The 144,179-nt window shown below is 39.5% G+C and overlaps 4 protein-coding genes across 5 annotated transcripts; 2 read left to right on the forward strand and 2 right to left on the reverse strand.

Moving 5' to 3' along the window:
* Positions 1 to 7,955: 7,955 nt before the first annotated feature.
* Tex30 (testis expressed 30) lies at positions 7,956 to 16,491 on the reverse strand. 2 transcript variants are annotated; one of them, XM_051190108.1, is made up of 6 exons: positions 16,346 to 16,491; positions 13,509 to 13,582; positions 12,529 to 12,759; positions 10,014 to 10,065; positions 9,175 to 9,380; positions 7,956 to 8,407 (listed from the first exon to the last, which is right to left on the reverse strand). In XM_051190108.1, the coding sequence occupies exons 2-6, from the start codon at positions 13,521 to 13,523 to the stop codon at positions 8,234 to 8,236; spliced, it is 678 nt and encodes a 225-aa protein (XP_051046065.1). In that variant the 5' UTR covers positions 13,524 to 13,582; positions 16,346 to 16,491; the 3' UTR covers positions 7,956 to 8,233. The 2 variants fall into 2 exon arrangements, with proteins under 2 accessions (XP_051046065.1, XP_051046064.1); XM_051190107.1 differs by lacking the exon at positions 16,346 to 16,491 and adding an exon at positions 15,982 to 16,075.
* Positions 16,492 to 20,973: 4,482 nt separating this feature from the next.
* Positions 20,974 to 32,960, reverse strand: Poglut2 (protein O-glucosyltransferase 2). Its single transcript, XM_051190103.1, has 10 exons — positions 32,289 to 32,960; positions 30,990 to 31,195; positions 29,182 to 29,387; positions 28,932 to 29,009; positions 27,592 to 27,764; positions 27,233 to 27,470; positions 25,479 to 25,688; positions 24,362 to 24,451; positions 21,923 to 22,030; positions 20,974 to 21,201 (listed from the first exon to the last, which is right to left on the reverse strand). The coding sequence occupies exons 1-10, from the start codon at positions 32,468 to 32,470 to the stop codon at positions 21,184 to 21,186; spliced, it is 1,509 nt and encodes a 502-aa protein (XP_051046060.1). The 5' UTR covers positions 32,471 to 32,960; the 3' UTR covers positions 20,974 to 21,183.
* Positions 32,961 to 34,064: 1,104 nt separating this feature from the next.
* LOC127226187 (DNA excision repair protein ERCC-5) lies at positions 34,065 to 97,299 on the forward strand. Its single transcript, XM_051190110.1, has 24 exons — positions 34,065 to 34,208; positions 38,767 to 39,362; positions 44,118 to 44,244; positions 45,214 to 45,309; positions 45,815 to 45,919; positions 46,136 to 46,230; positions 49,955 to 50,087; positions 52,421 to 52,507; positions 54,068 to 54,164; positions 55,387 to 55,618; positions 65,660 to 65,835; positions 67,216 to 67,331; positions 67,845 to 67,931; positions 68,946 to 69,006; positions 71,020 to 71,163; positions 73,173 to 73,380; positions 75,968 to 77,095; positions 83,405 to 83,652; positions 84,015 to 84,134; positions 84,266 to 84,479; positions 85,583 to 85,727; positions 93,942 to 94,142; positions 94,906 to 94,990; positions 96,678 to 97,299. The coding sequence occupies exons 2-24, from the start codon at positions 38,888 to 38,890 to the stop codon at positions 97,257 to 97,259; spliced, it is 4,962 nt and encodes a 1,653-aa protein (XP_051046067.1). The 5' UTR covers positions 34,065 to 34,208; positions 38,767 to 38,887; the 3' UTR covers positions 97,260 to 97,299.
* Positions 97,300 to 108,016: 10,717 nt separating this feature from the next.
* On the forward strand, positions 108,017 to 111,884 carry LOC127226190 (protein-lysine methyltransferase METTL21E). Its single transcript, XM_051190112.1, has 3 exons — positions 108,017 to 108,172; positions 108,885 to 109,002; positions 110,857 to 111,884. The coding sequence occupies exons 1-3, from the start codon at positions 108,050 to 108,052 to the stop codon at positions 111,258 to 111,260; spliced, it is 645 nt and encodes a 214-aa protein (XP_051046069.1). The 5' UTR covers positions 108,017 to 108,049; the 3' UTR covers positions 111,261 to 111,884.
* Positions 111,885 to 144,179: the final 32,295 nt, after the last annotated feature.

The raw sequence follows: 144,179 nt of genomic DNA on the forward strand, positions 1-144,179 counted from the left end.
AATTCTCAATGGAGGAAATCAAAAAGGCTGAAAGACACTTAAGAAAATGCTCCACATCCTTAGCTATCAGGGAAATGCAAATCAAAACAACTTTGAGATACCATCTTACCCCTGCCAGAATGGCTAAAATTAGAAACACCAGTGATGACTTATGTTGGAGAGGATGTGGAGAAAGTGGAACACTCCTCCACTGCTGGTGGGAGTGCAAACTCATACAGCCACTTTGGAGATCAGTATGGCGGTTCCTCAGGAAAATGGGAATTAGTTTACCACAGGACCCGGCAATCCCCCTCTTAGGCATATACCCAAAGGATTCACATCAATGCAACAAAGACATCTGTTCAACTATGTTCATAGCAGCACTATTTGTAATAGCAAGAACCTGGAAGCAACCTAGATGCCCTTCAATTGAAGAATGGTTAATGAAGATGTGGCACATCTACACAATGGAATACTACTCTGCAGAAAAAAATAATGGTATCTTGAAATTCGCAGGCAAGTGGATGGCACTTGAAGAAACCATCCTGAATGAGGTAACCCAGTCACAAAAAGAGGAACACAGTATGTACTCACTCATATATGGATTTTAGACCTAGATCAAATGATCACCAGCCTATAATTCACATCACCAGAGGAACTAGGATACAAGTTGTATTCTAAGAGATTCATATAAAGTCTCTCACAGAACTGGGAAGGGAAAAGTCCCCCAGACCTCAGGTATAGTGGGGGAGGACAGCTAATGGAGAGAGAAGTAGGAGAAAATGAGAGGGAGGAGAGGAAGGCATGTGCGACCAGGAGGATTGAGCCTGGTTAGGAATGGAAAATAGGAAAGAGAGAGAGAGACAGAGACAGAGAGAGAGAACATAAAAGAGGGAGCCAATATTGGTTTGAAGATAAAGTTGAACACAAAGAAAGGTCGAGGGAACTACAAGACTGCTCCCAACTAACAATCTCAGCTTCCGTGGAAAGGCTATCATAAATGCCCTTCCCGGAGAGTGAGATCAACAACTAACTTCTCCATGGAGTCCTCAACTAATGCCTGTTGAAAACAGGAGCAAACACCCATACATAAACACTGAGTCAAACTAGAACCCAGAAGCAGATGGAGAGGACAAGACCATGCGGTAGAAGTACATAGAGACAGCTTACCTGAACAAGGAGGAGCTAAGGGCCACTAGACTGATAGCTGGGAAGCCAACAGGGGGTCTGACTCGGACCCCCCTGAATATGGGTCTCAGCCAGAAGGTCTGAGCAGCCTAAGAGACCTCAGACAGTGGAGCCAGGATGTATCCCTGGTGCACAAAAGGACTTTGCAAACATATCCCCCATGGAGGGATAACTGCCTTATTCTAGAGATAGGAGAGAAGCCCTAGTCCCTACTTCACAGGACCTGTCAGATCTACATGACCCCAACTGGATGGCATTCCCCTACATATTGTATTGTGGTGGGGGGTTGGGAGGGGAGGGTGTTTAGAGTGCATGGGAGAGGGTAGAGAGGGCAAAAGGGAGGGAAGGAGGGAGGGAGGGCTTGGGGGGAGGGAGGGAGGGAGGGAGAGGGATCTGGGATCGACATGTAAAATAATAATAATAATAAAAAAAAAAAAAAAAAACGCTTTGACTCCAAAATTTAAGTTGAAGAACAAGTTACTGGGGAAAAGTATTTCTATTTTTGTTTCCACAGAAAATGAAAAGATGTGGATTCCTTCCAGACTAATGTGGTTTGATCACACCAGACCGCCTGAAACAGAGTACAAGCTGATCCTATATTCCAAACAGCTGGACAAAACAGCCCTACAGACTACAGCTAGGATATCTGAATCTTCTTGAATCCCCCAAGACAGCGCCCCTTACCAGCAGGAAGTAGTTTGGAAAGAACGACGCCCAAATTCCCAAATATTGTGTATAAATGTTTGTTTTCATTTAATTGGACTTTGTTATATAAAATTAAATAAAAAATACTCTATATGCATAAAAAAAAAGAACGAACACACACACACACACATACACACACACACACGTGTGTGTAGCCAGTCTCCAAGTAAAACGTGGAACTAAAAAAAAAAAAAAAAGAAATAACCCAATAATCAAAGACACATTTTAAAATTATTCTTATGTGTGCTTTAGAAAAACAGAAGAGAGCAGGGCATCGGTGGCATACATCTTTAATCCCAGAACTTGTGAGGCAGAGGCAGGCGGATCTCTGTGAGTTCAAGGCCAGCCTGGTCTCCAAGCTAGTTCCAGGACAGAAGCCTATCTCAAAAAAAAAAAAAAAAAAAAAAAAAAAAACCAAAAAAACAAAAACAAACAAAAAAAACCCAAAAACAAAAAACAAAACAAAACAAAAAAAACCCCAACAAAACAGCAATAAAAAGAAAGAACAAGTTCTTATGTTCTTATGAGGATTATCTCAAAAGCAACTCCCAGGAAAATTAAAAACAGCTTGGTATCCAAGCATTGTTAAAAATCTAGTAATCTAGAAAGTCCCATATTCCATATTATGTAAAAACTATTTTCATCTAAGACAGACTTCAATCTGTTTTTAGAGAAATGGTATATTTTTGACATAATGACTTGGTATCTCATTCAGAAGTCATTGATTTCGAAGCACTTCACATAGGAAATGCTGCCTTGTCCATCTATTTCATAAATACAAGAAAAGTTATGCCAGAAAAGTAAAACACTTCTGCTATCATTCTGCGTCCAATGGTGCAGCTTGGTCTGGGACTGAGTGAAGTCAGGTACATGTCATAGTGTGTATTTAACTGAGCTCACAGCAACTCCTGCAGTGACAAAAGGTCACAGATGAAACATGTACAGTCCATGTATGGTACAAGTGTTTGACCTACATAAGCTAATTTGATTTTGTCAAGGCCTTGCACGACCTAGCCTATGCTGGCCTGGAACTCCAATGTAGTTGGGACTGGCTTTGAACTAGAGATTCTCTAGTTGCAGCACAGGTGTATATCACCTCTGTTGGCACCATTGTGTAGTTAGTCTTTTTGTTGTTGTTTTTGAGACATGGTCTTTTTCTATAATATAGCATAAACTTCCCTCCCAGGGACTCAAAAAATGCTTTTGCCTTGGCCTTTCAAATCCTGAGATTAAAGGCATGAGCCTCCACACTCAGTTTATATTTTTTAATTCAAGAAATAATTTTCTATTAATTTAAAAAAGCAGCATGATTCTATACACACTCTCAAAACAACATAACTGAATTGTTGCTCTAAAGAAAAAAATGTGTAGAGTTCAAGTCAGAAAGCCATTTAATCTAATAATTACTCTTCCTCAACAAAAGTGTATTGTGCTTTCTTGTAGTCAAGAAAATATAATCCTTTCTTAGAATAACTGTTAACTGGCAGGTGTAACAAATAAAAATACTGATTGCTGTAACTAGATATGGTAGCATATGCCTTTAATCCCAGTACTCAAGAGGCAGAGGCAGGCAGAGCTCCATTAGTACAAAGATGTCCTATATTACATAGTAAGTTCCAGGACACCAAGGGCTAATAGATCCTGTATCAAAAAAAAAAAAAAAAAAAAAAAAAAAAAAACCAAACAACAACAAAAAAGAAACATTAAAAATAAAAGTTATTTTCCTAGTTACCTTAAATCTTAAATTTGACATAGTTCACATAACTTTTTAGTTTATATATGAACTGTTGCCACTGTGGCAAGCATATGATAAACTGCCTCTTTTGATCCTGCATGGCTTCTTGAAACATTTTATATTTCTTTTCCCTACAGGGTTCTGTTTTCAAGTTCCCCATTAACAATCTATTCATATATTCAAAACTAAAGTCAGTCTTTTGAATGGCCTATTGGTGATTTCCTTTTGATGTCCTAAGATCAGAATTAAGGATGGGTCAGACGCAGATCTAGACTGATTAGTCCCTAATATAAGCAGGTAGGCCTGGAAGCTCACTAAGCAAATTTTAGTCACAGCATAGTGTGAACAACACCATATTTGGATGTATGGCCCTTGTCCTTTGATGATGTAATTAATAGTTCTTGGATTTCATTTATTCAGGATGAGTTGAGGAAAAAGGCATTTACTCTGCTGGGGCAAGCTCTTCAGGCCTCCTCTGAGTACATCAGAATTACTGAGCTCTTACTTTCCACATTCTAAACAGAGTTGATAGTCTTCTGTTCCCTGAGTAGACTAAAGATGTTGTTTACCTGGGGTTCATTATGATCTTGGGTTCTGACTTTGCAAAGATAATCCTCCAGAGTGCATGCAGGGATTCCACAGCTCTAAGAAACCTTTGTAACCACTGTTCCTTAAGTATGCCTTCACTTCTGTCCCTCTACACATGCACAATACAGTGATTCTGGGGGGGGGGGGGACTGGTGGATTTTCTGATAAAATTTAAAGCACCTGAATAGATAACTTGATTTCTTTTGATGGCAGATTTTTTTCCAATTCGCTTAATGTTAAGTAACTCAAAGGGGATTTATTTTAGTATTATCCTCTGTATGCCATAGCCCAAGTTTTATGACAATGAATCCCTAGCTAGTATTCCACTAACAAGCTCTTATATAAAAGAAACAGGCCTGGAACAGCCTCTAGGGTTTTGTGGTTCCCTTGTGACTGCCTACTGGGAAGAGACTGTTTAATCGAATAGATGTTTCCTTGCCCTGGAAATCTCTTCTTAAATAATATATAAGCAAGCAGCACAAAAACACATATTCTGAATAACCTGAATAATCAAGGATAAGTAAAAAACATGCCTTGACATGAGTTTGTAATGGATATGGAATGGTGTCAGAGTGTGACAAAGGAAGAACATGCCTGTCTTAGGGTTTCTATTGCTGTGAAGAAACACTATAACTGTGGCAACTCTCATAAAGGAAAACATTTGAGGTGGCAGCTTACACTTCAGAAGTTCAGTCCATTATCGCTGTAGGGAGCATAGTGTCCTGCAGGCAGACATGGTGCTGGCTACATCACAATCAGAAGACAATACAAAGTGGACTGTCTCAATGAAGTGGCTTGAGCATATATGAGACCTCAAATGTCACCTCTACCGTAACACACTTCCTCCAACCAAACCACACCTACTCCAACAAGGCCACACCTCCTAACCCCCTTTGGGAGCCATTTTCTTTCAAACCACCATAATGCCATTGGTCTTTGACAAAAGATACTCAAGGAAACCTGCAAAGGATCTGGAAAACTATTTTAAAGAATGAATAGAATTTTGGAAATTGATAAAGATCAACAAAGTAGAAATCACAGGATGAGACAGAAAGGTTTCCTTTTCACAAAACTGCTATTCAGGTTGGCTGGATTAGGGCTACAGTTTTAGAATATGAAGGCATTGCTATAATGAAACTCACTATCTTATACACTAAAACAATCATTACATAAGTGGGTAGGTGTTTAATTATTAGAGGCAGCAGGATGGCTCTTTTAACAACATTCAAACTAAAATGGACTGTGTACTTTCCCACTAAATGTGGCAACAGGGAAGCATACAGGGTCTTTCCTTCAATATTAATTTCAGCCTTAGACCTATGGTGCATTGCTAAGAGTTACAAATTTTTATCAACCATGATTAGGTACATGGTTTTCAAAAGGAAAGCTATTACATTAAACAGCATATAGTTTCTTATTCCCAATTCAGGGATATTAACTTTTGAATTTTTATTCCTGTTTAAAGTTGTATCTTTGGTTGCTATCTTTACTATTACTGTGATGAAACATTATAACCAAAAAAGGAAGTTGGGGAGGAAAGAGTTTATTTCAGTTACACTTCAGGTTAATAGTCCATCACTGAGAGAAGTCAGAGCAGGAACTGATACAGATGCCACGGAGGGGTCCTGCTTATTGGCTTGCTCAGCCTGCTTTCTTACAGAACCCAGGACCATCATCAGCCCAGAGATTGCAACACCCACTGTGTACTGGGCCCTCCTCCATCAATCACTAATTAAGAAAATGCCTTACTGCTAGATGTTATGGAGGCATTTTCTCAATTGAGTTTCCTTCCTTACAGATAACTCTAGATTGTGTCAAGGTGACATGAAACTATTCGGTGCAGTTGCCTATATTCTACGTATAGTTTAAATTTGAAGATTGATAGACTCACTACTAATCTTTTAAACCCACTTTATCGTATATTTGCATAGTTTGCAGAAGTTTCCTTTTTGTACTGTCCTTTCCCTATCATAATTTTTCTGTGGTACAGATTGAACCTAAGGCCTCATTCATGCTAGGCAAGAGCTCTACCATTCAGCTACATCATTAGCTCTTTCTAATTACTTTAAATTTTAGTTTGTACTATTGTCAGTGATCTTAGTTGTTAGTGGACCGATTGTTGTATTTCTGATAGCTTGGGGTATGTTTTTTGGCTTACAATGTTTTGAGACCTGTAGTATTTTAAAATTTTAAATATCCATTCCATTTACACATAAAAAGAAAAAACCTTAAGCTTTGCTAAGTTTAAATGGAGTTAGTAAAAAAGTATTATAAATTGTTACGAGTAGTTTTTCCCCCTGCAGCCAGTCCCACCGGGTACCAGCTCCAAATAACACACAGAGAACGCTGTAATAGATATAATTTTGTTGGCCAGTTACTTGTTTCTTATCGGCTAGCTCTGGCTTAAGTATTAACCCATTTCTATTAATCTAAGTATTTCCACGTGGTCTCTCATCTTACTGGAGAGGGGCTGGTGTTGTGCTCTCCCCGGTCTCCCCATGCTGACTCCTCCTTACAACTTCCTCGAATCCTCCTTGTCTCCTAGTCCCACCTATCTTGCTTTCCTATTGGCCTACAGTGTTTTATTTATTAACCAAGTATGAGAAACATTTACAGAATGACATCTCCCATCAATACATGATTTTCTACCATAATATGAACACCATGTACAGTTAACTAGGTTTTCATTTTTTGAGAGATCTAAGGTGGAAAAAAGTAATTAAAACTGATCTACTCTACCAGGGTAGGAGGAATGAGAGGCCCAGGAACTTGAGGGATAGTGCTACTGATAGAATTTAGCACAGAAGCATTATTTTTTAAATTCTTTAAAAAAATTAACTTTAGTCTAATTTTGTGTATCTTTTGTTTTGGTTTTGAGACAGGGTTTCTCTGTATTGTTTTGGAGTCTGTCCTGGAACTGGCTCTGTAGATCAGGCTGGCCTCAAACTTACAGAGATCCACCTGCCTCTGCCTCCTGAGTGCTGAGATTAAAGGCGTGTGCCACCAATGCCTGGCCTCATTTTGTGTACCTTCTAAAACCCCTAATTCTGCCTAGATATAGCATACATTAGTCCATTTAGCTATTTTTAACTTTCACTTTAATTAATCATCTATTGATATCATATACTAGTTGGTAACTCCCAAGTATTTACTGTTTTGCAAACTACACTTAGCATACATTTACCGAAGTTGCTACTTCACTCTGAAAACCAGCCAAGGTTGTTTGAAATACACCTCCATCTTTCCCTCTGCTTTTGACTGTTGAGCCCAGGGTTTCAAGCTGCAGTCCTCTGACCACTGGATATCACCTCTTCCACTGTTAGCTGTGCACATGTGGATGTGTTTGTGCTCCACCTTAAAGACACTCCCTCTGAACTTGGAGCACACTGGTTTGGTCAGACTGGCTGGCCAGCAAGTCCCAAGGCTAGGTACACAGGGGCATGGTCTTGTTGTGCTCACTTTACATTGGTACTAGGAATTGTATTCTGGAACTTCCAAGATGGCTAAGGGCAAGGGGCACAGGGAACCAAGCTTGGAATAAAAGAACTAACTACCAGAAGCTGTTCTTTGCCCTCTGCACAACCCCCACCCCCAAAGATAAATAAATGAAAACAAACTTTTAAAAACTTAAGTGTTGATACTTGTATAACAACTCCTTTATGACTGAGTCTTGCCAGCCCTTTTCTTTTTTGAAAAGGTGGTACTGATTCTCAAAAATAAGCATTTTCTTAGCTGCATTTTAGAGTAAGACAAGGCACCATTGTAACAAAATGCAAATGTTTAATTTTTCAAAACTTAACAATACTAATGAAAATAAATTATAGACAACCTTCAATATTTGTACATTATCTTCATATAACTATAACAGTGCTTTCAAAAGACATCTTGTAAAGGATATTTTCACAATACCATGTTTCAAAAATAGGGCAACATTAAAGAACATTAGTCTGAAATATATCTCACAATGCTGAGAGGTATATTCTTCTTTATCAAATTAACCGTACTTTTATTCAAAATAACATGGGCTTCTAATGACAATTATTTCTTGTCCATTTCAGTGATTTCTTGGATCCAAAACAAGATCTGTGTATTAATTTCTTTGAAAACATCATTTGTTGACCGTCCTTTCACTGCCATGGAATGATTTGCCTTGTCAATCCAATGGATTTTACTGGGAGCTTGCATTTTCTGTGCCACTTTCTCCAACAAATTCTAAAGAGAAGAGGATATGAGACTCTATTATACATATATATGTATAAATACATATTTAATGAAAGATTACCTTTCCCTTACCTATATTGGACTGGCATTCACTCAAGAGTATTAAATACCTGCCCCACATGCAACTTTATAGACAAGGGAGTATTTAGTGAAATATTTACAGCAGTCCATTTCTCTCAAACAATCACACAATAATACATCAAGCATTTGTTGACAAGAAAAACTTGAACAGATTAGAGTTATTTATCCAAAAAATCTTTTTCCTAAGGAAACTATGTGCTCTGGGAAACGGCAGTTTCATAATACTTAGCTAATATTCAGTAACATATGAATGCTGCCAACACTTACTTGGGAGTGATATTACATATCAATCCACCTCAAAGCTGAAATGATAAACCAAATGTATACCCTACTATCTCCCAAATAACAATCAGATATTATTAATTCCTTAAATAAGGATAAAATCTATTTACCAAATCCCTTTCTGGTTTTTATTAATTTTATGTACTACAAAGCTACAGGGTAACAAAGATACACAACAAGAGACATAAGCATTTTTTTTGTTTTATTTTTGACAGAGTAGATGTAACCCTGGATGACCTGGAACTCCCTACATATAAAACTAGGCTGGTCTGGAACAGAAATCCATCTGTCTCTGTTTCCTGAGTTTGGGATTAAAGGTGTTGGTCACCATGTCCAGAGGATGAATGTAATAGGAATTAATCTTGCCCCTAATATATTTCACTCATACAATTCACCTTTTCACACATTTCATCTGCTGAGCCTGACACAAATAGCACAGGATCCTTTATACGAAACAGATCTTCGTCTCTGAGTTTCTGCTGCTGCTTTGGATGGTGTAGTGGGTAAGAAATACAAATGAGACCTCGAACAAAATCATCAGTGTCATCTGGCTCAGTGTGACACATTACAGAAGCAGCTGCTCTTGAGCCCATCGAACGACCTAAAACCAATTAAGTGCAAATAGAAATATAAACATTTACATACAATAGTAGCAATGGTATGGTAAAATAGATTTGCTGTTCTTCATATTTATGGAAGAAAAAAAAATCATTTAACTCAAAAGAGTGACAACAAATTCCAACAGTCCTAATGGAAACCTACCCCTTTATGAAAAGCTAAAAACTGATCTAGCTTACCTCACATTTTAAAAAGAAGCAATTATTTTTCTCAATACTTAAAAGGGTGAAGAAATTCTTAGCTGGGTGGTGGTAGTGGACACTTTTAATCCCAGCACTCAGGAGGCAGAGGCAGGTGGATCTCTGTGAGTTCGAGGCCAGCCTGGTCTACAGAGAGTTCCAGAACAGCCAATGCTGTTAGGCAGAGCAACCCAGTCTCAAAAAACCAAAAAGAAGAAAAAGGGTGGTGGTGGTAAAGAAATTCTTAATGAATCATTTGCAAGAATAATAATAAAACACTATGAATAGAGGTAGAAGGTCTTATATTTTAACACATTTAATAAAAGCTTTAAACATACTTTATGATAAAGTATCAAGATCATGTTTCAAAACAAAGTTAATTCTTAACCTCCTGTTATCAATTTTAATATTATAATGCAGTTAACACTGAAGCTTACCTCCAAGAAAAACACCAGCAAGTTTGTATTCTCCTGAGGTCTTTAGGTAATTCTAGGTAAATCAACCAAAAAATTATCAGTTCCTCTCATGTTACATTCCACTGGTATTCTTACCATTTCTGATGTATACAAAAATTTATGCAAAGACAACCATACAGATTCTTAGAGGATATACTGTACTTTCCTCTTCTAGTCATGTGCTCACTATTAACCTTTATGTCAGGGAAAAATTAATTTGCCTTTCTAAAAATATTCAAGCAGTAAACTGTAGGGACAGAGTTGTATGAAAATTCTGAGTGCTTGTGAGTAAACTCCAAGAAAACAACACTGGAGTCCTGTGACCTGAGTCCTGTGTCTTCAAAATAAAGAATTGTTCTTGGAATGTGTTTTCATGGCCACCCATGTGTATCAGATAGGGATGAATTTACTTCAGCTGTTGTTATTCATGAACCTCTTCCGAAAAACATGTTTCTACAACATGTATCTTGTCCTTGTGATTGAACACCTTGCTCATATGATGTGATTTTTCTTAACCCACAGAATACAAATTGTCTGATGCTCTAAAATAAAGTTGTTTACTGCATGAGACTTTGGTCCGCCTACATTTACTGGCTCCTTTCCCCCAGGTCCCATGGCTTCTAGTATGGTGAACAAGTGGCACCTGAACAGGGACCTGAAGTCAGTTATGAGATAAGAGGGTGGAGGCCCTCACAGAAGGTGAGTGAGCACAATGGGACAGAAAACAGGGAAGACTCTGAGTTATGTTAAAGTATCACAAGTATCAAAATCACAACTAATAGATTGCTTATGACTATAATCCCTGGTTTTCAGAAGAAGGAAATTTAGATGAAGATGTAAGTATGAGACAGAGTGGGGCAAGGAATATGAATAATTGATCTAATACTGGATTATTTCCACTTTTTGATGAGTACTTGGGAGATTGTATGAAAAAGCTAACTTTACAACATAGGAAAGCTATGACAAGGCTGAAAAAAGTAATTCACCTACAGATCTCTCCCTGGTCTCATGAGCTATGCTCTATTTCCAATGTAATTTCAGCAAAATCAAAATGTTTACCTAATTATGCACTAACCAATCTATTTAAAATTCTAGAAGATGGCATTGGATAGTCCTCACACATAATTTCCAGAGGCAAAGGAAAAACTACAGACAGCTATTTGAATCCAGACTAAAAAAAGCATTTATCAAGTGGATTCTTTCACTGCCTTTTAAGTTTTCCCCACTAAATTGTCTCCTATAGATATTATAGCACAAGAGGATAATTCAAAAGATTTATTTTCACCATTAATAAAGGGAGGCCCCATGTGAAAAGTAATCATATGGGTCTCCTTTTAAGTTATTCTCTCGAATTTCCTGATCAATACAGCAATGTACTAATAGATAATACTGGACAGTTTGGATCTCTGTTGTTGGTGGCAGAATTCCACTATTCTAATGTTATAATTTGCCTGCTTACAGGATAGTTGTGAATCAAATGACAATTAGATTTACTTAAAATATCTCAAATCACCAGGTGGTGGTGATGGTGCACACCTTTAATCCCAGCAATCAGGAAGCAGAGGCACGCGGATGAGTTTGAGGCCATCCTGATCTACAAAGGGAGTTCCAGGACTGTAACACAGAGAAACCCTGTCTTGAAAAACAAAAAGAAAACAACAACTCCCCCCCAAACAACAACAAAACCCTCAAATCAAGACCACTTTGCATATCCTGCTATCAAAAAATAAAAAAAGAGGGAGATGTCTGAATATAGTTCAAGAATGGAGTCAAATGAGAATTCCAAGTGCTTGTGAGAAGACTCCAAGATAAAAAGACGAGAGTCTTGAGATCTCAGTTTCTTCAAAAGACAAAAATGTTCTTGGAATGGGTTTTTATGCTCCTCCCAGGTATATGGCTAAGAGGGAGTTTATTTCAGCTCTTATTTATATGCCTCTATGGAAAAACATATTTTTGCTACATGTGACTTGTTCTTGTAATTGAACATCTTATTCATGTGATTCTTAACTGTCAGAGTTTAAGTTGCCTGAAACTCTAAAGTTAGCTATTGCATGCTTTAGTCTACCTCACTTTTAGATCCCCCTCTCTCAGATTCATGTCTCCAACTACAGTAAACTTGATAAAGGACAAATTATTTTTTAAAAGCCAGCAGAAGTTTCAAATTTGATGAAAATGCTAGCATATAAAAGTGGTGTATAGTATAGTAGGTTTAATCCTCTAGATCAGCATAACCATATTCTAAAGTTACATTATCCCAGTGAAAAAATTCTCAGTAACTTCTTGGGCAGCAGCCTGCAAGAACACTTACAATGTGAACATTCATCTCCATGAAAACAAACTGATGACAAAAAAAGGGAAACACATACCCTATGTGTACTGCCAAGTTTCTAAGGATACTCATTAAAATATTTTTATCTAAAAATCAGACAATGAAATTGCTTAAATTTATAAAGAGTTTTAAGCAGAACCTTGTTATAAGTAAATATATTTTCCTTACCAAAACTGCTTTATATGCCTTAATTCTATGTACAATATTAAGGCCTTTGCAAGTAAATCTTAGGCAAAAAAACCCATGAGATGCAAGATGGGATGCCAGCGACATCAAATGAGGAAGATTCATATCTCCTGATGCTCCATGTGTAAGAATTATTCCATATGCTATGTTCTTGTTAGGCACCAAACAAACAGCATCCAGTAATTTATTTCCAAAGGGTATTTTTAATTTAACCTAAAATTCAAGAGAATAAAAGTGCCAAATTATTTCCTTGACTATTTAGACAACTGAATACATACATGTATTTGCTTTGTAAGACTCATGACTGAAGGGAGGACTTCTAAACAAGTGATGATATTTATAATATTTAAGAACTGTTTACTGTCAGGTACTACATAAGTGCTAATGTACTAACTCTTGTAACCATTCCTTATAATTCTATGAGGCAAGTACTATTATTCCTATTTACAGATACGGCAAAGCAGATTAAGTGACTTGCTCAAGGTTACATAGCTATTAGCTAAGAATCAAAATAAGGTAGTATGTAGTGAGATAGTCACTTTGCCCACATTTGTGGCACTGACCACGCCCATTGGGGGTGGGGACAGGGGCAGATGTGGGGCTTGGAGGAGACTATGTCTGGGGTCACCCCCCCCCCCACCCCCAGAGCTCTCCTGATGGCAGGACAGGGACAGAGAGCATCCGGAGGCATCCTTGGGACCAGGAACCTGCTGGTATTCATCTGTTTCTGTTGTAAGTTATTTCTCCCTGAATAAACATCTATTCAACCTATTTGTTTTTCCTGATTCTTATTAAACCATGATAGTAGTATTGTTCTGTATTTATCCTCCAATTCTAATTTTGTACTGCCTGTCACCATGCAAACTAAAAACAAGACTATTGCACAGAAGTGATGATTAACCCATTCTCCCATCTCCCCAAAAGGTTAATCTGAAGATACAGAATACATGACATTATCTTACCTCCGTATGACTCATTTTCACTGTTGAATAATAAACATAAAGTGCATTACATCCAAGAAGCAAAGGACATCTCCCTGAAAAGAAAATTCTGTTGTGAAAGATGAGTTGTGAGACATGGGTAAGACCCCAAATCTGCTAATGAACACATTCAAAAGTTGAAATAAACACAATCAGAAACTACTTCTCTACAAACTGGTATCTCTCTCTATATATTTACTAAATCTTGTATTACTTCGAAGATTTTTATGGGCGTTTAAAACTAATTACTGGAGCTGGGAGATATTATATAAGATAATGCAAATGGGATACTTTGATGCAGAGACCTTAAAATAGTTCATTTCAAATAGGATGCTGTACCTTTACAAAAACATTTCTGAAATATATTTTAGAGTCTTCATTCTTAACCACCCCAATTAAATTTTTATATATCTAAATAATTTTCTTCATCATTCCCTTTTCCACATAATCTTAGTCATTTTTAATTTCCCTAGTTATTAATTTTCATCATTTTATTTCCCCCTTTCCATGTAACAGAAGTATGTTACCAGTCCTTTTTTTTTTAAGTTTTAAATTCTTATTTTACCTAACAATGACAGTTCCCCCTCCCTTTCTTCCTTCTGTTCCTCTCTACCTCCTTCCAACCCTGACCCCCATCTACTCCCCCAGAAAGGGTGAGATCTCCCAAGGGGCATCAGCAAAGCCTGGAAGGAACACCAAATTGGGCAAGACCAAGCCCCTCCCATCTGGATTAAGGCTGAGCAAGGGATCCCACCGTAGGGAATGGGCTCCAAAAAGCTGGCTCATGCACCAGAGATCCTGGTCCCACTGCCAGGGACCCCACAATCAGACCAAGCCAACAAGCCACACAATTGTGACCCACATGCAGAACTCTCCAGCCGTCTGTCCAGACACCCCAAGGTCCCACCAGCTTTGTGGTTTTCCCAGTCATGATCTTGACACTCCCTTGTTCATGTAACCCTTCCTCCTTCTCTTTGACTAGACTTCCTGAGCTCAACCCAGTGCTTGGCTGTGGATCTCTGCAACTGCTTCCATCTGTTACTGGATGTAGCTTAACCCAGGAATATAATATTGTCTCATTCCACTTTTGTCTTGCACTCAGAATTCCTCTCAAGGAAACCAGTATTATTTGCTTCTGTAGGTGATATTATATTTACAGGTGTGTAGGTATAGTTGTATGAAAAAATGATGAGAGGAAATGCTATATCAAATAATGTTCAAAAATTTTAAAACTACTTTTCATTTAAATATAGGTAACACATACATTTATCATTTCTTTTGTGATGTATGTATATGTGTGTGCCTGCATGTGGTAACCAGAAGAAATTATGGTTTTGGGTCCTTACTTTCATAAGTGTACCCTTACAGTTAACTGCCTTGGGTCTTCCAGTTAACAAAATTATGTCAAAATAAGCCGCCTAGTTTTCTAATCAAGGGGAACAGAGTGTGAAGGGGAAAAAGGAATCTAAGTATCCTACTGCTCCTTAAAAAGATTTAACCTAACATTTTAAGTCTTCCACTTCTAGCCACATCGACACACTTCCAGAATCTATGTGCTCTGAAGCTATGATTTATTCAGGCTAGTTTTATTGTGTTTCTTCACTGCTGGTTTAGCCACTGCCTTTTGGAGTTCATTATTTAACTGTTATTATCTCCCAAGGTCTCTATCCCAGTGACTTTGTGTCCAAAAAAGGGGAGGGGAGGGAGGAGGCTAATCTCAGAACTTGAGAGACAGGAGAATCACTGCAAATTTGAAACCAGCCTGGGCAAGACCCTGTCTCAAACAAAACCCCAAATATCCTTCCCTGTAATTTTAATGAGATTTTAGAAGGTAGTAAAATTAGAAGCATGTTTTCAAACTACCATCAACCTAGAAGGCTCTACCAGGTTAACCTGGAGTTTTGTTTTTAAGGAAAACTTTGCTCTCTTCATGATGAACTTGTTCTTCGACTGTTGCACACACTTGTTCTAGACTGCTTCAGTAACTCTGAAAATGTCCCACAGGGTAAAAGCTCCAAGCAAGTGATAGTGTCGATTTTATCTCTAGTTTTTTTTTTTTTTTTAAGAAAGGGGAGGACTGAAGCCTGGCTCCGCCTCAATGCCTTCCACAGCAGATGGAGAAAACAGCACCAAGCCGGCAGAAACAAGGTGACAACTGAATGCTGACACACAAAACAAATGCAGTTGATTCGGTACCGGTTCCAAACGCTGTGGATAATAAGAGTTGAGTTTGGGGGAGGGGCCACTTACACTCCGAAGGTACTATTTTGTGGTCACACCTTCCACTAAGCCGTCAAAATGCCAAGGAGCCCACCCCCGCCTTCCAGCTTAAAAATAATAATGACAATGATAATAATAATGATAATAATAATAATAATTTACGCACTGCCTTGTTACGTCTGCAGCATTACGTTGGCTGTCACCGGGCGAACAAAACTGTGAGTTCTAGTCTTACCAAACGAGCAAAACATCCAAACCCGAGGTCAGGGGTCGACGGGAATCGTCGTTTATTCGCTCAACGAACGCGCGAGCCCCGGCCCGGGCAGCCGCCTTCCCGTGGGAGAATCTCACGTGTGGGGGGAGGCTTCGCTCCCGTCACCCGCGACAGCCCACGACCAGTCTCCTCGGCCCGGCCCGGCCCCGCCTGCCTGCCCGCCGTGCTAACCCCGTGTCCGCCCTCCGGGGCAAAACACAGCATCGGGGGCTGCCCGACGGCGGCAAGCTTCCTCGGCCGCCGCAGGCGGCGACCACCCGGCCGCCCGACAGCCTCCGAGCAGCGCCCCGCTGCCCGCGCTTCCCGCCGCCGCCGCCGCGCTTACCAGCGAACGCGCGAGAGACCGCCGGAGCCCAACCGCCCTCACTCTCTTCAGGGAGCGAACTAACACGCTCGAAGCGACCGCCTCGCCGCCCCCGTCAGCGCGGCCGCTACTGCGCGCGCGCGCGCAGGCCCCGCCCCCGGCTCGTGGGGCGCGCGGCGAGGCACGCCGGGAAGAAGAGTTTTCTGCTCGCCTGAGCTCGGCCCCGCCTCCCGAGGGCGGTGATCCTGAAGCGGGAGTCTGTCCGCGGGTGCAGCCGAGCGCGGGAAAGCCGCTCGGGTGGCCACCTCGGCCTCTTCCGGTCGGTTCATCCCTCCAGAAGACAAGGAGTCAACCCTCATTAGCCCTTTTCTTCTCACCCACCCCGCTGCCGCATGCGCACAGGACAGCTATGCATGCGACCCAACACAAAACCATGCACTTAAAACATATTTTCTAATTTATTGTTATTATTTATTTATCTTGGCACTTAATTCCCTTTTGGCAACTTTACTGCGTGGCTCGGTGTGAGCTTTGCATACTGCAAAATCAGAACATAGTGTCAAAAAGTTGGATGCTCCTCAAGTGTGCCAGACTAGGCTAAGTCTCCTCCATTAACATTGACTGACTTATCTACTGGTCACCTGAATGGTGTCTAGCTACCACCTTTGATCACAGCAGTTGTATGGCCCTGAGGGTAGAGGATCCAGCCATCCAGTCCCTCTGCACCTCCCTCTTCAGCACGGAATCAGAATTTCCTACTGTTCTTTCAAAGGATCAAAAGGCTCCAGGCATGGGGCTTTGACCCCTCACCCCAAACCTACCAAGCCAGCTCCACTGCAGAGCTTTTACTGTCCCAGATTGTACCTTTTACTTAAGACTCCACTCACAAGTCTTTTCCTGTTTTGTTTGTTTTTTGTTTAGTTTTCAGGGAGGCACTTTGAAGGTTAAACTTCCTTAATGAAGAAAAGTTGTGTGTGTGTGTGTGTGTGTGTGTGTGTGTGTGTGTGTGTGTGTGCGCGCATTTGACTGACTCTCCTGGTGAATAAAGAATAAAGCCTGGCAAATGATTTCTGAATGAATGAATCCCACTCCGGCACAGTGGACTTGGTACTCGTGTTAATCCCAATTTGGAGAGTAAGACCGCTACCACAATTCGATCTGAATTTGAAACAAGCTTGATTTTTATTGGGATGCACCCAAGGAAAAGTCCGGTTAAAGACAGCAGCACTGGATCCATCTCTTAGGCCCCTTTTAAGTAGTTTTACAGAAGGGAGACAATGGGTTAATGAGGAAGTACAAAAATACATTTTAAAAACATCATATGATCACCCACCATGTGATTAGGAGGGGTCAGGGAGAGTTAGGGAGAGTTGGGGTCAGGGTATTCTCAAAAACAAATCAAGGTCATGGGTTGGGGGAGGTCAGGCTCCAGGAACACAGAGCTGCTCAATTCTCACAGTAAATAGAAACATTTTTAAAAATATAGCATAATGATCCCTGTCTTTAAAATGGAATCAGGCAGGTTCTTCACTTACCCTCTTTTCTGGCACAGTACATACTAAGAAGCGATTAGCTGAAAGCCATTTATCACAAGTGCTTTCTCAAATTATAGCCTTAATACTTTTAATTAACACTTATTGTCTACTAATCTCTCTTCCTCCCTTCCCTCCACCCTCCCCTCTCCCTGCCCCAGCATCCCTCCTCACTTCTTTGGGTTGCTGGGAATGGAACCCCAGACTTTGTCCATGAGACTTTCTACCATTAAGCTATATTGCTGATTCATTTCTGCTATTCTAGCTATGCTTTATTTACTTTATTTGCATGTCCTAAATTTCAATTAAAGTATACAATTTGGCAAATTCCTGTTGAAAGACCCCCCCCATGCTTATTGCCTGTTTAAATTGCTCTTACTAATTTGCCAAGGTCAAGTTATGAGAAAAGTACAGGAGGGATGCTGAGAGAGTCATAACTGAATTCTTTGTATTCTTTGTGCCCAACCCGAATAACCAACTGTCCTTGGTTAACTACAACTGCTACATTTAGATGAAACAATGAAATCCCTGTAACCATGCTTCTGCTTCTGTAAGCCTGCTTCTTGCCACCCCAACCCTATATAAACTGCCTGAGTTTTAACCTCAGCACGCTCAGTCCCCCAAAGACTGAAGCGTCCACAGGTACCTGTGTAAACAATAAATAACCTCTTGCACTTGCATCCAGTGGTCTGGTCTCGTCTCTTGGGGGCAAGGGCCTTCCCCCCTGACAGGCTCCAAACTCTTGGGGTCTCATGGGGATCTTTCACAGTAACTATGCAATCATTTTGCAGCCATCAACAAATTCTAAGCACACACCTTTGGCCTGTCATATTGCACTCAGAATGTGCAAGCGTTCTCTGCTGCTTCTGACCAAATCATTTGTAAACACGAAACTTCTTTGGCTTTATGTGTCCCCTCACCAGTGGATGGACATCGGGCATGTTGTGAATCATGCTGCCACAGTGTTCAGAGACAGCAGTGCTGGGGTGGGAGAAGCACAGCAAGGCTTTGAGACATGGAGTGGGGAGGGGAAGGCTAGGGAGACGGACAGACAGCTCCCAAGGCAAGACATGCTAGGGACGCAGCATTAGAAGAAGAAAAGGCAAGTGCCCCACCCCATCAACATTAGCCCAGGAAACTCATCTCTGACTTGTGACTTCCAGAATTGTAACAACACATTTATGTTGTTTTAGGTGACTAAGTATGTTATAGTTAGCCCCCTCCAGAAGTAATAGGAAACTAATACTTATATGAATGAAAATTTGCTGCATGTACTGGAATATATATATATATATATATATATATATATATATATATAATTTTTTTTGATGATTTCAACCACTTAAGGTGTTAAAATTATTCTTAGCTTAGAAGCCACACAAACATGGGTGGTGGACCAGATTTGCTCTGTGGGTAGGCTAAAATGTACTAAATCAAGGCCAGGCCAAGGGGCCTGCTGACTCCTTTAATTCTAGCACTCAGGAGGCAGATAGAATGCTATGAATTTGAAGTCATTTTGTTATACATAATGAGTCCCAAGCCAACCATGATTACCTAGTAAGACCATGTTTAAAAAAAGAAAAAAAAAAAAAAACCATAAATAACCACATGGTATAAAAGTCTCAAAAAGTAAAAAAAAGAAGGAAAAAACAATGTCTAATTAATTATCATACTAATTAATTCAGCATGACCAAAATAAATAATATAATGAGCATGACTTTTGACACTGTTTTCAAATTAAAATGCTATTACTGTAATTCACTATACATGAATGCAACAAAACCAGAAAAGTAAAATACGAACAGTTCTAATAGATAGCTGAAAAAACAATTGTTATTTAAAGTTCTTCTGATTGATAAGCTTTAATAAGTCAGTAAGTTTTTAATATTTTAATAGTAGCTATCATAAGCTATAGCAACAGTCAATATCCAGTTGGCATATTTAGGTTAGTGTTAAGGAGGTACTACTACTCACCCCTGTGATGCCATTTTTAGACACAACCCATACTTGATTATTTTAATGATTGTTAAGTTTCCATTCTCCCATACTTGATTATTTTATTGATTGCTAAGTTTCCATTCTTTATCAAGAGGAGGCAATAACTATTCCCTGATCTATCTTTGGAAATTAATACAATATCTGAATGCATATTAGGTGCTCAATAAATATTCATTGTATGAATTCCCACTAGTGATGGTTAACTTGGTTGGGTCGTTCCCTAACATAAGGTCAAACATTCTGGATATTCTGCCAGGGCATTTTTCAATAAGATTAACATTTAAATTGGTGAACTTGGAGATTGACTGTTATAATTTGAGTGGGACTTGTCTGATTGGAAGAGAAACATGAGTGATAGAACTAAAAGCATGTGTACCAGTATGCCTGGCCCCCAGCTAGTACTTTAATTGCATTTTAAAATTAATTATTTATTTACCCATTTAAAATCTGTTGCCCCTTCCAGATTCAGGCAAGCCTGTTAGACCCTAAAAAGAATGGTCTCTGTACTCAAGATGCTTAAGATCTGGGGTGGGAGAGAGCATCTATAGGTAACTCCTGCAAAGTGTGGTGACTATATAACATAAAGGCTCAGAGGTGCTACATTCCTGAAACAAGGTGGACAAAGAAGAATGGATCTTGTCTTCTACACCAAGGGAAAAGCCAATACCAGGGCAGGAAGGAACAAGCATTGGGTGCACAGTGATAGGATTCATGTTAGGAAGTGGTAACAGATTTGACTACAATAGAGGCAGAGGGCAGATAAAAGCAGCTCTTGAAAGTTTTTTAGAGTGAGGTTTGGCTGCAACTGAATAGTCATTCCAAGATAAAAACAGCTTAAAAGAGACAGAGTTATTTGTATTTTAAGACAGAGTCTTACTGTCTTCCAAGTCAGCCTTATAGTCAGTCTGGCTTGAAACTCACTATATAATTCAGCTTGGCATTGAACTCATGGCAATGTCTCAGCCTCTGGAATTACAGGCATGAACCACCATAACTGGCTGGATTTTGTTTTGTTTTTGGAGGTCTGTTTGATTAAGAGCAAGTAGTAAGCAGGCCAGAATCAAGGACCCAGACTTTCCTTTCTCCACTTGTAGCCAATAATTGGTACAAAATAGGCCCTTGAAATAAAGGTGGTTTTATTACAAAAAATTTAAAATGTTCTGTAAAAGACAGTTATGGGAATAGTGCATAAGAAGAAACACTCTGAGAATGCAAATAGTCACCAATAGATTTTACATTGTTTTTGGAAGTAATACTTAAAAATCATCTTCTTTATAGTTAAGAAGTATCTTCAGAGCACCATCATTTGAATAGGAGATATTTTGCATATCAGAGTTCATCTTTGGTCTGTAATTAAGAAGAAGAATTTAAGAGCCACTAAGAAATCTTAGAAATGAAGAATACTCATACCAGACAATTATTTTCTCCTAAAGATGAGAGGAAGGAAAGAAAAAAAAAGTTTGTTTTAGGTGATTTAAGGGCTCAGGACTATTTCTGGAGGACCAGAATCACCAGGTGTAAAATCACAGTCAGCTTCATGGGAGAGAGTGATGGAGATCTTAAATATCCAGGGGTCTGTGGCACCATTAACACCCTGTGTTGTGATAGCATGTTTAAAGAAATGGCGTAAACAGAAAACAAGATAGGCCACTCTCATTCATACTTACACTAGTTGGTGGAGGATACCCATCTGGTATCCATACTATCTAAACCACATAAGAGATAAAAAGGAAATGAAATTCCCATCTCATGCCAAGCCAAAAGAAATTTTGTAATCAGTTTCATTATTGGCTCTAGACACAGCACAGAAAGGGATTAGCATAGGGAATCTACCACTGAGGGGTCAGTGACTTAGTGGCAAATCCTTTCTTGGGAAAAGACACACAAAACTGCAAAGAACCAAAATTCCTACTTACAAACTGTCATGGTGTACAGAGTCCCACCAGGCTGATAATAAGCTACCAAAAGTTTAACTAGCATTCAGAATTTCTGCATTTTTCACCAACAATCAGTAATCATGTGAATGGGTTCTTTTACACCACTGGGGCCAGAGGATTGGTCTTGTTACCTTTGTCCGGTGGCACGTGCAAGGAAAGAGGTCATCCTCAGAATGTGGCTCGACCCTCTTCATACCCTCCCGAATTTGTGGCTCGCTCACTTGTAAATTGGCATAGCCCTGTTAAACATCAACACAAAAGCATTCCTTGGTGTGCGATATTCTCTTGATGTTCTGACAAACAAAGCTTGCTTGGAGTCAGAGGGCAGAGCTAGTCACTAGTTAACCACAGAGGTCTGGAGGTCTATACAGAGAGGAGACGGGAAGTGATAAGGTGGAGTGGAGAGAGGATCTAGGCCTTTTTTTGGATGGAGGAATGGAAGAAGTAGGAAGTGACTGTGGTTGCTCCTGTGCTTCTCTGGTCTTTCAGGTTTTTACCTGGTATCTGACTCCTGATTTTTGTCAATAAGATGAATTAGATTGAATTCCTTAAGCAGCTCTTTAAGTATACCCACCAAATGAGACACACTGGAAGTTACAGTAAAGCACACTCCTTCAATGCATAGGTACTTAACTGGTACCTACAGTGTCTACTATATCCATCTTAAATAGAGTTCCTGATTGTGCTGTGAACACAGACTACCAATTCCTAATTAAACGCCTTATTAGACAACTCTCTCTCTCTCTCTCTGTGTGTGTGTGTGTGTGTGTGTATGAGTAATGTATACACAGATGTATGGAAGCCAAAGGAGGACATCAAATGTCTTTCTTAGTCTTTCTCCACATTAATTTAAGAGGCAGGGCCACGGAACCTGGAGCTTACTGATGTACTAGATTGGCCATGAGCCCTGGGGATCCTCTTGTCACTGCTTCTCAATGCTGGGATTAAAATAATTTCTGCCACAAATAGATGTTCGCAGAGGTGCTAGGGGTGTGCAGCAAGCACTTTACCAACTGAGCTACTGCTCAGCCCTAACTTGTTTAGTGTTTTTTTTTTTTGAGACAAATAATCACTACAGTTGGCCTACTGATATGTAGATCACACTGATGCCAACCTTGCAGCAATCCTCTGTCTTCATCGCCTGAGTACTAGGATTATAGGAGTGTGCCACTACATCTAGCATATCCACATTTTTAATTATGTATCTGAGTGTGAGTATGTACATGAATGTGGATGTCAACAGAGGCCAAGGGATCAGATGCCCTAAATGTCCTGAAGCTAGAGGTATAGGCAATTGTGAGTTGTCTCACATGGGTGATGAGAACTGAGCTCAGGATCTCTGAAAGAACAGTAACTGCTGAGCCATCTCTCCAGCTAGAAATCACAAATTTATATGACTAAATATTTCTTTGTAACTATCTTCTGCTTTAAGTGAAAATAATGTTGCACAAGATCCTCCCTAGAGGAACAGAGCCTACTTCTCCCCCGCTACAGCTGCAAGGTCTGTGTTATCGCCTTTCTTGATTATGTTCCTGCTCTGCAACGGGCACTGTGCTAGGCACGGATGCCACACAGTTGCTAAATAAATGACCCAACCCAGTGAATCTTTAGATGTTCGGACTATAGACTCCTAGCCTAGTTCATTTGTTTTACGTAGCTCACTCTCTGTATCCCTTCACCACCTTCTAGGGAAGGTTATAAAGTAGTCCAGTACAAACCAGAGACAGATCACCTTTGCTCTGTAGCAGAATGTAAGATATGGTGTTCCATGTTTGTAACTCTGAGACAAGAATCTTAATTTAGTTATACTATTATTACTAACAAATAACTTGTTTACTTCTGCATTCTTTTTTATGAGAAGCCTTTTAAATCATCAGATATGTTGGGATTACAATTTATAAATTCTTAGTTCATGAAAATAATTTTCAAGAAAAGGTATGAGTTATTTGGGGCCAATATGCTGATTATAGTTTATACTTTGTTTAAATAAGACTTTTTTTTCCCATAGTTTTACTAATAGATTGCCTCTAGTACCCAGTATTGCCAAGCAGTTCCCCATACAAGTACTGAACAGGTCCGACTCTGTTTTACTCTCAGATTAGATGAGTCTGGACTTGCTTGAGGGAGTACAATCATAGACTCCTTGAACTCACAACCTGTCAAGTCATGGGCCTTTTCCTACCCAAATTTGGACTTGCTTTCCATACATACAGTCCCACTTTCCAAGCCCAGGCCCTCAGGCCTACTGTCAAAGCTTTTCACTTGGTGATGTTACATTCTTGGTATTCAACATTTTTCTTTTCCTTATAGTGCCTGGAATTGAACCCAATGCCTCATGCATGATATGTGTTTTATCGTTTAAACTATACTCCAAGCCTCAAATACTTGTTACTTAGTATTTCTGTCTAATTGGTCTTAATACTAATATACTTTTAGATAATTCTACTTGAACTACTGTTTGACTAGACTATAACATGTCTAGTCACAAGCAATATGAGGTGTGTGTGTGTGTGTGTGTGTGTGTGTGTGTGTGTGAGAGAGAGAGAGAGAGAGAGAGAGAGAATACTAACCTGGAAAAGTTTGAAGTAATAACAGAATATGTCATCACCCATAAGATTATTTCTTGCAAATTCTTGTCCTGTTTTTGCTATCTTCTTTGCCTATAGGAATTAAAAAAACAAAACAAAACAAAACAAAAAAAACATCCTTTAATGGAATTTACTCTTTCTCTAGCAGACATATGCAAACAGACCTTCAGACTAGATGAGACAGAATCTTTGGGAATAGCCTTATGTAGCAAAAGCTGCATTTCACAGTGTATGTTTGTTCAGCCCAGAGAGGTTTGCAAGATTTAAAAGTCCAAGTATCCATGTGGGATGTCTTACAGATAAGCCTCCCTTGGAGAGAGGAGCCAGAACCAGAAAAAGTAACCACCACTTATCAAGAACTCAGATGATGAAACCTTGCATGCTCTCCCTTCAGTTTTCAGCAGGCATTTAGCCTTGATTACTAGTATTAATAATCCCTCATTTTATTCTACAGTAATTACTAACATCTACTGCCAGACAGGCACTGCTTATACCCCCAATCAATCTGAGAGAGAAAATACAACCAAGGCCAGAGTTTAGCAGAGTGGTCAGTTAATCTAAAGTGCGGTGATTATGTTCACATTGAGGGGAATTGCATGCCACCATTGGTCGGTCAGCATCCCATGTATAGGGAAAAGCAGTATCTGAACATCCCGGTGTCCAGGCATGTGATGGGAGATGTCATTCTGTAAATATGTTTCTCTTATTGGATAATGAATAAAGCACTGTTGGCCAATAGGAAAGCAAGATAGGTGGGAATAGGAAACGAGGAGGAGAGAGGAAGTAGTAGGGAGGAGAGTCAAGATGGAAGATGGAGAGCAGAACGCCAGCCCCTTTCTCCGGTAAGATAAGACCATGTGGAAGTACTTAGATTAATAGAAATGGGTTAATAATTAAGACAGAGCTAGCCGATAAGAAACTAGTAACTGGCCAACAGCATTATATCAAATACAGAGTCTCTGTGTGTTATTTGGGGCTGGCATGGAGGTGGGACCAGACTGGCTGGCAGGGAAAAACCTACTCATAATAGGCATGTCTCCAACATTCCTGTGATGCAGGGGTGCAAGTAGGAGTAACCCTTCCGGGAGAGTGACCTTACCTCTGCATCATGATCTTTTGCCCACTTAAGCTTTTCCAGCAGATCGCTCAGGTTGCTTTTGACTGGAATGTAGTGTTTCCAAGGCTGCAGCTCATTGTAAAAGTGTTCATAGTAGATGGAGTCCTGCTTTAGAACCACACTGTCGCCTACCAGTAGATAGGGCAAGCGGTATGCTGCCACAGTACCATCAACATTGATTTGATACTTGTGCTGCAAAGCAGGAGAAAATACGAGTCTTCAGTAAATCTCCATTTCTACTCTTTTTTTCTTCCCCCTTCTATGCACTATTTTTCCATCTTCAGACAGACTTTCCCTCTCCATTAACATTTACTAAGAGTTCTTATTGCATACTATGTTGACCTAGAGCTAAAGGTTCATTTGATATGGCCCCAAATTTCTCAAACACAGCTACACATCTAACACTGAAGCACCTAGCAAATTCATAATATGGATGTCCTACTGTCATACCATAAGGAAAGGTAGAGCTGTGGCTTTGTAAATACTATGCTTCTTTGTTGATTTACATGTGTATCTATGGCAGCATATTCTATGCTCTGCCAACAATATTTTTTAAAAAATGACACATATGTCTTAAGGGAATTAGTAAGTTCTGGGGTAAGAACATCCATGAATACACCATTCACAGAACTATGGAAATCAATAGCCTTAGATGTGGGAAATTCCACAGGCAAGAAGAAAACCAAGTGATGAAATGCTATCCTTGGGGCTGGAAGATGGCTCAGGCTGTAAAGTGCTTGTCTTGCAAGCATAAAGACCTTAAGAATGCCCAGAACCTTTGTATAAAAGCTGGGTATGGTGTCATGTGCTTATAATTCCAGTGCTAGGGAGGAGGAGACAGGTGGGTCCTGGAGTTTGCAGGCCAGTCAGTTTAGCTTACTTGAAATGCTCCAGACCAAGCAAGAAACCCTGTATCAAAAAATCAAGGTGTGTGGCTGCTGAGGAATGACACTCAAGGCTCTTTTGGCTTTTACACACACACACATACATGTACCTATGAACACAAGAACACACACACACTCCATGATTTCTGAGAAGGGATGGCTAATCATCTATCTTTTGTTATACTTAAAAAACTGTTTCAATGTACATATGTGAAAAATACCAATATATAAATTAATGGCACCCCTCAGGTCTATCTATTGCTATGGAACCCATCAAATGAATATTCAGCATCCACAGAGCAGAAGAGCTCTTGTTTACTCCCACTTTTTATTTTCTTTTTGATCCAAAGAACTTAAGAAACACATAGGGGGCCCAAGAGTAGGGCGGTACCACTGCTTGAAAAGGAATTGTCAGAAAGAGAATTACTCTCTGCAAACACAAGGTATCTACACCCAAGGTACAGAAAACAATCCCCCATCCCAGAAAGCATGGAACATCTGGATGGGTTTCACATTGTTATCTGTCGTATATCTTCTTGTAATTTGGGGAAGAAGTATTTCTAAGGTGACTTGCACACACTGATTAATAAAAAAAGGAGTTGACCAAACATGTATTTATCTGAAGGTTTAGCTGGGAGCTTTTTCTGGGCTCTAAATTCCATCAATGCTTATTCTGCATCAGTGCTGTGTGGTGAATCCAGAATTAGGTTGGATTTCCATGCCTCAATACTCAATTGTGTTTTGTGACACCTTCCCATCCTCTGTAACTTGTAGACTTTAGTTCCCTTTCCCCAAAGTGTTATTTACACATAAACTGGAAAGCAGAAAGGAATCCTATAGATGATGTCATACCTTGAAGAAATCAAAAAATGAAATGTGTTTCACAATAGGCCCATACAGGCTCTCATCATGTTTAAAGAAGAAGAAATTGGTGAAAGCTGCATCGATGAGCTCTGGGTATTTTCTGCTAAGTTTTACCAGCTCTAGTCTCTCTTTGCGGCTGTCACGGCCTCTCCAGACAGCTGTGGAGTTCTTCCTTTCCCAGGGAGGTCCTGTGTTAGCTTGCACTGACATCATATCCAGACTTACTCTGGAAGACAGGAAGCGGAACATGTCTTCCTCCCAAACAGTCAATTCATGAAATCAGATAGAAAAGGACTCACCAAAGAGAGCAAAACCAAGGCTCGGGGTCAACCCTGACCATCTCTCACCGGCCCATGGTTTCTAGAACAGAGTCAGTCAGGTCGTAGGTAGGCATCACAATATCCCTGGAATCTGTGGAGCCACACCAGGAAAATATCGGCTGGATGTTTGGGTTTGATTTCTTTTTTTCCAAAGGCCAGTCTCCCAAATTGACAAAAAACTCCACATCTGGCATCCTCACCTGGGGGTGGGGATGACAGGAGCTTATTCTCAGTCTTTGCATTGCACACGACCATATACTTTTCAGTTAATAGTGGTAGTTGGAACTAGGAATGGTGCTTCTCTGTAATCTTAGCAGGTGTGAGGGTGAGTCTGGGTCATCATGAGTTGGATGCCAGTGTACTACGTAGTGAATGTAAGGCTAGTCTGGGCTACATAATAAGTTCAGGGCCAGCCTTGGCAAGACACTGCCTCAAAATATGGAGGAAAAAAAGATCTGTGTGTAAATATGAGCACATGATGCACATATATGAAAATGTCACAATGAAACTCATCATTCAGTATGATAATTTAACAATATTAGCCAACCTCTCCAACTTTAGGCAAAGACAATTACTTCAGGTTAAATGGCCAGAAACTGTTCAGAATGTTGTAATGGATAAATACCTTCAGCTTGCTTTCTATGGTGTCCAAGTTGACCAGTTAATTTCTGGCAAAGTTAATTTCTATTGCTCTAATACTGCCAAGAGACTCTAACACATACACACACACACACACACACACACACACACACACACACACACACACACACACACACAGAGCAATGAATGAGCTAGAGGCATTTTCTTCCCATGCGGCATTGCTATAGATTGACTTATTTACCCCCAAAACAAAGACTTAAATCCTGCTCCCCAATGTCTTAGAGTGATCTTGCTGATTTAATTAGTTAAAACAAGGCTATACGAGAATGGGTTGGGGGAGGCTGTTAATCCAATATAATTGGCATCTTTGGGAGAGGAGAAGGATTCTTGAGGGCAGAAAGCCATGTGACCAGAGGCAGATATTAGAGTCACAAAGCTGTGAACAAGAGAAAACCAAGAATAGAGTATCACAAGAAACTGGGAAGAAGCAGAGAAAGGCCTCCAGAATCTCAGAAGTGTCACCCTTCAACACTTTGATTTCAGACTGGTGGCCTCAGGAACCATCCTCTGCTGTTTTAAGCTACTATAGCATCCATTAACAACTAACATATGTACCAGGAAAAACAAAACAAAACAAACTTTAGGATAGCAATATAGAAGGCACCAAAATAGAACACCCCTAATATTGATGTTAATAAAGTTTTGAAAAATTAAATTGTAAAATATAGTTGACATTGTCTATCAAAGTGAAGAGAAGACATACTAACCTTTCTAGTCAATGAAAGTAGTATGGCATCCATGAAAATCCTAAAGCCAACATGCTCACCAAGAGTCTTGATATACACCTAGAAGAGAGTTTGACATTTACTATGTGAGTATCAATGCCATGGCAGATATTGCTGGGGAGAGGCTTTTCAAAAGATGCACATAGTATGATGTTTAACAAAAGTAGCCAGGTGTAATCAAATGGTCAAAACATCAGAGTCCAAAAAACAAGCAAACTTGGTCATATTGTACCTTATTGTCCTTTAAAGTATAGTGGCACAGGCTCTGCCTCTGTCCAAATCGTTTTGGGATTTCTGCTGCAATCTTTTCAGGATCAACTGTAGGGAATTGTGCCAGATCTTTCTGAATCTGAGTGATGGTTTCTGAACAGTTCATTTCCCGTAGCCAGGCTGCACTGTCTTCCAAAGGACAATCACAGTTCTCATGGTAAACTGGTCCTGCTCACAGACAAGCAACACAGTGGTGAGCATTTCACCTAGCAACTGAGTCACAGTAAACAAGCACTCCATGAATTTCTATCAATCTTCTACCCTAGCCTGCCACAGCTCTTCTTCCTATATTTTTCTATTCTGGCCTGCTTTCTGCAGGTGCAAATCAAGCCAATGGGTAGTAATTCATGCTTAATGTGGATATAATTCATTACATAAGGATAATTGCGGGACTGGAGAATGAATTACCAGTTTAAGAGTGCTTGCTGCTCTGGCTGAGGACCTGAGTAAGGGACCTAGGACCCACCACTACTATAACTTCAGGCCTAGGGAATCTGATACCACTCTGGCCTCTGTGATACCTGCACATGTGCGAACATACCCCCATTGTAGACACACATACATATATAAATAAATAAAGGAATAACCAAATATTGGCAAAGAGCGAGGAATCTGCGTGCTAAATGATAAATGTGAAATGAATTACGATTTTGCTGGTTCATTATATAAACAAGTTCTTAGGGTGTCTAACATACTTTTCTCAATGGGCAAACCATTGCCAGCGACAACAGAGTAAACAAAGGACTCCTACCTCTCCATCCCCCGCTGCTTTTTTGAGACAATATAAAGAAGTAAAGGCTATCCTATAAATATGTGGTCTCACTAATATCACAATGAATTAATTATACATTTATAAAAATAGTGCTAATGTAAGAATCTGAACTGGCACTGTGTTTGTTATTCCTTTCTGAAATCCTCAAATTACAACCTGATCTAGTCAATAGGTAATGATGAAATTTATATACATTTAGTGCTTTGCAGGTTGGACTGTACCATGGAGTCCCAGTAAAATGTAAGAGAGGAATTTAGACAATTAAAAAAAATTCTCAATTTTCTTGTGGTCCTGTCTCCTTTCCCTTAAAGGGAAAATGAAAAAGTTCTCTTCTGACCCCAGGAGGGAAACCAGCAGAGACTTTCTCCATAATAGTGGTATGGCGATGACAACCAAACCAGGAGGTTTCAAGCCACCTGGCTGGACTCAAACTCCTCAGAGCAGTGGGATTTAAGGCATGTGTCAACCAACACACCTGGCAATTTTAGTGATGACTATCAGTTACTTAATTAGTTCATTCATTCAAGAGTTATCTATGTCTACATATCTAACTTGATTACTCATTTTTTATTTATTTATTTTCCATTGTTTTTATTTTATGTGTACAGGTGTTTTGCTTGCATGTACGTCCTGCAGTGCCTTTGGAGGCCACAAGAGGGTATCAGGCCCCTGGGCCTGTAGTTGTTACAGTCATGAGGTGCCATTATGTGTGCTGGGAACCAAACTCAGGTCCTTTAGAAAAACAGCCAGTGTGATTAACCATGGAGCCATCTCTTCAGCCCTGATGATTCTTTTTTATAGCTGAGATCTGCACCCACATGCACATAAAATAAAAAGTCTGAAGTAGTACAGCACAGAAGCAAGAATGGTTACAACGGTATGATTTTGTGAGACGTTGTTTCAATTTCCTATGTTCATATACACATATCAATTCTTATTGATGGAATGACATGCATTTTTGTATTCAAATCCTATCATAACATTTTGTTTCAAAATACCTTGTAAGACATAAGGAGACTTGGACACATGTTGACCGTGGTGTTTAACCTCGATCTTCAGACTTCTGTAGCTTGCATACATTCTGTATCTCACTATGAAGGACCCATCTTTCCGATCTAAAACCTGGACACCAACTCTAGTGAACTGCTCCTCAGGTGCTGAGATTTTAACCTGGAACACATTTTCACCTGGAGAAGATGTGAACCTGTGATGGGAAGAGAGATGAGATGAGATGGTTATTTTAAGAGCAAATGCACACTGTTTATTCTCTTTAATCTGTAAAGATTGAGTATTCTGTATATCCTAAGATATACAGCTGTATGTCCTAAGATATATACGGCTTCTTTCTTAGGTTTTTAGTACCAGAACCAATATGATGGATCAAAGATAAAAATACCATAAAATACTTCCAGGGAATACATTAATACTACCAATTTATTTAGCAAACAAATAAAGATAACAAATAAATATTCCTATCAGTCTGTTCAGCAAATCTGGCAATTTGTCTTTCATTAAATGGTTACTTCAAGGATGATCTTATTTTGAAGACTTGCTCTTCATGACTCATAAACTCAATATTCTTGGGGCTGGAGAGATAACTCAGTGGTTAAGAGCACTTAGTGTCATATAAAAGACTTAGTTCAGGTCCCATAGTCCCCAAGGATCACAACTACAGGCAGGCAGTTCCAGCTCAAAGAGATCTATGCCCTCTCTGGCTTCCTCCAGCACCTGAATTCATGTGTGGGATATATCCTACTCACATTCACATAATTAAAATACTACTACTAATAAAAATTCTAACAAATATTACTTGTACTTCAATTATGTTTAGTTGTGGGAAGATCAAAACAGTTGGCCTATCATAGTAGCAACACAAGGACTAAATATTCCTTTATTTGGGATGTGTTTAGTTTTTAGTATTTAGTTTCCCTAGTTGTACTATTTTTCTTAAAAAAAGCTTGTGGGAGGGAAAGCACTTAAAAATAAGGGAGAGATGTTTAGCCTCAATTCCAATCTAATCAGTTAAGAAAAAAGCTGTCAGTTAGCAATATTTTATATCATATTGAATACATATTTTGGAATTATTTCCAAAAGTTATACAGAAAAATTGATTTGAAAAGGGGAAGCCTGTTATAACCAGATATAGACACTACTCAAATGTAATGTAAGCTGTCTGGAGAAAAGACACATTGAGGCAGATAAAAATGAAGGACAAAAACAAAACAGACAATAACAACAAAACCCCAGTAATTTTAAACCGCGATATCAAATAGTTGAGAAGTCATTTCTCTACTTACTGTTCTCCTGAGGTATCCACTGCCCGAATGTAGAAATAGCGGGCTGGAAGGACCACGTCTGCTTTTAGCCCAGGCCCCCATATTTCGCTCTTCTCTGGGCTCAGCCTCCTCTCTTCGGCGGTCTGGGCAAGTGCTGACACAGTCCCCAGAAAAAGGCAGGAAAGCAGCGAAATGCTGAACATTTACAAGACCGACTTTCAGAAGATCCACAGATAAATGCAAACGTGCTAAGTGGACGAAGCTAGCTTGGGTAGGTAGGGGCAAGGTGGCTAGTCCTAGCAGCAGCCAAAAAAGAAGGTCCCTAAAGTGTCGCTTGATGTGCGGTGTCGAAGCGCGGGTCTCCACTGTGCCTGAGGATGTCACAACCGGATCGCTTGCATGTTCAGGAGAAGGACACTGCTCGGTCTGCTGAACCAGGTAAGAACTGCAGGGCAGGATCCTCTTTCTCTGGACAATGACAAACTTGTGTTAGTTCTGCCACTAGAGCATCATTTTGGGGACGAATCCGTCGCAGGTTCCAGCCAAGGTGGGTTGCAAAGGATTGGCCTGCGCAGCGGCCCGGTTAGTAAGCTCTTCTGCTAGTGGATGAGTAGGTCAAAGTGGACACGCGTCCCGGGCCCTCGGCTCCCTGGGATGTGTAGTCCACCACAGGACTAGCGGAAGTCCTGCCGGCTGGAAGGGGGGCGGTCCCCCCACTTTTTCCCCTCCTTTCAAAATTTTGGATCACGGCTTTTGGGGAATCCTTAAGCACTACAGTTGCACAACAGGGGACTGGCATGTCTGGAGTAATAACTAAGATTTCCCAACAAAAATTTTGTCCTCGTTATCCACCGCACCTGCAAATGGCAGGTATATATTAAACAATGAAAGGAAGGCAAGTATTGTCAGTGATATCCAACCACCTGGCTCCAAGGTCCTGGCGCTGTCCCTGTGCGCTGGAATGGGACGAAAGGCTCCGGGCCTAGGGTAGGAGGCGCGAGGATGCAGATCTGCTGTTGCCTTCCAGCACCGGAGTTCTGCGACCCAGCGAGAATGGAGGTACTCCCCGGTGGTGGGCCGGGCCCAGGGACTGGTCATCCGTGCGCTCCGCCTCTCCGCAGCGCCGCCATTGCCTCCTTGTCTGTCTTCTCTGGAAGGGTCTGGGTCGAGCTGGGTCTCAAAGGAGGGACAGGTTCAAGGGATAGAAATCACCGAAACAGAGCTCGGCTTTGGGGTGCATCGGTGGGTACCAGGTTACCCTCTCCAGGAGCGCGTTTCCACGCTACGCTAAAGCGTCTCGGGCACCCGGCCTGCAGTGGCCATCCTCTCTCCATGCACACCCGCATCTGGGCCAGGAAGGTCTAGAGAAGTAGCAGGCTCGATCCCTCACTCCACCAGTCAAGGGGCGTGGAAAACTCAGATGCCTGGTGGCTCGGTGAGCTAAAGCCCGCTTGGTTGTGAGCCCTGGCGTGGAGATTTTTTTTTTTCCCTCACCATTATCATTATTGATGATATCAGCTCATCTGTCGCGGCCTCCTCTCCCATTTCCCGGGTTGCCACTGCCCACTTGATTCCCGCTCCTAAAGTCCCCCACAGGTTGGAAGACACCCCACGGGCTTGCGCGCGCTCCCCCTCCTGGTGAACCTTGTCTTCCGGCTGGGAGTGAGGGAGCAGGCCCGGAGGAGCTTCGGAGGCTTTAACTAGCCTCGGCCAGTGGCGACTCCGGGCTCTGGGTTGGCCACCTTGGGCGGGGAGTGGGAACCCGGCACAGCCTCGCTGCTGCAGTTGTACTCCCGAGCCCCGGCGCTCCTGGGTCTGCTCCGCCAGCATCGCTGTCACCTTCAGGTGGCCTCGGGGCCTCGCAGAGGGGCGGTGGGAAGTCTCCTGGCTTCCCAGGGCCTGGGCTGGGAACTGCGCGCTGCAGGAATCTGGTACCCTCAGGTAGGCCGCCTGGAGCGGATCTGGTCTGATTGATGGTCAAGGCTAGGGGACAGGAAATTGGGCGCAGGACGCTGATGGAGAAGGGGGGACCAGGCTGATGTCTCAGCGTTTCTCAACAATCCTCAGTACAACACTTCTGTTCTTCCTCTCCGTTGTTTTCTATACAGAACATTAACTAGGTTATTTGCGACATGTGGAAAGCTTTATTGAGATTTTATAAGATGTCTACTTCTCTGCTGAACGTGGTACTTAGCCATGTAGATACGAAGAGCACATAACTTTAAAAGAACATAACTCAGGCGATGAATATTGACTTTGCAATCGGTATGTTTTTGTTTGTTTGTTTTGTTTTGACAGAGCTGTTTATTCCAATGACTTTCACAAGTCATTTCTTTACTGCTGTTCTGAAAGCTTGGGGATTCATACTGCTTAGGAGATACTGTGTATAAACTGCGGAATTGAACTATATCCCTGCAATCATCTTCATTTGGTAATAACCAAGTCTTAATATGTTAATAAAAATGAAGGGAAACAATTACAATAATGCCTGGTGCATTGTAGGCACCCAAAAATTATTCGTTGGACCTATCTTCTACAAAGGCTAGGCCCTGGAATACAATTTGCTGGACATCCAGACTTTCAGGAGGCAGCCATTTGTGTACACACACACACACACACACACACACACACACACACACACCCACCCACCCACCCACCCACCCACCCACCCACCCACCCACCCAGTAAAATCATATTCTGGGAAGAAAGGTCCCCCAGTACGAAAAGGAAACCTAGCCTAGTTAGAATACCGAAGGAAGTTTCTCCAGAAAGTGACATTTGAGTATGCCTTTAAAAGATGTGGTGACAGTAAGGGAGTGGGGGCTAGAAGACAGCATTCAGAAAATGAGGAAGTACTGTGGAAGGACAGAAGATGGTGTGTGGGGTAAGGTGGCTCTAATCAAGAGAGAGATTTCAGACCATTTAAGGAGTTAGCCTTTTGCTCCAAGAGCTGAGGGCTCTAGGCTGGGAAGCTCTATGACTTTACTACCTGCTGTCTGTGTAGGGATCAGAGTAGGAAGGACAGCTGGAAGGGTGGGTGCGAGTAGTTATAAACATGGAGATGGGAGGAGATACAAATCCCACACAGCTGCAGGCTAAGTGGTGGGCAATCATTCCTCAGTTTTCTCCAAGACTACAAATGCATCTTACAAGAATAATCTGTGTATGGTTTTGTTTCCAGTAATTGTGCTTTCTTCATTTTAAGAAAGCAGGCTCCAAGTGAAGTCCTGCTTTCAGAAACCCCTCTGAATTTAACTGCAGAGGGGCAAAGATGTGGATTAGTCATGGTGTGGAGAGAAGAAAATCACTAACATGGGTCATTTTCTATGAAATATCTTCTGATACCTCTTTTTTTCTGCAATATATTTTACTTGTGCCACTAAATCTATAAATACATATATTTTCAGAGATGTTCAAATGAGGAAATATTGATAACTTTCATTTTCAGGGACAATCTATGTAAAATATATTTTCAGTTAGAGGACAGTTAGTTTTGTAGGATAAAATGGGACCAAAGAGATTGTTCTTGTTCAGTGACCGTTGCTTTTAAAAACAGATGGTCACATGTTTTATTAATCAAGTGCTGTACTCTTAATCACCATCTTCTAGCAAGTTCAGTCATATTTTTTATTCTTAAGTGAAGCTTTTTATCTATTTATCTATTTTATCTATTTATCTATTGAGCTAGGGTTTTGCCCAGTGTGGACTGCTGGCTAGCAAAGAACTAGTTATGCAGTTTAGTCCCAACTCCATCTCAAAGCAGCCCTTATGTTTCTGTCTCTTGAGTCCTGGGATTACAGAAATGGGCTACCACATTCAATTTTGCCTATACTTTTTTTCCTTTCTTATGTTCCAAATGAGCATAAAATCATCAAACTGTAGCACATATTACTGGTCCCATAGTCAAAATCTTAGTGGAAGGACATGACGGCAAGGTGGGATTAAGTGTCAGGTTATGATCTTCAAAGGGCAGTGCCTGGGGTGAGTGTGATGCACTGACTCAATAACCTTTGTCCACTGTCCCAGCTGATCATCTGTTATTCTTTCTCACCCAATCACAGATACGTTCATGCCCCTCCACCACACAGATCCTAAAGAAAGACATGACGATCACAGATAGGAAGTTGGAAATCAAGAATTGTAGAAATGCAACCCTCAGAGAAGACCAGTGTGATTTGCAAACCTCATTTATTATGCTTCCTTTTGTATCACATCAAAGAATGAGGAAAAAGGAGAAAGCTCATACTCTATCTGTAGACACACTAAGACATCTTAGTAAAGTATTCTAGGGGCTAGAGAGATGGATGACTCAGAGGCTGTTCTTGCAGAGGTCCTGAGTTCAATTCCCAGCAATCACATAGTGGCTCATAGCCGTCTATAATGAGGCCTGGTGCCCTCTTCTGACATGAGGCATTCATGCAGGCAGAATACTGTCTACATGATAAATAAATCTTTAAAAAAAGTAAAAGCACTGCAGGTGCTGCCTTACTCGATAATATCCTCTGTCCTGTGAGCCACTGATAATTGCAGGTGAGGAAAAAGCCTAGTTGAAGTTGTGATGCGAGGGCACGTCTTATAGGAAGGGAAGCTCACTTGGCACAGATGGCATCTCCTTCCTAGGAGTGTATTTTCTTAAATTCCATTAGTGGTGCACTCAGCCTTTATTCCTTTCATTTAGGAGATGCTGGAGGGACCCTGTTCATCATCACATCTGTTTCTTAGAGACTCAGCCAGGCTTATATCACCCCATACTTGTGTGATTGCTATTAAGCAAATCATAATCTGGGGTTATTTTTATTTCTGGGGTTTAAAGTAAGAAAATGAGAAGATATATCATTAGTAAAAGGCCAAAATGATCCCCACAGGTGGGCTTAATCTCTCATGGTCACTGGAGCTTGGAAAGGCCTGTCTTTCTCCTCCTGGCATCTGCCTTTGATTTCCTGTGATGTTATGTCTCACTAGGGACTTGTTCCTTTGTAAGATTGTAGCTTCTTTGAATGCCCTCAGTGGCTATTAGAACTTTACTGTTTTCTTACTCAGAGGAATTCATTTAGACTTGAAGCTGTTTTGCCTGAAAAGATCAGAAGTTAGTGACAGTGACTTTAAATTGTAAACTTTGTTTGTTGAAGATGATCATTATCATCATGTATGTTTATCCCTATATACTTTTTTGTCTTCTTGTCAGTGTACTACTTTAGGCAGTATTATTTAGACTTTATTCACACACCATAAAATTTACTCATTACAATGTACTGAAACTTTAGTGGAATTTTAGAATATTCCCCAAGTTGGACCTCTACTATTCCGGTGTTAACTATGGACTATTTTCATTATTTCAAAGGAAAGGCTCATCATGCTGAGCCCAAGGCCACTGCTAAGGTGTACTCTGCTTTGTAGATGTGCCTCTCCTGGTGCTTTTGTGTAAAATTGAACTCTTAAGAGATCATTCCTTTGTGACTGGCTTTTTCATTAGCATATTCAAAAGTCCATTCATCTAGCATCAGGATCAGTAGTTCTTATTGCAAAGTACTCTTTCACTGGATGGATGTGCCACCTTTATCTCTATTAGTCAGTTACGAGATTTTGTTTTTTTTTTTTTTTTTCCACTTTTTGCCATTTTGAGTAATGCTGCTATTTAGGGGCATGGCATGGTTTAATGTTTAATGTTCTCTATATGTACCTACAAGGGAAATTTCCAGACTACATAGTAAGTGTCGAAATGTATGCAAAACTGTTCGGTAAGCCCACCAGACCATTTATATCTTTAATAGCAGCATATGAAGGATCTGATTTTCCACACACTTCCGAACATCCACTGTTGCCTGTGTCTTTTTGTATAGCCATTTTGGTGGGTATAAGTTGGTAAACCATTGTGGCTTTGACTTGTGTTTCCATAGCAACTAATGATAATGAGCTACTTTTCGTGAACTCATTGTTCATCTCTGTAATGTCTTTACAGATGTGACTTTTCCCCCTTTCAACTGAATTATTTGTATTTTATTCTCATATTTTGTTTTAAGCTCATTGTTGTGTGTATAGGTGCGCAGTACTCATGTGGAGGTCAGAGGTCAACCTTGGGTATGTTCCACATTATTCAATCTTATTTTTTAAAACAGGGTTCCTCACTGTACCAGAAAGTCACTGACTTGCCTAGACTGTTAGCCAGCAAGCCCTGGGGATGCTCCTGCTTCTTCTTATCCAGAGCTGGCATTATGGTACACCCAGATTTTTTATTTATTTATTTATTTGTTTGTTTATTTATTTATTTTTAAATGTGGGTGCTGCAGATCCAATTCAGGCCTTCATATTGGCATGGCAAGCACTTCACCAACTAAGCTGTATTATCCATCTCTTAAGCTAAGTGCTAATATAAGACAGGGTTAGTCATCATAACTCAGAATGTATGGGCATAAAATCAATATGCATTGAGTATAGGTGTATGAAACATACTCAATATAAAGATTATTGACATTCATCTTTCTCCCCTGTCTTTTCTTAGGATCCCATTTGTCAACTTTCAAACTTTTATAGAATGCTGTAAAAATCTGCCAAAGTTGTTGTCTAAAAGAGAGAGAGGTGTGGCTTCTTCCTAGGAACAGGGACGCCTGCAGTTGCTTTCGATGCCTAACGTTGCAGAAGCTGGAAGATCCACTGATTCTGGACATGGTGAGCACAAATCTGAGAACAAGTCCCCAGAAGAGGATCTACACAGTGCTGTACAATCTTTTTGCACAAGTACCTCAGGAGCATCTGTGGTCCCCAGAGGAGATGGTCACTATCCTTCGAGTTGTCCAGTGACTCATACCCGGGAAAAGATTTATGCCATCTGCTCAGATTATGCCTTCCTCAACCAGGCAACCTCAGTCTACAAAACTCCCAGCCCAGCCCGCTCTTCTTGCCTCCCTGACAATACCTCGCTTTCTGCTGAAAGTACTTCAAGATACATTGGTATCCCAACTAGTGCATCAGAAATAATCTATAATGAAGAAAATAGCTTGGAAAACTTATCCACCAGCCTGGGCAAACTACCTCTCGCATGGGAAATTGATAAATCTGAATTTGATGGGGTTACCACAAATTTGAAACACAAATCAGGTAAGAAGGAGCTGTGAAGTTCACAAGTGAAAACAACCAGAAAACAATGCAAGTTTTGCTACATTTCCAGTAGAATATTTTTTGTTGCTGCACAAGGAGCATCACTGCCATCGTTGTTTGTCATTGTAGTTTTTTTTATTTCTTTATTTTAAATAACCTTGGGCATAGTTAGTCCCTGAATATATTGCTCATGGAAACTTCCCATATTATGTGTGTATTTTGGGAGCTTTGAAAATAAAAAAAGAATAAAATGTAAGTATTAAGCATAAGTACACAGTAGCTTAGAAAAGGCTAATGACACGGCTAGATTAATACTGTTATTTTGTAGTTTTGCTGGGACATGGTCATATTTCCTAATGTAGGCAATATTAAGACATTTTGTTTTGAAAAACTTTGAATGCAAAAAGAATATCTGCTTTGATCAAAGTCTTGATTTTTTTTTTTTTTGTAGCTACCGTGTTTTAAAGTCCATTTTACTTCTCACATGTATGCATATGTTTCTAAGGACCTGTTTATATTTCTTTCCATTTACTACTTGTTCCAAATGTTAAAGAAGATCCTGTTTGACATCTCCTTCCCTCCTTTTTAGTGGTTGCTCTAAAACTTCCAGATGGCAAGAAAGTTCATTCTTCAATCAGACCTGGAATTGATTCATTTTTGTGAAGCCAAACTTAAGAAATACTTGTCTTAAATTGGTTGATAATATGAACAGGGTCATAAAGCATTTAAATTGCTTTTAAATTTTAGATAACAAGTGGGCTGGAGAGACAGCTCAGTGGTTAAGAGCACTGGCTGCTCTTCCTAAGTTCCCGAGTTCAATTCCCAGCAACCACATGGTGGCTCACAACCATCTACAGTGAGATCTGGTGTCCTCTTCTGGTGTGCAGGCATACATGCAGGCAGAACACTGTATACATAATAAATAAATCTTTAAAAAATGTTTTAGATAACAGTGAACCTATAAATATAGAATTCTTTGTCATGGCAAAATTTTAACAGGACTACATAAGGATTAAATATATAATCAAACATTCTGTATCTAAGATTTAGTGTATATTTATGTATTTTGTATACTATTATGTAGTTATATATTAAGATAGAGGTAGAAATAAGAATGGTTATAGATATGGAAATACATATTCATTACAATTACTAAAATATGGACGTGAATTCTAAATCACTGGGAATAAAAACAAATACCTTTTAGTATCTGCTTTAAAAAGTGACAACAGCAAGATTTGAGTACCCAAGAAAGTCCGCTATCTACACTGAATAGGCTGGGTACTTGGAATGTAGGAGGATGGTGTCACTTAGGGTGCGGTTTTCACCCTTGAGTTAATGGTAATGCAGGGAGTACATGAAGTATGTGCTGCTGTGCTGTGCTTGTTGTATAGATGAAGAAATTGACAGGATAAATCTCTTGCCCAAAGTTGTACAACCAGATAGAGCTAGGATTTTTATTTTGCTTCTAGTCACTCTGATTTTTTTTTTTTTTTTTTTTAAGTAAAACCACTGTGTCTGTTTGTGCATTTCAAAGTCAGTTGTTTCAGAGATTGTTGTGTGACTCTGTAATCCTCGGGGGACTGACATGCTTTGTTAGTGCCAGTATTTATGTGCAGTATGTCTTTTTTTTTTTTTTTTTTTAATGTTTTGCAGAGCCCCAGTAGCCTAATGGATAAGGCATTGGCCTCCTAAAAAATATTTTGCTTTAGGGCTTATAGTACTATTCAGGTCCCTTAAAACAAGCTGGGGAGTACTTTCTCCTGTTTTCTGTGAGTTTGTAGTGGGATGTAAACATTTCTAGCTATAATTATGGAATTTCCTTATTGATAATTTTGTTGTCCCATTTGGGAACCTGAAGGTATACTTTTCCTTTAGTATCTGTAGGGTCTTTAGTGATGACTCATTCTTCACTCCTGATCCCCTTTGCCCAACCCGATGCTCTAGGTGACCCAATAACATTTACAGTTGCTGATCAGTGGCTTGGGGGAATAAGTATTAGTTACCTTGCTGTGCATGAAACTGACCAAAATAAAGTGTTACTTCTTTTCAGTCCTTTCCTTAAAATGTGTCACCCTTCCAGAAGTCTCCAGAGTTCCAGCATATCACCTGCCATTGCAGTTGTTGCCTAGGTAGAAGACAGCTTCTTGGTGCTCTCTACTCTCCATTGTTGTGATTTGAAGCCCTGTTACTAGGAAAACGCACATGTGCAATCTTTATGCTTTCTTCAAGAATTGACCCCTTTTAACCAGGCCTGGTGGCACTTGCCAGGAATTCCCACACTCTGGAGGTTGAAGCATAAGGATGGTGAGATTGACGATAGCCAGGGATACACACATAGTGAGGTCCAGGCTAACCCAGGACACATGGCAAGACCTTGCATCAGTGAAAAAAAAATGTCTTTTTACTAAGACAGCGTGTGTTTCATTAACTGTCTTTATGAAAACCACTTGATATTGACATAGTTGTTCCAGCTTTCTTTTGATTGTTGTTTGTGTGGCACCTCCTTTCCCATTCTTTACTTTTAGATGTAGAAGTTACATTGCTTTACAGCCTTTGTTTCTTACTTCCAGAGCCATGGTGTCATCATTTATTACTAGAACATTTTATCTATACCTAGCACAGTTATAATACATACTTCAAATTCTGCAGATTTTAAAATATGGGTTAGGTCAGAATTGGCCTTATCTTTTCCTTATCATTTCTTAGCTTTCTCATACACTTTATCATTTTGGATTGTGTCCTGGATGTCCTGTTGTATCAACTCTGGTATATAAGCAAGCAAGCAAGCAAGCAAGCAAGCAAGCAGCAAGCAAGCAAGCAATCAATCAATCTCACTCTCCTCTCTTCTTCCCTCCCTGTCCCTGTCTTTGTCTCTGTCTCTTTTTTCTCTGTCTCTCTTTCTGTATCTCTGTTTCTGATTGACCTGAATCTGCAATCTTTGTCTTTTAAAGACAAATCTGTTCTTGGATTGGGCTATTAGTCCTGGCTGTCTTTCTTGGGGTCTGCTCTGTGCATGTGTGGTCCAGGTATTAGAACAAGGTTTAGGCCACATTTACACACAGAATTTGGGCCTCTCTTTGGTAACTTTACTGTTTTCAGGTTCCTTCTTACCTCATTTGATGGTTGTTGCTCAGGATTCTGTCTTGTGTTTCTGTAAGGAAAAACAATGGTGTTTCTTCCTTCCTTTGTTTGCTACCTCTCCCCCTTCTCTATATTCTGGAGACAGCAGTCTGGCTCTGTACTCCAGTCTGGCCTGTAATTATTTTCATTTAAATTTTTTTATTTTATTTTTATTTGATGTGTATGGGTGTTTTGCCTACATGATGTCTGTGTCCTATTCATATGCCTGATATTCTCAGAGGCTAGAAGAACATGGTGGATCCTAAAACTGGAGTTATCCTGAAACTGGAGTTATAGATGGTTGTTATCCACCATGTGGGACTGAACCCAAGTCCTCTGCAAGAGCAGAGCAGCCAGTGCTCTTAACTGCTAAACCAGCTTCCCCCCCATACTCCCCACCTCGTCTATAATTCTTAATCTCCCTGCTTCAGTATTTTTTAGTACTGGAATTACAGGTGCATGCCATTACATTACACACTGCTCTGTGTTTTCCTTTATTTTCGTTCCAGGGTAGTTAATGCATGTGTGTAATGGGAAAGGGCTATGTGAGTGTTTTGTGGGTAGGTTTGGAAAGAAAGGATAGGGTAATGGTACAGAGTAGTGGACAAAGGTCATTTTGTATGTTATATTCTAGCTTCTACTTTGACATTTCTTTCTTCCTGCCATGAGTCTGTAAACATGTATTATGTCTACATAATCTGTGTTTAATAACACAAAAATAAAATATTAACCTTAATTAATTTTTGTATGAGATTTGATTATTTCATTTAAAATAGATGATGTCAGGTAGATATTAACGTAACTGAGTATAGCTGAAAGGAATGTTAGCATTTTAACAAAATCAGCTGGGTGCATTATTAATATTTTAATATGTATATTATTTTGAGTGGATAAAATATCAACATGGTTCATCAATAAATGAATGTATCAAAGTTAAACAAGGCAAATGTTCCCTCTCACTTTTGCCTCTATTGTCCATTTTCCATATCTCTCCCTCCCCAGTGGGCAGTCATTCCATGTCTTTGGAAAAATATTGTGTGTGTGTGTGTGTGTGTGTGTGTGTGTGTGCTTGTGTGTGAGTGGGGCACATACAAAGGACACCATGTTTTGCATTCTGGTTCCTAGTGCAGCATTTTATTTTAATAATGTAACACATGCTTCACTCTAAATTCATCTTGAAGTCTCTGGGGCCTGGAGTTATTATTAGACAGAATGTCATCATGCATGATCCATGTCTTAATAGAATTATGTTAATTGGGTTTTCCTGTTTTATAGAAAGGATTCCATTTCAGCAAAGTGGTCAAGTTTAACTCTTTCCTGTTGATAACATGAAGTTGTAGATGTGATTAAAGATTTTTGGCCTGCTTATTTTACCAGCTCTAAGAGACTAGCTCTGGACTTGGGTATGATCTTGATAGGGAAACATTTCTGGTGGTTCAGATTGTTTTTAATTCTCTTCTTGCTGTCTTTCTAGGGAAGAGTACTATATTGAAATCACAGACATTACTTCGGGGTGGTTGCAAATACTGTTTTCAGAAAGCCTAGCAGTTCTTCTCTAATTCTGTTTTACCTTCTGGTGTGGTGCTTTATTTCATCTGAGCATTTTCCCCGTTTCATTCTTGTGTACTGTAGGCAGCGCAAAGAAACAAATTTCTAAGAAAAAAGCTTCAGATAAAAAAGGGCGGCATCAGAGGGAGTGTCCTCAGTATCCTGCTCTCGAGGATGTTAAGCAGCGGAAAGTGTTAGACCTCAGACGATGGTAAGTGGCCATGTCAGTTTTTACTCTCTATTCTTAAAAAATAGCTAATTTGACATTAAGTTTTCTGGGTGTAAGGTAATAAATTATATTTATTATGAACACCTTTAGTTCTAAGATTGTGTCTAAGTACTTTAGGTATATCTCAGATTTTGGAAGTAGACTAATTGAGCTGGGCCGGTATTTCCTAGACTCACCTGGCCATCAGTCTCATTTTGTGAATCCTCCCACTGGTAAGCTACTTTGGATGATACTTAAGTTTGGCTGGTTGTTCTTTGTTGAGTTTTCAAAGAAATGACTGGTACCATATTTATTGCCACACCTATTATTTCTTTTATGTATAACTTCCCGACTAAACTATCATTTCCTAGAAATGTTCTAAAAGCTAACCATATTTGTGCTTGCTTGTCATGGCCCTTTAGTCTCAATTTAGAATATCTATCTTTCCCTTTTTGTCTCTGTCTCTCTCTCTGGGGGATTTTGTGTTTTCCTTTTAAATCCTCAGTGACAGCTCTGCTCTGAGGTTCCCTGCCCAGGCATTCATATTGATGTGGTGGGTAATAAAGGGATGTTCTTTGGTCTGAGTAGAAAAATTTCTGAACCTCTTGACACGAAGGGAAAATGATTTGCTTTCTTTCTCTAGTATTTGAGAAGTGGCAAAGTACCCACTCAACTGCGCATTCACATAGAAATTTGAGTAGTTGATATCAGAATTTATATACCAATAATTCCTTTCTTGGTTTGAATAAAATGTGCTTTAGTAGGTTGCTAGCCATAATGCAGCTCTTCTTGATAAAATAGATGATTTTTACTGTCTGTATTGTGTTTAGTAAGTAAGAAATATTTTAAATGAATAATTTTATACTGCATTAAAGTTTGTTTCATGATCACATTTTAAATCATCCACAAAATGATATTTCTGTTCTTCTTGTTTGGTATTCATTTGAGTGAAGAAACTGTTTGATTCCTTAGGTACTGCATAAGCCGGCCACAATATAAGACTTCATGTGGTATCTCCTCATTAATTTCTTGTTGGAATTTCTTATACAGCACAATGGGAGCTGGGAAGTAAGTAAGCCAGGTTATTGCTATTATCAAACTCCATCTTTGAAAGTAGTTAGAAGGAAACTGGGTATGGTAGCACATATTTTTAATCCTAGCATTTGGGAAGTAGAGGCAGGCAGATCTCGGTAAATTTGAGGTCATGCTGGTCTACATAGTGAGTTTCAGAATAGCCAGGGCTACATAGGTTGACCTGGCTCAAGAAAAACAAACAAACAAACAAACAAACAAACAAAACAAACAAACAAAAACCAACAAAAAAGAAGGTACCTTTTTTTTTTTTAATAATGGAAGACTTTGAGAGTAGATTTTTTTATAACCTGAGGAAAAAAATGTGCATGTTGCTTTAAGCCTTTTAGCTTAAAATATTTGCATGTGTTCTTTTCAGTAAAATAAATATGAAAAACACTGCTAAAACTATTTCCAAGCTAAACCTGTATAATAACACTGAGGCAGATTGTATTTGAGTATGACTGGAACTGTAAAATGAAAGGAAATGTTTCTTTTGTAGTCTCCCACCTATTACCCAAGAAGATGCATTACATATTTTGGGCTTCCAACCCCCATTTGAAGATATTAGGTTTGGCCCTTTCACTGGAAATACAACACTCATGAGGTACGGAGTTGCTCCTTAGAGACAACCTCTTATTTTGAATTCTGTGAAGTGGTAATGTTGTAGTGTGTGTGGACAGTAAAAGACGGACTTTGGTGCTGGGTCCCAGGTTCCCTTAGATATGCTGTGTGTGGGCTGTGCTTGGGTTTCTGTACAATTAGAACAGTGGACCTTCCTTGTTATGAAACTATTGCTATAAGCACATCTTCTTACTTTCAGATGGTTTAGACAAATTAATGACCACTTCCATGTAAAAGGATGTTCTTATGTTCTATATAAGCCCCATGGGAAGAACAAAACAGCTGGAGAGACAGGTAGGTGAAACTGAACTTCACCCCACCTAAGTTCAAGCTTTCAAGTTGAATATATCTCAGAAGTTGTCTATATTGTTTCTTAGGACATCAACTCTCAATAGTTTGATGTTTTCATACCTCTTTATATAAGGGGAAAATCATGATAGTAATCTGTAGGGCACTTTGTAAATTTAAGGCGTGTTATAAACAATGATCTTGATACTTGCTTGTATTGTTTAACATTGTTATGCATGTGTGTGCTTGACAGTAAAACTTCTAGGATAAATCATGGAATTTGCAGTTCATTTAACATACAGTGAAAGCATTGGAGGACATTTGATGCTGGACTGGCATCAAATGATCCGGCATCAAATGATAACACAAAACTATAGGGTAACAAACTGTGACATGACAACACTGTTGTAAAACAGACTTGGTTTTAACAGACATATTAATGAAGTTGGTCTTAAGGATTATTTATTATAAAATAGATGAATTACTTGTATTGTTTAATGATTTTGACTTTTCAGTTGTCATGATAAACTTTGAATTTTGTGGAGCAGACAGCTGTAAGGTACTGTTAAAGAAGAAACTTTTTTTACTCTCTTTGAAATGGGAGACTTTATTCAAAATTGTAATAATAGGTCATTGTGATAGGGATTAGAGATTAGCCTCAACATCAAAGGTGTATTCTACTCTACAAATAGAAGACTGGCAATATATTATAGGAAATTTAAGCTGAAGTAAAAGAAATCAGAGGGACCCAGTGCCTGCCATCCTAACGTATCCTACCTAGTCCATGAGGAAACTGGACAAGAGCATTTATATCCATCCAGTCACTGTACAAATAAGTTATGAGGAACTGGAGGAACTAGACCATTGACGGGGGAACCCACTACCCACCGCCTGGCAAGATTCAGTCATTTTATAATTGTGTGCACTTGAGACCTGAGGATGAACCTTGGTGGGACAGGGGGAGAGTGCAGCAGAACTCCTCATGCCCTGTTTTGGCTTTAACAGCTCTGCTTTAAGAATTAATTTGCAGATCTTGAAATCATCAGAAGAATGTTATGTACCCTGGGGAAAATAGAAAAACATCCTCTTATTAGAAATCATGTGTATAGATGCTATATATTATATGTAATAACTAGAAACATTATCCCATAGAAGAAAACCCACCTCATGGCTTCTGGAAAAGTAGGACATGGTAAAGAGTACTTGCAGCAGACAAAATGATGTGAGTGCCAAGGAGAGCAGACTTTCTCATCCATTTCCTCTTCCTGAATATAATCTGGAACATTAAAGTAGTTATGACAGCACTATTGCACTATTGAAGTTTTGTATTGCATTTATAATGAAAGTTCTTTTCTTTCTTCCTTTGTGTGTGTGTGTGTGTGTGTGTGTGTGTGTGAGACAGGGTTTCTCTGTGTAGCTTGGACTGTCCTGGGGCTTACTTAGTAGGTTAGGCTGGCCTCGAACTCACAGAAATCTACCTGTCTCCACATCCCTAGTGCTGGGATTAAAGGCATGTACCACCACTGCTCTTTTATTGCATATGTCTGGGCTGCAGGCATATTGGCTCAATGCCTGTAGTCCCAGAACTCAGGAGGCTCTGAGGCATCAGGATTGTTTTGCATACAAGGCCAGCTGGGGCGTCATGTTGTGTTTCAGGCAAGCCTGACCTACAAAGTAAGGCTCTGTTTTGCAGCCATACCTCCATGGAAGAGCCCACTTTTGTTTGATCTCAGAAGTTAAGCACGGTCTGGCTTGGTTAGTACATGGGACACAGAATGAGTCTCTGTCTAAAAAAACAGCAAATTATCAGAGCCAACAATGTACTCAATGGTAAAGAGTTTGCCTGTCATGTCTAAAGGCTTCAAGTTCAAGTCTCATTGAAAAACAAAAGTTTCAGTTATCCAAATGTCATTGGACGTTTTTACAGTTAAAAAACATTTCAGATGTTTTTCTAAAACAATGGTGGTTATAGAATCTTTTACAATGTTTGAGCGTATGAAGAGTAAAGTTATGCATTTTACCTTAATTCACCACCTGGAAACTATGTACAATCATATTTGTTTATAGAAATAAAACAAAAGACTGTACTGAATTTATTTTTAAAACTCTTCATCTAATCTGCCCATGTGTCAGTTTTTAAAGTATGCACAAATACAATGCAAACCTACAGCATGGCTGACCATTATTCATCCTTGAGAAGTAAGGGTTTTAGTAGAGAGGATACCCCCCCCACTCCTCCCCACCGAGTCTGTGCCAGAAAGTTAAAGTCTGTTTGGAATACTGTGGTGTACATTCAGAGTAGAGCCAGAAATGTTAGCATGCAGTTTGGCAGAGCCCCACTCCCTGCCCACGTAGGCAGTCAGGGAGCTGCTGCAGATACGACTGGCAGTTCTTGGTGGTCAGTAGCTATTTTAGTAGCCAGAAAGTCCATCACTGTGAACATACCATTCAGGCTTTTAGGGTTTCCATCTTTAATGGACTACTTGTTAATGAATAATTTAATTTCTTCCAGGAATGCAAGTTAATGAAACCTCAGTTAATGGCTTTGAGTACTGAGTGCTGATAAAGACTTGTTTCTTATGCTAATACTTTTGAAATCACTTGACAACTATTACTGTGACGGGCAACAGATCAGGAGAAACAGTTGTCATGGAACTTGAACCTGACTGCAAAACTGATGCCTTTGATCTGTGTGATGTATGTAGAAAGACAATTATCTTAGTTAGGGTTTCTATTGCTGTGATGAAAACCATGACCAGAGCAACTTGGGGAGATGGCTGGTATGTCCTGAATCAGTCCATTGAAGGAAGCCAAGACAGGAACTCGAAAAGGGCAGGGACCTGGAAGCAGGAACTGATGTAGAGGCCATGGAGAAATGCTGCTTACTGGTCTGATCCTTATGGCCTTCTCAGACTGCTTTTTAATAGAACCCAGAACTACCAGCCCAGAGGTAGCACCATCCATAATGGGCTGGCCCCCTCACATCAATCACTAATTTAAAAAATATGCTCTCCAGGCTTGCCTACAGCCAAAATTTATGGAAGTATTTTATAAGTCAAAGTTCCCTCCTCTCAAATGACTATAGCTGTGTCAAGCTGACACAAAACTAGCTAACACAATGATAATGTGTGTTTTAATTTGTGGCAGGTGTGAGAGTGTGTGTGTGTGTGTGTGTGTGTGTGTGTGTGTGTGTATGTGCTTGTACACCATTATTGTAGCTTGTTTTTACTTAGAGTTTGTATTTATTCATATATATTAGTCAGTTTTAAGTTGGGATGTATACACTACATGTAGACATTAGGATGCCTATAATTTAATCTAATTTCATGTTTCTTTGTAAATCTTTTGTAGACTTAGTTTGTATGTCTGGAGTTTATAGACAGATGAGGCATGCTGATTCAGAAGCTTAGTGACAGATGTCCAAAGTCAGAAAAGTTGAGATCTTGATTGTGTATAGTTACTGGGTCTTACACACTCAATGAATTTCGTAGACAACTTGGTGTATTCTTAGGAAGGCCTGGTAAGCACGGATATGTTTCACTAGTTTTGCTGCTGAGTTTATCTAAAACTAAAAGTAAATTCATTTATATTTTTACCCATATTGGTAGCTTCTCATTCTTTATTGGAACTCAGAATGTCAGGGTGTTCCAAATGTGTCTTAACTAGTCCTCTGTGTAAAATATAGACAATGCTTTATGGCCTTCAGTTTGCCTGGTTTTGTCTTTTGTAGCTCCAGGGGCCTTGTCAAAGTTGACCCGAGGATTGAAAGATGAGTCATTGGCTTATATCTATCATTGCCAAAATCATTATTTTTGTCCAATTGGCTTTGAAGCAACCCCTGTTAAAGCTAATAAGGCATTCAGGTAAGCATTTCCACATTTGATATGGGCACTTAACTAGGAAAATGTATTGTACAAAATGCTTTCAAGAATTAAACAGGTTCTAGATTCTTAGAAATTGGGAAGTTGGTGTGTTTTGTTCACACCAAGTGTGCATATGTTTTGCAGGACTGATGCACTTAGAAGCTGATGCTCAGTCATTATAAGAGAAAGCCATCTGAACGGCCACTTTCACGACTATTATATAAAGGTGTGGGGACATTCACATGCTAGCTCCTATTGTAAAATATTCTATTACACTGTGAACCCCAAGATTTCCTTATTTACTGGAAAAAACTGTTTCTGGTTCTGATATGGCCCTGCTCCAGCACACACCTTTCCGCTTATTGTAAACAGGATTAAATAAAAACAACATTTCATAAGTCAGTAGGCAAGCAATAAACAAGTTCACAGGAAGTAACCATAGAGTGTAAGGAGTGAGGAGAATGGATAGACACACAGGAAGTAGAAGGGAGGGATATTGATTTGGAGATTTGTTGGAGACTGTTAGGAGAGAGGAGAGGCTTCTTGGAGGATGGTTGAGGAAGAAGGTCAGCTGGGTGTTTTTTCTGCCTTTCTGAACTTGTCAGCTTTGACCCTAGCATCTGGCTCCTGAGTCTTTATTGAAAAAATTGAACGATTGAGATTTTGTTAAAAAAAAAAAAAAATCCCCAGTGTCCTCCATGAGTGCACAACTAAGTACATTAAAAAGTAGGGTTGTCAGTTCTTTTTTGTTGAAAGATGTTCAGGACCAAACTTCATGGTTATATTTGCCTCTAAACACACACACACACACACACACACACACACACACGGAAGAACTGTCTTTTGAAGGAGATATATTCTAAACAAGGGCACTGAGTTTGAATGCTACTCTTTCTCTTTAGTAAGTTCCTTCTTGAGGGACCTGACAGCAGAGATTACAGTTGAGAACAGTTGAAAAGGGAAGCCATGCATGACTCTTTCATCCCACTTATTTTCTGGTCAACACTTAACTTCATGGGCTTGCTGACTGAGGAGGAAGAGATGGGGTGAATTTCAGAAGTTATCTCTTCAGTGAGAGCCTAGAGTCTGGCTGGAGAACAGGGCTTGGCCTTTAGGATAGGAGGGCTTATTTTTATTTGTGGTTGTTGCTTTTCTTTTCTTTTCTTCACTTTTCTTTTGTTCTGGAGACCATGGGTCCATGAAGTTCCACTCAAAGGTCCTTGGATATGGTACATCAGGGAACCTGAGCCAGGTTAGCAGAAGCTGGAGGACCTGAAAGGCTGAATACTGCTTGTATATGAGGAGCAAGAGTAAAACTGCTCTTTCTGAGGGAAAGTCCATCATAGGAGTACCCCTCCATTTTGGGTGCTTTAGATAACTCCAGATATAGTTAAGTTGACAACCAAGAATAGCCATTATGGTCAATATGATAAATGTGTTTTATGTTTTTTATTTGCATATAATTTTAAAGATTTATTTATTCTAAAAAGATTTAAACTTAATTAAAGTATAATTACATTTTCTCTGCTCCCATCAACTCTTCCTATACTCCTCCCCTTACCTATTCCCTTTAAAATTCATGGTCTCTTATTCTTTGTTATATGTGCAAATAAATGTATAAATGTTAAAATAATAATAATAATAATAACAACAACAACAATAATAATAAAACCAAAAAACTGCTCTTTCTGTCAACTCCTGAAATGTTCTGTCCATTTTGTAGAGTAAGGGGCACTGTTATATTTCTTTTATGATTTTGACATATGACTTTCCCTTTCTTTAGGTACCTACCAAATGCAAAACAGGCTTTGACTTTTATTGCTTTGTTCTGTTAACTGCCGGAGTTCTTCACCAGTGAATACCTGTGCCTATGAACCATTTTAATTTTTTTCTTGAAAATTATGCAAATCTCCAGGCTCCTTTTCAGACTTGAATTAGAATTTCCAGGAGTGAGACTGGAACATTGTTTAAAATCATCATCCCCTACCTCTAGGCCATTGTCACTTTAGGATGCTGCTACAAACTTGGATGCATCATGATAAAAAGAATAGGTGAAGGGCGTTGCTTAGGATGTTCTCCCCTCTGAAACAGGGGGTAATCCATTAAAACATTTTGACCCTCCATTTTGAATATGGAAATAACTAAGGCTTAAATCTAATTCAAGGATTTCTTGAATGGTCCAAACCAAAATGTTGGTAGCCATCTCTTTAGTTTTAGTGCTTTTTTTTTGTTTGTTTGTTTGTTTTGGTTTTTATCAATACATAATTGGAACAGCACATTTTGGGAAGTGAATGCCATTTATCAAGCTGACTGTGAATGTATTTTCTGTTTAGCAGGGGCCCTCTCTCACCACAGGAAGTAGAATATTGGATTTTAATTGGAGAGTCAAGTAGAAAACATCCTGCTATTCACTGTAAAAGGTATGTTTTAGTAGCTTTTATTTTTCTCTTTAATTTGTGTAATATTCCTTTCACTGAAATCACAGACCAAAATAGTTTTAACTAGATGCATGCAGATATATGTGCACATCTGTGTGGTCATTGGCCAGTCACAGTGCAACCCTGCCACAAAAAAAAAAAAAAAAAAAAATCTGCTATGTTTTATTTCTCTCTAGCCCTATAGCCAGACAGTTCTGTTTCCTGTTTGGGAATTTTATGCAGATGAAATTCTATCTTTTTTTTTTGTCTTGCTTTTCCATTTAAGTAACATACTAAGAATTTCTTTTCAAGTTGGACATGATTGTGCATACCTTTAGTCCCATCAGATGTAGGTGGATCTCTGTGAGTTCAAGGCCAGCCTGGTCTACAAAGCAAGTTCCAGGACAGCCAGAGCTACACAGAGAAGCCCTGTCTTGAACAGCAACAACAACAAAAATTCTCTAAATATTTAGAATTAGATTATTTCTGCCAAAAATCCTGGTGCATATTTGATTAAAATAAATTTTTAGGACTGGTGATGTGTCTTGGCATATTTAGGTGCTTGCTTGCATGCAGGCCTGATGATCTAAGTTTGGTTCCTGGAATCCACAGGGTAGAAGGAGAAAACCAATTGCTGATAGTCATCTTCCAAGCCCCACACATCCACTGTGGCATGTACATGCCATGTGCCTGTACACCTTCTCCCTCCCCCCTTCCCTGTCTGTCTGTCTGTCTATCTATCCCCCATGTCCTCTCTCTATTGCCTGTACATACACACAGACTGATAGAATCTTTAGAATTCATGGTTTACTTTAGGGAGAAATAACGTCATAATGACATGGAATATTACAAACTAACATCAAGGAACTGTATCACCACATAATCATAACTTCTTTCGATATTTCAGTATAAAATCACACATGTCCTTTAGATAGCTCTCCATATCATAGATTGATTAAAAATTTCATTTTCAAGTTATTGCTGGTCATAGTTTTAAAAATTCCCGATTTTCCCATTTAGACCTTGATTTTCACTTCTCTACAAAATTTACCTGTTATTTGTATATATTTGTATATCCTTTGATTTTTCCCCACAACCATTTTTGTACATTAGTGGAAAGATTATTATTGAATTCTTTCAGAAATTTAACTAGACACATAGTGACATATTAGTAAACGAGGCAAAAGGATCATGTGACCCAAGGGGTTCAAGGCCAGCTTGTATAACATATACAATCCCACCCCATGTCCCACCATGAGAAAATAAATTGAGTTGATTATAATAGAAAATGTGGCATGCCACTGCTTTAGCCTGCAAGATATTATTTGGTATGTTGGTATGTAAGAATAGAAACAAATTATAAACTGAGTACATTGACAGGAATTGGATAACCACATCTGTCACAGAAAGAGAAGCTTTTAAAAGCTAGTGGATGGGATAATGCAACCTAAAAGAATAATCATCGATTACTGTTGTAATATATTGTGGCTACTTGCTCTTGGAAAAAGCTTTAATACAGTGATACTTTGGGCCTAAAGAAAGCTGTCCTTTTTCTTACTGTAGATGGGCAGATATTGTCACTGACCTAAACACTCAAAATCCAGAATTCTTAGATATCCGTCATCTAGAAAGAGGGCTGCAGTTCCGGAAAACAAAGAAGGTAAGAACACTACTACATTGGAAGCCACTTCCCAAATGACCAAAATGCAGTGGTAAATAACAGAAATCAGGTTCTAACAGCCTTAGTCAGAAAAGTAAGACTTATTTTAAGGACACAGGCTAACTTTAAATTCCAGGCCAAGGAGGATGGTCTTAAGGAAATGACACCCAGTACTGCAGTAATGGTAGAAGCCAAGTGGCTCAGTATGTTAATCATGTTGTGCTCACAGTGCTTTACTTGAATATGCATTTCTTGCAGACTAACTTTCAATTTATGACTTATTTTCAGGTATAGATTGAAACTTACCTGCCTTGGTTGAGTTTGATAGTCTTGGCCCAACTTGGGTAAATTATGATCTCAAGGCAGAGCCATGTGTACAGACATGGCCGTAGAAAGCAGCTCTTAGAAGCAGATATAGTATAAATTGAGTAGATATCCTTTTGCTATAAACCTGTTGATAAAAAAATAAATGAAACTGGGTGTGGTGGCACATGCTTGTAATCTCAGTTCTTAGATAGGAGGATAATGATTTCCACACCAGCCTGAGATATAGAGATTTTTGTCTGCACACACACACACACACACACACACACACACACACACACACTCGCTCACACACGTGAGGGGGGAATAGGATGAGTTTTGAGGAGAGGAGGGGATGGGAGGGGAGGAGAAGAGAGAAGAGTAGAGGAGTAGAAGAGGGCAGGAGAGGAGAGGAGAGGAGAAGAGAGAGAACACACACAGAGAAAAGGGTAAGGCATGATCTTAGTGTGTGTTAGGTGTATGAGGCCATGACTATACTGAGTCTAGTCTGTAAGAGGAGTACTGTGTCCCCTAAAGACTTTGTTATATTGTAAAGACAGCTGTCAGGAAAGCTGAGTATGTTAATGTGCTCTGATGAATGCAGAATAGAAAAGTGTTTCCAGACATCTAAAAGAACAACATCATCATCCCAAGGGAGTCAACGAAGACCCCAGAAACTTATTTTTGTTTGTTTTGTTTTGTTTTGGAGACAGGACTTCTCTGTAGGTTTCGAGACTGTCTTGGAACTCTCTTTGAAGACCAGGCTGGCCTTGAACTCACAGAGACCCACCTGCCTCTGCCTCCCGAGTGCTGGGATTAAAGGCATGCACCCCACCCCTCACCCTACCCACCCCCACTGCCCGGTGAGTATTTTTTTTTTTTTTATTGTCTTCATCCTTTTTTCTTTTGTCCTTCTCAGGTTGGAGGAAATTTGCATTGTATCATAGCATTCCAGAGACTCAGTTGGCAAAGATTTGGCTTTTGGAACTTTCCATTTGGAACCATTAGACAAGAATCACAGCCTCCCACACATGCCCAAGGAATTGCCAAATCTGAGAGTGAAGACAATATCTCCAAGAAGCAGCATGGGCGTCTGGGCAGGTCCTTCAGTGCTAGCTTCCATCAGGACTCAGCATGGAAGAAGATGTCTAGTATTAATGAGAGAAGGAATAGTGGCTACCACAGTTACAGTGATTACAATGGCAATGACTGACCATCCTGGGAACTGAACCACTGGTATTACCCACACAGCTGTTATGTACAGGACTGCATTAAGGCAGAGGATAGTTTTATTAAGTCTATCAATAGAATCAGATCTTGTGGTACAAAGCATAACCTGTAGTTCTTCAGTAAATAAGCTTACATAGTGTTACAACGGATGGCTTCAAATTTATAGGCAGGTAGGCACAGATTACTGCTCTTTAAAAGTTAAAAGTAGATAAACAATCTGGACAAGGGGCTTCACAAAATCCAATAAAATCACAACTGCTTCAAAACAAAGATACAAATGCATTTAACATCATCAAAACTTGAACTATTAAAACATGGAGTGATTTCTTGAAACTTGATCCCCAGTCATTTATTACAGATACTTTGATTCCCAAGACCAATTTGCAAGTCACTGTCTTCCCTTAAAAAAAATGGGTTTTTTTAAAATTGTAGCTTTTGTTCATGTTAAAACTCATTTAAAATTATCTTGCCAATCTAGTTATTTTTTTTTTCAGTGCTAGCAGTATTCATTTCACCTCTTAGCTTTCCCAAATAACTGTCTCAGGATTCTCAACAAAAAAACAGAAAATACTCAAGAAACTGACCTTTCTCCACATATAGGCAGGTGACTTACGACATTGATTCTGATTCCCTTGGTTTGGCACATGGCTATGAAATAGTTACAAGAAGTATAGGTCTTGAATGATGTCTTCAGGTCTAGAACAAACCTTGTTTTAGAGATATAGCTAAAGAGCACTTGGAATCCAAAGTTTCTATATCCATGCAATATGTGCAGTGAGATTTGCTATTTGGTCTCTTAATGGAGTCATGTATTAACAACAGTACTGAAGACACATTGGCAATGTCTAGGTCACTCTGAGGACAACACTATTGTATTCTCAACTCTGAGCCATTTCCTTTTGTGAAACATCCAAACAATTAGTTGTTTGAAGGATGTGTTAAATATTTTAGAAGTGTGAATTCAATACTTGAGCTTGTCTTTATTTTCTGTCGTTTTTCTATTTGCTGCCAATGTGTGACTCACAGAATTCTAGGATATTGTTCTTTCGTGTAATAAGCTCATTCCAGGACTCAAATCAGTAATTTGGTGCAAGGTGCTGGGTATGTTGGAACATATTGCAATACACCTCAAGGGGACGTTTCAGATTTTTATTTTTAAAAATTTTCATTTTTTCTTGAATTTTATATCCATTTATCCACTCATACATGTCTAGCCTACAGAAAGGTATATATATATTACAAAATGGTCATATTTCTGAAGAGATTATTTAGCTTGAAATGCAAAGGAATGAATGATTTGTAGGTTATTGATTTTTGTTACTTCATACTGGAACTTTTAAAATGTTTTCATCAAATAAAGTTTTGTTTTCTACTTTTAATCATGCAAGTGTTAATGAGTGTGTATTTTTGCTAGGGAATATTCTTGTATTTGTGTGTATATGATAATTTGTCAATTCCATGTAATAAGAAATATCTTGTAGTTTTTAATAATCAGTGAAACAATGTGGAAGGTGATGACTTCTACTCTATACTTGCTATTTCTCAAGTACCTGGGTACTGGTTCTCTTAACACTTCATGACAGGGAATAGAAAATTTCTTATATTAGTTTGAACAAAATGAGGTTGAAATTTTTGTGAATCAAGTGTGTTTTAAATATAAGCTGTTTTTTAATAGGTTGAGTATTTCAAAGAAATGGGTTTGAAGAACCAAGACAAAAGGATAAAAATACAAAATAAAATGTATACAGCAGGGACAATAGGAAGAGTTTATTTCCTGCATATTGATCATATGCGTTATAAAAACAGTGATTGACACATGATCACCTAAAACTTCATCTTACAAATTTGGAAGTCACTTAAAGCACAGTAATGTTTGGGTTCAGTGCAAGAGTTTTTTTTTCTTTTTTTTTCAGGGTATGTAGGTAAGAGTTCCTTTATAATTCTCCTCGCAAATTAGTAAAATTCCAGCTCTATTTGATATCTTAGTCAACCCTTAGAGATCTTCATAGGTCTTCTAATGAAGGATACCAATTGGCTCTGAAATTGCTATAATTTCATCTGTGAAATGATGTCCTCTTTGATAGTGGTTTTAGAGAACAAATATCGTACTGTGTGTAGTATTTAGCATAGTGGTTGGAAGATATTTGTTATAATTATTATTTTGTAAATGTGCTTTAATTGATTAATTCATAGAACCCATTAGACCTTGAAAAGAGCAAATATCTGTTATATCAAATATACACTCCTTGGTTGTTATTCCTTCAAAAACATTTCATATTCAAAACACATTGCTGTGGCTTTAAAAGCATGCTTAATACTCAAATAGACACATGGGCTTTGTTTTTTAATCCAGCTCTTAAAAAAAAAAAAAAACCTAGCAATGATTCCTCTATCTACTACTACACCCATTACAGTGCTATATCCCATCATATCAAGCTTGTGTAGTGCCTGTAATGTTTCCCAAGTTGCTTTGTTCCACACATGGGATGAGCTCAGGCAACTGTTCCAAGATCTATATTATTTAACTCATTTCACTCTTAGCATTTCTACTCTGCCCATCTTCCACTTAATGAAATAATAGTACCCTTAATCTTCATGGAACCACTTATTATGTGTTTCACATATAAATTCAGAATCCCTAACACACATGTCAGCTAAAAAGGAGGCTCTCACTGGTGAATCAACTTCTCCAGGGTTATAGAGAATCTTGGTTTGTTAGAACTATCATAAAATACCAGCAACGGGGGTTCTTCAAAACAAGTTTCTTTCCTCACAGTTCTGTAGATCACTACAGTGCCTTGGCAAGTTTGATTTTTTTGTCTCTTAGACTTGCAGGTGCTCATCCATTTTATTCTCCTATATAGACTTTCCTTTGCGGACCTCTTCATGTTTGTGTTCCAACTCCCTTAAAAGGTTAATAGTCATACTGGATTAGAGGCTACCGATAGTCTCTCTGTTTGTGGTGGTGGTGGAATCAAATCTATGGACTCAAACATGTCTGCATATTTGTGTTCTATTGTTTATCATGGCTATGTTAGGCACGGAAATGGATTTGCTAAATTCTGGTTCCTGTACCCTTAGGTCCCTAATGGCCTCATTGTTTTAGAAAATCACTTTTAAAAATCAGTTTGGATACAAGCACATTTTGAAGTACTTGGAATTATGTGCTCAACATGTGAATTTTGAATTCAACATGAATTCTGTCCTGAATACATGGTAATTGTATGGTTCAGGTAAGGGGCGTTGACACTTGATTGCAAGGCTGTACCGACATCCGAAGCGTTCTGGCGCAGGATTTATACGTCACGCGTCAACGCGAGACCCTTGATTGCAAGGCTGTACCGACATCCGAAGCGTTCTGGCGCAGGATTTATACGTCACGCGTCAACGCGAGACCCTCACTCCCGGTAAAAATCAAGCTCCACAGGAGGAGTTGGGTGCTTGTGTCGCCCGCGCCGGTCCTTAGTTCTGGTTCTGTTAGACGTGCCAACTTTTGGGCTGAAGAGTCCCTGCCCCTCTCACCGCCGCCATGTTTAAGTTTCGCTTTTCTTCTCGGAGGCCAGGTCCTCACCGGAAGTGCCTCAGCGCGGTGTTTCTCTTTTTCGAGCCCGTGTGGCAGCGATTCCGGCTGGAGAGAGGTGGGGTCTGCGTGAGTGTTGTCGGCTGGCGGTCGGCGCTACCTCGGTTCTGTCTTGAAGCAGGGGGCCTGCGAGGCCACCTCTGCGCGCCTGCGCCATGGGAGTCCAGGGGCTGTGGAAGCTGCTGGAGTGCTCCGGACGCCGGGTCAGCCCGGAGTCGCTGGAGGGCAAGGTGCTCGCCGTCGGTATCCTTAACGCAGCTCGAGAGCGCGCGTCGGGCCTCTGCAGGGCAGCTAGGCTTCCTGGGGGAGCCGCTCGTTGCTTGGGGTCTGCCTGCCCTAGCTTGCAGCCCTGCTCTACTTTTAGGGCCGCTTCGTGTCTCCCGTGTTTCGGTTCTCCCTGCAGAGTAGGCACACAGTTGCCTTGGAGATTTAAATGATCATCAGGTTGGAATAGCGTCGGGCTCTGTAGCGCTGTGATTTTAGGTTACTTTCTGTGGGAGGTCAGCTCGAAGAGAATCCCGACCTCCCGTTTTGTGCATATTTAACTCGTTTTTTGGAACAAAAAGCTGAAAGTGAATTAGTTTCCTTCAGCTCCTGTAATAGTTTTGTGACACTGGAGTTTTGTTTTTTTCCACTTTGAAAATGTGATACTAGTTTTGAAGTTTTCGTTTGCCCCACGATCCCTTTTACAGTGCCTCTTATTATCTCAGAAGTTGGAGGTACCTTTAAAACCATTTTCTTAATGAGAACTAGAAAGATTTTAAAACAATCTCTCTCTCTCTCTCTCTCTCTCTCTCTCTCTCTCTCTCTCTTTCTCTCTCTCTCTCTCTCTCTCTCTCTCTCTCTCTGTGTGTGTGTGTGTGTGTGTGTGTGTGTGTGTGTGTGTGTCGGGTGGGGTGGGGACGGCTGGGGCGGTGGGAGATGTCAAGTCATTTTGTAAAGTATAACAAAGAAGCCATTATATGATGAGTCAGTTCTTCACTGTGTGCCCAGCTTATAGTTAGCGGAGAACATGTGTTTTGGGAAGATAATGTTTTATGTCAACCACACCGGTGACAAAATTTTTTACCCAGGGTACAGTGAGTTGGGTAACCTGAAGAGCTTTGTAAAACACATGTGCTGTGTGCACCCTAGTGTTTTTTCGGTGTCACTGCAGATAAAGGATTTCTGAATTATTAGTGAATGAGATTTACAGTGAGGGGATTCTTAAATTCTCATCAAGGGTTTCAGCTTATGGTGGTAGAGCACTTTCTTGGGATGTGTGAAGTGCCAGAGTTCCATCCTCATCGTTGATAAAACCTCAAGGATTTAGCTGATAGCACACTCAAGGATTTAGGTTATTTTCTGTTCTATCCCCTATAAAGGATGAGGAAGTTTAGCATCCCAATGTTCCGGGATGTCACAGGGAAAGTAAGCTACAGATGACCTGTAAATGGCTGATTTCCATTTAGGATGAGGTTATTAAGCTTTTCTGAAAGAATGGGTCATTTATTTAAAATTGAGAGTCTTCATACAGTCACATGTGTTATGTCATAATCTGATTACTTCTGTAATTTAATTTTCTATATTTCATCATGAGAATTCTGGCATCTGAATTTTAGGTGTTATTGTTTTGTTTGCTAATAAGGAACTCATTCATGATTATCTCAGGTTTGTAATTTACATACTTTTCCAAATAAATTGTTTGGGTTTTGGACCATGTGGATAGCTGTCTTTTTTAAACTGTTTATGTCTGTGTGAAAAACTAGGAAATAACATCTGTTAATGCATTACTTGTGATGGGAGATGTCATTCTGTACATATGTTTCTCTTACTGATTAATGAATAAAGCCCTGTTGGCCAATAGGAAAGCAAGATAGGTGGGACTGGGAGGTAAGGAGGATTCTGGGGGATGTAGTAGGGAGGAGATTCTAGATGTAGAGACTGGAGAGAAGAGGTCCGGACCCGCTCTCCATTAAGTGGAAGCACTTAGATTAATAGAAATGGGTTAATATTTAAGACAGAGCTAGCCAATAAGAAATGCTAGTAACAGGCCAACAGCCTTATATCTAATACAGCATCTCTGTGTGTTATTTGGGGCTGATGCGGCAGTGGGACCAGGCTGGCGGGAAAACTGGTATAACATTACTTGTATTAGGGAGATAATACTGTCTCTGAACACATACCAATATGTATTAACTTAGTTTTCAGTCACCTAACTTCAGGACTAAGGAGAATTTCTTTTTGTTCTCAAATGTTATTGGGTCTTTCAGTTTCAACTCTAAAGCAAATTTTGACTTTGTTTCAGACTTATGTTCTAGCACTTAGAGAATTTAATTTTGTTCCATGTGTGTTGACGTCTGACAAATCAAATTTCAGCCTGTGTCATTTATGTGCTTTTCCACTAAGAATTTCATGTTGGGACTCTCAGCCTTTCATGAGAAGTGGTAAGCCACAGCTATTTTACATGTGGAAAGGAATCGCTTCACTGAGATTCAGTGTTTTAGGATAAGTTTAATCTTTTCTTAGGGTGTAGGAATTAGTGTTGTAGATAGAGTTAAGAGCTACTTTAACTCCGAAATTGGATTTTCTCAATTCTGAAGTCAAAAGTGATCCACTGTGTAGAAACTTCTTTAGCCCTGTATGGCAGTGTAGCAAGCAGAAATGGACCAAGCATAAGCAGTTTTCCAGAGCAATACGGAATATGTAGAACCCTTCCTCTAAGATGTATCCTATCTTAGAGATATGCCATCACTATCATCTCCTTTTATGTTGGCTGTTGTAACACTAAGGTCTTAACTGACATTCTGGAAACTGCTTAGATGTGTATATTGTAACTCTTACATAACCTTTTACCTCCAACCCACTACACAGACCCTATGTAGAAGTGACTTCTGCCTTAAGCCATTTGTATTTGCTGCTCTTTTTCTCCCTAGGTTTCCCCTTGTACCATGCCAGTTCTATTCTTGAGATGGGTCTTTTGTAATTAAAGTGATAAACCCTCAACCACTGTTCTTTCCTATTGTTTCTTTGCACTTAATGAATGTGTCAATTATTTTACTTGCTTTTGTGCTGTTAGAATATGTGCATCTCAGACAAGGGTTGTATCCATCTTGTTCACAAATGCATTGTTTGATGCATCTCTGTAGCATCTTGGATGAGCTTGGTACATGGGAGCACTCTAGCTTATAGGGATAAACATACTAATGTCTTTTTTTTTTTTTTTTTTTTTTTTTTTTGTCAACTTGGCATGAGAGTCATCTAGAGTCATCTGAGTGGCGGGAACTTCAATTGAGAAAATACCTCCATAAGATCAGGCAAGACTAGCCAGTGGTTATGATGGTGGTGCATGTTTTTAATCCCAGCACTTGGGAGGCAAAGGCAGGTGGATCTCTTGAGTTCAAAGCCAGCCTGGTCTACAGAGTGAGTTACAGGAGAGCCAGGGCTATACATAGAATCCCTACTTCCACCCACTCCCTGTCCCCCCCCCCCCCCCCCCCCCCAAAAAAAAAATCAAACAAGAGTAGAGGGCATTTTTGTCATTAGTGATCAGTGGGGGAGAGTCCAGCCCATTGTGGGGGTGGTACCACCCCTAGGCTGTTGAGCAAGCAAGTAAGCAGCATCCTTCCATGGCCCTCTGCATCAGCTCTTACCTGCCTTGCCCTGATTTTCCTCAGTGATGGACTGTGATGTGAAAGCCTACACTTTCCTTCCCAACTTGCTGTAGGTCATGTTGTTTTATCACAGCAGTAGAAACATAAACATTGCCTTAGGACACAAATTACACTAGTAACTTTGGTGGTAGTGAATGATAGACAACAGACATTAAAAATGTTCAGTTTTTTAAAAAAAAATAGTGCACACTATCTGCAATATGTTAGACTTTATGGAGGGAGTTTATTGCAAACAAAAATGGCTTACACAAACAAGTTTGATCACAGGCTTGTTGTTCCCTGTACTGGACAGTATATTCCATAACAGTATACACTTTCAGTGTTAGATGCCCATATTTCTGCCATAGAATAATACATCTCATAGAGATGCATATCTGGAAGTGTTTATTGGGGCTAGGAAAATGTCACATAATTTGACACTCAGTAGGACACAATGAGATTGGCATATGGTGGGGGGGGTTTCTTGGTGGTAGGAAGTTGCTGGGTGGTTTCTGATATTAGAAGTGTAGTAGTCCAAAATGTGACGGTGAGATGAGCACAGGCCAGATCGTTTATGGATTTGAAATACTGGCAAACCTCAGTGTACTTCCAGGTATAGCAAACCTGCAAACTACAGGCCACATATTCCTATAATAGCTGATGTGAGTGTGGTCAAACATTATCTACCTAAAACATTTTATAAGTGTGTGTGTGTATGTGTGTGTGTTTTAATTTGAGTTCTTAGGCATGAACTTTGTAGATAATAACATAGGGGTGCAATATTAAAGGGTGGATGTACCTGCAAGGTAAAACTGGTAGGGTATCAAATTGGTTGGATCAGGATGATATGAGAACTGATACCCAGAACTCAGGCCCATGTGAAACTGCTTCACTTTGGTGGGGCACAAGCAGCTCAGTGGAGAAGGCATGGAGTTTGAATTTGAAATGTCTTCAAGCAGTCAGGTAGGTGTCAGCCAGGTTATCTAGGACAGAGTGCTGTTCTAGTCTTGGAGACACATGTGCGGGGTGTAATGGGTTGTTTGGGGTAGCCTCTGCAGGTGGTGTAGATTGGAGGGAAGATGTAGGCCTAGAAAAGTTCTCTAATGGTGAACTGCAGGAACTTGTGAAGAGCAGATATCCAGCAGGATGCCGGTTCCTTCTTAGGAACAAATGCAAAGTACATTAAAACAAAACAACAACAACAGCAACAAACCCAAAGCAGGCATCTTTAAAAATGGTTCAAAAAGTGAGAAAACTGCAAGAAGAAAACAGACTTGTTTTAGCAGAGGTAGCTGTCCTTAATACAGTGTCTGGCCAGTTTTTCTGCCTTTAACGTACTACTTGGCTTATAAAGAGAATTACACTCTTCAGTTTTTTATAACCTATTAACTTCCCTCTAGTAATGTTTTGTAATTATTTTTAATCATTAGACATGTTTTGGACCTGTTCCTAAGAACATGCTATCCTAGGAACTCAGCATAATATAATTGAGTTTTAAGCAGTGAACCATGGCAAAGCTTTCAAACCTTTTTTTAATTTTCATTGTTACATTTAAGCATTTTTATATATTGTATCATGTTGTGGGAGATTTGTTCTCTCTGTCCCCCAAAACTATCAGTAAACTGAGCCTTGATTCAGAGGATAGAGTTCAAGTGCAGCTGACCAGAATGAACCATAGAGTCTTGGTAGACTCAGATGGGGAGAGAAGGACACAGGGAGGAAGAAGAAGGGTCTTTAGGAGTTTTTTTTTTTTTTTTTTTTTTTTTTTTTTTTTTTTTGGAGGGGTGTCTTGGAAAAGCAGAGAGGAGGGTCAGCTGGGATTTTCTCCATCACTTTTTGGATCTCTTAGGCTCATACCTTACTATTTGACTCCTGAGTTTTTATTAATAATAGAATAATTTAGATACTTGTTAACTGGAATTCTCAGGTAGAACAGAATACAATTTTTAACTCTTTTTGCTATAAAATTTCAAGTTGTCTGCCAGAAACGTGTTCTACAAAGAATTTTGTAGAACATTAGCTTGCTGTTCATTTTTGTTGTTTGGTTTTTGAGACAACCTTACTTGCTTTGTAGTCCAGGCTGGCCTGTCACCCACAGTCCTCCCGAGTCACGGGATTAAAGTTTCATGAAGCCACACTTGCTCAGCTTGTTTGTTGTAGCAGTCTTCATAACTGAAACCTGGCCTTTGTGCATACTCTGTAAGTTTCTAGGCTCCATCTCCAGGCTTAGTAGGCAGACTTTCTTTCCAAAGAAGTCAATTTCATTACAAAATCCTTTCTTAAAGTTTTTGGTTTTTAGTTATATTTCAAAATAGGTTTCTTTGACATATTCTTACATCTCTGTCATTGTACTTTGTTCATATTTACCCTCTCCAACCCCTCTACCCACCTTCTCCCCATCCTCTCCTCCTAAATGTTTCCTTTTGGCTTTCATGTCATCGCACATGCATATGTGTGTAGACTCGTGTGAAATGTTAAATTTAAATTGGGCACCTAAAGAAGCTGTGTTTGCCATTTAGACTTTTGAGGGGGTGGATCTGCCTATGAATTTAAGGTTCAGTGTGTGGAAAGTAGTGAAGAGCCACAGAAAAGCTAGCTGACTGGGCAGATTCCATCATGGCCAGGTGCTTTTCAGCTCCACACAAGTGGTGATGCATGTTTAATGTTCTCTGTTTGTTGGTATCATCTTTTGGAAAATTTTGAGAATGAAGTTGGAAATTCCAAACTGTTTTCCTTTACTGACCCTCCAGATATTAGCATCTGGTTAAACCAAGCACTTAAAGGAGTCCGAGATCGCCATGGGAACCCTGTAGAAAATGCACATCTTCTCACATTGTTCCACCGGCTTTGCAAACTTCTGTTTTTTCGTATTCGTCCTATTTTTGTATTTGATGGAGATGCTCCACTGCTAAAGAAACAGACCTTGGTAAATATCATCTTATTTTATTTTTAGATCCCATTAGCAATTTATATGAAGTTCAATTACAACATTTCTTCCTTTCCTTCCTTCCAAACTCTCATATATTCTTCCCCAGTCAACTTCAAACCTTCAAATTCATAGCCTCTTTTGCCCCTCCCATTATTATTGTGTTTATGTATATTCATATATATTCCTAAATGTAACAACCTGTTCAGTCTGTATAAGGTTACCTGTATATGTTTTGTTTTTGGCTTTGCAACATAGGGTTTTTTCTGTGTAACCCTGGCTGTTCTGAACTCACTCTATAGACCAAGATGTTCTTGAACTCAGAGATCCTCTTGCTTCTGCCTCCCTAGAGGTACAGCTTAAAAGTGTGTGCCACCTCTGCCCAGTTTTATGTATGTTTTCAGTGAGTAGTTTTGACATGTAATCAATTTACTTTCAATTGTTTTTAAAAATTTTTCTTCAACAGTTTTGTTTGTTTCTCTTTTTGAGACAGGATCTCTTTATGTAGTCCCAGCTTTCCTGGAACTCCTTGTATATAATCAATCAAGCTTGCTTTGAACTCACAGAGGCCTACCTTTGCCTCCTGAGTGCTGGGATTAAAGACATGCAACACTGCCTCAGGCTTGTAATAGTTTTGTCTTTAGAAAACTTTTATGAGAGTATATTCTATATGTAATGATCAAATTTATTTCTTGACTGAGACCACTAGAATTCTTAAAATAGTTTCTTTAGAATATCTGTGTAGGTGGTCCACATATTGTCTGACTGGGCTACTATTGCTCATTGTGGAGCTCCTACTGAAGAGATGTCTCCTAGAGAGTGTGATTGAGTGTCCTTGGTAATGGGGAAACAAAACAAACAAACAGACAAACAAAAAGACTTGCAGAATAGCAACAAAACTGCACTGATCCAGGCTATCCTCTAGAATGCCTTCTTGGAGACAGTACTGTCTCAGTGGTGAAATTGTTCTTTTATTAGACTATCTTGACATTTATTAGAATATCTTTTTATACATGCTAAGGATTTCTTCTAACATAGTGTTGAATTTGGGTGGGGGGGACAAAGGTACATACAAATTATACATCTTTTGAAACAGTATCAAATGGATTTTATAATAATTTGTCTAAAGGTTTAGATTCTTGGTGGTATTGAAGTTTATTAACAAGAAACTGACAATAAGCTAATAACTGCACAGATATGCTATGTAGGTGGTATTTAGGCAAGTTCTCTGTGTGTCCTGTGCGGCACAGAACCTGAAGATGCTTACTGACAGCGGTGGGGAGGAAGCACTAGAACAGCTGTTGTCCCTGAATTCAGATAAGGAAATGTTTGTAGTAGACCAGCACCTGAGGTGAAATACCATGTGCTTCATTTTCACAGGCAAAAAGAAGGCAGAAGAAGGATTCCGCATCCACTGACTCCAGAAGAACCACGGAGAAGCTTCTGAAAACCTTTCTGAAGAGACAGGCTCTGAAAACTGCCTTCAGAAGCAAAAGGCAAGAGGAGGACTGTGCTATGGACACTTACTGGATTTCACTGTTCTCCTTGTATTTTTAACAATAGGAAGAGTGAGGAGAGGGGTGGATAGCATCAGACTTTGGGTGCAGAATTGTAGCTATGAGAAAGAAAAGCTGTTGAATTGCTTCTTTTGATTAACTAGTTTATTGGTTTGTATTTTTTTTTTTAATAGTTGTAGGAAATGGAAGACATGTGCTGGTCAGGTGCTCTACCATGGGGTTCATTGCAATCCAACTTTTTACTTTGATAAACTGATTGTAGCTGAGGCTACAACCAAGGCTCTGGGGAGCCCTAGATAATTCACCTTTGCCTCCACATGGTTCTTAGTTGTGACAATAATAGCTCTAGGGAGATGTAGGCAGGAGAAGATAGCCAGATGAAGGGGGGCTACTGATGCCCTTGAGCAGGGTTTGTGCAAACCCTGTGGGAGGAGATGATTGACTAAAAATGCATTTCATACAATTTTGTTGAAAGCTATATGTGCTTTTCAGAAATGAAGCTCTACCCAGTCTTACTCAAGTTCAAAGAAAGGATGACATCTATGTTTTGCCACCTTTGCAAGAGGAAGAAAAACATAGGTAAATGTTTATCTACTAAGGAGTATCACTTTAGAGGTTGGGGAGGTGGCGGAGGTGGCTTAGTTATTAAAGGGCTTGCCCCTCAAGTATGAGAACTTAAATTCTATCCGTCATACCCACATAAAGAGCTGGGCATACTGGCAGTACATGCCTGTCATCTCAGCCCTGGAGAAACCTCTGGGGCTTGTGCGGTTTTTAAAGTGACAGATTCTCAGTGCCTATCCTAGTCTGGCTTGGAATTTGCTCTGTAGTTCAGACTGACCTTGAATTTCTGATTCCTGCTGTAGCCTCCTTGGTGCTGGGGTTACTAGCCTACATTACCTTGCCTGGCCTAACTTGTCATTTCTTCAGGATAAACTTTCAGCTCTTTAATCACTCTTCTCCAGCCTCATCCCCTGGTTTCCTCACTGTCATGGGCAGCTTTTCCTTTCCAGATGATTGTAGAACTCAGTTTATGTACCTAGAACACTTCCTGCGTACTTCCTTTATTGCCTGCATTTGGGTCTTTTGTTTATTCATAGCAAATCCACTAATTATAGGAGATTCTGGGATGCTTCCATGACTGTCTGTATTAATTACTTTTCTGTTGCTGTGATAAATCATCATGACCAAGGCAACTGCTAAAAGAAACTCTTTAATTGGGTATATGTTTCCAGGGGTTTAGAGTCTGTTATGGCAGAATGAAGGCATGGCAGCACGAACAGCTGAGAACTCACATCTGGAGCCCTAGGTGGATGGGATAGAGTGCACTGGAGATGGTGGGAGGATTTGAGGCCTCAAAGTCTGACACTTGTGACATGCCTCTTCTCACGAGGCCACACCTTGTTTTCCTTGTGGAGTGAGTTAGGAGTTCATATTGTAATTGCTTACTTGCATGTGTCCCCCACCAGACAGTTAGATCCTAGAGTCACAGCCTTCCCATCGTAGTCACTATTATAGACCTTGAGCTCAAGAAGTATGCTTTTAAGTGTTTGTTAAAAATCATAGAAGTTAAAAGAATTTCCTTGACTACAGTTCAGAAGAGGAAGATGAAAAGCAGTGGCAAGCAAGAATGGATCAAAAGCAAGCTTTGCAGGTACTCACATAACATGGCAATTCAGAATGTGTTTCATTATTTGGAATGATGAAAATGAATAATCCTCCTGAGGTAGGTTATAAAAGTTCTCAAAAAGAAGTAAAGATAGCTTCCCCTTTTACTGTGCATGTTTGTTGTATACATATATGTATATACTTATATATATGTGTATATGTAAAATCTACACTTACTGTTCATTCCATGCACTTAGATGGTGGATCTGGCATTATGTACTTCTTTCTTTCTTCCTTTTCTTGGGGGAGGTTTTGAGATAGTTTTTCTCTATGTAGTCCTGGCTGTCCTGGACCTTACTGGTTCAGGCTGGTCTAGAACTCATAGTTCTGCCTGCCTCTGCCTCCAAAGTGCTAGGATTAAAAAAAGTTGTGAACCACCATGTCCATTTCATTATGCATTTCTTTGTGTCCAAAATAATTTATTTTCTCTTAAAAACAACTAACCACTCAAGAAGTAAATAGTAATACATGCTTCTGTAAAATATAAGAACACTTTATTGGGGCCAAGAATGTAACTTGTTGGTAAGTGCTTATTTGTATGCATGAGGCCCTAGATTTGGCGGTCCCCAGTGCCACAAATAAATGCAAAAACAAGAGATTATCTTTATGATAATAAATAATTTACACAGTTTTGGCATATTTAAAGACTGTCCCCTGAGCCAGATATAGATGTGTGCAATATATTTGTGTATATTCATACCTGTGCATATATTCTAATTACCTTTTGCAATGTAAGTTAGTCATATATAATTGGCCATTTTTATTATTTATCCTCTGCCATGGTTATTGGGTTTGATAAGCACAAGGAGGTGCTTGTCTCTTGCAGTTTTCCATGCAGATGCTGTCAGAGTGTTCCTGGGTAACTTCATAGGCTCCCTCCCATGTACAGTCGGGGCTAGGGAGATGGCTCAAGAGCAATGGCTCCTCTTCCAAAGTACCAGACAAGTTTTTTGAATGAACATTTTTCTCAAGCTTATTAAGGTAATAGATAACATTCTTTGACCCCCAATGTCTATTGTTTTAGTAGGTCTAGTAGAAGACTTTTGAGCTAAAACCTTGGGTTCTTATATCTTTTTGAGGCTCTGCATTGTCTCTGCATCAGACAGTCAGACATTAGTAGGTGCTGGTGGTTAGAACTAAGGATCTTGTGTCAGAATTTCAGAGTTCACAGGCTGTGTGATTTAAACAACTTAATTTCTTTTTTCTCAAGCTTTAGTTTTTAAAATTTATTTTTGTTTTATGTGCTCTGGTATTTTGCCTGTGTCTATGTCTATGTGAGGATGTCGAATCCCAGAACTGGAATTAAAGACGGTTTTGAGCTGCTATGTGGGTGCTAGGAATTGAACCCAGATCCTGTGGAAGAGCAGCCAGTGCTCTTAACCACAGAGCCATCTCTCCAGCCCCCAAATTAATTTCTTCAAGATATTGTTTTCTTTAAAAACAAAAACTAATGTGACTATAAGAATGGTTCTTATCCACAAATCTTTTCCTCATTTCAGAACCCTTACACGTGTTCTATCTTAGTTTAGGCTTCCCACTCCCATCAGGCTCTTGGTATTTTTAAAATCTCTTCCCAGGACATCAGTTGGATAGGTTTTCTCCATCTATCACATAAGATTTTCTTTTCCCTTTTTGCTTCCCTGATTACTCTCATCAGATCAGCTTGTTGATGTTCTCACAGTTATCTTGCTTATTTATTTACTTGCTTATATGACTTGCTCTACTCCTAAGATTTGGGGACACTTATATACACAATCACCACAGTACGCAGAGTTTTAGAGCAGGGTCTGGGTGGTGTATATGTGCTTGGTAAGTCATTTGCTTTGGAGTAAGTGAACAAATGAAGGGACTTACCTGTTTGTTCACTGTGATGCCTGTTGCAAATGTGTACTAGATGATGTAGAGCTGAATTTAGGATATAAACACAGCAAGTGCAACAGTGAAGAGACCTAAATGGGTAAATATAAATTAAATGATGCCAGCATTTTACCTCCCACAGGAAGAATTCTTTCATAATCCTCAGGCCATAGATATTGAGTCTGAGGATTTCAGCAGCCTGCCGCCTGAAGTAAAGCACGAGATCTTGACTGACATGAAAGAGTTTACCAAGCGAAGACGAACATTGTTTGAAGCAATGCCAGAGGTAAACCACCCAGCTGTGCACAGTAGCACACCAACACTTAGAACTGAACTTCAGCAAAACTCGAAGAAGGGGAAATAGAGACATGGTACTTAGACTCTAAGTCTCCACTTTAGACAGTAGTCCAGCTGCAGGGACACAGAATTTCTATGTCTCACATCCCACGAAGCATAGTTTATTGATTCATTACAACTCATAGATATCTAGAGAAATATTCTGGCCAAGAGTAGGGCGTTTCTTCTGTTTGTTCTCAGTGTCTTGTAAATGGTATTCTAATTCTCAGCACAGAACATGCCTAGCCTGATTATGGCTACACTCTCAGACAATACCTCAGTGTTGTCTTAGAAGTTACTTTAAACCACAACATATGTTGCCTACAAATTAACCATAATATGGAAAATACTTCAAGTATGACATTCCAGATACAGAGTTGTATGAGTGTTCCTCTCCTTCTTTGTGAATGGTGGGAATAGGGTGGCCTGAGTATGGTGACTTTAAAGTCACAGGAAGCCGAGACAGGTGTGGTGTGCGTGGTTGTGTGTTGTTGTGTCCTGATAGTTGCTGTTTACTTAGTTTGTGCTCCCATTGAGCACTTGCTAGATTTACTTTCTGATGTGTGAGTACCATTTTCCTTCCTTTTGCCACTACCTGCTGTTTCCAGAAGTTCTCCTTAAACATTGAGGTGGAATGTAGATTTACAGCAATTGATGTAGTTGTTTTGTTTTTGTTTTTAATTTGCTGTGGACTTCAAAATACTTTTTACTTTGGTACCAAAAGATGAAAAAAAAAAAGTTGATTTATCTTGTAGGTCTGATTTTCCATGTAGTTAGTTCAGATAAGGTACATAGAATTGATATTAGGTTTCGGGGTACTAGAAATAATTTTTTTGTTTGTTTGTTTTTAGTTTTTGTTTGTTTGTTTCTTTGATTTATTTCAAGGGGAAAACAATCTATCTTTCAGGCATGTTTTTTTTTGGGGGGGGGTGTTGTGAAGAATTTCTGAGTATGACTGATAGAGATAAGATTTGAGTGGAGTGAGAAGGAAAGGAGAAAGACATCACCTAGTGTTTTTTTTTTTTTTTGTTTTTTGTTTTGTTTTGTTTTATTTTGTTTTTGTTTTTTCTCTTTGCAACCATGGTGTTGGTAGAGCTGGAAGGCTAGGGTGGTTCCATAAGAAGAAAGGTTCCAAGTAGTCCAAATGGACCTTAGTATGACTTATCCATCATACACATGTGGTGTTCATAAGAGAAGATCCATGTCCTAGTGGCAGGGATAATCATAGACTCAGTTTTGTAAGTCATCTGTCTGAGGTTTTGCATGTGAGTCTGGTGTTGAAGTCTCAAGTCCATCATTTGCAGACTGGAGATAGGAAAAAGTCTCATTGGATGTCTGTGAGAATAAATCAGGGTATTTTATATAGAAGTGCTTAGAATGCCCTCAATGGGAAAGGCTTTATACTTGTTAATTATGATTATTACCTCTGATTGCTTTATTATGTGTTATATGTGGACCAAGGACAGTGCTAGGTACTTCACTTGTATCTAGAAGGTTGTGTTTTGCTGAGCTACCATCCTATATCATGCCACAGTCATGTAGTCTAGCTCAGGAAATGATTTTTGAATGAATGATTAAATAATAAAAAGTTCCTTCATAATTTCTTTTGCTTAATTGTTTTTGTTTCAAAGATATTTTTTTAAAGGTTGTTTTAATGTCATGTGTGCTAATAATCACAGTACTTGGGAGGCAGAGGCAGGAGTATTTCTATAATTTCAAGTCCAGCTTGGTCTATGTAGTGAGTTCCAGACTAGCTTGGGCCACTTATTGAGAGACTGTCTGAAAAACAAACAATAACAACAAAACAAGAAACAAAAAAGGAAGTTACCACTGGAACCCCTTGCCCATTAGTTTTCTAGTTTTATTTTATCTATGAAACTATACCCTTTGGGGATGGGTTGGTAAGCAGTGGTGTCTGTGTTAATGTAAGGCATCAAGTTTTGTTTCTTTTGTTCCTAGGAGTCTAACGATTTTTCACAGTACCAGCTGAAAGGTTTGCTTAAGAAAAACTACCTAAACCAGCACATAGAAAATGTCCAAAAGGAAATGAACCAGCAGCACTCAGGACAAATCCAGAGGCAATACGAAGATGAGGGAGGATTTCTGAAGGAGATAGAGTCAAGGAGAGTGGTCTCTGAAGACACCTCACACTACATCTTGATAAAAGGTACCAGGTACCATCATTGATAGTTAAAAGACAGGATAGGGATGCAGTTTGCTGCTGCTACCATGCCTTCCCTGCCATGATGGGCTATGTTCTTCTGTGCCAGTCAAAGCAGAGACAGAGCATCTGAGAACTTCTATCAAGAGAACTGTGCTCTTCAGGTTCTTGTTAGGGCTTATGCAGGTAGCCACAGCTGCTGTGTCTTATGATTCTGATGGCCATCCCTTATCCAGAACATAGCATTTTGTAGTCTTTCTTTCCATCCTTAGGCTCCCGAATTCTTTCTATACCTACTCTTCCCCATTTTGGGGTATTAGGTTATGTGTGTGTGTGTATGCACCATATGAAAGTCTCATTTAGGGCTGAGTACTCATTGGTTGCTTGTTCAAGAATTCAGCATTGATTATCACCCTCTTCAGGGAGGAGTGTCTTTGGTCCAGGCTGGCAGCAGCACTGGTTTTGAGGTACAAATGTAAGGGGTTTGGGAAGCCGTTGGACTACATGTTCAATGAATAAAACAATAGCAGTACATTATTCCCTAGGGCCTATGACCTCTCTAGCCATGAGTTTTGACTGGGTATATAGTCTCAGACATCTTTCCTCCTGTGGGGTGGGCAGCAGATCCAGTTGAGTAATATGTTGATTGACCCCAGAGTATTCTCACCACTGTTGCACTATGGGCACATCTAGTTTGTCAGGCCAAAACTGTAGCATATAGCATTTACCACCAGGAAAGACTTGAAAATTCCTTACTCCCAGCAGCTTGCCTTATACCTTTCAGTTCTGTGGAAGCTGGGCAGCAGGCAAGGGGCTTCCAGCTCACTTCCAGCTCCTGTGTCCTGTGTCCAGGGTGTGTTGTGTCATTTGCAATAGGGCTTTACCTTCTAGTTCCAGTGGAGAGTTAAGAGCAACAGCAATGGCCTAGATTGTTTTGGGAGCTTCTTGGGGCTGTCTGGTCAGAGACTCACCGGGAGTATTTTGCACATGGCACTGGAATTTTTAATCAATATCCATGGCTTCTAAGAGCAATATCTTCAACTCACACAGGATACTTCCATTCAAAGAAATTTTTATTGTGTTTTTTAAATTATATAGTGGTGCATTTCCATGTGGTTTTTGTATGTGTCATTGGTTTTGGTTGACCCTTCTCACCTATAACCTTCACCTTTCTTCTATTCTTCCAATTCCTTCCCTAGTTAAACCTTTCTGCCCCTAGTGTACCTCCTTTTCATATCATATCACTTTTCTAAAGTGAGAGAAAATGAGCTGCAGTCTTGGTGTGATGGAGAAAACAGAAGTTAAAATCATGGGATTTAGAAGCAGACATGGCTTTGATTTCTAGTTCTGACACTTAATTTGAGCAAGTGGCCTAACCTTTGTGAGTCTTCACTTTCATGACAGGCACTTTGTATCTCTGATACAGTTTGTTCTATGGGCTCTGTCAGGTCTTGTTTGTAAAGTGTCCAGTGTATAGTGGCTTCTGTTATTTATAAATTTATTATGCACATTAGCTACTTAAGGTAGAGTTTTGTTCTCACTGACAGTAGAATGCCTCTAACATTTCCTTGGACCTTGACTATTTTTCACTGTGATGGGTGTTAATGTAATATTTACTTTATTTTAAAAACACGTGAGACGAAATATTTTGCATCAAAGTAATATTTAAAATATGAAGTTAGCATTAAAAATACACAACAAGGAACTTCAGAGATGGCTGAGCAATTAAGATCTCATCCTGCTTTTCCAGAAGACATGGGTTCCAAGTCACCCACACAAGTGGCTCACAAGTGCCTGTAATTGCAACTCCAGGGGGATCAGCATTCTCTTCTGACTTTCCCAGACACCCACATTCAGGGCATTCATTTACATTACCACACACACACACACACACACACACACACACACACACACACACACAGAAATAAATAGATAGGTAGATAGTAATCAGAAAGTCACCATTTGTAAAGCCGGCTTAAATCAAAAGGCCATCTCACTGCCTCATTAACCCATACCATTAGTGCTTTCATCAACTATCAGATATATTTCTATTTTCTTAGCTGTTGCTTTTCCTTAGGAGATAAAGGAATTTTTTTCATTTCAGATTTTATGATAAAGAACTTAGTTTCGAAAACATTTTTTGAATTTGCTAGTAATTAAAATAATAGGGAAGAAGATCATTTTTTAAATTTAAATTCACATGTGTGAGCACTAACACTAGGATCTAATTTCTTTTTTTCTATACAAACATGAAATAATTAAAATGGCATTGTATTTTATGAAATAGATAAAAGTACTTGTTTTACTTTTGGCTGTGTAATGTGGCAAAATAAAATTTTAAATTACAAAATAGAACCTTGGGTACTCTGTAGGTCTGAGTTCAGGGAAAAGAAATCATGATGAAGTCAGTGGAATATTGGTTAACTAACAGTTATAGTTAGTCACTATTGGATTTGCTACTGCAGAGCCAACCACTTTAGAATTAGTGAATGAATTTAATAAAAATGTGTCACTATGTTTATGATCCAGGATTCCCAGAAATACATTGTCATACTGTGAATTGCATGGTGAGAAGTGTTATAATTTCTTTTAGGTATTCAAGCTAAGAAAGTTATGGATGTGGATTCAGAGACTTCTCCTTCTTCAAGCAAAATGCATAGCATGTCCTTTGACCTGAAGTCATCACCCCATGAGAAAGTGAAGCCAGAGAAAGAGCCAGAGGCCACACCCCCTTCTCCAAGAACTTTACTGGCTATGCAGGCAGCCATGCTGGGAAGTAGCTCAGAAGAGGAGCCGGAGAGTGGAGAGGGAAGGCAGTCTAGGGAGAGGAACTTGTGGGCCACTGCAGATGCAGGCTCCATATCGCCACAGACCCTCGCAGCTATTCAGAGAGTTCTGGACGATGATGAGGATGGGAAAGTGTGTGAGAGGGGTGATGAGCCAACAGGAAGGACGTTGATGACAGTGGGTGATGATAAAGATGGGAAAGTGTATGCAAGTAGTGATGAACTGGCAGTGAGGACACTGCTTGGAAATACGCCAGACCAGGAGCACAGTGATGGAGTTGTAGTGAGAGATGGAGGCATGCCATTTGCCACAGTTCCTCCTTTACCCACCATGACTGCAGGAAAGGAGGGTGTGGTCAGCTCCAGTAGTGAAAAAGAACAGACAGCCTCAGCTCATTCATTGAGTACTCCTTGTCATCAAGCTGGTGAATGCTGTGCTCCAAAAGAACAAATGTCACTTATTCATGTGGCGAATGAAACATCTCAGATAAGCAGTGAGTGTGAGGTTGGGGGTAAGCAAGCTCTCCTTCCATTAGCATGCACTGAGTTTCCATGCAGTGATGCCTCTGGGCTCCTCAGCGAAAGGAAACTGACCCTGGTACCTCCAACAAGAACACATTCTGCTCAGAAGATAGACACACACCCTGAAGAGTCTGAGCTGCAGAAAGGTCTCAACCCACCTGAGAGTAAATGCATTTCCTCTTGTTTTTCAAGTGACGAAACAGAAAGTGGGCAAACTCCTGCTTCCAAAGCATGGAGCACAGTTCACGTCCTGTCAGAGGCAATGGGTAACTTAGAAAAGGCTGACGAACATGGAGATTCCCTGAGAACCATCCAGCAGCTGGAGATGCCTGAAGCTGCTGCCAACGAGTTGATTTCAGTCCCAGAGCCCATGGGATCAATGGGGATGGAGTCTGAAGAAAGCGAGTCTGATGGTAGGTATTCCTTTAAGGGGATAGGGTTGGAGGACTTCGTGTCTGTAGTGTAGCCCTTTTTACAGCAGGGGAACAGGAAGAAAGGAGAAATGACCTTCTTGGGGTCACATAACCAGGACGGGGATGCTCTGCTTTGCTGGGCTGTCCTTGGTATCTTTAAGATTTTATTTTATTTTATGTGTTTTGCCTGTGTGTATGTCTGTGCACATATGCATGCAGTACCCATGGACATCAGAAGAGGACAGCAGATCTTCTGGAACTGGAGTTACACATGGTTTTGCCCTGCTCTGGACATGAGGGGACTTAGTGCAGGGCCTCAGCAATTGCAGCAAATGTTGGCATTTAGCAACATTTTGGCAGCCTCTGTCCTTGTATTATTAAAGGAAGGAGTGCTGTGCTTGGAGAAAAGAAAGCTAAATTTCCTTTAGCTTTTGTTAACTTTTTACTTTGACATACTTACAAAAATTAAAAGATTGAAAACTATCATAGACTGCTGACTGACTCATGCCTAAACATAGAGGCCAGTATTTTGTCCCATTTGTTTTATAGTCTCTGTCTCTCTTTATACCTGTTCCTTCTGTCTCTTCCCCTCCATCTCAGTCTGTCCTATCCTTTCTCTCCATGTACATCTTTCCTCTCTAGCTGTTTTGTGTGTGTGTGTGTGTGTGTGTACACATGTCAGTGATCCTCATTGTTTATATACCTTACTCATTTGTGCAGCCACCTACTTGTTAAAATTTGACTCCAGAATCAAAGTCACTTTGATTTCTTTATAGGCATTTGTCAGAAAGATGTTCTGCCTAGTTTCGGTGCACCCACAGAGATAACCAGGGACCACTGGCAGGGTAGGGCAGTCTAGAGCAGGAATCTCCAGCTGGGGACCCTCCCTATTCTGGCATCCATAGTAGGGTACCCTCAGGCAAGTCACATAACACTCTGAACATCATCTCTTACATAATGAAAGAATGTATGTACACACATATACAATTGTTCATACATACATTTATGTGTGAATGAAACAAATATATTAGCTAATTTAGTATTTGAAATGACTTTATTTGTCACACTTCAAGCAATGGAGATAACTCTGCATATATGTTTACACATAATTTATGTCCTGTTAGTGGTCAAATTTCTTTTTGTTGTTGTTGTTTTTTTTTCTTTTTCATTTTACATATCAACCACAGTTTCCCCTCCATCACCTCAACCATGGCCTCCCCACCCCCTCCCCTGGCCCCAACCGCATTCACTCCTTACAGAGGAGTAGGGAGTCAACAAAACCTAGCATATCAAGTTGAGACAGGACCAATCCCTTCTCTCTGTATCAAGGCTAAGCAAGGCATCCCTCCATAGGGAATGGGCTCCAAAAAGCCAGCTCATGCACCAGGGATAAATTCTGGTCCCACTGTCAGGGGCCACACAAACAGACCAAGCCACATTAACTGTCACCCACATTCAGAGGGCCTAGTTCAGTCCCCATGAAGCTGGGGAGCTGTCAGTCTAGAGTCTTTGAGCTCCTACTAGCTCTGTTCATTGGTCTCTATGGGTTTGCTCATCATGATCTTGACCCCCTTGTTTATATAATCCCTTCTTACTCGCTTTGATTGGGCTACAGGAGCTCAGCCCAATGCTTGGCTTTGGATCTCTGTATATGCTTCCATAAGTTACTTTATAAAGGTTCTATGATGACAGTTATGGTAATCACCAACCTGATTACAGGGGCAGGCCAGTTCAGGCACCCTCTTCACTATTGCTTGGGGTCTTAGCTGGGGTCATCCTTGTGGATTCCTGGGAATTTTCCTGCCACCAGGTTTCCCCCTTAACCCTGTAATGGCTCCCTCTATCAGGATTGCACTTTTGTTGTTTTCCCTCTCCATTCCTCCCCCAGTACAACCTTCCCATTCCCCTCATGCTCTCATCTCCCCTCTGTCCCCTCTACTCCTGCCTTGCCCCAGTCTACCCGGGAGATCTTATCTATTTCCCCTTTCTAGGGTGGGTCCTGCATCCCTTTTAGGGTCCTCCTTTTTAACTAGCATCTTGGGTTGTGGATTGTAGCCTGTTTATCCTTTATTTACATCTAATGAGTGAGTACTTAATATATTTATCTTTCTGGGTCAGGGTTACCTCACCTAGATTTTTTTCTAGTTCCATTCATTTGCCTGCAAATTTCATGTTGTCTCTGTTTTTTTTTTTTTTTTACAGCTGGAGTACCATTGTGTAAATGTACCACATTTTCTTTACTTATTCTTCAGTTGAGGGACATCTAGGTTGTTTCTGGTTCTAGCTATTACAAATAATGCTGTTAGGAACATAGTAAAGCAAGTGTCCTTGTGGTGTGATTGAGCATCCTTTGGGTATGCCCAAGTGTGGAAATTCTGGGACTTGAGGTAGATTGATTGCCAGTTTTCTGAGAAATTGCCATATTGATTTCTAAAATGTCTGTGTAAGTATGCACTCCCACCAACAGTGGAGAAGAGTTTCCTTTTATCTACATCCTCTCCAGCATAAGCTGTGATCAGTGTTTTTTATCTTAGCTATTCTGACAGGTGTAAGATGGTATCTCAGAGTTGTTTTGATTTGCATTTCCCTGATGACTAAGAATGTTGAACCAATCCTTAAATATATTTTGGCCATTTGAGCTGCTTCTGTTGAGAACTCTCTGTTTAGATCTGTATCCCATTTTTTAAATTGGATTATTTGATATTTTGATGTCTAGTTTCTTGAGTTCATTATATATTTTAGAGATCAGCCCTTTGTCAGATGTTGGATTGGTGAAGATCTCTTCCCATTCTGTAGGTTTTGCATTTTTTCTTATTTGCTATGTCCTTACAGAAATTTTTCAGTTTCAGGAAGTCCCATTTATTAATTATTGCTCTCAGTGTCTGTGCTGCTAGTGTTCCATTTAGGAAGTGGTCTCCTGTGCCTATTCCTTCAAGGCTACTGCCCACTTTCTCTTCTGTCAGGTTCAGTGTAATAGGATTTATGCTCAGGTGTTTTTATCCACTTTGACTTGAGTTTTGTGCATGGTGATGTATATGGATCTATTAATTGCATGCTGTTACATGTTGACATCCAGTTATGCCAACAACATTTGTTGAAGATGCTTTCCTTTTTTCTTTAAACAATTTTGGCTTCTTTGTTAAATTATCAGGTGTTCATAGGTGTCAGGATCAATGTTGGGGTTTTCCCTTAGGTTCTATTGATCCACGTGTCTGTTTTTATGCCAAATCCAATATGTTTTTATTACTATCTGTAGTACAGCTTGAAGTTGGGGATGGTGATGTATCTGGAAGTTCCTTTATTGTACAGGATTGCTTTATCCTGGGTTTTTTTGTTTCATATGGAGTTGAGTATTGTTCTTTTGAGGTCTGTGAAGAATTGTGTTAGTTTTTTTTTTTTTTTTTTTAAATGTGGATGCACTGACTCTGTAGAATGCTTTTGGTAAGATTGCCATTTTTACTATGTTGATCATACCTACCCAAAAGCATTGGAGAGTTTTTCAGTTTCTCTCTTCAAAGACTTAAAAGTTCTTGTCATTCAAGTCTTTCACTTGTTTGGTTAAAGTTACTTCAAGATATTTTATGTTATTTATGGCTATTTTTTTTCTTGTCCCATTTATCATTTGTATATAGGAGGTCTAATGATTTTTTTTTTTTTTTTGAGTTAATATTGTATCCTACCACATTTATCGTCTGTAGGAGTTCCTGGTAGAAATTTTTGGGTCGCTTGGTAAACTATCATATCATCTGCAAATAGTGAAAGTTTGACTTCTTCCTTTCCTATTTGTATCCCCTTGATCTCCTTTTGTTGTCTTACTTACTGTTGTTGTTATTGTCATGTGGATTGGTCATTCAGTTACAGCCCAACTCTATAACATGTTTGCTCAGCATGTCCTCCTCTTTTTCTGGGGTGGGGTGTCCTTCAAGCAAGCCATTGTGGCTTTTGCCAGTTCCTAATTGTATTTTGATCATTTCTGTACTTCTGGCCAGGATGTAAGGTTTTCTTATACTGACTCTACTATATAGCCCTTGTCTAGCATTTCATCAAGGAGCCGTGATTCTTAGTGGAGCTTATAAGTCAGGCACACTGGCTCATGGGTGAGCCACTTCTTTTAGGTTTTCCAATTTTGTTGGGTATAGATTTGTATGATTCTCTGGATTCTTGGGTGTATGTTGTTATGATGCCCTTTTTATTTCTGATTTTGTTTATTTGGAAAGTCTCCCCCCTTTAGTTATTTTGGATGAGAGTTTGTATATCATGTTGTTTTTTTCCAAGAATCAACTCTTTGTTTCATTGATTCTTTGAATTATTCTATTTGTTGCCCTCAGTTTCATTATCTCTTGCCATCTATTTCTCTTGAGTGTGCTTACTTCTTTTTGTTCTAGAGCTTTCAGGTGTGTCAGGTAAAAGGGCCAGCCAAAGAAACTCATCTTGACCCTGAAACCAGAGCCAGTGAAAAAAAACTCATCCTGACTCTGTGAAAGAAATATATGTTGGCCCTGAAACCAGAGTTAAATCTGCCCCTGACAAACTGAGTACAAAGCCAACCAATTCCTAAGCATGAAATATGGCTAATCTGAGCTTGTTCAAGCTCAAAGGGATTGAAATCTGACCAATTCCCACCCTGAAAGTCTTCTCTCTGGTAAAAGTACACCCAAAGAAGCCCTGTATAAGCCCTGTGCCTGTTCAGTTGGGAGCTGCCCTTCTCCATCCTGGCAGAGACAACTACTCTTCAGGATAACGCCTTCCAAAATCTCTTGAAAGAGATTTGGGTCAAGGCCTTTCACTGGAGCAGAGCAGAATCTCTGCTGGGAAACTCCCCAGTGGAGTGGAGCAGAGATGCAATGGAGGTCTCTGCTGGGAAACTTCCTTTGGGGAGTGGAGCAGAAGTAGCAACTTTTCTGTGGAGCTGGAGTAGATTGCTACATTTCTGCAGTGGTTTCCCCCTTAACAGAGTGAGGCAGAAGAAGAGTGGAGTTGAGAAGAAATAGACATGTCTGCTGGGAAACTCCCTTATGGGAGTGGAATAGAGCTCAGCTGTAGTGACTGTCTCTAAGAAAGGAGCCTGAATGCCACATCCTATGGGGAGACCATCACTGACTGGACCCCAGCTTCAGGTATAGCCTGATAAGTCAGGATACCTTTCTCCTCACAGCTGTAGGTATCCGGAATACCTTCCTCTCACAGTTGTATCCTGACTTCCCAACAAGTCAGGATAGTTCCTTCCTGAGCTACAACACTCGCAGGTATTATACACCTGACTTCCGACAGTCAGGATACCTTTCCCCTGAAAGTAGTAACTCTTCCAAGGTGGGCTGTTAAATTTCCAGGATGAGATTATCTTCGGGTTTTTTGTTTTGCTTTTGTTTTTTTTTTATGTAGGCACTTAGTGCTGTGAACTTCCTTTTAGCACCACTTTCATTCTGTCTCCTAAGTTTGGGTGTATTTGAAATGAAAATCATTGAATTCTAGAGAGTCTTTAATTTCTTTCTTTATTTCTGTTTCGGTCCATTTTTCATTTAGTATAGAGTTTGTTCAGTTTCCATAAGTTTGTAAGCTTTCTGTTGTTTCTGTTAATCTGTTGAGACTTGTTTAGTGTCTGAGTCTTTGGTCAAATTTGGAGAAAGTTCCATGAGATGCTGAGAAGAATGTATATTAACTTGTGTTTGGGTTAAATTTTCTATAAATATTGGTTAGGTCCATTTGCTTTATAACATCTGTTAGCTCCAACATATCTCTGTTTAGTTTTTGTCCAGATGATTGTGGTGTTTTGAATGAAAATTGCCCCCGTATTCTCATATGTGTGGCTCTGTTAGGAGGCATGGCCTTGTCAGGGTAGGTGTGGTCTTGTTGGATGAAGTGTGCCACTGGGGGTGGGTGGACTTTGAGGTTGTAGAAGTTGAAGCCAGGCCCATTCTCTCTTCCTGCAGCCTGTAGATCCAGATGTGACCTACTGTCCACCTATCTGCTTCCCTGGCTTCCTTTCTGTGTTTTAAAAACAACATTAGTTAATAGAACATAGTTTTATATAGCTAATATGCAAGTCTTTGAGAATTTTGTTCCTACTTTCAGTGACCAAAAGCCTAATATATCAATTTGTCTAATGGAAAAAGCTTTTTTGGAAGTGCTAGGTGAGCATTTGTAATGTAGTGTATTTAAGAATAACAAGTTAATTGCATGTTTGAGTTATAGTTAAATCCTTTCTTTGGAGTCTGACATTTTTCAGGACTGTTGAGAAAGTTTTGATGACTTCAGAGTGATTCTAATGTTCTCATTGTAGATGAAGTGACATCGTTATTTTTTGGACAGGAAGTTTCGTTGAGGTGCAGAGTGTGATCAGTGATGGTGAACTTGAAACAGAGTCATCAGAGGCTTCTAAACCTCCCTCTGAACAAGATGAAGAGGAACCAAGAGGAATTCTGGTAGAAGAAACCCCCAGAGACACAGAACACCTCCTACAGGACAGCTTTGACAGTGAAGACTTGGCTAAGGAAGAACACAACAAAGCTGACAGAGATGCTGAGGACTCGCCTAATGAATGGCTAGATATTAATCTGGTAATAATATAATACTATGTTTTAACTTAGTACCAAGGAAGCCAAGCCTGTGACTTTTGAGATTTTAAGAGTTGCTGGATAAATAATTACTAGCTATTTTTAAATCATCTTCTTGTTAATCATAGTTACCTTTTGAAATGTGAGTTACATCTGGAGTAGATAGGTTTCTCTTATGATATAATGAAGAGACTGAAAGGAACAGTCTTGCCTAGAAATCCCAAGAGGAAAACAATGTAAGGAGAAACACCCTATTGATCCTTTTAGCCAAAGGAATGTAGACTTTTGTTGTTGTTGCTGTTGCAACAAATAAACATAATTGGATCATGACTGTAATGATCTGTAAATGGGAGCATGTTTTCTAGGAGGAACTAGACAGCCTGGAGAGTAACCTCTTAGCAGAGCAGAATTCACTGGAAGCTCAAAAACAGCAGCAAGAACGGATTGCTGCCTCTGTAACAGGCCAGATGTTTCTGGAAAGTCAGGTGAGTATGACTTTATTTGGGCTCCTGTAAAGTTGCCCTTACTGTCGAAAGGGCTGTGTGATAGTGTCACACCCTTGTGATCGATTGAGGACAACAATGCATTTCCCTGTGGGTGGTTTCTCTTACTACAGGAACTCCTGCGCTTGTTTGGCATTCCCTATATCCAGGCTCCCATGGAGGCAGAGGCACAGTGTGCCATCCTGGACCTTACTGATCAGACTTCTGGGACCATCACTGATGATAGTGATATCTGGCTCTTTGGGGCCCGGCATGTCTATAAAAATTTTTTTAACAAAAACAAGTTTGTAGAATACTACCAATATGTGGATTTTCATAACCAATTAGGTAAGACTCAAGAGTGTTGTCACTTCCCACAGTTCACCCTCCTGATTTGCCTCATGTGGTTTTCTGCTGAAGGAACTAATTTGGTGCATGAATGGAAATAAGAGGTCATAAGATTTTAAAACTTAGATTTAAGAAGTTAAAATCCTAGTATCTTTCTTGCACTTAAGTCATCTACAAGGTTAGTTGAGTTACCTGACAATGAACCAGAGATGCTCTCTTAGGGTGAGGAATGGAACCATTGTTGCTCCTGATGTTGACCAGCTGGGGGATGCACACTGAGTGGCTCTCATATGCCAGTCATTCTTGATAGTGAGAAAATAGCAGAGAATGAAACAATCAGTCTAGTGGATGGAAAAGATGTTGGCCATGGAAATAAGTCATAATGTGACATTTGGTGTGCACCATGGAGGGAAAAACAGCAGAACAAGAATGAGGTGCAGCTGTGGGAAAGCACATGATGCTCCTGACAGAGGTATTGTTAGGAAAGGCTTTGTGGCAGCTTAGGGTAGGCTCCATAAGGAAATAGCAAAGCTGTAAATAGATGGTTAACAAAGATCATATCAGAGGGACTTAAATACTTGCAAGACCTCTAGACAGAGATTGCTTATATACATGTTCTAGGGAGGTTAGGAGCCAGGGGGAATGGGGGAGGACGATGATATCAATATACATCAGAGAGAAGATACTGCAGCCTTGTAATGTCTAGTGCACCAGAGAAAACTGTTTGTGTCCTGGATATAGGAGGAGGGCTTCTGGTGTCCCAGTTTTGGGCCAGTGGTAGAATGGAGTAGAGGAAGAGAGAGTTGAGTAGGAATGAGTTCAATCCAAGCTCCCTAGATCTGCATACATTTGGTAGTGGAATGCTTGTGCCTGTGGTCAGAGGGAGCAGGTTAGATAGCTAAATGTAGAGGTCAGCATATATACACAATTTAAAATGAGAATAGTTAAAACTTAAAATCTCAATATAATGATATTTAACAAAATATTTTTAAATAAAACATGTCTTTGGATGTTGGTCTATTATACACAGTTTATATAATAAAAATACTTATGTAATATAACTTTTATAAAAATATGAAATCAAATTGTTGCTATTCATACAGGATTGGACCGGAACAAATTAATCAACTTGGCTTATCTACTGGGCAGTGATTATACTGAAGGGATCCCAACTGTTGGCTGTGTAACAGCCATGGAGATTCTCAATGAATTCCCCGGACGAGGTCTGGACCCACTCCTAAAATTCTCGTAAGGTTTTTCTTCATGCCTTTAATTTATGTATTTATATAAATACTCAGATTCACAAATGATTTTTTTCTTTTTTTGATAAATTGAGCTCTTATTGTATTGCCTAGGCTAACCTCAAACTTGCAATGTTCCAGCCTCAGCTTCCTACATAGCTGCTTCTATAAGTATGTGCCACCACCCCAGGGGAATCTCTTTTTGAAATCATGATGTTCCAAGCCACTGTTCATTGAAGAAGCAGTGGGAGACAGCAGCTGTGGTTTCTAGGGCCCTCATGAGTCTGTTTTCTTCTTAGTCATGCCTGGTTTATCCTAGTCCAAGGACACAGATCCCATTTTGCAGCACTCATTAGTGTGTGAGCTGCTTCTGAGTTCATTTAGATGTTTATGGAGTAGCCGATATGAGTCATGTGCAGGTCTTAGCATTGGGAAAGGTGAGTAGGCACTGTCTGCACCCTCAAGGTTCTTTGTGGGATTGGGTAATGGAAAAGCAAATGAAATTGTTTAGTGTTGCCAGTGAAATTGTTTATCACATGTTCAGTGTTATGAAAGAAGTCAACCAGGAAAGTGCTTGGAGGTTCGGGGCCAAGAACTTCCTATATACGTCATGTCCATGAAAATGCATGTGTTGACCCATTACTGCACTGTACTTGATGTGCAACTTCTGAACTTTGGAGACCAAGTGTTTATTCCTTCAACATGGCTGTGACAAGTATCTGACATGAGTCACTTAAGGAAGGTTAATTTTGTTGGATCTTGCTGTTGGTTCAAGGTTTAGTCTGTTGTGGCCAGGCAAGAATGATGGTCAGAAGCAGACAGAAGTACATGCTTTGCCCAGCTCACTTTCTCCCTGTCATTCAGTCTGAATCACAGCTCATGAGATGTTGTTGCTCATATTTAGGGGGACAGACTTCATACCTAAATTAATTAGCCTAAAAGCTCTGTCACAGACATGCTCAGAAGTTTGTCTTCATAATGAGTCTAGGTGCTGACCATTTTGCCATCAATATTATTTAGCAGAGATTCCCAATCCCAGAGATGGTAGTAGTTGTGTCTATGAAAGAACTTTTTAAAAATTGTGTTACATATTTAAAGATTTATTTATTTTTATGATTATGGCTGTCTTGTCTGCATGTATATCTCAAGCATGCAGTACCTGCAGAGGCCAGAAGAGGGTGTCAGATTCCCTGGGACTGGAGTTACAGGTAGTTATTAGCCACCATGTGGGTTTTGAGAATTGAACCTGGACCCTCTGGAAAAGTAGCCAGTGCTATTAATCTTGAGCCATCTCAGTGTGGACAGTCAGAACAACTTGTGAGGCTCAGTACCCTTTCCACCGTGTGGGTCCTCGTGATTGAACTTAGGTCATTTGGCTTGGCAGCAAGCACCTTTACCTGTTTGCCCATCTTGGTGACTCAGTAGAAAAAAACTAAGTTTTCCCTCAATGGAATTTTTTTTAACTTGAAATATGACTCACATAACATAAATTGACCCTTAAAAAATACAATTCATTGTTATCTAGTTTATTCAGAGTTGTGGAGGGTACCTTGCAACCATCAGTTTGCCACAGGTAGTCAATTTAATTCAGTTGTGTTCTCTATAGTTGAATCTCCTGGGTCTGAAAACATGCAGGGACCTTATGGTCTGAAGAATGAATACTTAAATGCGAAGTGGGATTGCAGTGATTGCTGGTTCCATAGAGCCTCAGGGCACATGCTGCTATACTCAGCTAATGCTTGCTTTCTTTTATTGCACCTTTTTTCTTCTTTCTTTCTCCCTTTCTTCCTTTCTTCCTCCCTCCCTCCTTCCTTCCCTTCCTTCCTTTCTTTCTTTTGAGACATGGTTTTTCTGTGTAGCCCTAGCTATTCTGGAACTGGCTCTGTAGACCAGGCTGGCCTTGAACTCACAGAGATCCACCTGCCTCTGCTTCCCAATTGCTGGAATTAAAAGTTTGTGCCACCACCACCTCATTGAGAAATTGACATACTGGGGTAAGTTATTATATAGCTCATTAAACATGGTTGGTAAATAACTATGTAGCTGCAAATAACATTCTTCCACAAGTGCATAAATATATCATTGAAACATTACATAGGATGCATCAAAATTACTATACTTAACACTGTGGTTTATGCAAATATATTTAGTTGGAAGAATCTGCAATTACATGCATATTATACCCATTAGACATGTACATACATGTACACATGTGCACTAGCTGGTGTATTGTATACTGTTGTTTATGTAACGTATTACTGTTTTAGAGTATACTATTATTTTATTTTCTTATGCTGTTTTTCCTTTTATTGAAAGTAGATATTTTTTTTCTTACATAATATATCCTGATTATGGTTTCTTTTCCCTCTGCTCCCAGCTCCTCCCCACTTCAACTCCAATCTTGATCCACCCCCTTTCTGTCTCTCATTAGAAGAAAGGCTTCTATGGTATAATAATAAAATAAGTTAAAAACTAACACATTGGAATTGTGTAAAACAAACAGAAGGAAAAGAGATTAAGAGAAGACACAAGAATCAGAGACCTATTATTCACACTCTCAGGAACCCCATAAAACACTAACCTGGAAGCCGTAATATACAGGCAAAGAACACTCTTCCCCTTCCTTTCCCTTGGTGTTCCCTGAGCCCTGAGGGAAGGGACTTGATAGACACATCCCATTTAGGGCTGTGTGTTTCAAGGTCTCTCACTCTCTATATAATGCCTGGCAGTGGTTCTCTGTATTTGTTTCTGTCTGCTTCAAGAGGAAGCTTCTCTGATGGTGACTGAGCAAGGCACTGATCTATTAGTATATAAGTATAGCAGAATGTCATTAGGATTCATTTTATTGCTACTTTTTTTTCTTTTAAGGCAATTAGTATTTGATTTTACCCTTGGTCCCTGAACTGTAGAGTCTCAGGTTCTTGGTTACTCAAGCAGGGTCAGGTGTGGCTTCCATCTCCTAAGAGAGGGCCTTAAGTCAGATCAGATACTGTTTGGTTATTTCTACAAGCTTTGTGCCACATTTCCCTAACATATCTTGCAGCCAGGACATGATTATAGTTCAGAAATTTTGTTGCTGGTTTGGTGTTTACATTTATCTTTTAGTAGCATGCTGAGTACCTTCCTGTACAGAAGACACCAGCACATAGGGGTAAGGTCATTTAGACACCAGTTTTGACTTCTCCATGTTCAATGAGTGTGTAGGTGTTGTCTTCAGCAGTGGCTTCTTGCTGTCAGTCTGTGGAGAACAACATCTGAATTGTTTGGGGGTTCCAACCTTGTCAGAATGACTGTCTTTGTCATACAGAAGCTTCTCAGTTTCATGAGATACTTATTGTTGATCTTCATGCCTGTTCTCCTGGTGTTCTGTTCAGAAAGCCTTTTACTGTGCCAACCAGTTCAAGGCTATTCCCCTTTTCTGTCAGATTCAGTGTATCTGGTTTAATGTTAAAGCCTTTGATCCATTTGGGGTTGAGTTTTGTGCTGGGGGTAAGTATGAATCTATTTTAATTCTTCTATATGCAGACATCCAGTTTGGCCAGCATCATTTATTGAAGATGTTGTCTTTTTTCCTTGTTTATAAAAAATCAGGTATCTATAGGTTTGGGTCTTCATTTCTATTCCATTGGTGTCTGTTTTTTATCCCCATACCATGTGTTTTTTATTACTACAGTTCTGTAGTGCAATTTGAAATCCAGGATGGTGAGTTCTCCAGCAGTCCTTTTATTGTTCAGGATTGTTTTTGCTTCCTGAGTTTTTTGTTTCTATAAGAAACTGAAAATTGTCCATCCAAGATCTGTGGAGAGTGTTGAAATTTGAATGGGATTGCATTGAATCTGTAGATGCTATTTTTACTATATTAATCCTACTAATCCATGAACATAGGAGATCTTTCCATCTTCTTGTGTCTTCTTCAATTTCTTTCTTCAAAGGTTTGACATTTCTATCATACAAATCCTTCACTTGTTTGCTTAGAGTTACCCCAAGATATTTTATATTATTTGAGGCTGTTGTGGAAAGTGTTTATTCCCTGATTTCTTTCTTAGTCCATTTGTCATTTGTCTGTAGGAAGCCTACTTATCTTCCTTCCTTTCTTTCTTTCTTTCTTTCTTTCTTTTTTTTTTTTTTTTTTTGTTAATTTTGTATTCAGCCACTTTGCTGAATGTATGTATCAGCTGTAAGAGTTTCCAGGTGAAATTTTTATGGCCATGTATATATACTATCATATCATCTGCAAATAAATATACTTTGATTTCTTCCTTTACAATTTGTATCCCATTTATCTCCTTCAGTTGTCTTACTGTACTAGATAAGACTTAAGTACTTACCTATATTGAATAGGTGGAGAGATTGGACAGCTTTGTCTTGTTCCTGATTTTAGTGGAATTGCTTTGAGTTTCTATTCATTTAATTTTATGTTAGCAATAGGTTAGCTCTAACTGCCTTTTATATGTTTGGGTGTGTTCCTTGAATCTCTAATCTCTCCAGGACTTTTATTATGAAGTAGGTTGGATTTTGTCAAAGGCATTTTCTGCATCTAATAAGTTGATCATATGGTTTTATTCTTTCAGTTTGTTTATATGAAGGACTACATTTATTGATTTCCATGTATTGAATGATCCCTGCATCTCTGGGATAAAACTTACTTGACCATGGTAGATTTTTGATGTGTTATTGGATTCGGTTTGCAAGTATTTTATTGAAAATTTTTGCATCTGTTCTCATAAAGGAAATTGGTCTGTAATTCTTGTTCTTTTTGGGTTTTTATGTGATTTGAGGATCATGGTAACTGTGGCCTCACAAAATGAATTGGCCAGTGTTTCTTTTGTGTTTATTTTGTGTAATTAATTTGAGGTATATTGGTGTCAACTCTTCTTTGAAAGTTTGGTAGAATTCTGCACTAAAACCAGCTGACCTTGGGCCATTTCTTGGTTAAGAGTTGTATGTATCAAGAAAATTATCCATTTCTTTAGATTTTCCAATTTTTTAAAAGTATATCCGTATGATTCTCTGGATTTCTTCAGTGTCTCTTGTTATGTCCCTCTGTTCATGTCTAGTTTTGTTAATTTAGATCTTCTCTTTCTTCCTTTTTGTTAGTTTGGATAAGGGTATGCCAATCTCTTTTATGTAGGCACTTAGTGCTATGAACTTGCCTCTTAGAACTGCCTTAATTTTGTTCCATAAGTTTGGGTATGTAGTGTATTCACTTTCATTCAACTCTAGAAAGTCTTTAATTTCTTTATTTCTGTCTTGACCTGGTGAATTATTCAGTTTTTCAGAGTTTGTAAGCTTTGTGTCATTTTGTTATTGATGATAGTTTTAATCCATGGTCATCAGACAGGATGAAGGGTAATATATATATATATATATATATATATATATATATATATATATATATATAATTTTATATACATTTGTTGTTATATACATTTGATATATATACACATACATTTGTTGAAACTTGCTTTGTGTTCTCATATGCAGTAAACTTGGAGAAAATTCCATGAGCTGCTGAGAAAAAGTATTCTTTTGTGTTTGGGTGAAATGTTTGTAAGTATTTGTTAGGGCCATTTGGTTTATAAGCTTATCACTAGCATTCCTCTATTTAGTTTTTTTTCTAGATGACTTGTCCTTTAGTGAGAGTTGTGTATTGAAATCTCCCACTATTAGTGTGTGAGGGTCTATGTGTGATTTGTGCTGCAGTACTGCTTCTCTTACAAAGGTGGGTACCCTTATATTTGGGTCATAGATGTTAAGAATTTTGATATCCTTTTAGTGGATTCTTCTTTTGAACAACATGTTGTGTTCTTCCCTATCTCTTCTGATTAGTTTTGGTTTGAAATCTAGTTTGTTTGTTACAAAAACGACCATACCATCTTGCTTCCTAGTTTCATTTGCTTGAATATCTTTTTCCATCCCTTTACCCTGTGAGGTGAATTCTATTTTTGATATTAAGGTGTATTTCTTCGAGTTAAAAGAATATGGGTCCTTATTAACTCCGATTCTATTAGTCTGTGTCTATTTACTGGGGAATTGGGACCATTGATATTGACAGATATCAATGAGTGTTTATTATTGTTGTTGGTGTGTGTGTGTGTGTGTGTGTGTGTGTGTGTGTGTGTGTGTGTGTGTGTGTGTGTGTTTCCTTTCTTGATTTACTGGTCTGGGTATGTTTTCCTGTGTGGTTAAGGAATTTAAGTTGGAGTTTTCCTCCTAGCACCTTCTGTAGGGCTGTTTTTATAGATAGATTGCTTAATTTGGTTTTATCATGAAATGTCTTATTTTCTCTTTCTATTGTGATTGAGATTTTTTTCTGGGTAGAGACGTCTGGGCTGTCATCTTGTTCTTTAGAGTCTGTAGACATCTGTTTATGGTGATCTGGCTCTTAGAGTTTCAATTGAAAAGTCAGGCATTCCCAGAGCTAATGTTTAGGAAGAGAGGTAGGAATCTAGTGGAACTCTGCATGCCACCTTACTTTTTTATCAGTAGCATTTAAATTTGGTGTTTAATTTGTTTCAGAAGAAAAGGAGCTCTAAAGATCCTGGGCACCTGTTCCTAAATAACCCCGGGATAGCTGGGATGGAGGGACAGCAGCTCCCCTTCCAGGCATGTGTCTTTCAGTCTCATCACAGTGGCTGACACTTCTACTGTCTCCTCACAGCCTGGTTGAGAGACTCAGCCTCCCCTCCCCCCTTCCATCTTCCTCTGCAGTGCCTGGCTCTCTTACGTTAAATGATAGATTTAGTCCTGACACTCAGTGTGTTTCTTGAGTATTGTGTTGTAATACTGGTTAAGAAAATATTTTTCTAAGGGGCTGGAGAGATGGGTTCAGTGTTAAGAGCACTTGTCACTCTCATAGAGGACACAAGTTCAGGTCTCATTACCTATATTAGGTGGCCGCTGGGGACAGATGCACACATACTCAAAAAAAAAAAAAAAAAAAAAAAGTCTTAAAAAGAAAGCATTATTTTCCCCTTGCATTTTGGTATTGGTGAAGACCACTGTTAGGTTTCTGAACTCTAGATCACACTCCCAAGTCATTCACTGAGGTATACTGGAGGCTGGAGCCCAGTTTTGGGTCCTAATATGTGAAGAAGTAGAACTGTTCTTCATGATCCACAGAGTGATTGGGTAAATGAGGAGCATGTTTTAATTTCCATAGTGTTTTCTGTTGGCACATTGTAGTTAAGTACCTTAAACCTCTGTAGCCTCCACCAGCAGTGCAGTGGTTTTGTTCCTGACTGAAGCTTGCTTGGAAGTTTTTTATTCTTGTTGCCTGTCTTGGAACAGCTCAAAGTTCAAGGACCTGCTGAATGTTTCACATTCCAGGCAGTAGGCGTTGTTAGTTAAGAGACAGACAGAATGCAGCAGGCCTTGGATCCTCTGCATCTAGACCTCTGCATGAGCACAGGCCTCTTAAGTCATGGTGATTGCTTCCAATAGTAACTTCTTTCAGAGATGGGAAGTGGACAGGCTTGTCTTATGCTCCACCTCTATTACTTCTGATCATTTTCCAAAGTCACAGAGACAAACTAACTTCACTTCTTCATAGGAGTGTTAAAAGAAAAAAACAAAACAACAACAACAACAACAAACCCAGTATGACTTTAACTTGCCATAATAAATTATCATTAAGATGGAAAAATAGACTTAATATAAAAAAGCAAAATTAAGAGTCTATTTTTGCTTAGAACATTGCTCAATACATCAGAGAACAATAGCTCTTGCTACTATTTATAATTTAAAAGACTTGCCTACTGTCTTTCTTTCTGCACATATGCCCTCTGTCTATCATATCCTACTTTGTGTTGAATGCTATCTGCACTAAAACGCCATTGTGTTCTTGACATTTTTGAATTCACTGTATCTTCCATTTCACTGACAAGAGGCCTGGAGAGTTGTGGCTTTGTACTCTTTAGATTTGAGTGGAAATTCTGGGTGTTTGTCATCTGACAGTCCAGCCCCACTTAGGGTGTCTTGAGCAAGGTACTTCTGTGTGAGTTATTTCCTTTTCTGAGAGGTGAGGGTATTGGCATGCCACAAGAAATACTTAACAGGGTGTAAGGTCTGTACCTTGTAGCTTAGTATTCTATACCACACATGTTTGTGCTAGAATCCAGACTTGAAATTACATTTCAGAACTTACATTTTGCTCTTTCCCTCCAGTGTGGAACTGTAAGGTCTCCCTGCCTTGTGAGTAATTGCTCCCATTATCTTGCAGAGAGTGGTGGCATGAAGCTCAAAACAGCAAGAAGGTTGCAGCCAATCCCCATGACACCAAAGTAAAAAAGAAGTTACGGAAGTTGCAGCTGACACCTGGCTTCCCCAACCCTGCAGTTGCAGATGCTTACCTCAGGCCTGTGGTGGATGACTCCAGGGGATCATTTCTATGGGGCAAACCTGATATTGACAAGATTAGAGAATATCCTTTCTTAAAATTTATGGAAATATTAAACTGTAGATTTTTTGGGTTTAAACCTTGGGTGACAGGAACCTAGCTTTGTTATTTCTCCAGTGTTCCATTTATCTGAGAATATTAGTTCTTTCCCTCTTTAGTTTTATTATTTTATTGAGGTTTCCCTTTCCTTTTTCCTTCTCCTTCCCTTTTCCCTTCCCCTCTCTTCCCTACCTCTCCCTTCCTCACCCCTCCTTTTCCCTCCTCTCCTCTCCTTTTCTTGCCGGAGAATGAACTCAGGGCTTCATACATATGAGGCAAATGCAGCTGCAGCATGCATGATATGACCACATGTTTAAGATTAATTATTCTGAAAGAATATGGAAGATTGCTGGCTCTCTATTCTGTGCATTTAAATAATTATTTGGATGTCAGCTTCAATATCTACAATAGACTTATCACAAGTACAACCTCCTTTCTTAACAAGAATGTAGGATATCTGCTCCTTGCTTTTATTCTAGGTTAGTCATGCTTTGTAGTGAGGAGTCTTTAATGTCCTGGTACAAATTTTTGAGTGTCTTCTACTATAGGAGATTGACCAGAACATACCTCAAGATGATCTTGTTAGAGTGGCTTGTCTTGTTAGCCTTTTATCTGACCACTTCAATCTTCATAACTATGATTATCCCTGGGAATACAGTCAATGGCATCAATAGTTGGCTCTTGGATCTTTTTGTTTATTACTTGTTAAGTCTCTTTAAAAAAATCTTTAAATCTTAACTGCCAGCACATTTTGTCAGAGGTATTTTGGCTGGAACAAGACGAAGACAGATGAATCCCTTTTTCCAGTACTAAAGCAACTGAATGCCCAGCAGGTAACTGGGTTTTCTTTATATCCAGAGTGATGACTGCAGTTAGTAGGATGGCTACTATTAATATCCAGTTAACTCTTATTTCAGGGCAAATAACTGAAGATTTGAAATGATGATGCCTTAAAGAATAGAGTAAAACTTAAGGGGGAAATTGGGCCCTGAGTCCATTTTTTTAATATCACTGTTAGCACTGCTGTGTCCTTAATTTATATTGACTTTGAAAACATTGTAGTCTAATAAATGATTTCATAGTAAGATGTTTGAGATATAATGTATTACTCCTTTGGAACTATCTGTCTTCAATTCTTAAAAGCCCTGGAAGTAGTCACTTCAAAACAATTCTAAGCATTCAAGTTTCTTTAAACACTAACATTTCAGGTTACAACTTAGGGTCTTGTTTTTATAGTAACATTTCTACAAGAGAGGTTTTTAGGAGGAAATGCCCTTTTGTGTGGCCTTCAATTCTTCCAAATGGGTATTTCTGCTTATTTTATCTTTATGTCCTGCTCATATTAGATAAGCTTTCCTCCATCTCAGAAGCCACTCATAAAACATACTTGTAAATAGAAACGAGACTGTACTTTTTAAGACAATGAAATCAGTTCCCATTAAGTCTGAGTAATTTAGGAAAAAAAAAAAAAAATCCAGTACAACTGATTTTAAGACTATTCCCAGGGATTCCCTCTTGTTTATCTGATGACTTTTACCTACCAGAAATAGAAGCCCACCAAGAATGAAAGTATTTTCTAGTGACTGCTTATTCCTTAGTTTTAGATATGCCATTGTAATGTATTTTCTTTTCCCATTATGCATGGTTTTCTCTCTAAAATTACAATGTAAAAACAGTAGATTAAAACCGCTATCTTATCCTAATAGTTGCTGACACGGGTTTATTTTCCCTTACTTCCCACATTAATTCACTCCTTTACATAAATGCCTCTTGGTAGAGTGGGTCTCCCCTTACTCTTGCTCATCAGTGTACACCACCTGTGGATTGCATGCTTTTAATAGTTCCAGAAGACCAGCTTATGTTCCATGGAAGAGTTCACATTGCTCTGCTTCTTTTGGAGATTTTAGTTTTTGAGTAGTTACAAATAATGCTGTTATTCATACTAGGTTTAAGAGTATCTTCTCAGTAGGCCATGGTGCTGCATGCCTTTAATCCCAGGAGTTAGAAGCAGGTAGCATCTCTATGAGTTCCTGGCCAGACTGGTCTACAAAGAGAGTTCCAGTATATCCAATGCTGTTCCATAAAAACAAAACAAAACACTGTCTTAAGAAGCAAAACACCCCCCCTACTACCCCCCCCCCCAAACAAGCAGTTTATCTTCTCAGAAGTGGATTTGCTGAAGTAAAGGGTTAACTTTTATTTCCTGTGTGACTTTTAATGGCTCCTAATGCATTAGGGATCTTGTCCAGATGATAATGCCTTTAGACACAGACTGGGAATTTTGTTGCTGCCAAAGAAGAGGATACAATTGTTACCAAAACCAAACAAATAGAAAAATAAGAAAGTTACAACAATAACAACAAAACCCAAAAACCAGCTATAACTGCCTTCTGGGTGGTCATGAATCTGAATTCTCAGAACTAGTAATCCAGTGTGAGTGATTAAGTGATCAGAATTGAACTTGTTAATTTGGTCTAGAAGCTTCTCACTAATCTAATTTATTGTTTTATTTTATTTTAGACCCAGCTACGGATTGATTCTTTTTTTAGATTAGCTCAACAGGACAAACAAGATGCCAAACACATAAAAAGCCAAAGGCTTAACAGAGCTGTGACATGTATGCTAAGGAAAGAAAGAGAAGAGACAGCTAGTGAGCTGGAGAAAGATTCTGAGGTCCTGGATGAGTCAAAATGGAAAACCCGAAAAAGAAGCCTGATGAGCCCAAGAGAGACATCAGTCTCCCCAAAAAGGAGGTCTTCAGGAAGTGGTGGATTTCTGGGGGACACCCACCTCTCAGAATCACCTGGGGATTCAAGTGAGGATACAGAAAGTTTATCTGTGACCTGCACACGGCAGAGAAAAACAGCTGAGTCCTCCACAGGCAGCTGTTCGGATTTGCCTGAAGTAGTGAGAGATGCTCACAGAAGGGATGGTTATATGTCCACTAGCAGCTCCAGTGAGGACAATGGGGACAAAGCCAAGGCTGTCCTAGTGACTGCTAAACCTGTATTTGGGAAGAAAAAAGGGAAGCTAATGAAGAGAAGGAAAAGAAAAGCCCAATTTAACAAGGCCATCAATTTGGAAGAACAATGTTTTCAGTGAATATGTATTGAGAGCACAAGATTAAATCTATTTATACAATTTCCATTTTGAATGTATAGTGGTTTTTTTTTTATGGTTTCTAAAGTTTATTAAAAATCAAAGAACAGAAAAACCTTACATGAAATGTTTGTCTTAGTGTCTATATTATCATCCACAAATAACATTGAAACATGAAATGTTTTGGTCAAACTGTGGTGAACAGTTACAGTAGTAGCCAGACCAATTCATCTGGGTAACCATTACAGGGATAGACATGTTCCTATACCTGTGGGTAGAACTTTAAAATGCACATTTGCAGCCACTTGGGACAGTCTCAGAGTGCCTCCTTAATGCAGAAACAGTCAATATTGCACAGGCCTCTGGTCAGTGTTCATAAGTATTACTGACTTTTTAACATTTTTATTTCATAAATATTCTTTAGTAATAGGTTCACATGAACTACATGAACTACAGACCCTGGTGCTGCTCTGGTCTGGGATGCCTCCCAGCGTCAACTGCCTCAGACAGTGAGGGCAAAGTGTATGGTTTTCAGATGTGGTTGCTAAACTGAACAGTGTTTCAGTGTGTTACAATTTTTCTGGCATTTTCTACTTTCTCATTGTTTCTATTATCTTGCCTTGAGACCACATCCAGGAAAAGGAAAAGGTTTATATTGATGAGTAGTCTCTCAATATGCTTTCTTCTAACTGAGACCTGGACAACAAGAAATATATCCTTACTTTTCAGTCCACAATCTGGCAGTTCCAGCAACTCAATGATTCTCTGCCTCCCACTGTTGTTCCAAGGCAGAGAGCAGGAGAGAGTCTCATGCCTAGATCATGGAGGAACATTGTATGGTCTCAGCAAGTTTATTCTAAAAATTTCAAGGGTGCTTTTTACTTATGAGAATAAATTGTGTTTGAGACAGTAGCAAAAGCAAATTACTATATAGAACAAATTGGTATATCTATAGTTTAGTTAGGATTATGAGCATCATATACTTTATAAAGTAACCCTTCAGCTCATTAATTTTTTTCTTTATCATTTTACTGTTAAAGCAATTTGTTCAGTTCTTTGTATCATGTTAAACACAGTTCTTTTAAAGTCAATGCCTGGGTCACCTGTGAGTACATGCTGTTGTATAGTTTGCGTTGTAAACACTGGCAGTCTGAAAAGCTGAAGAAAAGTTTTTGGCTGTCTGTGCAGGTCTGTTTTGAGGAGAGGCAGCAGCGCTGAGGGGTTTGCAGTCCCCTCATTCCTGGGAAATGGCTTCCATGAGAACCCACCGGAAACTTGGGTGTTTCTCTTCTCATTTTTGACTTTGGTCTCCTTTTGCTTAGGTAATAAGCCATGAGTGTAAAATCAACCCATTTCTGGAACCCTGGGCTTTCAGTTCCTAGCTACTTTGCCAGCCCCAAATATTACTTTGTGTCTGCAGTTCTGTGAGGTTGCCCAGAATTGTCTGGGAGTACGTGCGTCTTTCCCTTGGTCTGGTTTCTCAAGCCTTTTTATTTCACCTGAGTAGGGTTTAATGTTTCTTACTCCTATGGTAAATGCTTAAAAGAAGCAGGAGGGTCTATTTAATTTACTGGTGTGAATGTTTGAGTGCAGAAGCCCAAGAAGGCCATTAGAGGGCGCTGGAACTGGAGATATATTTGGCTACTAGTCACTATGTGGCTACTGGGAACTAAACCTTGGTTATCTGCAAGACCCAGCAGCAGCTTGTCATTGCCAGGCTGTCTTGCTTGCTCCAGAAAGGATTCTTTAATTTTGGTACGTTAGACCTGGTGGCAAGAGTTTGTACACATCTGGACTAGTAAGCAAGCTGGAATTCAAATTGGACTGTAAACTTCAAGTTCTACCTCTCAGCAACCTACTCCCACTTTTTTTTTTTTTAATTTTTCTTATTTTTACACATCAATCCCAGTTCCCTCTCCCTCCCATCCTTCCATTCTCCCCTCTGAGCCCCCCATCCTATGCCCCATCCACTCCCCAGAGAGGATGAGGCCTTCCATGAAGGATCATCAAAATCTGTCAAGTCATTTGGGGTAGGGCCTAGGCATTCCCTGGTGTCTCTAGGCGGAGGGAGTATCCCTCCATGGGGAATGTGCTCCCAAAGTCTGTTCGGGCATCGGGGATACATCCTGGTTCCACTGCCAGAAGTCCTGTAGACTTCCCAGGCCTCTTAACTGGCACCCATGTTTAGAGGGTCTGGGTCAGTATGCTGGTTTCCCAGCTATCAGTCTGGGCGTCCATGAACTCCCCCTTGTTTAGATCATCTGTTTCTGTGGGTTTCTCTAGCTTGGTCTTGATCCCTTTGCTCATCACTCCTCCCTCTCTGCAACTGGATTCAGCTCAGTGCTTAGCTGTGGGTGTCTGCTTCTGCTTCCATCAGCTACTACTGGATGAAAGCTCTAGGAGACCCACCTCTTAAAGGTTCCACAATGTCCTCAAGCAGATGGGGAAGTGTTCAAACGAGTCTGAGAGAACATCACATATCCCAATTCCAACAACCAATAATCAGTAATTCCTAGAGTTCTTAGCTGCTTTCAATGCTCTGTGATGTCATGAAACAGAAGTAAGTGTGTGTGTGTGTGTGTGTGTGTGTGTGTGTGTGTGTATGTGTGTTTTAACGTTTGCTTTCCTAATAGACACAGAATCCTTCTGTAAGGCACAGTTGGAGGCATCAATCTCCACGTGCTTTTCATTGTAACAAATTATTATTGCCATGTTAGTTAACATAATTGATTTTGGAGTTCTGCATCTTGTAAATCCAGCACTGGGGATTTCATGACCTTTCAGATGTCTCCCTGAAAGAGGTATATAATTTTTATTCTTCGAATCATTACTCATTCTTGTTTTAAACAGACCCAAAAGGCATGTGTGTCCTCTGAAAATTTTTTTATTTAAATATATTTTAATATTCTTACATATCAATCCCAGTTCCTGCTCCCTCTGTCCCTCCCATGATCTCCAACCCCCCCATCCCATTCCCCACCCACTCCACAGGGAGGGTGAGGCCTTCCAGGAGGGATCATCAAAATCTGTCAAGTCATTTGGAGTAGGGTATACCCTCCTTCCTGTCTCTAGGCTAAGGGACTATCGTTCCATGGGGAATGTGTTCCTTTTGTGTACCAGGGTACATCCTGGTTCCATTGCCTCTGACAAAAAATTAATTTCTTTTGTATAGCAGTGTGAATTCTTCAGGGTTTTGGAATTCCAGGAATGTTTTACCTATAACATTTATTCCCTAAGTGCATGCCATGTATTTTTTATATTCTGTTTTATAAATGAGATAAGCTAAGAAATACAGTAAGTTGATGGCTCTAAGTCATAAGCAGTTATTAACATGAATAATGAAAACTGGACTTTGTGATGCCTAGACCTGTCCTATACACAAAATGACCTCAGTTAAGCTCTGTGTACATTGTTGTATAAAGGTATTTCTTAGAAGTTGTACTCAAATTTTTGAGTGAGCAGTTTTGTTTGGATTCGATTCCTCCTGCAACATTAATGCTAGTATTTATTATCAGTGAAAAGGAATTTATGTGTGCCCTGAGGTACATGCCTATATGCTGATGTGTACTCAGTGACCCAAATCCCAGTCTGCTTGTTCAGTCTCTGTGAGAAGGAATAGTGGTCATTTGATTTGGTACAAAACAATGCTACACACATGGCTGGTGTAGTTGTTGGATTCTAAAAATGTGTTCACACCCAGATGGGTGACCTAAGAACTACAGGGCCTCTATTTCATAGGACAGCATAGCCACAGAGTCTTAGAATAACTCTTGGCATTGGAACTGAAATCTTAGTTTGCTTCCTCTTGTGTAGCTTGCACCTTCACTGTAGGACTAGAGTGTATTCATAATCTCTAGCTGTGTTCCCAGGCAGTCATGGAACATTCCTACTGCTATTTAGTCTTTGCTTTCTGGGCTTTGTCGTGTCACTGCTGTGCAACCAGAGACACAGAAGCTGCAGCTGTTGGACCCTAATCCTGTCAGCTTCAGCTTGTTGCCAGGGTATACAGTAGTGTACTACGAGCTCTGGAGACAGCCTTGTGGGTGCTACCAGAAGCTTCAGCAGTAAACCACAAGTTGTGGATGGTACTATTTTACCTTCTGTAAACTCAGCTGACACTTTTAGGTATGTCCAGCCTTAACATTGACCAAATACTCATCTCCAGGCAGACAGGTATAAAAAAGACTGCTTCACTTAGTGAGAGATGAAAAACTGGGTGGGCAGGGTGATGTTTTGCTGTTCTTTTAACTGTGTGATCATGATTTTATTTAACTTTGGTTTTTATCGGGTATTAACTGTAGGGAAATGATTCGGCTTTTAACTTATAGGGACATGCTGCAAAGAGAAAGGTGGTAGCTAGGAAGATTATGTGGTTGGGATCTTTGAAAGAAAGGAGTGTTATATTAATTTATGGAAGTACTGGGATTATTTGTTGTGTTAAGTCAAACTGAGAAGATACAGCTCATTGTTTTCAGATACTAACAGCTCATTTAAGCCTATTCTAATTACTTGCATTAAGTGAATGGCATACAATACTTGAGCTTATAAATCTTTGCTGGGGTGATGTGCACTCATAAAGGTAAGAGCTACCCTGAACACCACCTGGTGGTTCAGTTAGTTGATATTCTAACTTGCTAATGTCACATTGATGAGAATAAGTAAATTATTTTCAGTTAATATCATAGTTTATACTGTATGAATCAACATTTCTTCCCAATGTTGAAAATACTTGTTTAGAACTGATGTCTTTCTAGCCAATGTGCCAATTATATCTTTCCTCATGATGCCTGAGGTCATGTCTGCTGAGGATAATGTTCTTTTTCTCTAACAGTTTTTAGTTTCTGACCATGAAGCCATTGCTCTGATTCTGATACTAAATAGAGTTTATGGCATTTCTTAAAACATGCTTTAATATATGTTATTTTACTATAAATTCTCAGGTACATCGGAAGTTAAACTGCTAGGTAAGTATAAGCATACTTACTACACATTTTGAATCAATTACTGGCATTTGATATTTTGGTGAGTTATGTGCTTATTGTTCAACAAATGATCAAGAAAACATCAATATATCACTGTTCATTAATTCTGCAGCTGATGGATCCAGAAACTCAGAAAGGTAAATAATTTTTTTCCTTCTTTTAATTTGACAAATTCTGTGTAGATAAACCAATAATGGAATCTAAAACCTTACTCTTTTAGTCTTTATTAATACCTTAAAGGGAATTAGGGCTTATTAATTGCATATTATATCTTGGCTTATGTTTACTAACTTAAAAATAACTCCAGTAATGTTCAGCTAATACTATTAAACTCCAGTGGTCCTGATATATTAGAAATAATTTTGACTGACAATAATAAAATTAATCTGTAGAAGACATAGAAAGATTATTTAGAGTTTTTCTTTGATCTGCAAAAATTGACATTTTAAAACAGATGCTATATGCTAAGTACATTGTTGTGATTATTTTAAAACAGTTTGAGAGAGCAAAATAATTCTATATAAAAACTAAACATTGTGGAGTGTGGGGAGAAATGGGATGGGAGAGAGTTGGGGGGCATGGGAGAGAAGAAGGGAGAGGGAACTGGGACAGGAAAAAAATAATAAAGTTAAAAAATCTAAACATTTTAGTGGTGTTTTGATAAAAGATGAATTTAGGCTACACAGGATCTGTAACATGTATTTATTACCTTTTTGACTATTCATTTGAGGCTAAAATACATAACAGGATTTGGCTTCTAGATGTAAGAACTTAAATTTGAGCATTTGAAACTGGCATACCATTTTTACAGTCTTGCATATGATGTATAGTTTTGCAAAGGTTACTAAGTATAATGATCTTCATTGAGATAAAAAGTACTAATTTTTACATAGACTAGAAAAATTGCCAAATATTGTGGAGTGGTTTTAAACACAGATCAAATTATCTTTCATTTTCTTTCTGTTCCCATTATATATACATACTATGGATGTTTTCAAATAACCATAGAACTGTTTCTTTCTTTGGGCCACACCAGGTGTAACAGGTGGCTCCTACCTAGGTGAGCATATCTGCAGGCAGACAGACTTGGGGGCAAGCCTAGAACTGGCAGCCTTCCTAGCTTAAATGTCAATGCTTTGCAAACCTAAAGGTATAAGTTATAATCTCATAGAGAACCCAGCCCTTCAGATAATTTGAATGCAGATGTAATTTCTATGTTTTATGAATAGAATTATGTCATTTCCGTAGCCATTAGTAACAATTCTTGGTTTCAAATGTACACATGATGATTTGGCAAATTACAACTGAAGTGGAAGTAGTTCAAGATGAGTTTGAGACAGAGTGAGTGTTAGAATATTTTACAGTAGAAGCAGACACACTTCATAATCATCTACAGAGCTAATTAAAATTGTAAAAGTATGTTTAGATGCAGAGTGCTAAGGAGATAAAGTGTGTGGTGCTATAACCAAGCCAGGTGACTTTTTGTTGGCAAGGTCTCTACCAAGGAAAGGAACACTGGGTTCCTAAGTGCTGAAGAATGTTTATCTGTCCTGTCCTTTTATACTTAGCATCATGGGCTTGGAAAAGATGGAGTAAGATCGTAGTTCAGTCCTCATATTTCAGTACTTGCAGGAAGATCTGAGAATTATAAGATGCCACTTATTTATGTACAGATGGAAACTAGGACTGGGATGAGAGCTAAAAATTCCCTGTGTATGTCTAATGCTACATTATAATCCAGCTTTTCTAAAGCTTCATTTATCTTAATTGTCCTAAGTACGTCATGTTGCCTGCCCCATGCCACAGTCCCCAGAGCTGCTAGAACAGGCAGCAAAGTGTTGTAAGATGGCAGCTTCTGAGAATCTTCAGGTGTAGAGCAGTCTTTCCATCACCACCCAATGTTTCATGATCCTAATGCACAGTGATTCCCAAATCTGTTGCTATGGATTTATTTGGGATAAATGTTTGTTGTGGAGGATGAAGAAAAGAACAGAAATATAGACAGCTTTCATATCACGCTATACATGCTCACATATGAGAGTAGAGGGAGATACAGGATAGGAAGACCTGTCAACTGTGTCAACTGCAATATAGATGAAACAAAGGCTCAAGTGGGCTGATGAAGGATTCTTTGAGCAAACACTGGCTGTTAGAGAAGGCATTAAGAGTCTGAATGATGGCAGCAGCTATAGCAGAAAAGCCAACTTGGAAGCATGTGCTTTTGAAGTGGTATATGTCACTTGTTAGGGATGGTTAATGACATCCAAACCTGAGTTTTGGAGACATCTGAAATGGAATAGATTGGCAAATTTAAGTTCTTTATATTTGATATGTGGGAAATTGGTTTATTTAGCATATATTTATTCGGGTTGCTTTTTAAAACCTCCAATATATGTTAATGGGTGATTCTTATGCTATCATTGTATGTTTCCAGCTAGTATAACACTGCACCCAAGCCTGATCTCAACGTTAGTCCTCAGACCAATCTTGTACAAGGATTCTCTGAGTGCAATGTCACTTTCTATAGGATGCTTCTCTTGATTTCATCCAACCCACCAGTGTACTTCAGAGATGCCTTTTTTTGTAATGATTACCAAATTTCATTGATATTTGTTTAGTATCTTTCCCTTTTTGATCCAGGTATCAATTTCTCAGTATAACAATTTCCATTCTTTTTTGTTTTCCTCTTGTATCTTGAACAATCCCAATAAGACTTTCTTTTTTCTTTAAAAATACAAAATATAGTATGTTTGGGCTATTTGATTGAAACTAAACAACAAACTGGAAATATTTTGGGAATCTTCTCAGGAGACAGTTTCAGAAGAAGAAAAATACCCAAGATTTTAAGCTACCAAAGTATTCAGAATCATATTTTTTATGCTAGCCTGTGACAACTTTCAAATCTAAAAATATCTTTAACAGCTTTTTGTAGTGAGATATCCATCCTGCCCACACCTGTTAACAGGATATCACATTACAGCTTTTCAAAAATATCTTTAGATATTCCTCAAAAACAAATATTGTTCTTTGAATGGAAGATTCAGTTGAATGACAGCCTCTTTCATTTAGTGGGGTGGTTTGTTCTTTAAATTTTGCTGACAGGTTCTTATGACAGCCCTCAAATGGAAGCTTGAATTCACTTGTCATATCTATTAAAGTCAGTTTTTCTCTCTGCCTGCCTGCCTGCCTCTCCTTCTCTCTGTTTCTTTGCTGTGACCCTTTCACATTTCATTGTACCTATTGACCTTAAAGATAGAAAAGATAATATAAAGAGAATATAGACAGTCATTTGCTTCATAAGGCTGCAGTCCAGCAACAGAGATGATTCACTGCTGAATTCTTCTTAAGAGAAACATCATTGAAATGTGGCAGAATTTTTGCTAATTTTCACTTCATCCTATTACTCTATGGAGAACAAGAGCACCTGATAGATTTTAAATCCCGATCAGCAAATATTAATAGCTACAAAATGGCACTATTTTGTATGAAAAGGTTTTAAAATTGATATCTCCATGATAACAATATAATTGTAAAACAGTTTCTTCATCTTCTTTTAATGACTTTGCTATTCTGGTTAGCCAGTGTGCCCTCCACTGTCTCTGTCTCCACACTGAGACTGCACATGAGCCACCATGCTTGTGTTCATGTGGTCCTCATGCTTTTGCAGTATGCACTTCATCCACTGTCTGTGTTGTAAATTGCCACATATGATGGATAGAGCTAGAGCTGTACTTAAAGCAATCAGTAGTGGTTATAGTTTTTTTTTTAATTATAAACTCTTTTTGAAGGTCTTTATCTTGGGAGTTTAATTTTCAGTTATAATAGAACATTCATATGTGTTGACATTTCATTTCCTTATGAAGTAAAATTGTTGTTGCTATAAAAAAGAAGAAGGAAAAAGAAAAAGAGGCGGCATTGGTGGTGCATGCCTTTAATCCCAGCACTCAGGAGGCAGAGGCAGGTGGATCTTTGTGAGTTCAAGGCCAGCCTAGTCTATAAAGCTAGTTCCAGGACAGGCTCCAAAGCAATACAGAGAAACCCTGTCTCTAGGGGGAAAAAAAAGAACAAGAAGAAAAAAACAATCTACTATGTTCAGAAAGACAAGTGGAAAGTCAAAGACACACTGGCTGTCACCCACTTGTTAGACAACAGCACCAAATAGCTTTAAATAACAATAGCCTTTAAAATAACAATAACATGCAAAATCAGGTACATCAGACTCTACCAGCAAATATTCACCAGTAAAGCTTTTATATCAAAGACTGGAACTCTTAGAGAGATTCTAACATCAATCGATCCCTGGTGTCTTAGGTGACTTGTCAAAGGAGTGCTACCTTGATGCCCAAGAGGAGCAATTCAGCTAAAGGTCAAGGAAGCAATTAATGTCTCTGCTTTCTCCTAAAGAATGTCTACAGCAAATGTTGACACTGTCACCCTGTCAGTCTCAGCAAACAAACCAAGCACATATAGTGAGATGAAAGTTAAAGTTCAAATGAAACATATTGCCATCATTATTTGGTTCCTGATTGGAAATGCTTATGGCTGCCTAAGGAGAGTTTCAGATGAATGTATTGAAGGACACTGCTCTTGCTGAAGAATACCCATTGTTCATCTTTCTGCTTTCTCTGAATCTTTGAGGGTCAATGTTTGTGGGAGAAAGAGAGTGAGTAGTAGATGTTATGATGCTGTGCCTAGTACCAAAATAACCACACAAAGACACATGGCTATAAATAGCACATGGTATATTGTTGAGTAGACTTAAGCATCTTTATCTTTCTGAATAATGAAAGGTCATAAAGTTTAGGTTGCTACACATTACCAAGACACTTGGAGATGTACTGTGAAGTTGCTATAGAATTAAGATATTAGACTCCCACCAACCTTTCTTTTAATTCAGTTGAACCCAGTGATGGCCGTCAAGACATGTTTTTAAAAACTGTATCAATTACTTTGTGCTTCACCTAGTGTTGCAGAAATAGATGGTGGTGGTGTCAACTTCAATAAACATCAAATGAAGAGTTAGGTTAAATTATGAAACACTTGTTTATTTTTTTTTTAAATTGAGGGTAGGAGAGATATGGGCATGCCACAGTCTAGGTGTGGAATGTGCGAAGATTAAAGGACAACTTGGGGGAGTAGGCTCTTTCCTTCAAGCATATGGGTTCTAGAGACTGAATTTGGGTCCTCATTTTGGCAGCAAGCTCCTTTACCCACTGAGCCATCATGTTGTCCCCATAAAATATTTATAAAGGGTTTGCTAGTTTATTTCATCTAAAGTCAATGAGTATTCAACAATACCTTGAACTGATAAGGGCTGTATTTCCATCAGATTTCTGCTTTTGTAGTACTTAAAAATATTACTTTTTATTATTTTCTGTAATCATGCAAAATAATGAGTCCTTTTATAACATTTTCATGCCTGCATAGTATTCTACTCCTACCCTCCCACGCCACCTTTCCCCAGCTCCCTTCTCGGCACTTCTTTCCTTTTATATATAAGCAGTCCCACATCTATATGTTAAAATCTAGATTCCACATATAAAGTATAACATAAATATTTGCCTTTCTTTTCCTCTCCCATTAGTCCATCCTTCTTACACACAGGTGACCCTTCTACCTTCTTACCTAATAATCTAGGAAAATCTTGATTAAATCTTAAAACTAGATTCCTCATACGAGGAAAACCATGTAATAATTACCCTGACTTATTTCATTTAGCAGGATTAAAACAACTGCTGTTTTTTGTTTGTTTGTTTTTTTCTTTCAGAGATCAGAGAAGTTGATGATGACAGGCAGGTGGTCGCAGAGATCATGGCAAGAAGTTTTATTCCAACTCTGATAACGACTATTTCTTGGGAAGGCTTTCACTTTGCTGGTCATGAGATCCGGATTACTGAAGCCAAAGATTGTTATGGTGCTGTTGTCTGGCCATCGGTATAATTTCTTAAAAATTTGCTGTACCCCATTATTTCTCAGCTTTATTCATTGTTATAGCCTACTTGGAAGAATAAAACATGTTGCAAGTTCTATTTTGTGATTTCAAACATTAAAATTTAGACATTATGCAATGGGAAATTGCTTACAACATTTACATTTGTTTTTTACTTTGTTGACATTTGTAGGCTAAATAAAGATGTGGATACCTTCAGTTTGGGGACTATGAGAGATGAAAAGAGTGGATGTTTTCACTTCCCATTTTATTGGATCTGTTTGAGTTAAGCAAACCTGAAGGATGTCTATTTGAGTATCACAAGCAGGATACTCTCCAAGACCCTCATTTCTTTACCAATTATCTCATGAAAGGTGGCAGACCACCACTACTCCCTACTCCAACCTCACATATTTCTTGGAAATATTGTGGTATTGTTAGATGTTTGAAGAAAGTCAATTTTAAACAACCACACTCAGTATTTTCACTCATTTCTGTCTTCCATTTCAGCAAGGACTTTCTAGCTGACCAAAATGTTGAGCCTATCAGATGTTGTACCTCTGATGAAATTTTCTGGAATGATGTATATGAACATCACAAATTTACTCATACCCAGATGTGCACACATGCAGATCATAATCTCTATGGAACACCTACCTAATAGGGTTTAATTTTACTATTAATACTTTAAACACCACTTTTTCTCGATTTCCATAGGCCCTTGTTCTATGCTATTTCCTGGAAACACATACCAAACAATATAACATGGTTGATAAAAATGTGATTGAAATTGGAGCTGGGACCGGGCTTGTCTCCATTGTGGCAAGTTTACTTGGTAAGTATGTATTTTTTTTTTTTTTTGAATGGAGTTGGTTAGAAAAGTAATGACCAAATATCATTAGTTATTTTTGCTTTCTAGTGTATTATGGTCTGGGCTTATATGTAACTCCTCAGTTGTTTTTCTTTTAAGATTTATTTTATGTATCTGAGTGCTCTATCTGCATGTATGACTTTATGCCAGAAGAACATCAGATTCCACTACCAATGGTTGTAAGCCACTGCGTGGTTGTTGGGAATTAAACTCAGGTTCTCATGGAAGAGCAGCCAGTGCTCTTAACTGCTGAGCCATCTCTCCAGCCCCTCCTTAATTGTTAAAAACAGACTTCATCAAGAGACTTTACCAATAATAACATCTCTTTTCTGGTTTCTTTCCAGAGTTTTCTGTGTAAATAGTTTTAAATCTCCTGTAGAATGAGAGCTTACAAGCCTAGATAGGAGGTGAAATTAGTCATCCTGCTAGATTCCTTTGGGGGTTTTGGAGTCCTATACTTTTATGAACATGCACCTGTTAAAATAAGGAAGGAGTACTAGAAATTACATGAAACTTACACCTCAGCTTTGATTTTTAGGGGTTTTTCCTTGGATTTGTTTTTTTTTTTAATTTCCATTCTCATTTGGTCCTACATGAAAGGCTCAGCATTTTTTTCTTTCAGACCCTTGATGACCATGTTTATTAGAGGGTTGGAGAAAAATAAAAATGCAATCAACTTTTTTAGGGTTGGAAGAATCAGGTCATTTTTTAATGCTATGATATAGGCCTCTCCCTTTATATGTCTTACACATTTCAAGAGGTGACTGTACAATCTTCTATTTTCTGCACAGGATAAATCCTGTGATTCAGCCAACTCTTGATGGAACAGCTAATAAAATACCATATATGTAGACCATGAATATTGGAATATTCTACTTTGTTCACTTATGCATTTCTTCATGTGTCTGTGCATTGACTTTTATAATAGACACAGTGCATTATATGCCATCCAGTATCATATTCCAATGGTGTTTATTAGTGGGTGATCTGTCCATAAGTCCTGGATCATTTCTCCACCTAGATTTTCTTATCTATATTACACAGGTGAGATCCAGTAGATTGTTTGTGGTACTTGTCCTAGTTAATCCTGTTATTATGATAAACACCAGAACCAAAAAAATGTTGGAAGGAAAGGGTTTATTTCATCTCCAACTCTTGGGTCACATTTTATCACTGAAGGAAGTAAAGATAGGAACTCCAGGCAAGAAACTGGAGTCAGGAACTGATACAGAGGCCATGGAGGAGTGCTGCTTATTGGCTTGGTTGTCATAGCTTTCTCAACCCACTTTCTTATACAAATAAGGACCACTTGCTCAAACTGGGCCCTCCTACATCAATCATTAATCCAGAAAATGCTCCCGTTAACTTGGCCACAGGACAGTTTGATGGAAACATGACAGTCAAGTTGACAGAGAACTAGCCAGCCTGGTATCGATAGTTTGTTGTTATCTGTTAATCACCAAGGTTCAAAGCATGCAGAGGCTTGAGATTCTTTGGAAAGTACCTGGTTAGCCTTGGATCACAGCAATAAGGTGTTCTTCTTATAGTCATTTTTCTCCTAAATTGAGAACAACAATGATGAGCTAGACAAAAACCCACTGGGTCACCAGGATAGAGAAATACTACAAGATTCTGTTTTTTTTCTTTTAAAGGAGTGGCAGAAAAGTATATTAGTGTCCATTTTGAAAAGCATTGTTCTTCTGTATGTGTGCCCTTTGGGTCTACAGTTGTAAAGAATCTCAGAGTGCATGTTGGTTGAAACCTGACTGACTGACCTTATTCCAGGAGGGTCACTTTTCCTTCATTCGTTTTTCACAGGTGCTCGAGTGACTGCTACAGACTTACCTGAATTACTTGGAAACTTGCAGTATAATATTTCCAGAAATACCAAAATGAAATGCAAGCATTTGCCTCAGGTTAAAGAACTATCCTGGGGAGTAGCATTGGACAGAAACTTTCCCAGGTCTGACAATAACTTTGACTACATCCTGGCAGCAGATGTTGTCTATGCCCATCCTTTCCTGGAGGAGCTTCTCATGACCTTTGACCATCTCTGCAGAGAAACTACCATCATCCTCTGGGCCATGAGATTCAGGCTGGACAAAGAAAATAAATTTGTAGATAGATTTAAGGAACTGTTTGACCTGGAGGAAATTTCTAGTTACCCTAGCCTGAATATTAAGTTGTACAAAGCTATGAAGAAAAATCGGAGGAGTGCATAGTGCATATTGTCTGTGAATTAGGGCAATGACATGTAAAGGTAGTTTCTAGTAGATCATTACTTTAAAGAACACACACATACACACACACACACACACACACACACACACACACACACACACACACAAACATCACTGTAAGAATAAAAAGTAACTCTAAACTTGCTTATTATAGGCAAGGATTTTTACATACACACAGTAGCTGCATCTGTAGGATTAAAATATTTTGTTCCCAAGTCTGTCTGCTCAGCACGATAACTACATGGTAACAAACTTTCAGTAACACCATGCTGTGTCATCATTGCAAAACTAATTTTCAATAATGGTATCTCTAACGTAATGTTATTAATTTTACTTGTTTTTGAGAATGTATCTTAGATTGGCCTTGTACTAGAGATTTTATCTCAGCCTCTAGAGTGCTAGCACTCCAGATGTGTACCACACATACCCATCCATGTTGTTAATCCTTTTAAATATAGGTTTAAATGTTTATATCTTTAGAGATCAAGATCAAACTGATAGTGTTATTTGAAAATAAATCTAAAAAGGCAGATAGATGATGTAATAATGATCAGTGCTAGATGTCTGTGGTTCTCAGCAGTGGCAACTTAGAGAGGGGTGGGTGTTATTTCTGCTTGGTGGGTTGGACCTCTAACATAACAACTGAATTAACCATGCATGTGGAATATTTCCCTCTAACAGATAAAAAGTATGAATGGGAAGAGCATAAGAATATCTAAGATTATTGCTTGTTTTTGTAAGACAAGTAAAATGTATTTTTCACAGAAATGGAAATAATTGTAAGTACTTTGGGTTGGAAATACATAAAAAGGTTTAGGTTACTACTCTCGAATAAGTAGACATGGTTTAAACAGATATGTCTAGATATTTGAAATCTCAGATTTTTTCTTGTGGCCCTTAATGATTAGAATAAGCTTTAAAGTAATAAAAGTCAGCATGGAAAGAGGAAAGAACTAGGCCTTTATGCCATGTGACTGCCTGGACTGTGTTGTTGGCAACACGCTGCAATGTCTTCAGCTAGGTTGTCATGTGCCTTGGTGATAATTCTCCTCCAGGGTCATCTCTTTCTTCTTGGCTGAACATTATCATGGTTAAACACATGTATGATTATCTTCTGGGCCCTGCACTGTGAGTTAGAATGCAGGTATACTGCAGTATAATGCTCTATGCATGGGTTTTCTTAGGATCACATCTCAACAGTGTCTGTTTGCATGGATGTTTGTCCTTCTCAGGTTTATTAGTGTTCAGCTTGCACAGGACAATGATATCATTATTTCACAGATAAGAACCAAGACCTAGGTTACACAGCTGAGGAGTGAAATATAGAGACAGTCACACCCAGGTCTGTTTGAGCACAGAATATGAATTTACAATTTCAGTACTGTCTTTAGGCATTAAAAAATGCAACTTTTAAACACATTAAACAACCTAGGTCAGTTCTTCAAAAGGAATAGATACTCAGAAAGAATAACAAATATATTTTAAAATGAGACCTTTTCTTCTTAATATTGTCCCTCAATTTTCTACCCATGGTAGGGGACGTCATAGAAGACTGTGATGGAAGTTACACCTGCACACTATTGGAAGGGGTGCCTTAGGCAGGAGGAACAGCAACACAGGGACTGTGTGGTGATAAAGTCGTCCTGAAGTTATCTGAGCAGTCCGTTACTATGTTCACCACATCATTTCAGGCTCCCTTCTGCAGAAACAGAGAGCCACTGGATGACTCTTAATTAAAGAGTTAATGTAATTAAATGTTTCGGCCTGTAGAGACTTCTTGGCTTGGGTTCTGAGAATGGGATCTCAAAGTCCAGACACCAGCTGGGAGCTGTGGCATCCATCCAAGAAAAGGATAGTAAGAAATCAACAAGGGTGGGGGTGGATGAGGGAGGTCAGCTGACCTAGCTGTACTCTGAAGCCAGAAGCAGCAGTGTTCTACCAGGTGGCCTGTGGAATGTGAGCAAGAAGCCAGGGCTGACTCTGAGATATTCTTTGAGCTGCAGGCTATGGACTCAGCTTTCAGTTCAGAGAAGGCTTATGAAGGCCCTTTGCAGAGCAAGATGAACTAAAATGACTGAGCCCTGAGGTTCATCGGCATTAGGCATCAGACAGACATTTTCAGAATTTTTTGGAGGTTATGTACCCTTCTTCAGTAGTAGCTGTATATGTGGACCCTGAAAAAATAGTTTAATGGCACAGCCTTCTAGAAACTGTCAATGGGCTTGCTAATTTCTAAAAGTTGCCTCAGAAGAATGGAAAAGTCCGACTATCACAGGCCTGACAGAAAAGATCTTGGTGTAATAAGTTGTGGGAAAAAAAACAACCTTTGACTATTGTTAAAAAGTGTTTGAGTATCATTTTGAAATAATTTATAAGTGGGGGTGATAAAAGTGTTCTCTCAAAGACTGGTGGGATCAAACCAACCATTTAGTTACTTGAAGTTTTTCTTTTCCAAACATATCTATTCCCATTGTCTTACTCAGTTTATAGTTTTCACTTGAGAATTCTAACGCCACTCTTTTATGGAGTGCCTCTGACCTCCTATTTCATTCTGTGTTTTGTCTAGTCTTCCTGGTTTTGTTTTTTCTTTCTCTGCAGCTTCTCCATGCTTTTCTAGGTTTAGTTTTTACAGTAGTTCAGTTTCAAATGATGCAATTTGTATAGGCCTTTTATATCTCACAATTCTTGTTTTAAAAATGTGTAGGAATCAATTTGTTGACTTCAATTTGAACAATTCATGTTATGAAGTTTAAGACAAGTGAGACTATGTTTCAGAGATGACAAACTGACCTGTAAGCAATGTTCTTTGACAGCTTAAAGTGACACATTGATAATCCTAGAAATGGCTTCCTCAAAAGCTTTAAATATGAAATGTTGTAGAATTTAATGATACATTTATGATACATTTGTACCTTTTAAAATCAGAACATTAGAAACATGTTTCCATTCTGTATTCATATTTTATTTCCCTCTCCTCTTTGGGGATTGCAATGAGAGGCAGTAAATAACCTGACATTTTCATCAAATAGTGTTAATTCATTATTATGGAAGAAATTGACAAGAAAACATTAGAGATTTTTTTTTAAACACTCAAGTTCCAGGAATTTGGTATTCGGTGAGGATGCTATAGCTTCAGAACCATAGGAAACGAAATCACTGTGAGAGCTGGTAAATGTATCTCTAGAAGTGGATGTGGGATACAGGCAGGAGAAATGTAAAAAAACTTCAGGTAGATGTGTGTGTGTGTGTGTGTGTGTGTGTGTGTGTGTGTGTGTGTGTACACACGTGACCTCAGTTCTTTATATGTTCTTTTCAAAAGTTGAAAGTTGATCACATATGAGCTTCATAACCAGGGTTGGTATTTAAGTTTGTACTATGAAATTAAGTTTGGCATACTACCTGCAAGCCTCAGGTCAACATTTACTCTATTTCTAAGTCCTACACCAAAGCAAATAATGTTCTGTATAATTATATGGTGGTATTGGCAGGACAGGATGTATTAGATGGCCTTAAGATTTATTTATTCTGGGGTCATATTAACTCCATCATTTTGAATTGCATTTTAGCCTTTACTTACAGTGTGTGGCTGTGTACTTTTAGATCACCAAGCATCTGTAATCGATTTCTTATTGTATTAAGCTCACCTTTGGCATCTATTATAAACACTGTTTTAATTGAATACATTCCAAGGTAGGGATTTCCCCCACCCCCCTCCACAATCTTCTCACTTTCTTTGTTTCTAAGCCAGTTTTCTTTCTAAGAAATCTAATCAAGCTTCACAATTGCACTGATCATCAAGGGATTTTAAGGATTCATTGAAAATGAAAACAGATGTCCAGGGTGAATATGATGAGAGCAAAATTAGAAACATAATAGACACTAATTGTTTAAGCTTGGATAATCAAAAATATGTGACTAAGGTTAAGATGTACCATTAAAATTTTATATCAAGATGAATGCTTTTTGAAAATCCTGTAGTTGTGGTTAAGGCCTTAAATTATTATTTTTCCCCCTTTCATTTAAATTATTCTTACCTTCATGCTTTTTATTTTATTTTTTGGGTATTGTGATTTAATTTGTTTTCTAGAGTTATGATTTATTTTGTGTTTCTTATCTCTGTTCCCTTTATTGGTAAAGTATAGATTATAATGGTAAAAGTTGTTTCTTTTTTTTGTATTTTATTTTAATATATATATATAATATATATAATATATATATTATATATTATATATATATATATAGCCAAGTCCATTTAAAAGAAAACAAACATTTATAGACAATATTTGGGAATTTGGGCATCATTCTTTCCAAACTATTTCCTGCTGGTAAGGGGCACTGTCATGGGGGATTCGAAGAAGATTCAGAAATCCTGGCTGTAGTCTGTAAGGCTGCTTTGTCCAGCTGTTTAGAATGTAGGATTACCTCGTACTCTGTTTCAGGTGGTTTGGCTTGATCAAACCACATTAGTCTGGAAGGAATCCACATCTTTTCATTTTCTGTGGAAACAAAAATAGAAATCCTTTTCCCCAGTAACTTGTTCTTGAACTTAAATTTTGGAGTCAAAGCATTTTTTTTTTAATTTATTATTTTACATGTCGATCCAAGTTCCCTCTCCCTCCCTCTCTCTCCCTCCCTTCCTTCCTCCATCCCTCTATCCCTCTCTCCCTCCCTTCCTCCCTCTCTCCTTCCCTCCCTTTTACCCTCTCTGCCCTCTCACATGCACTCTAACCACCCTCCCCTCCCATCCCCCCACCCCAATTCCATATGTAGGGGAATGACATCCAGTTGGGGTCATGTAGATCTGACAGGTCATGTGAAGTAGGGACTAGGGCTTCTCTCCTGTCTCTAGATTAAGGCAGTTATCCCTCCATGGGGGATATGTTCGCAAAGTCCTTTTGTGCACCAGGGATACATCCTGGCTCCACTGTCTGAGGTCCCTTAGACTGCTCAGTCCTTCTGGCTGAGACCCATATTCAGGGGGGTCTGAGTCAGTCCCATGCTGGCTTCCCAGCTATCAGTCTAGTGGCCATTAGCTCCTCCTTGTTCAGGTAAGCTGTCTCTATGTGTTTCTGCCACTGTCTGAGGTCCCTTAGACTGCTCAGTCCTTCTGGCTGAGACCCATATTCAGGGGGGTCTGAGTCAGTCCCATGCTGGCTTCCCAGTTATCAGTCTAGTGGCCATTAGCTCCTCCTTGTTCAGGTAAGCTGTCTCTATGTGTTTCTGCCACTGTCTGAGGTCCCTTAGACTGCTCAGTCCTTCTGGCTGAGACCCATATTCAGGGGGGTCTGAGTCAGTCCCATGCTGGCTTCCCAGCTATCAGTCTAGTGGCCATTAGCTCCTCCTTGTTCAGGTAAGCTGTCTCTATGTGTTTCTGCCGCCTGGTCTTGTCCTCTCCATCTGCATCTGGGTTCTAGTTCGACTCAGTGTTTATGTATGGATGTTTGATCCTGTTTTCAACAGGCATTAGTTGAGGGCTCCATGGAGAAGTTAGTTGTTGATCTCACACTCCGGGAAGGACATTTATGGTAGCCTTTCCACGGAAGCTCAAATTGTTAGTTGGGAGCAGTCTTGTAGTTCTCTAGACCTTTCTTTGTGTTCAGTTTTATCTTCAAACCAATATTGGCTCCCTCTTTTATGTTCTCTCTCTCTCTCTCTCTCTCTCTCTCTCTCTCTCTCTCTCTCTCTCTCTCTCCTGTCTTCTATTCCTAACCAGGCTCAATCTTCCTGGTCGCACATGTTTTCCTTCCCCCCCCCCATTTTCTCCTACTTCTCTCTCCATTCGCTGCCCCCCCCCCCACTTCACCTGAGCTCTGGGGGACTTGTCCCTTCCCAGTTCTGTGAGGGACTTTATATGAATCTCTTAGAATACACCTTGTATCCTAGTTCCTCTGGTGGTGTGAATTACAGGCTGGTGATCCTGTGATCTATGTCTAAAATTCATATATGAGTGAGTACATACTGTGTTCCTCTTTTTGTGATTGGGTTACCTCATTCAGGATGGTTTCTTCAAGTGCCATCCACTTGCCTGTGAATTTCAAGATACCATTGTTTTTTTTCTGCAAAGTAGTATTCCATTGTGTAGATGTGCCACATGTTCATTATCCATTCTTCAATTGAGGGGCATCTAGGTTGCTTCCAGGTTCTTGCTATTACAAATAGTGCTGCTATGAACATAGTTGAACAGATGTCTTTGTTGCATGGATGTGGATCATTTGAGTATATGCCTAAGAGGGGGATTCCCGGGTCTGTGGTAAACTAATTCCCATTTTCCTGAGGAACCACCATACTGATCTCCAAAATGGCTGTACCAGTTGCACTCCTACCAGCAGTGGAGTAGTGTTCCCCTTTCTCCACATCCTCTCCAGCATGAGTTGTAAACAAAAGGAGATCAAGGGGATCCAAATTGGAAATTAAGAAGTCAAACTGTCTCTATTTGCAGATGATATGATAGTTTACATAAGCGACCCAATTAACTCTACTAGGGAACTCCTACAGCTGATAAACACCTTCAGCAAACTAGCAGGATACAAGATAAACTCAAAAAAACCAGTAGCCCTATTTTTTTCAGACGACAAAGAGGCAGAGAAAGAAATCAGAGAAACATCACCCTTTACAATAGCCACAAGCAACATAAAGTATCTTGGTGTAACACTTACCAAACAAGTAAAAGACCTATATAATAAGAACTTTGTGGCTCTAAAGAAAGAAATTAAAGAATATACCAGAAAATGGAAAGATCTCCCATGCTCTTGGATAGGTAGGATAAACATAGTAAAAATGGCAATCTTGCCAAAAGCAATCTACAGATTCAATGGAATCCCCATTAAAATCCCACCACAATTTTTCCCCGACCTTGAAGGATAATAATCAACTTTATATGGAAAAACAAAAGACCTAGGATAGCCAAAACAACCCTATACAATAAAAGAACTTCAGGAGGCATCACCATTCCTGACTTTAAGCTCTACTACAGAGCTATAGTTCTGAAAACAGCCTGGTATTGCCACAAAAATAGACAGGTAGACCAATGGAATCGAATTAAAAATCCTGATATTAACCCACACACCTATGAACACCTGATTTTCGACAAAACAGCTAAAATTATACAATGGGGCGAGGACAGCATCTTCAACAAATGGTGCTGGCACAATTGGATGAAGGTGTGTAGAAGACTGCAGATAGACCCATGTCTGTCGCCATGCACAAAACTCAAGTCCAAATCAAAGACCTCAACATCAATCCAGCCACATTGAACCTCTTAGAAGAGAAAGTAGGAGGTACCCTTGAACAAATTGGTAGAGGAGACTGCTTCTTGAACATAACTCCAGGGGCACAGACACTGAGAGAAACAATGTAAAAATTATTTCTTTGTCACAAACCATCATCAATGCCACAAAGGACAGGCCATACAAATATAAGAAATTCTTAGATTAAAATCCATGAGTAATACTTCTACCCACCTTCTGCTCAGGATAATGATAAACAATGCTACTAGTAAATTATTAACATTTTTTTCAACCAAAGATTCCCTTAGTATCTCAGTGACTAATTTGCAGTTGATTTAAAAATCAGAAATTGTCAAACATGACTTTACAGCTATACACTTGAAAGAAGAGTTGAAGAAAAATTCCATATAAAATGTCTTTGGGATGAAGAAGCAAAGACTACGAATAGGCTTCATTATTTAAATTAAGTAATTTGAGGAGGTTTAAAGGTGATTACACAAATGCCAAATAGTAAATGTAACCATCCCTCACTTTCTTTGTAGTTTGGTTTTTATTCCTTAAAAAGTGGTCTCATGGTTGTCATTCATTCATTCACTCATGCATTTGCTCCTAAATCACTACTTATTAAAAACTCACAACATGCCAGTCTAAAGCTACAGACACAGCAGGTGTCAAAGTGGACAGAACTGGTTCCCCTGGAGAATTGTCGATTGGTGCAAATGGGCTGAGGCAGAGATGCCAGTGGCAGTGGAGAGGGAGAGGTGCAAGCAAAGGGGTGGGCAGTGCCCTGATAGCAGCAAATGGAAGGAAATCCATGGCCAGGAAAAAGTGAAGGTGACTGAGCAGCAGCCTGGCCCTGGGAAAGGAGCTGGAGGATGAGGGCATCAGGGTGACAGATCAGATTCCAGCACAGGGGAAGGGTGACTGTGCTGCAGGAGAATGACCTGCTTGAATTATTCGCAGGGAGTATTGTCACTTCTGCTAACTTGTGCTGAGTGGTAACTGTCATCAGTGGAATACTCACTGCTTTAGGGTCTGGGTAGAGACTACTCATATAGTATCTTTCCTCAGGACACGTAGAGGCAATTGTCCAATTTACAAGGCAAGACATTGAGACCCAGTGGATAAGGGCATCTTTCCCAGGTGAACACAGATGTGGGCACTAGGATGGCAACTTTGACCTCTGCAGTCTTGAAGTCTATGCTCTTTTCTTGGGCGCTGTAGGGAAATCTGAATTCGAATCGTCTTCATATTAATGGGCTACCAGTTAAATGAAAAGTATTTTGTTTGTTTGTCTCCTAGGAAAGATTAGCATAAATGGGGAACTTTTAAGACATACCTGGAAAGAGGAGTCCCCATTCATAACAGCATGCATATGACATAGGTATATATTAGAAAGGATCTAATCAGAAAATACATTTCTGTTTGCAAGAACTATTAGGCACATGTTGGAATAATCCGTTCAAAGACATATGATGATCTTAATGCAGGCATTCAAAGAAATAAAAACACTTTTGTATAAAGAAGCTCTGAGAACAAGCTGAAGCTGGGAGATGTCTGGGGGAAAGTGATGAGTACGAAGTGTACTGAGACCTCAGGTGGCTTTTCATCAGCGAAGGCTAGTGGGGCCAGGCTGAACTTTAAAATATCATCTGATATGTTAGTCACTAGGCTCACTTCATGATGCTGGTGTTTGTTTCCTGGTTACTAGACAGGAACGCTTACTGTATCTGCAGAGCAGAAGAGAGCTGTGGGGTGAGGTGAGGACAGCACTTCTTGGAAACCACCTTCTAGCAAGCTTTCCCTGCCTTTTAGGCAGTCAAGGGCAAGGACAGAGACACTCTGTTGAGCTGACAGGAACCTGCTGCAGTGAAATTGTTTACATGGAAATGGCCTCCAGGGTCTATTAGCCTGAGATTCATCTGATGTCAGGCACCTGACTTCTGGAAGGTGAAATTGCTCAGTCAGCTTCACTTGCTGCCAGCTGATGCCGCTGTGTGTTGCTCTGTGTGCTTCCATGACGTCAGAGAAGGTGTCCTGGGGGATGCAGGTTCAGGGGATGGTGCCAATGTCCATGCAAAGCAGTGTCCAGGCTAGAATTCAGAAAAGGCGATTTAAAAAAAAAAAAAACTGCTAATGGCAGCCCTCAACACCAAGATATGGTGCGGGGAAATTTATCTTTCAGACAAAATTCATTTTTTAATTTATTATTTTAAATTTAAATTTGAAATTTAAATTTTACATGTCAATCCCAGTTCCCTCACCCTCCCATCCTCCCCTGTTCCCCCCACCAATCCCCATCACATCCCCTTTCTGCTGTTCAGGGAGCAGACTTCCATGGGAGTCTTCAAACTCTGTTATATCATTTGGAACAGGGCCTAGGCCCTACCCCATGTGTCTAGGCTGAGGGAGTATCCCTCTATGTGGAGTGGGCTCCTAAAGTCCATTCATATACTAGGGATAAATACTGATCCATTATCAGAGGCCCCATAGACTGCCTAGTCCTCCTAACTAACATTCATGTTCAGGGAGTCTAGGTCGGTCCTATGCTGGTTTTCTAGCTATCAGACTGGAGTCCATGAGGTCCCCCTTGTTCATGTCAGAAGTTGTCAGTGGGCTTCTCCAGCCTGATCTTGACTGCATTGCTCATCATCACTCCTCCCTTTCTGCAACTGGATTCCAGGAGTTCGGTTCAGTGTTTAGCTGTGGTGTCAAACAAAATTCTTATTGTGCCTGTTCCTTATCAGTTTTAAGTCAACCAGCAGAACTTGAAGCCTGTGGACTATTGTCTCAACCAAGCAAGAACTGCATATGAAGTTTGAAAAATATAAGAGGTTGAAGCCAGTATCTGGAGACATTTCAGTTTAGGTGTGAATATTGTATATCTTTAGAACATTCTTGTTTATATTCAATTATTTTTGCTTCTACTGACTACTTGAAAACAAATAATTTGGGATACTGTTCTCCCAAGGATAGCACTGAAGATAAGCTGAGTTAGAACTGTAGACACTTGCCATGGTGATGACCCCAGTGACCTACAGAATGAACCTTTTTTCCAAATATACCAATGAATAAAATTAAAGCTATTGCTTAAGTACTAGTTGAATTATGAAAAATTTTGGGTAAATAATCCCAATAAGGAGTAAATACTCAACAGTGTAATTCGATACTTATAATGTTGATACATTTGATAAATATAGTGTTTGATAACAGTGTAATCTTTAATTAGGAATTGTTGAATTCTGATCCTCTTCATAGTGCCATGTACATGCTATGAAATAGATCCTTCAGAAAGAGAGAAATAAAGGCTGGTTTCCAGTTCTTTGAACAACATGCAAGTATTTGATTACATGTAATTGTGTGTGTGTGTGTGTGTGTGTGTGTGTGTGTGTGTGTACTAAGTTCATATGTGATACTGATCCTGCCTGCCTCAGAGCTTACTCTGAGCTACACTGTTCTCATGCATCTCACCTTAACCTGAAGCAGGAAGGCACTAAAGACTGGGCATTTTGGTAAAGAGGTAGATATGGATGTGCCTCCAAGTTGCCATACTGCCCAGTCCTTTGCTCATCAAGTCTGCTCCCTCTGAAAATAAAGCTGGTACTGTGCATCCTCTTCCCCAGATACACTGAGTGAAGAAATTCAGAGAAGAATGAATACACTTACCTGAAAGCCTTCCTGAACCCTGAATAATTAGTGCCTTGAGACTTCACCTTTTCCATGTTGCATGTCACACAGGTTGACCTTTTGTTTTTGTTCATACTTAATAGTCTCTTATGTTTTTGTGCTATTTATGTCTACTTGAGACTAACACTTGTAGCAGGGTTGCAATCAGCCTGTGAAGAAGGAGTAAGGAAACTCTTGCAGAGATGACTTTATAGTTTTTTTTTAATTTTTTTAAAATTTATTTTATTTTATATAACAAAGTCCAATTAAATGAAAACAAACATTTATACACAATATTTGGGAATTTGGGCGTTGTTCTTTCCAAACTACTTCCTGCTGGTAAGGGGCGCTGTCATGGGGGATTCTAATTCTAAGAAGATTCAGAAATCCTGGCTGTAGTCTGTAAGGCTGCTTTGTCCAGCTGTTTTGAATGTAGGATCACCTTGTACTCTGTTTTAGGCAGTCTGGCGTGATCAAACCACATTAGTCTGGAAGGAATCCACATCTTTTCATTTTCTGTGGAAACAAAAATAGAAATCCTTTTCCCCAGTAACTTGTCCTTGAACTTAAATTTTGGAGTCAAAGCATTTTTTTTTTTAATTTAATTTATTATTTTACATGTCGATCCCAGTTTCCTCTCCCTCCCTTCCTCCCTCCCTCCATCCCTCCCTCCCTCCTTCCCTTCCTTTTACCCTCTCTGCCCTCTCACATGCACTCTAACCACCCTCCCCTCCCATCCCCCACCCCAATTCCATATGTAGGGGAATGCCATCCAGTTGGGGTCATGTAGATCTGACAGGTCATGTAAAGTAGGGACTAGGGCTTCTCTCCTGTCTCTAGATTAAGGCAGTTATCCCTCCATGGGGGATGTGTTCGCAAAGTCCTTTTGTGCACCAGGGATACATCCTGGCTCCACTGTCTGAGGTCCCTTAGACTGCTCAGTCCTTCTGGCTGAGACCCATATTCAGGGGGGTCTGAGTCAGTCCCATGCTGGCTTCCCAGCTATCAGTCTAGTGGCCCTTAGCTCCTCCTTGTTCAGGTAAGCTGTCTCTATGTGTTTCTGCCACCTGGTCTTGTCCTCTCCATCTGCATCTGGGTTCTAGTTCAACTCAGTGTTTATGTATGGGTGTTTGATCCTGTTTTCAACAGGCATTAGTTGAGGGCTCCATGGAGAAGTTAGTTGTTGATCTCACTCTCCGGGAAGGACATTTATGGTAGCCTTTCCACGGAAGCTCAAATTGTTAGTTGGGAGCAGTCTTGTAGTTCTCTAGACCTTTCTTTGTGTTCAATTTTATCTTCAAACCAATATTGGCTCCCTCTTTTATGTTCTCTCTCTCTGGAGATGACTTTATAGTTAAAGGCTAAGGATATTATATCTTGAAATTCTAGGTTAGGGACTCTGAATTTTTTTTAAAGATGCTTGTATGCTATTAAAGGATACTGACAATGCTTAATTTTATTTCTATATTGTGTAATAGCTTCATATAGCTGGGCAAATTCTTTGTTTAAAAATGTGTTGATGATCACATACCAGAGGTGTGATTCCATGTCTTCTCATTGTCTTTAGCAGGTAAGATCTGATATATAGAGACAGTGATAGCCCTGGGCACAGAGATTTCGGGGGTACTAAGGGACATGTTATGGCTGGAGTGGGACTGGGAGAAACTCACAAAGAAGACTTCTTAATTTCCTCACTGTAGAAATGTACTTAGGCATCATCAAGTGTGTACCCAACTGCTCCACTTTCCAGATGAGCTGGATGACTGGCATGTAAGACTTTTCTTCATTGTTATCCTGTAATGCTTTGGTATGAGGTTATTATTTTTTTCTTTTTCAAATTTGCATTGTATTTGAGCCATGCTTTTCCATAAAATGTCCTTTTAATATGTCTGACTAATCCCCATGAAGTAATTTGAAAAACTCAAATTCATCACTGTAGAACGCCATTTTAATATAAGGAGCTAGAGGAAACTGGAAGTGGGATGGAGCAATGTGTTAGTTTTCTCTTTCTGTATATAAAGATGTGATTAGCACATTGAATTATATTAGCCAGGGTTGGTTTTTACTGCATGACTTTCCTTAGGGAGGCATAAAGAAATATCTATCCACCCCAGATTGAGAGGGCATCAGCAGACCAAAGGGAAAATTCCATCCACATTCAGCTTAATGAACCAATGAACATATTAGAGTTAGTTATAGAAGCTTCAGAGTTGGTTATAGAAGCTTGGGGGACTCACAAGTCACTACACTAGCAGGAAATCTCCTAGGCAACCCACAGGCAGTGACACCATGGAAGAATCCCACCAACAGTAAACTGCACAACTGAAGAATTACATTCCAGGTAATTGTTCACCTCTCATACCAACTTGGGGAGGGGAGTGCTCTCATAAGGATCTCATGAGGGTCTAATCATGACTCTCCAGATCCTGCTTCACCCTTCCCAGATAATGTTAACAGTACTGATCTTAAGGTGTCATGAAGGTCCTCACAGCTGCTCTTCTTCAAGATGGTAATATTCATGTCCAACACAGAAGGAACAAATCTCTATCTGGGCTGTCCTGTGGAACTTGAAACAACAGGGTTGAAATAGGTACATTTCAGTAGAGTTTTGTTGTTGTTTTAAGCTCCCCATAAGATCCTCTTGATTGGCCATTTTCAGGGAAAGACTTCCTTGATATACATAACTAATCATGCACAGACTTTCTTTCTAGCTATTACTGTGTTATAGTTAGCTAGTGATTTGCTGAACCACTTATGAACTCAAAGTTTTCTCTTTGCATGTAATTGCTAAATAGAGAATTTTCCACATGAAAGACTTCAATTTCATTGAAACCAACCTGAGCCACATTGTCAGATGTAAGTTCCCTGAAGCTCAGTCATTGCCAAGAAATTGTTTTTGGAGGAAAGAAAACAAATGTTTACTTTCCTCAACACTGAAATATTAATCAGCCTAATCAATAGAAACTGGAATATTATGTGTTAAACACAAACTGCATCCTCTGCTCAATGAGTCACACCACTGCCATTTTCCAAAGTACAAGAATAAGGTAGTTCATCTACACCGTAACAACCATGGGGCATTCTTTCTAGAACTCTGACTGCTATTGATCACTTTGGAATGGAATATTTGATCATAACAATGGATATGGCTCCATTCCCCACCCACACAGAGTATATAAACTACAGTAGAGTGTCCATAGAATTCCTATGTTCTTTAAACTCAAAAACTTATTTGTGTGGCAAGTTCAGAGTCCAATGCCTCACATTTATAACTGCTGAAATTACTCAAAACCACACAACAGTGAAGCAATAGGTAGGAGTGATCCTTCTAAAGCTGCTGAGGAACTGTAGGTACCCTCGGGGTTCTGACAGGATACACCCTCAGCTGCAGCCACTAAGAGCACTACCTGCACACATTCACTAAGTTCCCTTTTAAAAAGGGCTGCCCATCTCCCATATTTCTTTCTCTTACTCTCCCTTTGTCTATCTGTTCCCCTCCCTCTCTGCTTCTCTGCTTGTCTGTCTGTCTGTCTGACTGACTGTCTGTCTACTCCCTTCTTTCTGCCTCTCTCTTCTGCCATTTCTGTTCCTAGAGTCCAGTCTCTCCATCCTCCCCTTTCCCATTCACTTTCCCCCAATAAAATCCTCCCTCACCCAAGCTCTGTCAAATGGTGTCTTTCTCTCACCTACTGTTTTTTAAAATTACAACACTCACCTGACCTTGGCCTCTAGGGGAAAGTCAGAATGGGGCTGAGGCTTTGTCTCTTGCATTAGACATTTTTCTGTACATAGATTTACTTGGGGAATTTGAAGACTGTATCCAATTATTATTATTTTTTTTAAAATAAAAAAACTACTTACCTTTTTCTTTATTGTCAAAAACCTACTTTGAAATTTTACTTTCTAAAAGAAATCTTTCCATCAGTTCAGACCTATTGCTTCAAAGTAGCACAGCTGTGCTGACCTTTAGAACCGTAATATTTATGTTCACCTTTTATCTGAATCGAATTTCCTCATTTTATTTATACTTCACCATTGGAACATATGTGAACTACAATGTTTATGTAAAGTATTATACTTTTCAAAATTTAAAGACTCAGAGAAAATTGGTATATTCCATTTTTTTTCCAGGTTAGCAGAGCCCCACTCTCCTGAAGAGCTCTGAGGTCTGGTCTTTCAAAATATTCCAGATAATTCATTATATGGGGTGTTTCATAGGAGGTATTGTCATTTCACTTTGTTCAGGGCCTTGATTCTCCTAATAGACTGAGGGAAATCTTACCTGTGGGATTATGTAACCCTTACCAAGTTTCTCAGGGGCTGTGCCATATGCTTCATGAGGCAAGTATGTTAATAATTTCCCCATCACTGTGACAAAATGGCTGACAGAAATGACTTGGGGGAGGATTTCATTTGTCATAGTTTCAGAGGGCACACACCAGCATTTCGGGTAAGGCATGGTGGAACTCATGGTGGTGGGCATGTGTTATGGAGTACAATGGAAGAAAACTACCCTAGGCTATTGTTCACTCTTTTATATAAATTTGGGGAGAGGAGGGCTTTCATGAGAATCTCACATAGTGTGCAACGGAAGAAAAAGAACTAGACAGAAACCAGAGCAGAGATGACCTTGAAAGACCTGTCTCTAGTGGTGTACTTCCACCAGCCGGGTCCCACCTCCTAAAGGCTCCTTGGCTTTAAAATAGCACCAGGAGAGTTGGGAGCCAAGATTTGAAACAGGATATGGTGGAGGGGGCATTGTGCATTCCAGTCCTAACAAACATTCAGACAGCATTCTTACAGATAGTATAACTTCAAGCAGGGGCTGGGCTCCACAGCATTTCTGCAGGAAGACTGGCTTTCTTAAAACATTTTAAGTTCCAGTTTTATTTTTTGACTTTAAATCCTTTGGTAGAAATGAATTGTCTTGATAGATCACTTCGTCATACCACCTTTTAAACTACTTCAAGTCCTTCATGGAAGCAGGCACATAAAGGTGTGAAACCCCAAATTTACTTGTTTCTTACAAAATTAAATATTATCAAGTGAAAATAATCTTTTATATGAAAAATCTTTAACATATGTGGCTTTTCTGTTTTCCATTGGCTAATATCTACAATCATGGTATTTAATTAATTTTTTTGAGACTTCTGGGTATCCTTGAATTCACTATGTAAAACAGGATGGCCTTGACACCTCAGATATCCACCTGCCTTTCAAATGGTGAGATTAAAGGTGTGTGTCATCATGCTTAGCTGATGCTTTATTTTTATTATGAAAGAGATTGTTGCTGCATAGAATGGAATGATCCCCTCTGGCTTTTGTCTCTTTTGATAGCAATTTAAAGATGAATTCTCTAGTTTCTTTTTTTTATCATCTTGGTAACTCCTTTGTAACTGTCTAAAAATGGCAACTCTGGTGGGATCTTGTTTAAATTCACTGAGAGACTACAATACACTAATAAGCTGCTGCGGAGTTTTAAAAGACTATTATTGATATGGGCAGCTGGAATTTAGGCTGGCCTACAACTTATTATGTACATAGCCCTAGTTGGCCTGGCTCTCATAATAATACTCCAGCCTCAGTCTCCTATATGTAGTGATCACAGGTATCAGTCACCACTCCCAAGTCAGCTAATAAATTGAAAATTAAAAAACACAAACACAAAACCAAAAACTTAGCTTTGTGGACACAAAGTACATTTTGAAGTCTGCTGGCCTGGCCTGGGAGGTGTTAGCAAGAAATACAAGAGGGCAGGAGATAATAGTGCATACCCTTGATCCCAATACCCAGGAGGCAGAAGCAGGCAGATTTGTGAGTTTGAGGCCAGTTTGGAGAAATTGTGTCACTGGGGGGTGGGATTTGAGGTTTCAGATGCTCAAGCCAGGCCCAGTGTCTCACTTTCATCTTGCTGCATGCTGATGTAGATGTGGAACTCTTGGCTCCTTCTCCAGCACCATGTATGCCTGTGTGCTGCCATGCTTCTTGCTATGATGATAATGGACTACATTGCTAGCCTATTTTGGAGATCCTGTGTCAAGGACACCTTCAGGGTATGCAAAAAAAAAAAAAATCACAAATGTGGTGAGATCAACACTTTTCTACCCAAGGGGTAAATAGAAATACACATGCTTTTAATGGTAACTTAAGAAAAAAGGAACAAGTACATGCTTTCCTGGTGGCAACCTTCTTTTGTACTTCATCTTGGATAATCTCTTTCTTGACACTCTCTCTACACAGTTAGATCTCTTTATATACAGCATCTTTACACACAGTCACATCTTTTTAGATAGTTAAATCTTTCTCCCCAACTACATCTACCTTCTATATAGCCACAATTTTTATAAAGTTTTGCACAGTTATGTTCTTCACCCATACCTTCACACTTCTTTTTTTACACAGCCACATCTCTCTCCACACAGTTACATTCTCCACAAAGTCACATACTTCCTCCTTCACATATATCTCTCCTACATACACATCTCTCTTCTATGCTGCTACATCTTTTATATTGCTCTACCCACTCAGTTACATCTCTCTACACATCCAGTTACATCTCCCTTGGCATGTGTGTGTGCTTGAACACACACACACACATACACACACACACACACACACACACACCTACCTCTCCTAATTCCCCTTACATCTCTCCTGCTGCTTCCTACATCTCTCACACTTCTCTCCCTATCACACATCTCCTACCACAGCAAAAAGCCTTTGGACAAGTATGAAATACATCTTCAGGGTCACTCAACTCTTCTTGAATAAACAATAAGAAACAGAGCCAAACTGATCAAACAGTTTCTCTCAGGCTAGGGAAGTTACATTGGCTGGTTCCAGACAGAAAGTAACATTGAAATTCAGGACTTAAACAATAAACAGTTAGTTGGCTGAAACTTGAGGTTGGGGATTATGTGCAGAAAGTCCACATCTGATAAAGTTAAGTCTACTAAAGTTGCTTCATGCTCTGACTTTGAATCAGCAGTTAACAACTAGGAAATTGATTTTATGCATATGTCTCTAGGAGCAACAAGATTCTCATCTCTAGGGGCAAACAATTTGCTTTGAATTTGTTCTGAAGTCTAAAATTAGCTGCTTAGTGACCAAGACTACTATTACTTTTCTATGTCAGTCTGAATAATGAAAATATCCTAGTATTATTTCTATTCATCAGAATTATACACTTAAACAGAAATAATCTTCCTGACCATCCATAGCTATATGCATGCCCAATGGATGGAAGTTTCATGGGATAAACACACAAGCAGTGGGAATAATACCCATTGGTGTTCTTAGTGTCATATGAGAAAAATCACAGAGACAGTTATCTACAGCCAGTGACCCCACTGGGTTAAGAGAGGTGAATCAGGATACTGACATTTTACAATATCCTAGTTGTAGCTGGAGTTTCTTCCCAGTCTGGTCCCGCAGCTGATTAGCCCCAAATTAGCACACAAAGACTTATACACTGATGGCTAGTGTAGTGCCTGTGCTACAATCTGCTCTACTAATTGGGCGAAGGCCTAGAGATTCAAACAAAAGACAAGTAATGGGAGAATGCATCCTGTAAATATGTTTCTCTTATTGGTTAATGAATAAAGCACTGTTGGCCAATAGGAAACAAAGGTAGGTGGGACTAGGAGATAAGGAAGATTCCAGAAGTAGTAGGGAGGAGATTCAAGATGGAGGATGGAGAGGGAATGCCAGCCCCTCTCTCCCGTAAGATAAGACTTAGATTAATAGATATGGGTTGATATTTAAGACAGATCTAGCTGATAAGAAACTAATAACTGGCCTACAGGTTTATATCAAATACAGAGTCTCTGTGTGTTATTTGGGGCTGGCACGGTGGTGGGACCAGGCTAGCAGGAAAAAACCTACTCTCAACAGACAAGACAGTGGGTCATTGGTGCAACAGGAATGCCGGAATGTGAATGCCGTTTATTAAAGGGGAAGGAGTGGGCTTATACAGCACAGTGGAAAACAATCAAGAGTGCAAGTTCTCAAGCTTAGTCCTCCCCAGCAGATGTATGTTAGCAAATCAAGAAGAATACCATGCAGGGCCCTACAGGCTAGGGCTTCTTATTGGCTAGTTCTCTCTTAATTATTAACCCATAACTACTAATGTATGTATTTCTACACCTATTCTTTTGTCTCTTATGTTCTTTTGTTACTAGAATTATTGCTTTGATTAAACCTTTTAAGTAGGTTAAAATATACAGGGTACATAAAGAATGATTTTTATATAAGTTGGTTACTCTATATCAAGTTTTGCAAAGTAACTCTAAAGTATTATTAACATTTGAAATTATAGTAAGTTACAGTTCTGTTTCAGTATAGTTTTACTGTGTTGAACTGAGATGGATCAAACCTTGACAGCAACTATTCATAAGTGAATTTTATTTATGTAATACATGAAAGAGAGAAACTGTACCCCTGCCTCAATCTGAGACTTATGCGACTTTTTAATTCAGCTGATACTTGATAAACATTTCCCGAATAACATCTGGGGTGTTTGGTAATCTAGATTTACTTCATGTTTCCCCTCCATGTTCACAAGGTAATCATGCTCAAGGTTATGCGTATTTCTGTGGAGGCATGGACAGCACAGATTGCAGCTTCCACAGATCCTTAATTTGCCAGCACTATCCAGACCACAGTGACAGTACTGTTAGTTCTCAAAGGACTGTTACAATGAGGTGGTTACGAGACTCAAAGTATGACAAAAATATAACAAAAGTGTTTACCTCAGGGGTCTCTTCCTACCTTACCCAGATTTATTCAGATTTTTGAAAATTTACATTTTTCTCAAATAGTCTAAAACTTTTAGATTTTGTGTTTTTAAAGCATCACTTTACACCATCAACTAAGTACCTAGGATATGACATTCCTTCTCATACCAAAGTAGCTTTTCATTTCTATTATCTTCTTCTAAGACCCCCCTCTTAAATAGGTACACTGATATCTGCAGTTGTATCTCTAATGCAACTTGATTAAATAAATCTGAGCTTCATCATGGAAATTATTTATTTTAAATGCAGTAATGTTAAATTCAAAGTACCAAGAAAACACTGAAACTAAGAGAGCAAATAAATGAGGCAAAGTTATTAATAGAATGAATCACAAATTCATCAGTTGAAAGAGTTGTGGATTTTCCTGGGGGATATCAGGAAGCATAAATGAAATGTAGCTTTTTCATTCAAGGCAGAGCATATTGATCACAATATTTTCTGTACACATCTATCAGAGGCCATGTGAGAGGACCAAACGGCAGCACTGGAACTCAAGGAACATGGCTGGGAGGTTGGTAAAGCTATGTCTGAGTGAGGCTCAGAGAGGCAAAGCTCCGAGGACTGTGTGTCTGGAGGACCTTATGCCGTCATTGAACATAGCTCTGATTATTGCTTTCATGCTCACCACATCCCTCATAATCTATGGGTGTTTGAAAACTCTCAGAGGTTTCTAGCTCCTCCCTGGGCAGTGTTACTGGTGTTTACAATAATAGTGATTGACTTTTTCCAGCCATTGCTGCTAGAGCATATTAATGATTCAACCACCACCCTTAGAAAGAATTTAGAAGCATAGAATTGTTAGTACGGTTAGGTTAAGATGGCTTTGAGGTAGAAAATGTTGAGGAACAATTTACAGTTTATAAAGACACACTTTAATAGTTGAACAAGGAATTCATTGAGGTCAGGGAACAGGAACAATGACAGCCTGGCTATTTAGGGCTGACATGCCTTCCTTGATAGGATCGGTTGGTGACTGACTTCCTTGTACCCATTTCTGCCCTCAGCTTCCTGATATAAAAAACTGTTGGTGAGTGGGTATGCACCCTGAGGATTTAAAATAGAGCCAACTAGTTGTTTTTTCATATATAAAAGTTTAGATTTCTGATTCTTTTGAGTTTTTTTTTTTATAAGATTACCCTTCGAGATAAATAATAAAGTAATCGATCCTTTCTTTGTAACTACAAAATGCAGCCTGCTAGCAAAAGAAATGACTGAGAAAAATACCTTGCTTGCTTACAGTCTGTTAATCTATAACAAGATGCTTGGGTATGAATGTGTGTGGGTTCTTGGGACGACTTCTTTTTCACCTGTAATACGTAAAATATAAATGTTTTATCATTTAAAGTATATGGTAAACATGCTATTTTTTTTACTTGTATTCATTGTAATCATTCACTTAATAGATTGTAACCACGTTGTAATTTTTATACTGCTTGAATGATTTTTCTGGGGCATATAAGTTATAAAGGAAAACAATAAAGGAAGGAAGAAATCAAGAAAGGAGAAAGGGAAACATCAGGATAAAAGAACAGAACAGAAAATGAATAAAATAGAACAAGCAAGAAAAAGAGCAATACAATGAAGAACTAAGCTTTGTCCCTTAGAGAAGTCCTCACATGTCTGTCTGTCTGTCCATTAGTTTGCCTCCTCTGCATCTCCTCTTCAGTTTCTCTGACCTTCTGAAGGTTTGCCATTTATCAGCACCCTTGGTGAGATTCTGACATGTTGGAGATGTGTGTGTGTGTTTCCTTTTTGCTGGCCCTAGAGAGCTAAGGTTTGCTCCATTCATCTGCCCCAAGAAATTAAGTTTTATTCTCTCAGATAGAAAAGTCTAGTGATTAGTTGGCCGACTCCATGGATCCCCTTATACCCTGAGCTGCTCAAGGTTGGTCCTCACACCAAAAATACCTCATGCCATAACAGGGATGCTGAACAGGTTAATCAAGAGAATTGTTCAGGAGAGAGAGGCAGCTCTTTCAGAGACTGTCCAGAGTGAGGCAATTCTCCTGAGATTTGTCCTTGAAGAGGAAATTCTCTAATGGATAGGCATCTTACCTAAGGAGCTGCATCCCACTCCCCCATCCCCTGCCTCCTTGCATGAATTTCCATCAATTTAACTCAGGCACATAGTAAATCTATTGTATTTGTAGCCTAGTAACCAAACTGTTGAGGCAGTGACAGATCCCAAATCCTCTCCAAGGTTTTATGCAATCAGTTTTACAAACAATAGGAAAGCTAGGTCCCTGGGCTGACATTCAGTCACAGCCATGGGGACAAATGCATACAATCAGGCCACATATAGGGTTGGAGAAAGCTCTAGAAAGATACAGCAGAGCAGTCATATTTGCATTGGGAGTATTGGGGAAATAGAAATCACTTTCAGGTGCCCTAGGTTTTGTCCATGGTGATGCTGGGATCCAGTTAGGAAATGATAAAATGTTTGTCGTCTAATTTTGATGCAGAATAAAAGCCAAATGAAGCAGTATATTATGCAAAATTTTATATGAGCTGTTGATGACTTTTGAAAAGTACTTTTTACTTTTGGGATTAAGTAAAATACTTGCTTAGCAGAGTACTTGTTAACTTCCTTTGCTTTTTGCTGTCTCCTGAGGGATGTCAACTCATCTGCTGGCTACTTGTAGCAGAGCAAAGGATTGTTAATTGTTTCCTGATAATTCCCGCAAGGGCTTCTCTCCAACTCCTGATTTACCATAGCTATGGCAAATTAGAATTATAAACACAGCACTTAGAATTAATATTCTGCAAAGATAAAGGTTCACAGTGGTCTTTTAAAAAATGTATTTTCATGGTATTTCCTCATCTTTTGTGCAGTAGATAGGCTAGATATCTACTTAAGATAAAGACAAATGGCATCCATTTGCAGTCACTGGGTGACTGGGTTGCAAAGTATTTGAATATAAACAGTGTGTAGTCTGAGGCAAAGGAGATAAATACTGGTAGAGATTTTGATTTGATTTATAATATAGATGGGGGAGCTGAACATGCAATAGGATTAATAGGAAGGGGTGAGATAATTTGGGGGTGGTGAAGCAAGGCCTGCAGTGGCCATTGTGTTCGTACTCAGAGGTTCTGCTTTGCCTGTATGATGGTCACATTTGACAGCCTCAGATGATAATTCCTCCTTAGTCCACCTCAGCTAACCCAGGAAGCAGAAACAGAGAAGTTCCACACAGAACCAGAGTTCATTCCAGAGGCAGAAGGCTCATTCACTCTGCCTGTTCCCCTCCTCACTGAGCTCACAGTTCATCAGGTACCAAACTGTAATTGCTGCAGGTGGTGGTGAAAGTTTCTGACACAAGTCTGTGAAGAAGAGTGTTATGACCCCCTCCCCTGCTTCATGTAGACTGTGTACTTCAGGGCAATACAACACATGGCAGAGCTGGATGAGAGACAACAGTTAGGAGGTGCAGGGCCTATCTCATCAGGGTGTGCTACTCTGTAGAAAACCACACTGTAATTAATTTTCCCCTAAAAGGAATTCCATTATTGCTTTTCCAAAATTCACTTTGATATGGGAGAACTCCAAAGTGTCCCCAAAGTAAGGCTCACCCTAATTACACATGGGGGAAGTGTTTACTGCTTCTGCCCTACCTAGCAGAGTAGCAAGGAAATATTACATCCAGTGAAATAAAAATTTTAACATATTTCTATAGCATGTCAAAGTTTGCTGAATAAAGTTGGGTGGTTAAGCACACTGCCTTTGAGATCTTTCAATCTGATGGACAAAAAGCAATGGGTGAAGAGTACTTCCTTTAGAAACTTGCAGTAAGCTACTGTACAGCAAGTAGGAAACTCTTAGAGGGATTGGTATCCTCAGTGTCATACATTAAATAAAAAAGGAGCTACCTTGCAGTCACTATTATATTCCACCATTAGTCTTGAAACAGGTATTTCATGTACAGATAGCCAGAGCAAGCTTCAACAATTGGCAATGGACATTTTAAATAGCTTTCCCAGCTGGCATGTTGGCACACACCTTTAATCCCAGCACTTGGGAGGCAGAGGTAGGCAGATCTCTGAGTAGGCCAGCCTGGTCAACAGAGCAAATTCTGGGACAGTAAGGGAATACACAGAGAAACCCTGTCTGGAAAATAAAATAAAAAACAAAAACAAAATATAAAATAAATTAGCTTTTGTTTTGAGGCAAAGACTCCACCTACAAATTACTACTTTAAAAATAATACAAACAAACAACTCCAAAGCCTCAGACTTCCTTTATCTCTCCCCAGCTGCTGCAGATTCTGAGCTAAGATAGAGCATCCAGGAATATGGTCTCCAAGTTTTCCCCAAAGTAACACCACAAATGATCAAATTTGCTCATTGATTACATTCTAGAAAGGTTTGAAGCGTTTAAACGATGGATAACCTGATGATCATTTTTCCATAAACTTAGTGTGACTAAGAATAAGGTTATAACCTGGGACTTATGGGCATTATGTTAGCAAGATGAGCCATTTTTTCTTGTGTTTTTAGTGTGTCTTTACATGATTTGAGAGAGGATTTCAGCTTTCAGAGAGTGATAGCTGAGGAAAGGAGAGACATTTTGGGACGAAGTCTGTTCTTATGGTGATGATTTAATTGCAGATTAAAAAATTCGAGTATTTCTGTACATTAGTGTATAGATTTCATATCTACATTCTAAGAAATTACCATTGAGACTGGGTCAGAATTGATGCGTGTTATGCAAACACTGCAAAGCAAAGCTGTGAGAGGAGCTCAGATAGATGTATTCCTGTGCATGAGAGCAAACACCTGTCTCAATTGTTTGACTTTTTGCAATATAAAGTTTGCTGAATGTTTATATATAAAAAGATTATAACCTGGTCCAGACAGCCCAGTTCAGATTTTAAGTTATAATGAATCAAGAAGCAATTTTATTATTTAGAAAACAAGTCGAAAATAATTGAATTCAATCAAATATACTTTAAAAATGGGCTTGAAAGAATTTTACTAGGGACTGTGTTTGGAGTGGCTATGTATCAAGCAGTTATTATTATTGCCACCAGATGGCACCACGAGACCAAACTTCTGTGTGCAAAGAGGCAGTGTGGAAAGAGGTAGAGGTAGAAGGGATGTTTTCAGGCTTGCCCACTTTAATTTTCTTCTTGCTGTATTTCTCAAATATGTACCAGATAGCGTGATATTCTTCCTCCTCCTTCTCTTCCACTCCGTGTGTGTGTGTGTGTGTGTGTGTGTGTGTGTGTGTGTGTGTGTGGTGTGCTTGCCTGTGTATGTATATGGGGGCTATCTTCTCTGCACCTCCCTGTCTCTACCCTCTCTCTCCCATCTATCTGCTCTGCTATCCCCCCTCCACTTTCTCTCCCATCTTCTCTGCATCTCCCTCTCTGTCTACTTTATTTTCTCTGCTATCTCTCCCTCTTTCCACTCTCTATCTCCCATTTCTCTTTTCTCTCTCCACATTCTGTTTATAAAGGTGCATCCAAATCTATATGAAAACAGTTATTTTCCTGCCAACTCACCTACCCAAGTAGATTAAATGACATCCATCTCACCGGATCTGTGAAACTCTTCAATGGACTTGAGCAGGCTCCCCCCCTTTTCACTGTAGAGGAGACTTAATGGCAGTAAATGAGGTATCATAATCTTGTACGCTATGAAATGATGTAATATGAAGGAGGGAAAATGTAAACAATGCAATTTCATAGGCTATAGTGCATTTTTTCTAAAATTACCAAATTTGCAATTATACCTAGTAACTATACAGACTCTTGTTTTAATAGTTTCCTAGTAACCTACCTCTTATCCATTTTCCTTACACTCTTTTAGGCTTTCAAATCTGTTTTGCTTTCCAGTTCATTTCCCACATATAAATTGTTCACATTGTTGACTAAAAATATTGAAAAAATATCTCCTTATCATTGCACTGCCAGGCCCATAATTGAGCAGAATAAATGTATCAGTTCCAATAGTGGGAGCTCAGACTCTGCAAGGGAAAATAAAAGTACCATGTAAATAATCCTCTACCAACCTGTGATAATGTCTTTGCTTTCATTTTCTTTGCCATGTGTTCACAAAAAAAATATACTTTTTACTTGCAATTTTTTAAAACAATAAAAAAAATATAAAAAGAGAAAGGAGAATTATGATTGGTTTAGTGAAAATAATTACCAGAGTGTGCAATACGGTTGTCCATGGATACTCTCTGTGTTGCTGGGGTCATTCTGGAACAAGCACTCCAACACCAATGAGAGTGGAAGAGAGAGGAATTCACCAAGGACCAAAGCCAGGCTGTCTCCTGCAAGGCCAGTCTTTGCCAGTTTACATTTTCATTTTATTCTCTTAAACCACAAGATGGGAGTGAAATTTTTTTCAGAAGTGAACACTGCTGTCTGCAGGTTGCTAAGAGCAATGACTCATTGTTTCTGCTATCCCTCCAGGTCATTGTGTTCCAGGGAGCGAGTGAAGTCATGTTTGGCAAACGGGCAGTGCGGGAAGTGCTGTGAGTAAATCACTGAACAAATCAATATACCTGTGTCTAGTAATTGGTATTTTCTCACTTATTCTACTTCATCTGTATAGTGTGTGTGTGTGTGAATGTTTTGTGCAATTTACTTTTGATTCTTGATGATTGTACTTGAAGCTTTAAATAAAGGAAACCAATTTGTCCTCTAGATGGCAGGAGTACTCTGTTAAATTAAAAGCTATCAGCACACCTACTAGTGTTTCAATGCCAGGCAGTGGTGGCACATGCCTTTACTCCCAGCACTTGGGAGGCAGAAGCAGCTAGATCTCTGCGAGTTCAAGACCAGCTTGGTCTACAGAACAAATTCCAAGACAGCCACAGCTGTGACATAGAGAAACCCTGTTTTGAAAAACCAACCAATCAAACAAACAACCTCCACATCATTTTAAATACTAAAACATCATTTCAAAGTTTTCATATACAATACTTATAAAACAAAAAAGCAGAAGCAGACACCCATGGCTGAATACTGAGCCAAACTCCTTGAATCCAGTATTAGAGAGGGAGAAGTGATAAGCAAAGGGGTAAAGACCAGGCTGGAGAAACCCACGGAAACAGCTGACCCGAACAACAGGGAGCTCATGAACCCTCACACTAACCAGCATAAGACTGACCCAGACCCCTGAATGTGGGTCTCATTTTGAAGGCCTGGGAAGTTTATGGTACCTCTGACAATGGAACCAGGATGTCCTAGTGCACGAACAGACTTCGGGAGCACATTCCCCATGGAGGGATACTCCCTTAGCCTAGAGACACAGGTCCTACTCCAAATGACTTGACAGACTTTGATGATCCCTCATGGGAGGCTTCACCCTTCCTGGGGAGTGGATAGAGGAGGGAATGGGAGGGTCTGTGAGGGGTATAGGAGGTTGGGAGGGAGAGGGATCTGGGATTGATATGTAAAATAAAAAATATTTAAAATGGCATTATAGAGATTGAAAGCCTAAAAAACAAAAAAAATATAAATTTGAAAATACATGATCTTCTAGAAATAAATCCATCTTAAAAATTCCCCACAACTTTAAAACATGATTTTAAAAAATACTTCATATCAAATAAGTTAAATTAAATTATTTTAAAGTGTTTATTATAGTTATATGTTAAACTAATATATTGCAGTTATATATTAACTGATATTATTACTAGTAACATTTTTATAATATTAACATCCTAACAGAGAAATTGTAATAGTCCCTGTTTATCCATTTATTTTTAGTGTGTCTGTGCATGTGTGTTTGTGTGTGCCTGCAGGTATGCATATGTGGAGGGCTGCACACATACTCTGAATGTCATTCTTTAGCTATTATCTATCTTTTTTCTTCTCCCCCCTGCAGTTTGTGTTTATTTAGAGACAGGCATCTCACTGGCCTGGACTGTGAAAGTAGGCTAGGCTGGCTTCTGGGCTCCAGGATCTGACTTTCTCTGGCTTCCCTGGCATCCCTGGTATTATAAACTCATACCATCAAGATCCAGCAATTTTTATATAGGTCCAAGAATCAAACTCAGGTTTGTATGTACTTGCAACATAAGCACATGACTAACTGAACTCTTCGCAGCCCCAATCATTTGTTTTCAGTAAGACTGATAAAATTCCCATTAGATAGTTTACTTCTTGCAACATCCAGTGTTAGCACTGGCCTTATAAGGTAGTCTCTCTTGCTAAAGTGACTTGATCTTGAAAAGTCTCAAACTAGCCCATTCAATATGAATGTCTTAAGAAAAATGCTAATTTGTGAAAAACATTCTTACACAATGAAAAGGTGAATTTTATACTAAATCTGAGACTGTTGACTAGCTGAAAAAGGCCAATATTTGCAGCATTTTACCTGTTATATTTGTTCAGGGATAATGTTAAGCTAAGATACACAGATGACCAAAGAGGATGTTCTTTTTCATTATATAAGTCATTCCTGAAATATAAAGCACAATATTCCGAATGAATAATTAGTGTGGATATGTCTAGAGGCCAATAGGAATTCTGCAAACTTCTAAGCATATTTAATATGCCACTGCTAATATCTACTCAAATATATCTGTCAACATACTCAACAATTTGCTTTTAAAATACATACATCAAGCATTTAAAGTTACAAACAAATCCTATAGCTCACTATTGTGTCATGGTTTCATCCCTTATTAAAACATTCCATCCTGTAGGGAAGCTCCTTAAACAGAAAGGTAAACAATTCAAAATAGCTTTAAGAAATCCCTGGAATTGACCAGATTCACTGGCCACTCCTTCCCCCAACACCAGCAGAGTAAGCCATAAAAAGTGGAGAGTCCCTCTCTAAGAAGTGAAGCCAAGCTTCAATGAAGACTCTCAGACAAGCAAAGCTGCAAGGAAGACTCTGAGACATCACCAGCCGCCTTCCTGGAAGAGGCAGAAACCAGCCAAGCTGCCTGGAAGAGTTTTAGACCAGTTGAAGCACCTGGAAAGGAGCTGTCCAGTTGTGTGCAGGCTGTGCAGTGTGCTCCAAGTTGACAGATTCTGTAAGCTGTCACCCAAGTGGAACTAGGCTGTGGTGATGCAGGTGAGTCATTTCTGCTTTTGTAAGTAATCTGTCACCCATATACCTATAAGTAACCCTGTTATGAGTAAGTTTTTCCTGCCGGCCTGGTCCCACTGCCTTGCCAGCCCCTAATGATACACAGAGACATTGTATTAGATATAATTCTGTTGGCCAGTTACTAGTTTCTTATCGGCTAGCTCTGTCTTAAATATTAACCCATTTCTATTAATCTAAGTATTTCCGCGTGGTCTTATCTTACCAGAGAGAGGGGCTGGCATTCTTTTCTTTCCATCCTCTATCTTGGATCTCCTCCCTACTACTTCCTCTCTCCTTCTTATCTCCTAGTCCTGCCTATCTTGCTTTCCTATTGGCCAACAGTGCTTTATTAATTAAACAATAAGAGAAACATATTTGCAGAGTGACATCTCCCATCAAACCCCAATAAAATTTATTGGTTCACTAAGTTGGACTTAGTTGGTATCTGTACTTTGATATGTGATAGGTTCCCTGTCTGAGGTTAGTAGATGTGTGTGTTGCATCTCCCTAGGAAACATTGTGCCACATAGCATAATCGGTGTCTGAACAAAACCTGACAAAACCAAAGATGAGTTGAAGGGAAGTGAATTCATAGTCTGGCTATGGGTAGCAACTGAGGCTGAGAAGCCTGAGTGGCAAACATCTGATGAGGAAATAATGATAGAGGTCATCCTTTCCTGGGTGGTGTGTGTTAGTGTGCCTTTGTGCTATCACAGTGGTTGCATTGGTCTCTATGGGTAGTGAGACATCCTGGGTGGTGTGTGTTAGTGTGCCTTTGTGCTATCACAGTGGTTGCATTGGTCTCTATGGGTAGTGAGACATCCTGGGTGGTGTGTGTTAGTGTGCCTTTGTGCTATCACAGTGGTTGCATTGGTCTCTATGGGTAGTGAGACATGCAACTAAGGTTTAGCCATCAGGATTAGGAGTATCTATGGGAGGAACCCCAGGGTGGCCATTTTCATCTACTTGATATGGATAACATGCCTGCTTGGTGAGTGGGTCCACAACATAAATATGGAGATTCCTTGGTGTGGTAATATATTGTTTATGATCTAATAAAGCTTGCCTGGAGATAAGAGTACAAAGCTAGCCATAGTCATAGAGGCCAGGCAGTGGTCATACATACCTTTAATCCCAGAAGCCATATTAGTTAGCCATAGAAGTTGGGCAGTGGTGGTGCATGCCTTCAATCCAAGCACTAGAGAGGTATATAAGATGGGATTGGAGTTCTCAGACCTGGCAATTAGTCTCCAGCCATGTTGGTGATAGGATCACCCCAGCCTGGGAGAGGTATGAGCTCTGTGCTGGCTTGGCTGCTTTGTTTTTCTGATTTTCAGCCTGAATCCCAGTATCTGTCTCTGGGTTTTTATTATTCGTGCTACACCTTGAAAACAGTTAAGTTTGGAGGAAACTTTGCAGTCTTTGAGACTGTCTTATGTAGTTATGGTTTGCATGGATTACTCAAAGATAAATGTGGCAAGATTTGTGTTTAGCTGGAGTTCCTAAGGAGAAAATTAGTAGAAAGCTAAACTGTGTGCTAAGGAGATTCTGGAAAGCTTTACAGCCTGAGAGGCATCATGAGAAGGCATTCATGCTTAAAAAAAATACAGGTAAAGACAAGAAAGCCTGGCCTGGACTATTCCCCCCCCCCCCCCCCCCCCCGACTAAGGAGGGGATATTTCTCTCCTGCATAATGTTATATTAGCTGCTGGTGGTGGCACATGCCTTTAATCCTAGCATTTGGGAGTCAGAGGCAGCTGGATTTATGTGAGTTCAGCAGAGCTAGTTCCAGGATAGCTAGGGCTATTACACAGAGAAACCCTGTCTTGAAAAACCACCCTCCCCCGACCAGAAAAATGTTATATTAAGGTGATGGTTTGTCTAGCCAAGAACTTCCTTAACAGTCAGGTATTGTGTATGGAGAGGCAACAGTTAACAGGGACAGTGTGAACTCAGGGCTGCTCTGACCCAGGGAGTCAGTAAGTAAAGGGGATCCCCTGCACAATGGCAATTTCCTCCTCTCCTGGACTCTGATTAGGCACAAACCACACCCAAACACATGTTTTCACAGAGAGATCCTTTATTAAAGTTAAAGTGGCTGCTTTCTGATTTAGGCCAAAAAGCAGTTGCAAATGTCTGTGCAGGTGTAACTTTTTTTTTTTTTTTTTGGCTTGGAACTATTCAAATTATTTATTATTCTTTTTATTTATTATTATTATTTCTTATTTTACATATCAATCCCAGTTCCCTCTCCCTCCCTCCCTCCCATGCCCCTTGACTGACTCTTCCATTCCATTCCCCCCTCTCCCCACTGCACAGGGAGGGTGATGCCTTCCAGGAGGGATCATCAAAATCTGTCATTTGGAGTAGGGTCTAGGCCTTCCTCCCCGCCTCTAGGTTAAGTGAGTATCCCTTCATGGGGAATGTGCTCCCAAAGTCCTTTCATGTTCCAGGGATACATCCTGGTTCCACTGTCAGAGGTCCCTTAGATTGCCCAGACCTTCTAACTGAGACCCACATTCAGGGGGTCTGAGTCAGTTTAGTGCTGGATTCCCAGCTATCAGTCTGGGGGGTCCATGAGCTCCCCCTTGTTCAGCTCAGCTGTCTCTGTGGGTTTCTGGTCTTGACCCCTTTTCTTATCACTCCTCCCTCTCTGCAACTGGACTCCAGGAATTTGGCTCAGTGTTTAGCTGTGGGTGTCTGCTTCTGTTTTCATCAGCCACTAGATGAGAGCTCTATGATGGCATATAAGTTAATTATCAATCTCATCAGGGAAGGCCGTTTAAGGTAGCCTTTCCACTGTTGCTCAGATGCTACATGGTGACTGTGATATTCCTGGGCTCCCGACTGCCAGGATCCCTTTCCATCTGAACTGCAATGCTTACACTGGGGAGCTGTCTCATTGTGGTTTTTCCCCTTTAAAATTGGCTGCTTCCTCTACCCTGGGGACAGAGGTCTGAAGCCTGAACCCTACTACCTCCCTGATACCAGTTTTTCTAGATAAATTTTTGACTTGCTCAAACCCTGTCTTTTGTGGTGGATTATTCCCAGATTCTCGGGCCCCTACAAAGGGAAAGGAGGGAAGGATATTTGTCTGAGATGGACAAAGGACTGCATCTGGATAGAGGGGAGGCAGATGTGATACATAGGCAAATGGTTTATAAGGGTAAAGCGGAAACCTCATGTTGGAATGGGGTGTTTAATTTTAATTGGGCATGTTAATTAGGTGAAACAAAGGGGGCTTTTAATTGTTGGACTTTTTTGATTGTTGGCTTTTGATAGTGGACCAGCAGAGATAGGCGGGTCTCTGGGAGGAGCCCGACACTCCAGCAGAGGACTGGAGGTGGGGTCACAGACCAAGCAGGTGGAAATTACAGGTTGTCCCGTGTGGATAGGCAGGTCTCCTTTGTTCTGAGTTGCTCTGAGAAGTCTTCGAATCTCCGAAGTAGGGTGGACTGTTGGCTCCACCCTCTGTCCCAATGCTCAACCAGAGCTATGGAGGGACAGTGGGCAGGGTAGGGCACAGGGTAGGGGGGGCAGGCTTGTGGTGGGGATGGGTGGGGGTGTATCAGAGTTTCAAGGGTGCTCTCGATGGGGACAGGACACAGGAGCAGCGGGATCCCACTAACACTATTTTTTTCACCTCAAAGCTGAAATACTTAAAATATTCCTGTAAATAACCCAAATAAACTCATAGGTTTACCAAGTTGGATTTTGGTGGTATCCATACATTCATATCTGATGGGTTCCTTATCTGGTGTGAGTAGAAGTGTGTTCTGTGACTCCCCAGGAAAAGTTTTGTCAGAAAACATGAGTTTAGTAATATTCAACCAAAGAGACTCTCTTTCAGCCTTGAAAAATCCAAGGTAAAAAGGAAATAATTGAGAGACGTGTACAGTTTGCTTAATATGGGTTGACATTTCCTCTTGCATGTGGACTCTAAATTTAAATATAGGTAGTTTGTAGTGAGATATCCACCCCACCTGCACCTGTTGTCCTGACCACGCCCACTGGGGGAGTAGGCACAGGTGCCAACCTGTTGGGGGAAGCTAGCTCTGGAGTCTTGGACCCCAGTTTGCTCTCTTACTTCCTGGTTGGGTTGAGAAGAGCATCTGGGTGGCATCCTTAGAGTGGGAACCTGAGGCGGTCATCTGTTTCAGGTG

Source organism: Phodopus roborovskii, unplaced genomic scaffold (genome assembly GCF_943737965.1).
Source record: "Phodopus roborovskii unplaced genomic scaffold, PHOROB, whole genome shotgun sequence".
NCBI classification, from domain to species: domain Eukaryota; kingdom Metazoa; phylum Chordata; class Mammalia; order Rodentia; family Cricetidae; genus Phodopus; species Phodopus roborovskii.

What these genes read in the sequence shown, in the direction of transcription:
- Tex30 (XM_051190107.1), bottom strand. An exon ending in TGAAAATGAGTCATACGGAG is followed by an intron (nt 12,760 to 13,508) that starts GTAAGATAATGT and finishes CTTGAATTTTAG; the next exon opens with GTTAAATTAAAAATACCCTT. An exon ending in TGCTGGTGTTTTTCTTGGAG is followed by an intron (nt 9,381 to 10,013) that starts GTAAGCTTCAGT and finishes AATTGGTTTTAG; the next exon opens with GTCGTTCGATGGGCTCAAGA.
- LOC127226190 (XM_051190112.1), top strand. Translation starts at nt 108,050, where the DNA reads ATGGCAAGAAGTTTTATTCCAACTCTGATAACGACTATTTCTTGGGAA. An exon ending in GTGCTGTTGTCTGGCCATCG is followed by an intron (nt 108,173 to 108,884) that starts GTATAATTTCTT and finishes CGATTTCCATAG; the next exon opens with GCCCTTGTTCTATGCTATTT. An exon ending in CATTGTGGCAAGTTTACTTG is followed by an intron (nt 109,003 to 110,856) that starts GTAAGTATGTAT and finishes CGTTTTTCACAG; the next exon opens with GTGCTCGAGTGACTGCTACA.
- Poglut2 (XM_051190103.1), bottom strand. Translation starts at nt 32,470, where the DNA reads ATGTTCAGCATTTCGCTGCTTTCCTGCCTTTTTCTGGGGACTGTGTCA. An exon ending in GTTCTAGAAACCATGGGCCG is followed by an intron (nt 27,471 to 27,591) that starts GTGAGAGATGGT and finishes CCTGTCTTCCAG; the next exon opens with AGTAAGTCTGGATATGATGT. An exon ending in CATTTTTTGATTTCTTCAAG is followed by an intron (nt 25,689 to 27,232) that starts GTATGACATCAT and finishes CCTGCTTTGCAG; the next exon opens with CACAAGTATCAAATCAATGT.
- LOC127226187 (XM_051190110.1), top strand. Translation starts at nt 38,888, where the DNA reads ATGCCTAACGTTGCAGAAGCTGGAAGATCCACTGATTCTGGACATGGT. An exon ending in AGCACAATGGGAGCTGGGAA is followed by an intron (nt 45,310 to 45,814) that starts GTAAGTAAGCCA and finishes TTTCTTTTGTAG; the next exon opens with TCTCCCACCTATTACCCAAG. An exon ending in ACTGCCTTCAGAAGCAAAAG is followed by an intron (nt 67,332 to 67,844) that starts GCAAGAGGAGGA and finishes TGTGCTTTTCAG; the next exon opens with AAATGAAGCTCTACCCAGTC.